General features: G+C 43.9%; 1 protein-coding gene across 1 annotated transcript; it reads left to right on the top strand.

Moving 5' to 3' along the window:
• The first annotated feature begins 26,419 nt into the window (after positions 1–26,419).
• Positions 26,420–95,982, top strand: KAZALD1 (Kazal type serine peptidase inhibitor domain 1). Its single transcript, XM_040436413.1, has 5 exons — positions 26,420–26,581; positions 42,491–43,099; positions 56,322–56,482; positions 68,311–68,458; positions 95,416–95,982. Exons 2-5 carry the CDS (start codon positions 42,598–42,600, stop codon positions 95,505–95,507), a joined length of 903 nt encoding a protein of 300 aa, XP_040292347.1. The 5' UTR covers positions 26,420–26,581; positions 42,491–42,597; the 3' UTR covers positions 95,508–95,982.
• The last annotated feature ends 48,197 nt before the right edge of the window (positions 95,983–144,179 follow it).

The raw sequence follows: 144,179 nt of genomic DNA, 5'->3' as shown, positions 1-144,179 counted from the left end.
GCATGCCCGGGCCTGCGGTAAACTGCCCATGCGTTGGATCTCGGCCGGTACTTGGGATGATGAAATGGCCTTACAGGGCGGGACCAGCAAGAGGCTGGGGAGGGGTAATATGAAAAGAAGGCAGAGCAGCCTGGGCACCTACAACAGGAACCTCATCCCTGGGCACCTACAACAAGAAGCTCATCCCTGGGCACCTACAACAAGAAGCTCATCCCTGGGCACCTACAACAAGAAGCTCATCCCTGGGCACCTACAACAGGAACCTCATCCCTGGGCACCTACAACAAGAAGCTCATCCCTGGGCACCTACAACAAGAAGCTCATCCCTGGGCACCTACAACAAGAAGCTCATCCCTGGGCACCTACAACAAGAAGCTCATCCCTGGGCACTTGCGAACCCTCATTTGCACATAGATAAAACTACTTTTTTTCAGCTGGTGAAAGTCAGAAGAATACAACAAAGGTACTATTGGAATCTTGTGTAGTTGTGCTAAAGCGCCATGTGAGCAGTTTATATTGTCAAATTTTGGTGACAGACTCCCTTTAAAACCGAAGTGTTTGAACGAATCGACTTCGGATCTCTGATCCGAAGCTCGATTCGCTCAAGCCTAGTGATAGGGCAGTATTTTATGCTGCACTGTGGTATTTGGTTTTGCTGGGGTGGTATTTTTTGCTGCCCCTCCTACTTCTTGCTGGCCCCGCCTACTTCTGGCTTGTATTGTCTTTGCCTACATGTGCTGCCCAGCTTTTGTCAATTTGGACTCGCCTACAACATGGGGCCAGTTTAAGGTCCGCCCCTGTCAGGAGCGAGCATTTCTATCAACACTTGTTCAGGATAATTGGCCTGAACATTGGATGGCCTAATAGGGCCTTTAGGATGTCTGTACACAATGTGGGATCCGCATATGGCTCACCGGTAATTGCCGGGCCGCCCATGTAATTGTCGTCTGGCACCTGTGCAAGATATTTGTTTCAAAACGCGTATACAAACATAGCCTGGCAATTATCGTGAACAGCATGCCAGGGCCGCAATGTGTACAGGCTGACTTAGGCTACATTCACTTTAGGGTTTTAGCTGGATCCGGCAGGGCTCAGCAAAAACGCTTTGGTTACTGATAATACAACCATCTGCATCCGTTATTCCTTCTGGGAGTCGCGTCCTCACCTATCCCTTGGTTGAACTTGATGGACTTATGTCTTTTTTCAACCGTTTTAACTATGTAACTATGTAACTATATGTAACTATGTTATGAACGGATCCGGTTGTATTATCTTTAACCCTTTGTACCCCGGGTTAGTTTTCACCTTCCTGCCCATGCCATTTTTTGCAAATCTGACATGTGTCACTTTATGTGGTAATAACTTTGGAACACTTTTACTTATCCAGGGTATTCTGAGACTGTTTTCTTGTGACACATTGTACTTCACGACAGTGGTAAGTTTGAGTCAATATATTTTTCCTTTATTTATAAAAAATCCCAAATTTACAAAAAAAAATTAAACATTCACATTCTAAATTTCTCTACTTTTAAGACAAATAGTAATGCCTCGTAAAATAGTTATCAGTCATCATTCCCCATATGTATACTTTATGTTGGCTTCATTTTGTAAATGTAATTGTATTTTTTTAGGACGTTAGAAGGCTTACATAATGGAAACCACCCATAAATGACCACATTTTAGAAACTAAACCACACAAATTATTCAAAACTGATAATTTTTTTATGCAGATTTTTCATGTTAATCAATTTTTTCTTGCAACACAGCAAGGGTCAACAGCAAACTAAGGCCTTCTGCACACAAACTTTTTTTTTCGTTTACGGGCCATTTTTTGCGTTCCGTATACGATCCGTATACAGAACCATTCATTTCAATGGTTCCGCAAAAAAACAGAATGTACTCTGTATGCATTCCGTTTCCGTATTTACGTTCCGTTGAAAGATAGAACATGTCCTATTATTGGCCGCAAATCACGTTTCGTGGCTCCATTCAAGTCAATGGGTCCGCAAAAAAAACAAAACGGAAACAAATACAGAATGTACTCCGTATGTCTTCCATATCCGTTCCGTTTCTGCGGAACCATCTATTAAAAATTTTATGCCCAGCCCAATTTCTTCTATGTAATTACTGTATACTGTATATGCCATAAGGAAAAACTGAACAATGGATCCGTAAAAAACGGACTGCAAAACACTGAAAAAGCCATACGGTCATGTGCGGGACGCCTAAACCTCAATATACATTACTCTGATTCTGCAGTTTACATAAATACCCCATATGTGTGGTAAATTGCTCTATGGGCACGTGGCAGTGGTCAGAAGAAAAGGAGCGCCATATGGATTTTGGAGCTAGAATGTTTTTTAGGCACTATTTTGGAAACCCTCAAAAAGTGACCCCATTTTGGAAACTACACCCTTCAAAGAATATATTAAGGGGGATACCAAGCACTTTGACCCCCTAAGAGTTTTACGGAATTTGAAAACACTTGGCTGTAAAAATGAAAACTTTCATTTCTTCCAATAAAATGTTGCTTTAGAGAAAAAGCACCCCATAATTTGTTACCCATTTTCTCCTGAATACCGCAACACCCCATATTTGGTGGTAAACTGCTAGGGTGGGGCATATAGCAGGATTCAGAATGGAAGGAGCACCATATGGCTTCTGCAGCGCAGATTTTGATGGATTGGTTTATGGGCACCATCGGTTTTCATTTTTTGAGTGATTGTCATGTAGGGGCTCATTTTTTGCGGGATGAGGTGACCTTTTCATTGAGGTGACTTTTTGATCGCTTCGTATTACACTTTTTGTGCGGCAAGGTGAAAAAAAAACTGTCTTGGAGTAGTTTAAAAAAAATTTTTTTTTACGGTATTCACCTGAGGGGGCATATAATGTGATATTTTTTATAGAGTAGGTTGTTACGCATACGGCAACACCCCATATGTCTATTATTTTATTTTTGTTATGTTTTACAGAGTAAATGCATTTTTAAACAGAATTAAATCTTGTTTTTGTGTTGCCATTTTCTGACTACCCTATTATTATTATTTTTTGGGCGATTGTCTTAGGCAGTGATGGCCAGTTCGCAGTGTTCGCCAGCGAACAAATGCGATCCGCCATCTTAACTGACAAGTCCGGCGAGGCACAGGTAAGTCCTTACCTGTACCTGTGCCTGTCCTTACCTGTGCCTCGGAACGGCCTGCTCCCGGAGACCGCATTTCATTTCAGACCTGCTCGCGCACAGGCACAGGTAAGGACTTACCTGTGCCTCGCCAGACTTGTCAGTTAAGATGGCAGATCGCATATGTTCGCTGGCGAACACTGCGAACTGGCCATCACTGGTCTTAGGTAGGGTCTCATTTTTTGTGGGGTGAGATGAGGGTTTGATTGGTACCATTTGGGGTACATACGCTTGGTATTACACTTTTTGTGAAGGGAAGTGACCAAAAATGGGTGTTTTGGCACTATTTTATTTTATTTTTACTGCAATCACCTGACCGGGTGGATCATGTGATATTTTTATAGAGCCAATTGATACGGACGCGGCAATACCTAATATAATACTTTTCTTTTTTTTCCTATTTTTTACATTTTTTAATTATGGGAAAAGAACGCTTTTTTTTTTACTTGAAACTTTTCTTTTTTATTATTTTAACTTTTTTTGCTTTTTTATTTTTCCCACAACTTTTGGGGGTCTGATCCCCTGTACAATGGATTACAATACATCTGTATTGTACCGTAATGCATTGGCTGTAAGTGTATTACTGCAGAACTCCCAAGTGTCCCTCTTTTGAAGGGGCAGTCCCTCTTTTTGACTCATGTCCCCCTGTCCCTCTTTGCTCCATAAATGTCCCTCTATTTGATCTGAGTTATAGATTTTTATTATTGCATTTACAATATTGAACCAGAAAGTGTTTGGCTGGTTCCGATGTGCATATTAGAGCCCTCCTATATAATTTCATTAATTGATGCAATTTGACTTTTAGAAACTTCTATATTCAGATTGCACTAAGAGAAAACTATTGAAGTGTATAGAAGTGCAGGAAAAATGGATCTTTCACACAATGAACAATAAGTGTCCCTCCTTAAATGTCCAAAAATGTGGGAGGTATGCTCACTGTAATACACTTACAGCCTTCCTGCCTGTGAGATCCAGGGGGCTGGATGTCACAAGCTAACAGGGAAGGCATCACGAAGCCTAAGGAAGGCATCGGGCTGCCGTCCCAGCCATCGGGTCCCCGTCCCAGCAGCACGGGGACCTGATGGGGACGGGGAGGGAGTTTCCTCCCTCCACACACCCCGCACATGCAGCGGTCAGCGCTGAGTGAGGGTTAATGCGCCTGCATCGGTGTTTTCACTGCCAGCGCATACAGCAGGGTTCTGGCTAACGGGAACAGCCGATCCACTGCAGCTGGTAGGGCGCTGATCAGCGCGTGGTAGTACTACGGCGCTGGTCGGGAAGTCACTTCCCGTAGCACAGTGCTATTACGGCGCTGGTCTAGAAGGGGTTAAAATAGCCAAGATCCGTCATGAACTCCATTGACAGTCAATAGGGGATGGATCCATTTTCTATTGTGTCAGAGTTGGGCTACATGCACACGAACGTTGTTTGTTTCCGTGTCCGTTCCGTTTTTTTTTTTTCAGATAGGATGTGGACCCATTCATTTCAATGGGTCCACAAAAAACGCGGACAGCACACCGTGTGTTGTCCGCATCAGTATGTTCGTTTCGTTGCCCCGCAAAAAAAATAGTGCAAGTTTGCGGACAAGGATAGGCATTATTACAATGGATCCGCAAATAAAACGGATCCGAAAAAAAACGGATGCCATATGGAACGTCATCAATTTTTTTTGCGGATACACAATTTGCGGACCGCAAAACACATACAGTTGTGTGCATGTAGCCTTAGGCCTCATGCACACGACCGTTGTTTGGGTCCGCATCCGAGCCGCCGTTTTTCCGTGGCCCCGCAAAAAATTAGAACATGTCCTATTCTTGTCCGTTTTGCGGACTAGAATAGGCATTTCTACAATGGGCCGCCCGTTCCGTTCCGCAAATTGCGGAAGGCACACGGACGGCTTCTGTTTTTTGCAGATCCACGGTTTGTGGACTGCAAAAAACAGAACGGTCGTGTGCATGAGGCCTTAAACGGATCCGTTCCTATTGTCTTGCATTGTGGGTCATGACGAATCCGTCTTGCTCTGCATTCCATGACGGAAAGAAAACCGCAGCTTGCTGCGGTTTGCTCTCCGGTATGAGAACGCAACCAAACAGAATGGAATGCATTTTGGAGCATTTCGTTCTCTTTTTTTTTTGCCGGTATTGAGATCCTATGACGGTCTCAATACCGGAAAATAGAAACGCAAGTGTGAAAGTAGCCTAAGAGTCCAACACACATTATGGATAAAGTTAGTCCTTCATACCATTAATTAGTAGCTTATTGATCACTGTGTTAATTAAAAGTTCTACAACTGTTAAAATTACTTTGTCTCAATTCATAACCTTTTTCAAGGTATTTTCTTTGCTGTCAGTGAGTGGGAACACTCCTCTTACATTCACAGGCAGCAAACCTGTCCGCAGCTCGTCTCTCCTCTGATACAATGCTCTGTCTAGAGATGAGTGAATTGAAGTTGACGAAGTGGAATTAGATCCGAATTTTAGTAACAATTAGATTCGCACCGAAGCCAAATTTCCTCATGCTTCGTGGTAACGAATCACATTTTTTCCTAAAATGGCTGCTGCACGTGTTAGGACATGGAGCAAGGAACTCTGGGAAGGCGGGATCACCCACAATGCCATGCATGCAGCCAATCAGCAGCCAGCCAGGCCCTGTGATGTCACAGCCCTATAAAAGCCTCAGCCATCTTGATTCTGCCATTTTCCAGTGTACTTAGTGCAGGGAGAGATGTCAGCAGGCGCTAGGATAGTGCTAGGAAAAACGTCATTGTGCTGAAAAAACGACTTACAAGTGCAGGGAAAGATTATTCAAGGTGTAGGGAAAGGATAGGGAGGAATCATTCCACAGCATTTATGTTAAACAGGGTTCAGTAGGGGAGGTTACAGCTTGGGTAATAGGAACATTCCAATTACACCTTGCTGCACTGACTGGGGACCCAAATTGCCATTATACAGCTCTGTAATTCAGCAAAACCGTTCTTGTTATTGGGGTGCAAGTGCTGTTTGGTACAGCCATTAACAGGGTCTTTGCAAGGAAATATTTCTATGTCTTATTTGCCCTTGTGTGGTGCAGTTGTTTGTTCTAAAGCATTTTTTGGCTTGTACTAGTGGGGAAAAAAGGGCTTATTAGCCGTTGTGTGGTGAAGTGCGAAAATTACTTTTTTTGTTGTGTATTAGTGCCAAAAGTAAAATATATTTGCCGTTCAGCGGTGCAGTTATATGTTCTCTAGACTTCTGTGGCATGTACAAGTGGAAAGAAATAAGGGCCTATTTGCCGTTCAGCGGTGCAGTTATATGTTCTAAAGAGCTTTTTGGCGTGTAATAGTGGCAAAATAAAATATAGATTTGCAGTTCAGTGGTGCAGTTATATGTTATAAAGCCCTTTTTGTTGTGTAATAGTTGCAAATAAAAATATTTGCCATTCAGCGGTGCAGTTATATGTTCTAAAGCCCTTTTTTGTCGTGCATTAGTGGCAAAATAAAAATATATGCTGTTCAGCGGTGCAGTTATATGTTCTAAAGCATTTTGTGTCGTGTATAAGTGGAAAAAAAATAAGGGCCTATTTGCCATTCAGGCGGTGCAGTTATAGTTCTAAAGCCCTTTTTGTCGTGTAATAGTGGCACAATAAAATATAGATTTTGCAGTTCAGTGGTGCAGTTATATGTTATAAAGCCCTTTTTGTTGTGTAATAGTGGCAAAATAAAAATATTTGCCGTTCAGCAGTGCAGTTATATGTTCTAAAGCCCTTTTTGTCGTGCATTAGTGGCAAAATAAAAATATATTTGCCATTCAGCGGTGCAGTTATATGTTCTAAAGCATTTTGTGGCATGTATAAGTGGAAAAAAATAAGGGCCTATTTGCCGTTCAGTGGTGCAGTTATATGTTCTAAAGCCCTTTTTGGTGTGTATTAGTGGCAAAAAATAAATATATTTGACATTGAGCGGTGAAGTTCCATTGTACTACAGCCATTTACAGGGTGTATTAATAGGATAGATACATATGTCCGATTAGCCGTTCTGTGGTGAATTGTGATTGTTATATTTTTTATTTTGGGGTGTATTAATAGGAAAAAGAATACGGGAAAATTGATGGGTGATTGTTGACTTTCTTCTGTATGAACGGAATTACTGTATGTCGATTAGCCATTCATTGGTGAATTTTTTTGTTAAACAGCTTTATGGGAAAATAGATGGGTCATTGTTGACTTTCTTCTGTATGAACTGAATTTACGTCGATTAGCCATTCAGTGGTGAAATTTGTATGTGATACAGCCTTTTTTGGGAAAATTGGTCAGTAGCTATAACTATGGTCAAGGACAATACATGTCCTTTACGGCACACTGGGGTAAATGTGGTTCCTGCCAGCCACACCAGCAACTTGGCCAGGTGAGGCCGCTTCCCGCCTCCACGTTCTCATGCCGTTGGTCTTGTGACAATGTTCGCCTCTACCTCCTCATCCTCTACCATGTCCTCAGCCTCCACTGCAGGGACAATTCACAGTGCTCCTCCAGCATACCCCATGTGCAGGGCATGGCGGTGTCACGCTGCTCTACACCTAGTTTGCCTGGGTGAACAGAGTCACACAGGGGGGAGAAACAGCTCTGTGTCCTTCATCAAGAAATGGAATAGTGGGGGGGGGGGCTGAACTGGAGTAGGAGGAGGAGGACATTGGAGCACAAGCAATGTGTAGCTAAATAGGTGGTTTTTCAACACAGGTGACAGGAGAGGAGGCGCAGGAGCAGCCAGAGGAGCATCATGGCGATGAGGAAGAAGAGGCAGAGGACCCAGACACACCGTGGCAGTATGCAGTGGAGATGGAGGCAGGGGGTCCCTCTGAGTCACTTGCACAAATGGCCCGATGCATGCTCACTTTCTTGCATAGTGACAGCCGAATTGTCACCATTCGGCAGAGGGATGACTTCTGGCTCTCCACCTTGTTAGATCCTTGCTACCGGTCCAAAATGGGGGCCTTTTTTACACCCGCTGAGAGGGAGGACAAACTGAACTACTATAGAGACATACTATTTAGTCAGTTGGCCGCTGCCTATCTGCGCCATCGTCCATCCTCTCGCAGCTGTGACCGGGTGGGCCCCCTGCGCTCACGTTCCTCTGCGATGGCTGCTGTGGCGGGGGGGGGGGGGGGGGGGGGGGGGGGTAGGAGCAGTTCCAGCTCCATCAGCAGCAACTTAAGTCTAGAGTCGCTGAGGAGCAGCTTTCTTCACCCGCCTAGACCTGGAGCAGGACCTGAACCAGCAGGTGGTGGCATATTTGGACAGTACCCTGCCACCCCAAATTCAAGATCCGCTGGACTACTGGGCAGCCAAACTGGATTTGTGGCCGCAAACAGGAAAGTGTGCCCTGGAAAAGCTGTCCTGCCCGGCCAGTAGAGCGGGTGTTTAGTGCGGCGGGGGCTATAGTTACCCCAAGAAGAACTCGCCCGTCCACCCAAAATGTGGAGAGACTGACCTTTGTCAAGATGAATCAGGCGTGGATCAGCCAGGATTTCCACCCACCAATGCCTGATGCATCAGACTAGATCATCCATGGTGCCACACCAAAACTTTGACAAAAGAGACCGGTTTCTTCTGGCTACCTGCCTCAGCTACTATTCTGATGCTGCCACCCTCCTGATGCCACACATCTGATGCCAAGTACTCCTTCTTCCACCCAGCATCTTCATCTGGTACTGGTATTGCCACCCACCTCCTCCCTCTGTCACCGGGTCTCCTGATGCTGCTGCCACCTCCTCACTATGTCACCTTGCCACTATGTGGTCTTCTGATGCTGCTGTCACCTCCCCACTCTGTCACCGGGTCACTCTGTGGCCTCCTGATGCTGATGCTGCCACCTCCACACTGTCATTGTGCCACTCTGTGGGCTCCTCATGCTGCTGCCACCTCCACACTAAGTCACCTTGCCACTCTGTGGCCTCCTGATGCTGCTGATGACCTCAGCACTGTCATTGTTCAACTCTGTGGCCTCTTCATGCTGCTTCCACCTCACCACTATGTCATAGGGCCACTCTGTGGACTTCTCATGCTGTTCCCACCCTCCCCATTTCATGCCTGGGCCACTATTTTGCCTTTCGGCCTGGCTGACATCATTTATTTGACCCTTCTTCTGATCTGTCAGAAGGAAGGAAAAATGAGACGCACAACGGATCCTGTCTGTGTAGCAGTTGTAAGGCCTGTATGGTCCCATCAGAATTGGCTTGTGATTTGGTAGGCAAAGGCAGGAGTGGGTACAAACCACAGAAGACATGCAAATATTTCCATTCACGTTTCATCTCCGTTTTGGATCCACTCCTGTTATTTTTTGGCATAGCAATACTGATGGATTACTGACCAATGCTGACAAAGTGAGGCAGATGCTCTACAGACAGGATCAGTTTTTTTGGGGTTATTGTTTTGACGGATCAGAGGAAGGGCAAAATAATCAGTGATGTCAACACAAACTTACTGCTGACACCCTCTCCACTCTGTCGGGGGGGGCTCTATTTGTATAAGCTTTTAATAGAACAGATTCTGTAGACATCTATGTGGAATCAGCTGACGACGGTGTAAAAGGACTGCGCTTCTTCTTGACGCTATCATCAACCTGTAAGGCTGAGTTCATACTTGAGTTTTTGGGTCAGTTTTAGCCTCGTGACTGCCCAAATAAGTGAAGTGTGCAGTGATTCTAACAGCGACGCCTGTCATCTGCATGTCATACGGACTCACAGTATTATTTCACTACCACAGCAGACTCCTATGCGTGTTACTGCAAGGCACAGTGTTCTACAACCACTATAAAGGCTCTCTGCAGCCAGGAAATAGCCGTTTTTTTTTATGCGATTCGCCACGAATACATTGGATCGAACCAAATTTTTTCAAAAAATTCGTCGAACTGGCTGAATATAATTTTTGAGTCGGGTTCCCGGGGGCAATTGCCCCCCTTGCCTCTATGGAAGCGCGACCCTGGCAGCCTGAATGATGGGGATTCCTGGAGAGTCGCTGTAGATTCTGGAGTATTTTTCTCCAGTAACAGGATACCTAGTGTGGAAAGGTACTTATTCTGGTGTAATGAACTCTTAGGTATATACTACCAGCGTTCCCTACAGAACCTGATCATATTTTCCATGTCAATGGTCAGACAATAAATCAAACAGCAGGAGCATAGCTAGTCGTGGTCTCAGCGGAGAACTGGATATAGTTGTATCCAGTCTAAACAATGCTTTTTCAAACCGTCTGCACTGATACATTGTAGTAACTTATCAGATTTATCATTATCAGATTAAGGGTTTGACTACGCGATTTCATTTGCGCGACACCTGTTTCGCCCAAGGATCACAGTGGGATCGCAGTGTAGCAGTGTTCCATTTATCCTCCAGCGGTCCGTGCACCTAAACAGAAATCCGAGGTGCCATAGATCCCTGTCTTCCTTTATGCCAGAAAACTGGCATAAAGATAAATGTGTCACAGTAGTGTCACCTCTACTCCAACAAAGGTAAGTCCTATCGGATTTTTTTGATGAGCGATTTTAAAATGTGCGGAAACTTCATGTGTCTCTAAACCTTTCCTAATGTTCCTAATGTGTTCCTGTGTTCCCTCCCCACCCTCACCATATCCCCTTTTTCTGTCCCAAGTGGGGTTTGCAACTTTTTGTAGTAGAAATGTGGCCCGGGGGAATGATAAATTCCCCCCTATATTTCGTTTGACATAATTTATCTGACCACAAATTTTTTTTTTTTTACATAATCAGTTACATAGTCGGATGGATTATCACCCCCGTTGTTCTTTTGTACTTACTTACCACTAAATTGCCATTTCTGCACCCCATAATATCAGGGCCCTATATGTCTACCAGATCACTATGAATTGCACAGGATTTTGACACATAAAAAGCCATTTATAAATCTATAAATTTATAAATAATGTTCGCCATTGCCAAACTGGCTGCGTCAACAACACGTGACCTGAACATTACTATAAATAAATTATAGGGGTTTTCTAAGATTTTCTATCCTCTGGAAAAGCCATCAGTATGTGATCGGCGGGGGTCTGACATCCAGGACCCCCGCCGATCAGCTGTTTGAAGAGACCGCCCCAGAACTCCTCTGCCTCCTCACAGCTCTAAGATTCATAAAAAGGGACAGAAACAATGGCTCCTTCTGTCTGATGTAAAAAAATAGCACCATAATGGGAAGCCCATAATTTTGACCTTTGGTATGGGCCCTCTCTCTTCTTTGGAAAGTCACTATTTTTAGCTTGTCATTTTTGCGTTTTAATTTTTTAAGTATATATCAACAACCTCCAGCACTCCAGCTGGTATAAAAACTACATCCCCCAGCATGCAGTGCTATCTAAACTCCCATAGAAATCAATGGAGCATCCTGGGCGTTGTAGTATCACAACAGTTGGTTGGTCGGAGGTTGCTCACGAATTGCAGTAACAAATCAGGTTGTGTGTTTGCTATAGAATAAACTGTATAGAAATGCTGATGGTCCTCTTTATAGCTACATTCCATGGCCACTCTTTCCTGTGCAGTTACAGTAGCTACGTTCACGTCAGACGTGATGGATGACTTATGGTCAATCATATGACAACACCGTCCACTGTGGTCTGATCTCCCTGGTGGAATAACATATGACGTATTAACCAGAGCAGCATTATGCATACCTAGACAGCGTTGTGTAACCACAATAGGAATTTGATGTGGAAGGTCACGTGTTATCGTAGGCTTTCTCCTGTGTGTGAGGTACCTTTAAATCAGGAACAGATTGTGAAGTGTTATAACTATGTACGCATGGCGCACTAGAGGAAAAGCATTGCAATAATGCTAGTCCATAACCCATGGCTACTCTTCTGTCTCACGGGAGGTGGAACATATGCAGGTCCAATGTCACAGGCAGGATTTATTAATGTACATCGTCACCACATTTTCCAGGAAGATTTAGTTACATCGAGCCTTGGACGAATACCAAATGAACACCTCTGCTCCATATTTCAGGAACCTAAATACGTCATGTGGAGCGCAGCAGTTAACTACTGTCACCCCTGCAGAGAACGGTCCAGATCAACATATTGATGGGTTGAGTGGAGATAAGGAGACAAAGGCAGGCATAACTGTATGGAAAAACTGTGCCTATACCAATCTGTTATTATATTATTTATTGTTAAAATGCCATTTATTCCAGGGTGCTGTACTTATGGAAAGGATGTACAGACATAAATAAATAATAATAATTACACCCACAAACTTAAATGTATTTTATTGGGATGTGTGTCAAGTGAAAAGAAAATGATACAAGGTTTTCAAAAATTTTAATAAATAAAAATCTGAAAAGTGTTTGGTGCATTTGTATTCAGCCCCCAGTACTCTGATACCCCTAAATAAAATCCAGTGTGACCAACTGCCTTCAGAAGTCACCTAATTAGTAACTCCAGCTGTTCTGTGAAGGCCTCAGGGGTTTGTTAGAGAACATAAGTGATTAAGCAGCATCATGAAAACCAAGGAACACATCAGACAGGTCAGGGATAAAGTTGTGGAGAAGTGTAAGCAGGGTTTAGGCTATAAAAAACATATCCCAAGCTCTGAACATCTCACAGAGCACTGTTCATCCATCATCTGAAAATAGAAGGTGTATGGCACAACTGCAAACCTACCAAGACATGGCCATCCACCTAAGCTGACAGCCCAGGCAAGGAGAGCATTAATTAGAGAAGCAGGCAAGAGGCCTGTGATCACTTTGGAGGAGCTGCAGAGAACCACAGCTCATGTGGGAGAATCTGCCCACAGGACAACTATTAGTCGTGTAAACAACAAATCTGACTTTATGGAAGAGAGTGGCAAGAAGAAAGCCATTCTTGAAAGCAAGCCATAAGAAGCCCTGTGAGGGACACAGAAAACATGTGGAAGAAGGTGCGCTGGTCAGATGAGACCAAAGTAGAACTTTTTGCTTAAAGGCGAAACACAATGTGTGTCAGAAAACTAACACTGCACATCACCCTGAAGACACCATTCCCACTGTGAAACATGGTGGTGGCAGCATCGTGCTTTTCTCAGCAGATACAAGGAAGCTGGTCAGAGTTGATGGAAGATGGATGAGCTAATACTTGAGACTCAGGCAGATGTTCACCTTCCAGCAGGACAACGACTTTAAACATCCAGCCAAAGCTGCAATGGAATGGGTTTAATGACAAGCATAGTATGTGTCAGAACGGCCAGTCAAGTCCAGACTAAAATCCCACTGAGAATCTGTGGCAAGACTTGAAAATTGCGGTTCACAGAGGCTCTCCATCCAATCTGACTTGAGCTACTTACCATCCAGAAGAAAGGGTAAAAATGTCAGCCTCTAGATGTGCAAAGCTGGTAGGAGACATACCCCAAAAGACTTGGCAGCTGTTAATTGCAACGAAAGGTGGTCCTACAAATAATTGACTCAGGGAGTTGAATACAAATGCACGCCACCCTTTCCAGATTTTTATTATAAAAAATTTTGAAAACCATGTATCATTTTCTTTTCACTTCACACATACTTGCTACTTTGTGTTGAATCACATTAAAATCCCAATAAAATACATTTAAGTCTGTGGGTGTAACGTGAAAATGTATGGAAAAGTTCAAGGGGTATGAATACTTTTTCATGGCACTGTAGGCTATTCATATAAACTAGACACACACAGAAGGGAGGATTGCCAGTTTGGATCTGCTTCTAACAAGTAGAGATTGTGCAAAGTGAAGATCCTCTTTAAAGGGGTTGTTCACCCCAGGGGGCTTTGGGGCAACACCCCAGCATGACTGGACGTGTGGAGGAAATCCTACTTACCTGATCCCCGCCGCTGGGTTCTGGATCCTTGGCTCTCTCTCATCACTGCTGAGATTTTGGGTCCTCCCCGCATCAACATCTAATTGGATGCGGGTCACCTGGCCACTGCAGCCAAGACTAGCCCTAGCAGTGATGTGTCCCTCATGTGTCATGTCACTGGTTCACAGGACACATGAGAACACGTCACCACAGCATCCATCATTGGCTGCAGCAGCCGGAGCTCAGCATCCAGGATGAAATAAGTATGATTCCCTCCGCAGGTCTGGCCACGCTGAGTTGTCTGCCCATAAGGCACCCTTTTAAGGAAATAATGTGGGTGACAGATGAATAGCAGAAAAACTGCCCACAATACAAATCCATAATCTTTTTATATTTGTCCAGCACTGAGATTTCAGATGGCCAAACAGTGTGAACATGCTCAATGTTAAGAAATCGGAGTGATCCAGTGTACACAGATTGGACCCTCCTAGACCCAGTGGATATTTCAGACCACCAAGTGTCCTCCAGAGCTGAACATAAACCCAGATTAAGCAGATACAAGGAAGTTCACAATGAGGTTAATGATTCAATCAACTGTAGAGAAAAATGTATTTTGGAGCCAGACTTTATCTATCTCCTCTGGTTGCCTTACCAAAGCAGACCATGACACTTGGCTTCCTCAAGCAAGCTCAGATTTACATGCTCTTTTTTTAGAATTTTGACCCTTTATGTCCACAGACTAATAAATAATAGAGAGGAAATTGATAATTTATTTCAGAGATGTTTGGTTTACTTTTTTGTCTTCCTCTTAGGCCTCATGCACACGCAGTGTTTTTTCACTGTCAGATGATTTGGCTTCAGTGGTCCGTGTCCGATTTAGCTTCAGTTGTGTTTCCTTGTGTCTTCCGTTTTTTTTGTCTGACAGGGAAAAAAAAGGAAGGTTGATGAAAAGTGTAATTTTATTGCACCAAGGTCTTGTAGAAAAAAACGGACACGGACGCGGACACGGATGGCATACCAGTTGTGCATCCGTTTTTTTTTGACGGACCCCTTGACTTGAATGGGTCCATCCTCCGTTTTCCACTGACAAGAATAGGGCAGGTTATATTTTTTTGACGGACTGGAATCATGGATCACGGACGCGGAGAAAAAACGGAGGACTATCAGTTTTTTTTTCACAGCTCCATAGAAATGAATGGGACCTCCGCTAAACTGTGAAAAATGACGGAATGGACAAGGATGCACACAACGGTCGTGTGCATGAGGCCTTAGAGTTACAAATGACATCATAAATACCTCCCTGAGCGGAGTGAGGAGATGTGTGGTCACTAGTCCCCAAGATTCTTCTACAGGATCATCTACATATACCTTTTAACCCCTTAGTGACCACTAATACACCTTTTTACTGACGTAAACAATGGGAGTTTAGCTAAACAGCTGGCTTTAATCAATCGTTACATGTTCTCAAATGGTGCATTAAAAACTATAACTTATCCTGCAAAAGACCTCATTACAAGTACATTGATGAAAAAACTAAAAAGTATAGCTTATGGAATGCGATTTTTAAAAAAAATGTGCGTGTCAGTAAAGGGCGTTATTTGTTTGTGTATTTGTATGTGCAATATTTGTAGAAGATCATGCTTTAAGGAAACCTCAACAAGGATAATGATGGAAGCCCCGTCAGCCACATAGAATATATACTTAATTTATGTATTCATTAGTGAACTAGAAGAGAGGAAACCCCTGCTGACAATACCTCTCTAGGCCTCATTCACAGGTCCGTGGTGGCATGGTCTGTGTTTCATCCGTGACACTGTCCATGATCCGTCCGTGTTTGAACCATTGTTCTGTGATTTTCAGTCCGTGTGCCATCCATGGTTCATGGACGCCGCTAGGCTGTAAGTTAATTTCAGAGCATCTGTAACATCCCAGAGTTATGTTACTAAACTCTTTTTCCCGCTACTATTTGTTGGTTAACATTTGCATTGTCATCTAATGTGATTTTATTTGATATTCCTCACAAATGTGCATATTCTAAGGCTACTTTCACACTTGCGTTGGGAGCGGATCCGTCTGGTGTCTGTACAGACGGATCCGCTCCTATAATGCAAACGCTTGCATCCGTTCAGAACGGATCCGTCTGCATAACCAGATCTGATTTTTTTACTTCGTGAAAACTCACATCCGACAGTATATTCTAACACAGAGGCGTTCCCATGGTGATGGGGAAGCTTCAAGTTAGAATATACTAAAAGAACTGTGTACATGACTGCCCCCTGCTGCCTGGAAGCAGGGGGCAGACCCCCCCCTATATTTAACCATTGGTGGCCAGTGTGGCCGGCCCCCCTCCCCCCCTGTTTTTAACTCATTGGTGGCCAGTGCAGCCGGCCCCCTCCCTGTTTTTATACTCATTGGTGGCCAGTGCTGCCGGCCCCCCCCCCCCCCCTGTTTTTAACTCATTGGTGGCCAGTGCGGCCCCCCCTCCTCCCCCTGTTTTTAACTCATTGGTGGCCAGTGCGGCCGCCCCCCCTCCCTCCCCCCCCTGTTTTTGACTCATTGGTGGCCAGTGCGGCCGGCCCCTCCTCCCCCTTAATTAAAATGACCGACCCCCCATCATTGGTGGCAGTGGAGAGTTCAGATCGGAGTCCCAGTTTAATCGCTGGGACTCCGATCGGTAACCATGGCAACCAGGACGCTACTGCATTCCTGGCTGCCATGGTTACTTAGCAATTTTAGAAGCATTATACTTACCTGCGATGTCTGTGGACCGGCCGGGCGCTCATCCTACTGGTAAGTGAAAGGTCTGTGCTATAAGCAATGCGCCGCACAGACCTTTTACTTACCAGTAGGAAGAGCGCCGGGCCGGTCACAGACATCGCAGGTAAGTATAATGCTTCTAAAATTGCTAAGTAACCATGGCAGCCAGGAATGCAGTAGCGTCCTGGTTGCCATGGTTACCGATCGGAGTCCCAGCGATTAAACTGGGACTCCGATCGGAACTCTCCGCTGCCACCAATGATGGGGGGTCAGTCATTTTAATTAGGGGGGGGAGGGGGGCCGGCTGCACTGGCCACCAATGAGTTAAAAACAGGGGGGGAGGGAGGGGGGGGCCGGCGCACTGGCCACAATGAGTTAAAAACAGGGGAGGGAGGGGGGGCCGCACTGGCCACCAATGAGTTAAAAACCAGGGGAGGGAGAGAGGGGGGGGCCGCACTGGCCACCAATGAGTTAAAAAACAGGGGGGGGGGGGGGGGCCGGCTGCACTGGCCACCAATGAGTTAAATATAGGGGTTGGGTCTGCCCCCTGCTGCCTGGCAGCAGGGGGCAGTCATGTACACAGTTCTTTTAGTATATTCTAACTTGAAGCGTCCCCATCCCCATGGGAACGCCTCTGTGTTAGAATATACTGTCGGATCTGAGTTTCACGATCTAACTCAAATCCGATGGCATATTCTAACATAGAGGCGTTCCCATGGTGATGGGGACGCTTCAAGTAAAAATATACCATCGGATTGGAGAAACCCCGATCTGATGGTTTATTAATAGGGACTCCTGACTTTACATTGAAAGTCAATGGGGACGGATCCGTTTGCAATTGACCATATTGTGTCAACGTCAAACGGATCCGTCCCCATTGACTTGCATTGTAAGTCTGGACGGATCCGTTTGGCTCCGCATGGCAGGTCGGACACGAAAACACTGCAAGCTGCGTTCGGGTGTCCGCTCTGCTGAGCGAAATGGAGGACAAATGGTGCCAAACTGATGCATTCTGAGCGGATCCGCGTCCACTCAGAATGCATTGGGGCTGTACGGATCCGTTCAGGGCCGCTTGTGAGAGCCTTCAAACGGAGATCACAAGCGGAACCCCGAACGCAAGTGTGAAAGTAGCCTAAGCCTGTTACATGTATTTTGCTGTAATTTTCATGTACACCAGCAGGTGGCAGCAATGTGTTTAGCAGGGCTTTAGACAGTTTAGCATTTCTAGACTGGAATAGTACATTCCAGTTTAGCTCCCTCTCTTTGAGCAGAAGTGGGCTGGCCCATGTCCTGCCTCATGGGGAGGGAAGGAAGTTAGAGTTAGTGTGCCAGCCACCCCTGCTAGGGGAAGGCTGTGCTGGTAGAAGCTCCCAGTTCTAGGGATCCCAACCCAGGATCTCTTCTCGGCTGAGACCAAAGATCTTCATCCCCAGTCTGAGCCTTCAGCCTCAGCTGATTGACAAGCAAGCAGCCACCTCCAGAACTCCAGGAAGAACTATTGCCTGTGAGCTAACTGTGAGTAACTATCCAGAGACCAGAGAAGCCAAATTTCCTCCTCAGCTAGTCAGTCCCATACACAGCAGAAGATAGACAGAGCAGAAGATATAGATTCCTGCCACATATTACAGAGCCATAAGCAGACGACTAATCCTGCCAGAGAGCTCCAGGCACATGATAGAAGCAGAGAGATATTGATCCCTGCCATACATTGCCAATACCTGCTGGACCCAAGACTATTGCTGTAACTCTATGGATTAATGCTGCCTCCAGTAAAGACAAGTTGAATTATATCCCAAGTCTGGATCTTATTCCTTGCTACCAAGTTCCTCAATTACTCCTACTAGCAACACACTCTTTATTGCAAGTGAGCCAGGATCCAGGAGTCCTGCCGTACCAAAGTAGGAGACACCGTTGACACTATACCTACTACCACACAGAGACATTACCCCACTCTGGCATTCCTCACCTGGTACGTGAGTTGCAAACACCTTAAAGGGCCCTGGACTGTACCCTGCGCATGCAGCAATGGCGTCACGAACAAAGCTCTTAACTATCATTTACACCTGACCCAGTCAGTGCATAATATTGCGCCAGTGTGCATTAGTCCAATCCGGCTACTGCACATCTTCCAGCAATGATCCGTGAATAATGGCACCCATGTTGTGTCCGTGATTTTCACAGACCCATAGTATATAATGTGCATGAGGGATCCATAATCACAGATAAAATATTGCATGCCTCCATATTGTTACCATGGATTCACAGTCCACGGAAAAGCACTGATTTGTGACTACACACATTAAAGTTAAGTCTACATGAACAGTCCGTGGAGACCAGTGGCAGCACATATACGTGAATCACTGACGTGTGAAAGAGGCCTCACACTTGATTGTCCTGTAAACAAATGGTCAAGTATATTTTCAAGCCATTCTTGTTGCATTTGCAAATTCTACCTTTCCATTCCATCAGAATCAACCTTATTAAACCAGGTATACAGCTTGGTAGGGTTAATTCTGCTGATTAAAATGATACCTGTTTTGGGAAAATCGGTTGCAGCATTCCGAAGAAAAAAAGACTTATATTCTTTACGCAAGTGAAGACTTCAGTGCATCAGGGGGCGTGGCCAGTACTGGAAAGCTGAGCTAGGCCCCACCCCTCAGTGCACTAAAGCCCTAATTTGCATAAAGAATAAAAGTCTTTATTCTCATGAATGCTATAAATAATTTTCAGAAGACCAGTGTCATTTCAACAGCAGGATTAACCCTCCCAGGCAGTAAAGGGGTTTATTATGCTGACTGGAGTACTTTAAAATAATAAGAAAAACTTACCTTCCGATCCAATGTCACCACTCTTCTCCATCAGGCTACAGCCATGATGTAATGTTATGTCAGAGCGGTAACATTCTAATACTGCAGCCAATCATTGGCCTCAGTGGTCTTGTGCGGTACATCAGTAAGGTCAGTGATTGGCTGCAGCAGTATACAAGACGTCACCAAACAAAACATATCATTATGGCTGCAGCTCAGCGGAGAGGACGGGACAGCAGGGCTGGGTTGGAGTGGGCTCTGGAAGATGAGTTTAATGGGAAGCTGTCACATTGTACATGCGGTCCTATCTGCAGCAGCGCATTATAGAGCAGGAGGAGCTGAGCAGACTACTATATGTCTATCTTCTGGTCCATGACTTGTTTGATTCATCCCATTCATGGGCATCAATCATCATCTGCTCTGATGCAGCCAATCACTGGCTTCAGCTTTAATCCCCTTTGGATCTACTTATGCTTGCAGTGACCGTGTGGTTTCCCTCTGCATTGCAAACAGCAATTGCTCTCACAGTTAGGCCTCCTGCACACGACCGTTGTGTGCATCCGCGTCCGTGGTTCCGTTTTCCGTTTTTTCTCGCGGACCCATTGACTTTCCTTGAATCCGTGGAAAAATCGGAAAATGCACCGTTTGGCAGCCGCATCCGTGATCCGTGTTCCCGGCCGTGAAAAAAATAGGACAGGTTCGCGGACCCCATTCAAGTCAATGTGTCCGTGAAAAATCACGGATGCACACAAGATTGTCATCCCGCGTCCGTGATCCGTGTCCGTGATCCGTGTCAGTTTTTTCCTATCATTTCAATGGCAAACTTGACTTAGATTTTTTTTCATTTTTCATGTCCGTGGATCCTCCAAAAATCAAGGAAGACCCACGGACGAAAAATTGGTCACGGATCACGGACTAACGGAACCCCGTTTTGCGGACCGTCAAAAAATACTGTCGTGTGCAGGAGGCCTTATAGAATGAAGACCGGTCGTAAGTTTGGAACCCGAGATCACGGATTTATCAAAGTGGATTAAAGGGGATTAAGGCTAGAATTAAGGAAGAAATAGAAGATAGATTTTTTATGGAGTTATTTTTTTGCAGAAATATATAACTATACCAATGATCGTAGCAGTTTATGATTTTCATTGCCCTTTACTAGTGTTGATCGAGCATGCTCGGCACATGGCGGTATTCGGCCGAATACCGCATGTCCTCAAGCGCAATGCTCGAGTCTCCTCCCCGCACGTTTGTCATGTTTGCTATGTAGCCAATACACGTTCAGGTAAGTACTGCCCTTCACTGTAATGCCGTAGCCATGTTGGTTACTGGCATTACAGTGATTGGCTGTCCAGAACGCATCATCGGGTGCTATATGTGACACGTGTTCGGCTCATTTTTTAGTCAGGGAGAGCTATGCTGAAGGGAAAGATAGCGTAGGGAGCGAAATTTAGTTTTTTTAAGTTGAAAAACTTGTCAGAGACCCAATTCCATTTAAGAACTATTGTTGTGTGTGGCAGCAGCAATATATATTTTTAGAGCAACCTGCACTAAATTGCTAAAACTTTACAGACCCAAAAGTCCTTTTAAGGACTATTGTGTGTGGCAGCAATATCTATTTTTAGCGCATCCTGCAATAGTTATGCCGCTGCAGACAGCGACATTATCTGCGCTACATCTCCTGTGTAACGTGTGCGCATCCCAAAAATATCTGTGACATTCAGTGTACTTTTTCCGTAGATGGTGTACGCTGCGGACAGTGACATAAGCTGCGCTATATCTCCTGTGTAACGTGTGCGCATCCAAAAAATATCAGTGACATCCAGTGTACTTTTTCCATAGATGGTGTCCGCTGCGGACGTTTCCACATCAAAATACCTGTAATATTCCTGTAATTCTATATTAGCCGCTGCTGACATCAGCACATTATCTGCGGTATATCTCCTGTGTGAAGTTTCCCACATATCAAATACCTGTGAAATTCCCTGTAATTTTTTATTAGCCGCTGGTGACATCAGCGACATTATCTGCGGTATTTCTCCTGTGTAACGTTTCCACATCTCAAATACCTGTGACATTCTCTGTAATTTTTTATTAGCCGCTGCTGACATCAGCGATGTTATCTGCGGTATATCTCCTGTGTGATGTTTCCACATCCCAAATACCTTTTTTTATTTTTTTTTGCGCATACACTTACAAATCCTACGCTACTGTATGTGCGACATACTTTCAAGCATACATTTATTATGAAGAAGGCGAGCAGTAAGGGACAGGGAAGTGGCCGTTATGCTGATTGTGCATGCAGAGGCCGTGGCTCTGGGCACGTTGAAACTGTGCCTGCTGCCAGAGCACAAGAAAAACAATCATCCACGATACCTAGCTTCATATTAGTTTGCAGGGCGGCGCAAGACAATGCTCTCGAAGTCAGACCAGTGCGACCAGGTGGTCGGTTGGATTGCAGCAGGTAATGCTTCCAGTCGGTTAAGCACCCCCCTGTCTTCCACCAAGTTCAGTCTCAGTAGCCAAGAGTCTGGTCAACACAATCCCCACCCTGATCCTCCTTCCTCCCACTATGGAGAGTCTTGCCAAACAAGTGATCCCACACTCGGATATTCCGAGGAGCTCTTTTCAGCGCCATTTCTTCATTTGGGCCTCTCGACAAGCCTGCTTGAAGAGGGACATGAGATCTTGTGCCCCGATTCCCAAACTCTTGAGCATCCACAGTCACAAGAAGATGATTGGTGGGGAATGGCAACTTAGTGTTTCACGAGGTGGATGATGATGATGAGACACAGTTGCCAATAAGTCAACGGCAATTAGTGTCTCAAGAGGTTGATGATGCGGATGAGACACCGTTGTCAATAACCAGGTGATTGTCTAGGTCAACAAGTCAGGAGGATGAGCAGAGTGAGAAAGTGGAACGAGGTGGTGGGAACAATGAAGTCACTGTCCCAACCTGGGAAGGTGGCAAGCCGAGCGAGGGCTGCAGTACAGAGGGGGAGGGATCCGCCAGCACCACACACAGCCCTGGGAAGAGGCAGTGGGGGTGGCAAAAAAGAGAAGGCGGGCCACACCAACAGGCCCGCACTGTTCCCCGAAGCACACCTTGCGGAAATATCCCTTGCCAAGGGCTTGGTGTTCCAGCAGCTCTGGCGCTTTTTTGAGGAAAGTGCGGACAACACAAAGAATTGTAATTTGCAATCTGTGCCTTACAAAATGAGCAGGGGTGTGACGTACACTGCAACCTCACCACCACCAGCATGATCCTCCACATGGCATCAAGCACCCTAGTAGGTTGGGCCGAATGCCTGGGTCCAACAATCTGTGGCTGCGGGACACCACCACTGCCTCCCTCTTCCCCTGTGTTATGTGCTGGCCAATCCCCTGTCGAAGGCGCAGCGGCCCGAATGCCTCCCGCCCTGCACCTGGACCTTTCGCAAACACCATCAGCGACCACATTCACTCCGTGTCCCAACGCAGCGTACAAATGTCCTTACCCCAGGCATTTAAACGCAAGCGCAAATACCAGCCAACCACCCACAGGCTATAGCATTAAATGCACAACTTTACAAATTGCTGGCCCTGGAAATGTTGCCATTTAGGCTCGTGGACAATGAGGCCTTCTGCGCCTGATGTCTGTGGCCGTCCCTCGTTACGCAGTCTCCAGCCGCCCTATTTTTCACGGTGTGCCGTGCCCGCCTTACACCAGCATGTGTCCCGTAACATCACCCGTGCCCTGACTAACGCAGTACTGGGAAGGTCCACTAACCACTGACCACATAGCAAGTGCTTTCGGCCAGGGACGCTACATTTCCCGACGGCACACTGGGTGAACGTTGTGGAGGCTGGGAGCGAGTCGTACCCTGGGATGGCACAGGTTGCTACAGACGCCAAGGATTGCGGGCCCTAATTCCATCAGGGTTTCCACCACCACCTACGTTAGTGGCTCCAACCCCCACTTCTCCTCCTCCGCCTCCTCTCCACTTCCACCTCAGAATTATCCTCTTGCAGCTCCGGTCAGCCATCAGTCAGTAGCTGGAAGCAGTGTAGCACTGACGCGCACAGGCCGTGCTTAAGCTGATCTGCTTAGGTGACAAACCTGCTCACCGCCCGCAGATCTGTGGCAGGGGATAAGAGACCAGACTGAGCTGTAGCTCTCGCTACTCACCTAGAACCAGGCATGGTTGTGTCCAATAATGGCCGTAACTTGGTGGCGGCTTTGGAGCTCGGCAAGCTCACACACATCCCATGCCTAGCCCACGTCTTCAACTTAGTGGATCAGCGGTTTCTTCAAAACCTACCCTAATTTGCCTGAGCTCTGGTGAAGGTGTGTCGCGTGTGTGCCCATTTCACAAGTCATCGACAGCTTCCGCAGGTCTGTCAACGCTGCAGAAGCGCTTACAATTGCCAGCTCATCGACTGTTGTGCGACGTGAGTACGCCCTGGAACTCCACGTTCCATATGTTGGCTAGGCTTTGTGAGCAGCAGATGGCAGTAGTGGAATTCCAGCTGCAACATGGTTGTCACCTTTCCAGTTAGCTTCGCTCTTCACAAGAGAGGAGTGGGCATGGATGTCCTGACCTCTGTGAGGTTTAAGAAACTTTGAGATCAACACAGATGGTGAGCGGCGATAATGCTATTATCAGCGTAACTATCTCACTTCTTGTGTCTACTTCAAACACTCGCTGCTCACAATTAAGGCCAACGCTTTGCATGTTGGAAGAGGTGGAAATAGGGAAGACATTGCACAGGGTGATAGCCAGGACCACCCTCAGTTCGTCTTCTCAGATTGGATGATGATGGATTTCAAATTGCGATGATGATGATGAGGAGGGAGCAGGAGACGGGTTGCCTCCGCTCAGAGAGTAGTACCCATGAAGGTTTAATTCCATCCTGTTCAGCGTGGATGGGCAAAAGAGGAGGAGGAGATTGAGAGTCATGCTCCTGATGACGACAGTGAAGTCTTGCCTGTTGAGACTCTGGCACACATGGCTGACTTTATGTTAGGCTGCCTTTCCCGTGACCCACGCGTTTTACATATTTTGGACAAGACCGATTACTGGTTGTTCACCCTTCTCGACCCCCGCTACAAAGAGAACTTCTCAACTCTCATTCCTGTGGTCTGCCCTGCCGCCAGCATTTTGTCAGAGCAGGTATAACATCCCTCCTTTCAGCCCTAATATACAGTCCCAGTTAAATAACCATAACTCCCAGCATTGCTCTGCCTCTCCCTAGACTTATCTCTACTCATGTAGCAGACATCACTACAGCTTCTTCTCCTCTTCACTGCCGTCCTCCTCTGCACTGGTCACATGATAGTGAACATCGCAGGTCCTTCCCAACCACTGCCTGTTTTTCTAGTCACATGACCTGTGATGTCACCACAGGTCCTTCAGCTCTTCCAGTGCATTAGATTACATTTTTTGGCCGTCCTGAAGATGGCAATACAGTTGTATCTAGCTGGCAGGCAGACACGAATAGATTTATGAAACTGTCTAAAGAGCAAATTGTCTTTCTTGCCATCTCACACTTGCACCCACTTGTATAGAGGTTTATGACATCTTAATATTTGCAGATTTCCTAATACACTATATAAAGCTCAGACTAATGTCAGACTATGCAGGAACACCCCCAACTGGTAACAGGCAGCTGGACCTTTATGGCAGGGGCTGGCAACTCATGCATAAGCTTCTAGTAGGACTAATAGAAGAATGGCACAACATACAGTCATAAGAACAGATGCTCCAGAATTGTTATTACTTAGGGCAGTGTTTCCCAACCAGCGTGCCTCCAGCTGTTGCAAAACTACAACTCCCAGTCATGCCCGGGACAGCCTTTGGCTGTGCGGGGGGCATGCTGGGAGGTATAGTTTTGCAACAGCTGGAGGCACGCTGGTTGGGAAACACTGACTTAGGAAATGCAAGTCGTTACTAAAACAGACTTTCAGGAGAGGCGACAAGTCCTCTCCTAAAGAGTTCATCAGAGGTGACAAAGGTTTGTTTAGGCAAAGTCAGCTTGTGTATATGTGTGACTGATTGATGTAAGCGTTACATGTCACATCGAGTGACTGCGCAGGTTGTGACATACTGTATAAGGCCTCATGCACACGGCCATTGCCCGGCTGCGCCAGTATTGCAGCCCGCAATATACAGTCCCCCGGCCGTTTGTGCACTGCATCACGAATGCCTACCCCTTCACTTGAATGGGCTTGCAATCCGGAAGGTGCGGTGCAGAACGGAGGCACAGAACCCCACGGAAGCACTCCGGTTTCTCTATGCGCCTCCGCACTGGCAAGAAAATAGAACATGTTCTACTCTACCTCTACACAGTGGATGCTTCAAATTCTCCTGGTGCCCTGTGCTGCCCATACTGCAAGCATGCACCAGGGACAGAGCTAAGAACGCCTGCATGTAGGTGAATGTACAGAATGAACGCAGTGTGTATAAAGCAAGCATGGTTCCGCGCGCGTGCCTGTCTGTTGTGGGCATGCCGTATTTTTATCATTCAGTATTTTTTTTTTTTATAACCTTATGATTGGGCTAATTATTGTATGTACAATCTCTAGCTATTGTGATATTTATCTCAAAATAAAAATGAATAAATGAAAAAAAGCAGCGTTGAGAAAAGTGGCAGCCGATCTAATGGGTCTTATTCAATCTCTGTGCCCAGTGCAGCACCAGATGTAAATGGTGCCCTGGCAAAGCTGGCGGTGGTAGTTTGTGGACATATGGATTTAAGATCCCTCCTGTATTCTTTGCACAATGAGCAGCGCTGAGAGATCTGAACAGTGGTCTGTGGATAGGGGGGGATGGGTCTGGGAGGAATCACATTTCAGTTTGACATCACTGCTTCTCATTCAAACAGGAGACAGTATAAAGGGTATTGGGAAAGCAAAGAGTCGCACACTGCAGAGGTTGTAACCCTTTAACACATCAGTGGTAAAACAAACTACTACTGACTGATTCCCAGCACCCTCTCCCACACAGTGCCCTTCTGCTGCCAGAGAAGCACCCACCTCCAGTTGTTGCCAGCTGTGCCTTCCTGGAGAGGCTGAGCAGCAGGTAAGGGCGCCTTCTCTCTCTCATAGTTATTGCTGAGCTGCCTCTGGGCATCTTTTGTGTCAATTCGACATTAAACTGCATTTAGTCATTGTTTTGTCTTCTACCTGCTTTGATAAATTAGTTTAATACTCTGTTAAAGTCAAAAATATTTTACATCAGAAACATAATCAGAAATGATTGTTACAAACTGTATCCATTTTATGCATCAATTTCCGCTTGTTTATGAAAATATTTATCTTATGTTGTGGCTTCTTTATCATTTTATGTCATGCATTTTTGTAATATGGAGTAGATACAGATGTTATAGGGCTGAGATTTTGGAGGAACTGAGTTTGTCATTTGCCAGAACTCATCAGAGAATGCAGAAGAAGTGCGAAGCAGCATGAATGAAAAATAGATACACTCCACTCTGCTACATCTATATACAGTATCTGTATGTGCTCAAGCAATGCAATAAATATTGTATATTAAAATGCAGTCCTATTTTAGAAAGCCATGGTTATTGGTAAAGGTACCTTACAGCCATACAGTATTCTGCCTTCTCTCGTGTCGTTTTATTCGGAGTTGGATCCATTTTTGGCTTCGGTCAAAAACTGCATGTGCAATATGCAAGTAAACCAGTGCTCTCTCTCTAAGACCTGCCTATACTCCCTAAGATCAACTTTCAGGGACCAAATATAACAAGCTGTGTATTATAAAGATTTTGGGGGAATTCATCTTTGGTGCTGTTTTTGGTGCCAGTTTTAAGTCTGTCTTTGGTTTGTGTTGCTGCTCCAAAGTTATGAAATGATTTTGTAACATTTGTAAAACAGCAAATGATAAATGAGGCAGGAAAATGACTTTTAGGAAGCAAAATTCACCAAGAACCAACTCCACTTTTGGCTCAATAATGTACTCATAACAGAAGATGCAACAACGTTACACCACAAAAGGGGTGCATGATTGCAAAATGCCCCCCCCCCCCCCCCTACATGTATTTAGATATCTTGATGAAAGTCATTGATGAACTCCGTTTTTAGTATATCACAGTATTTTTTTGGATGAAAAATGGCCAAATTGATTACTGCATGTCTGAGTATAGGAAAAAGTACCGGTAGGTGGCGTTTTGGAATCCCAACAAGTACTATGTTCTCTACACCATCTCAACCCTGTTCTGTGGACCATTTGTGTTTGATGTTGCTTTTTATTATGAGACTCTTGGTTCTGGTCATATAGGCAGTAGCAGTAGTACATCCGTGTATATTGCAGTGCCGTGCAGAAACATTAGTGTCCAGCAAACATGTGGTCCTGGACATTTTTGTATTTTATGGATGAAAGGTTTATTTTTGTAGAAGAATAAGGACCATGTCGCTGTAAAGTTCTGTGATCTTGTTGTAATCCAGACAGGCTCAGACTGGCCCACCGGGGAGGTGGGGGATTCCCCGGTGGGCCCCCAGTCTTCTGCGCCCGGAAATAAGACGGAGGAGTAATTATTTCTCTTGTTTCTCAATAGAGAAAATTATTGAAGCCACTAGGTGGCAGTATCGCACAGTGATGCAGCCTCCTACTGGTGTAAATTGTACAGGAGGCTCCGCAGTATCTTCAAATCTTCAGCTGCTGGCAGTGAATGAGGAGAGAACATGTCTGGCCATCCTCCTTCCCTCCCTGCTGTCAGAAAACTGGCTGCTGGAGAGAAGGACTCCTCTGCGGTGCTGGGCTGATTTCTCAGGTGTGTGACAGTAGTGTGCTGTAGGAGAATGTGTGCTGCTCTCTGCAGAGTTCAGAGTGGCATTGGGGGGACTTTGCCCTAGGTCCCCCCAATGCCTCTGCTTTAGGTGCACCCTTCATAAGTGCCCCCAGGTCCATATGCCCCCCAATGCCCTCACTCTAAATGCACCCCTAATATTGCATCTTTTCCAGTTGCCCCTTCTCCAGGATCCCGACTATTACCCTGCCTCAGGTAACCCTAATGCCTCTGCTTCAGATATGGCCCTCCATTTATGCCCTTTGCTCACATTGGTGGAGTGGTGGAGGATTTAAAGGGTTTGTCCAGGTTTTCAAGTTTTCCTCTCCACACTATAGGGCATAACTATATGATTAATGGGGTCCGATTCTGCCACCCCCACTGATTCCAGGAACTGGTCCTGTTTCCCCTTTTTAATGGTGTGGCAGGCCACACATATGCCCTGCTGCTCCATTTATTCTCTTTGGGACCACTGGAAATAACCAGCTCTGTACTCTGCCATCTCCGGCGACCCCATAGAGAATGGATGGAGAGGCAGGGCAAAAGCTCAACCTGCCACTCAATCAAGAAGGGGGATCAGTGGGGGCTCCAGCGTTCAGACCCCCACGGATCACTTAGTTACCTTGATCCTGTGAAAAGAGTATAACTAGAAAAGTGGACACAGGTCCTTTAACAGGCGAGATATTCTATTTTAGTTTGACACATATTTTGGGCCAGATTTTTAATTTTCATTTATTTTTATTTTTTTTACACCCAAAGAAAACCTCTAAGGATAGGGAATGTGAAAAGGTCCAACAGCTATGACACGACAGGTGATAAGTGTCTGATTAATGGGGGTCTGTCTGCTGGGACCCCCATGATCAAGGGAACCTGGTCTTAAGACCCTTGTGTACATTAGATTGGCTGTAATGTAATTAAATGTCTCAGGACCCCTTTTTTCATGATCAGTGGGTGTTCCAGCAGTCAGACCCCAGCAATCTGATATTTATCACCTGTAGATAGGCAATAGGTCATTATGGTAGGACAACCTTTTCAAATATACTGTAGATTATGTGAAATCTGAGGAGGTTACGATTTAGTAAATTTCATGCCAGACATTTATGCTTAAAGGGGTTAAAGGGTTTGTCTCACTTCAGTAAATGGCATTTATCATGCAGTTAATACAAGGCACTTACTAATGTATTGTGATTGTCCATATTGCCTCCTTTCCATCACATTATACACAGCACGTATCCATGGTTATTACCACCGTGTAATCCAGCAGTGGTGGCCGTGCTTTCACACTATAGGGAAAGGCTGGAAGTGCGCATAGGCCAACACCTTTACCTATAGTGTGCAAGCACGGCCACCGCTGCTGGATTACATGGTGGTAATAACCACGGATACGTGCTGTGTATAATGTGATGGAAATGAGGAAATATGGATAATCACAATACATTAGTAAGTGCCTTGTATTAACTTTCTCTGCATGATAAATGTCAATTACTGAAGAGAGACAACCCCTTTAACCCTTTTAAGTGTGCTGCACTTAATATGGTTAGGCATAAATGTCTTGGTGTGTGCATTGCGTGTTTTCTATGTGTGGTTGGTGTGTGCTATATATGATCTCTGTATCAGTGGTGTATGTGCAGCATGTGACATATGCATCAGTGGCATGTGAGCCACGTATAAGTGTCTTGTGAGCCACATCTGTCCAATGAGTGATTGGAGTGCGCTGCATGTGTCTTGTTTCTGACTGAGTTAAGTGCAGGATATCCATATATGTGTAAATTCTGCCACATGTGTGTTTGTGCATTTTGCTGTGAATGTCTGCCATCATACTTCATCTTTAATATTTCTGTTATCACTGTAAGTGCTCATGAACACGGCCGTTGGATGTTTTGCAGTCCGCAAATTGCGGATCCGCAAAACATGGATACCGGGTGTGTGCATTCCACATTATGCGGAACAGAACAGCCGGCCTCTAATAGAACAGTCCTATCCTTGTCTGTGATGTGGACTATAATAGGACATGTTCTATCATTTTGCAGAACGTCCATGCAGACATACAGACACCGAATGCACACAGAGTCATTTTTTTTTTTGCGACCCTATTGAAGTGAAGGGAACGGTACGGACATGAAAAATAAGTTGGTGTGCAGGAGCCCTAAGGTGGGCCCCCAGAATCTGTTACACTGGTGGGCCCTAAATACCCCAGTCCGACACCGAATCCAGAAAAATGTAAAAGAACACTTTACTTCAAACCAACTCTTAAAACCAAATAAAATCTGCCTTAGTGGAAAATCCCTCTGGAGATAAGAAAGTGTCTTACAACTTGATGAGAGTAAAGTAAAGTGAAGCTTTGGTTTGGAGTCATTAAAAAAGGGATTGTCTAACCGGTGAGGTCCAACTATCTGTAGCTCTCTTATAGATTCCAAGTCTCGGGATGAGCACCATTCCTTCCCTATAGGAGGTGTGGGTCACTCTCCACTACAGTTTCTTATGGTTATGGAAGGGGCCAACGATGCTCTCTTGGTTGTTTCAGCATATCTAGCCATGATGAGCCATTAGAGGGGTATTTCCGTCGTAGGTACTTGTTACAATTCCCTACTGTAATCATCCAATTAGACACAAAGTGGAGTTTCTCTTTAAAGCAGTTTTCCTATTAAAAAAATGCTTTTTTAAGAAGTTCCCAAAGCATGGCCCCTATAACAGAAGATTCATACTTACCTGCTCCACACCGCTCCAGTCCTCTACGCTGCCTCCATCTTCAGGTCTCCGTGTTGTACATCCAGCTGGCTCCAGCCAATGATGACTGGCTTCAGAGGTCACATGGCCACAAGCAGCTACACCGCTGAAGCCAGTCATTGGCTGCAGCAGTGCTTGTGACCACGCCCATAGCCAGCTGGGTGTAAACAGAGACAGTGGCAGGACTGGAAGATGTACAGAATGGAGGCAATGTGGAGGATCGGCATGGAGCAGGTAACACATGTGGGATCAGATATGCACTACATAGAATGGTAGAGCAGTGGTAATGGCGTAGATGAGAGACGTGCAATTGCTAAATTTGTCGCAGTTATCATGTGGCTTAATAAAGAACCTTTTCTAGAGAATTTATCTTGAGTTCTATGGAAAATGCATCATTGTGAAACATAAAAATGAGGTTGGGAAAAAAACATTATGAATAAGGCAAGATGCAGTCCAATCTCTTTGCTATGGATGAGTTGTCTATGTATTATATAATACTATTTTTTATACTGTTGTAGATAAGATGATTTACTCACGACTACGTTCTCCCTTCCAAGCCCTAACATGTTCCTCTGTGTCGATACACTATGTTCAATTAAAACCAGATTTGCAGAGTTTCCTGACTACACTGCCAATCATCTCGCATTTTGGAGGTTTAGTACTTTGGATGCACCACGTGGTCATTTCATTTTTAGTCTTGGAAAAAAATAGTTTTCCAGCTCAAAAGCCAAGAAGAGATTATTCTGTTTTAATCAATAAGTGTTGCACTTTCCATCAATTAACTTTTCATTGCTTTACTCGATATTGTACTTAATGAATAACGGGGCACTATTCCAAGTATTTCCTGCTTCCAGGTTGTATAGGCTGAAGGCAGACTGACACGAGAGGCCATCGTGAATGATCCTGTGCTCTGGCTCCTCTGAGACAAATACCAAATTCAGCACACTGCAGGATAAATCAGCTGGAAAGAGCAGAGAAGCCAGCCAGATCATTTTCATTCTTTAATTGGTGGACCATGCTTTGGTTTTGTCTGGAAAATGCAGTCTGGTATAAAAAATAAGTTTCTTTTTGAGGTTTCCTATGGTCTAGGAATGTAAAAAGGCAGGAAGGTCCAGCTGGGAAGGTGGATAGAGCATGTTTCTGTAACTGGCGAAGGGACGGGGGCACCAGCATGCTACTTATCCTAATTACGCTTCTGTGCATCCTCGTAGGGCAGTGTCAATACAGAGATCGGTAAACAGGCAGTGATCAGTACATGGGCAGACAACAGAATACAGCACCGCTAGCAGGCTCTTAGCAAGCTAAGGAATCTAATTGCTCAGACACCCTCTCATAGGGTAAGGGGACTGAAGTGCTCCAAGGTTGCCAACTATATTCTGGTAAACATTAGGGTGCAGGCACTGGACCTTTCAGAGGCATGCCTTACAGGCGACAGCGGAGAGTGCTTGTACGCAAGCAGGCCATAGCAGACCTGCAGCGGACAATCAGAAGAGGGCAGCATGATGTGGATCCAGAACCCTGGGAGAGGTGAGAGTAGCATCTGCAGAGCAAGCCACCATTGTAACAGTAAGGGCTCGTTCACACGAACGTGTGAAGCCCGTGCCCATGCTGTGGACCGCAAATTACGGTCCGCAATGCATGGGCACCATTCGTGGGGCAGGCGCATGGGGATCGCAGACCCATTCACTTGAATGGGTCAGCGATCCTTCCGTTCCGCAAAAAGATAGAGCAAGTTCTATCTTTTTTGCAGTGCGGAAGCACGGAACGGAACCGCAGGAAGCACTCCGTAGTGTTCCGTTCTTCCGTTCCGCATCTCCGGATTTGCGGACCCATTGAAATGAATGGGTCCACATCCGTGATGCAGAATGGCCACGCAAATGCGCAATAAGGCAACGGGCAGCACACGTTCGTGTCAACGAGCCCTAAGGTTGAAGGCCTCTGGTCAAAGGTAAAGAGATTATCGGATCTCAGCTCTATGTACGTATGTTGTACTGGTGGTCAAATTATCTGTGCATCAGATGCCTCCTTTACACTGACCATGGACATTGGATGGCTAGTGACGGTAGTTTTATAATACTGGTCTTTTGATCAGTTACAAAACTGGCACATATCAGAAGTATAGAGGAACAGAGAGATTTAGCCTAAAATGATTAATGTAATCCTCTAACACAGGCATGCTCAACCTGCGGCCCTCCAGCTGTTGTAAAACTACAACTCCCACAATGCCCTGCTGTAGACAGATAGCTGTAGGCTGTTCAGGCATGCTGGGAGTTGTAGTTTTTCAACAGCTGGAGGGCTGCAGGTTGAGCATGCCTGCTCTAACACATGGGTGGAGGGCACTCCTACTGTGAGGTCAGTCTGGTTAGCAGCTATGAGAATCGATGGGTGCTATTAGATATACATAATTGATCGTTTTTGGTAATAACTTAGACTTTTTAGGTAGTGGGGGCACCAGAATATCTCTGTCAACCCTTTTCAGACTATCTTTTTAATTTTTCCAGCTTTTTGGCTATTGTTATAGCAACTGAAGGCAGTTTACTGGTTAAAATGAAAGGAGCTTTCTAGGCTTTTCATATTGATGACCTATCCTCAGGACAGGTAATTAATATCAGGTCGGTGGGTGTCCGACACCTGGAACCCCTGCTGATCAGCTGTATGAAGAGAAGGCGTGCATGCGCTGTGCCCTGACTCTCTTCCTGCTCGCTGCTGCTATGTCTATGGCAAAGCAGGAAGAGAGACAGGAGACGGCGCGTGCGCATGGCGTCTACCTTTTTTTCATACAGCTGATCGGCGGGGGTTGCTGGATGTCGGACCCCCGCCGATCTGAACCTGAGAATAGGTCATCAATAGGAAAAGCCTGGAAAACCCCTTTAAATAAAACCAAATACACTCAAGCAAGAATAGAGTGGCTGAATTCCAATGATGGTAACTGAGGTCCTCCTGGCCTCGACTGTCTCCAGTTGTCGGAGGTTATATGAGGGCTTTCTTCCTGTGCTCCCGCCCTGACAGATATGTTCTGTGCACATTGTTCTTTCCAGGATACACTCTTTCATAGCAACCAACCACACATTCCTTTTTTTAACTTTTCCGTTCACAATGTTGGCAGTATACTTGACTTAGTGAATAGGTTTCATGGGTTACATTTGAATTGTGGTTTAGGAAGGCAAACCCAGAAGTTCTACTGTATTTCATTGTGGTTTAAAGCTGAGCTTAGAATCTGCTGCATAGGCTTTAGATTGTGTTTTTACATACCGTCCTGCTGAAAAGTCAGCTCCACTTTTCAATATAGTAGTTTTTTTTTGTAAATCCCCCTCCCACCCAGATCTATAAAAGGGGAGCATGCTTAGGCTACTTTCGCACTGGCGTTTTGGCTTTCCGTTTGTCAGATCCGTCATGGGCTCTCAAAACGGATCAGTTTTGCCCTAATGCATTCTGAATGGAATCCGCTCAGAATGCATCAGTTTGCCTCCGCTCAGTCACCATTCCGCTCTGGAGGTGGAAACCAAAACACTGCCCGCAGCGTTTTTCTGTCCGCCTGACGAAGCGGAGCCAAACGGATCCGTCCTGGCACACAATGTAGGTCAATTAGAAAACGGATCAGTTTTCTCACAATCTGGCATGATAGAAAACAGATCCGTCCCCCATTGACTGTCGATGGTGTTCAAGACGGATCTGTCATGGCTATAGAAGACGTAATACAACCGGATCCGTTCATGACGGATGCATGCGGTTGTATTATTGTAACGGAAGCGCTTTTGCAGATCCATGACGGATCCGCAAAAAACGCTAGTGTGAAAGTAGCCATAGGGTACTTTCACACTTGCGTTTTTCTTTTCTGGCACTGAGTTCCGTCAAAAGGGCTCAATGCCGGAAAATAACTGATCAGTTTTATCCCCATGCATTCTGAATGGAGAGTAATCCGTTCAGGATGCATCAGTTCAGTCTTTTTGACTGATCAGGCAAAAGATAAAACCGCAGCATGCTACGGTTTTATCTCCAGCCCAAAATACTGAACACTTGCCTGAATGCTGGATCCGGCATTTTTTTCCATAGGAATGTATTAGTGCCAGATCCGGCAATCAAAATACCGGAATGCCTGATCCGTCCTTCCGGTCTGCGCATGCGCAGACTGAAAAAAAGGTGAAAAAAATAAATGTCGGATCCGTTTTGCCAGATAACACTGGAAAGACGGATCCGGAATTTCAATGCATTTTTCTGACTGATCAGGCAGTTTTAAGACTGATCAGTATTACAAATGCCATCAGTTGGCATACGTTTTGCCGGATCCAGCAGGCAGTTCTGGCGACGGAACCTCTTGCCGTATCACTCTGCCGCAAGTGTGAAAGTAGCCTTACTTGCTCACCACTGCTGGGTCCCAGCTCTTCCTCGGCTGCCTCGTTTTAGTCCCCCACTCCCAACATCCGCTTTGACTCTGCTGCAGCCAGTCATGGGTTCAGCAAAAACGCAATCCAGTTGTATTATATCCCAAATAAACAAGACGGATCCGTCATTAAATCCATTGTAAGTCAATGGGCGCCGGATCAGGTTTTTTTTTCGTGTCCGAAATCACCATTGACTAACATTGTGTTTCATGACGGATCCGTCCTAATCAGTATCCCAGGACGCACTCAAAAATGCTGCTTTTGTGTGTCTCAGGGGAATGCAATGAAATGAAACGGAATACATTCTGGTGCAGGTTCAGTTTTCTCCCCATTAACAATGAATGGGGACAAAACTGAAGCGTTTTCCTCCGCTTTTGAGATCCTATGATGGATCTCAACAGCAGAAAGGAAAAGCGCACGTGTGAAAGTAGCCAAACACAGGGTGTGGATCACAGATCACAATTACACTGGAGGGGTCAAAATGCACTCAGAACTTCATCATCTGACTTATATAATGCAGTAAGTCTGAATGCTGATGTTATTTATTTTTTGTGTAACTGGAAAACCCCTTTAAGGCATGGTAATGTGTAGCATATTTGAAAATCAGCTACACACGTTGGCATGAGGTTGTCTCTACAGGATCTGCATGGATTTCTGCATCACTTGTGCGTTGCGTGAGAATCGCAGCAAGCTCTATTTTGTGCGTTTTTCACGCAACGCAGGCCCCATAGAAGTGAATGGGGCTGTGTGAATATCGCAAGCATCCGCAAGCAAGTGCGGATGCGGTGCGATTTTCACGCATGGTGCTAGGAGACGATCGGGATGGGGGCCCGATCATTATTATTTTCCCTTATAACATGGTTATAAGGGAAAATAATAGCATTCTTAATACAGAATGCTAAGTAAAATAGTGATGGAGGGGTTAAAAAAAAAATCTAAATAATTTAACTCACCTTAATCCACTTGTTCACGCAGCCGGCATCTCTTCTGTCTTCTTCTTTGAGGAAAAGGACATGTGGTGACGTCACTGTGCTCATCACATGGTCCGTCACATGATCCATCACCATTGGTGATGGACCATGTGATGAGTGCAGTGATGTCACCAAAGGTCCTTTTCCTCCCAGGTCATCAAAAAAGAAGAAAGAAGATGAGCCAGGCAGCGCAAACAAGTGGATGAGGTCGGTTAAATTTTTTTAAAAAGATTTTTAACCCCTCCTTCCCTAATTTACTTACCATTCTGTATTCAGAATGCTATTATTTTCCCTTATATCCATGTTATAAGGGAAAATAATAAAATCTACACAACACCTAACCCAAACCTGAACTTCTGTGAAGAAGTCTGTGTTTGCGTTTGGGTACCAAACATGCCGATTTTTCTCACGCGTATGCAAAACGAATTAAAATGTTCTGCACTCGCGCATTTTCCTGCGACACACCCGCATCTTATCCGGCCCAAATCCATGATGCCCGTGTGAAAGAGGCCTTATATCTTCAGTTTGTGTCTCTGGTTCATTCTTACTATTTATTGAAGGCAATAGGACTTAGGGAAGCCTAAATGATGTGGATTAGTTTATATGTCATAAATAATTCTTTGGAATTTATACACTAGGATAAAAATCTAAAAAATCTAGATTAATGCTACTGCAAGGACATTCTCATATATACAGCAGAGACTAAGGAGAGAATTTATCTCCAGTGGCAGATCCAATGTCACAGGCAATAAATAATTAAAAAAGACAAATGTCACATAGTAAGTGTATTCCTGTACGTGGATTCCTACAATAGTTATTGCAGAACAAATATCTGCTCAAGTGGCACAGTGAAATTTAGACCTGAGACTTGGCATCTGCAGAGTATGAATTGAACAAGTACCAGGCTATTTAAGGCATACGACTATGGATATATAGCTAATAGGACTGGCCGTAGACTAAATATGGAATAGCCAAGGCATCTGTCTATTGTGAGATTAGTTGGGCACCATCGTTCCTGCAATGAAGCTGTCAAAGTACTGCTAACCTGTCCATCAAAATGGCAATCCACTGCCAGACTTGATGCTTGTCGCCCAGTTGGCAAGAACCAGGTTATGGAGCACTCAACCTGAAACATCCCTATCACAAAATAGGACCTGCCTACAGCACAGAACCTTAAAGGGGTTGTCCACTTTCTGCCTGCTGTTGACCAATGTGTTTGTAAGATGACTATATGGCACTTACTAGTATAGTCTTTGTTGATATTCTGCACCATTTTCTATATTTCATAAGGTACGCTCCCTTGTTGGTCAAGTCTTTTGTGCCGTCCACACAGCAGTCCTGTCCATAAAATGGCTGCTGATGGATGGTCATGTGACCAGGCAAATCACTCAGTCTCAACATTCAACATTGCAAGTGCAGGTGGCAGATGTGGTGTATTTGAGTGGAGAAGGCCGAGTGATGCGTCTGGAGTTATTTTTGCCTGGTCACATGACCCTCCATTAGCGGCCATCTTATGGACAGGTCTTCTGTCTGGACAGCGCAGAGGATTTGCCCAACAAGGGGACATAAAATATAGCAGATGGCACGGAAAATCAACAAAGGCTATGTTAGTAAGTGTCATATTAGTCATCTCATCTACATATTGGTCACTAGCAGACAGAAAGTGGCCGACCCCTTTAAGGCTAATTTCACACTGGCATTTACGGATCCGGCAGGCTGTGTCACTGCTGGAATGCCGCCTGGCCCCTTTAACTAATGCCGAGAATCGGCTGGACAAATACCGCTGCTCACAATGGTTTTTGTCCGGCTGATTCCCGCCATTCTATGCTGGAACAGCCCCCCCCCCCAGAATGCTGTAACGGCAGTGTGACACAGGCCTAACTAGTTCACCCTCAGAGGCTCCTGCCGCACATATATGGAATTCTTGGTTACGATCACAGGGTAGCTGCCCACAGGTGGAGCAAACAGGTAGGAGTGATTGTACGAGCCGCCAGGGTCAGAACCAGAGAGGAAAAGCTCCAAAGTCAACAGAGACAGGAAGAAAATATTCAGGAAAGAGTCCGGTCACACACACTAAGGCCTCATGCACACGACCGTTGTTGTGTTCCGTTCCGCAAAATGGGATTCCGTTGTTCCGTGATCCATTTCCGTTTTTGTTTCCGTGTGTCTTCCTTTATTTTTGGAGGATCACCAGACATAAAGGTCTAAGTCAAGTTTGCCATGCAAATGATAGGAAAAAGACGCGGACGAAGAAGACAATCTTGTGTGCCTCCGCGTTTTTTCACGGTCCCATTGACTTGAATGGGTCCGCGAACCGTTTACCGTGAAAAAAATAGGACAGGTTATATTTTTTTGACTGACTGGGATCACGGACCCGGATGACAAACGGTGCATTAGCCGAGTTTTCAACGGATCGATTGAAAGTCAATGGGTCCGCAGAAAATCACGAAAAACGGAACAACGGACACGGAATAAAACAACGGTCGTGTGCATGTGGCCTAATAAATACTAGGGAGAAAAGAGTATTCATGGAGTCACATTCAGCTTTAGGTTATGTACCAGTGTGGCAGATATGATGCAGATTATTCTCAGTGTATTACAATACCAGCAAAGTGGATGAGATTTTATAGAGTCTTAGGGCTCATGCACACGAACGTGTACCGGCCATGCCCATAATGCGGCCCGCAAACAGCGGGTCCGCAATATACGGGCCCCGGACGTTTTTTCACCGCATCACGGATGCGGACACATTCACTTGGATGGGTCCGCAATCCGGAAGGTCCGGTGTGGAACAGAGGCTCAGAACCCCACAGAAGCACTCTGTGCTTTCTCACCGTGCCTCCGCACCACAAAAAATAGAACATGTTCTATTTTTTTTGCGGTGCGGTTGGATCACTGACCAATTCAAGTTGAATGGGTCTGGATCCGTCTGCGAAATCCAGATGGATGTTGCCCGTGCATTGGGGACCGCAAATTTTTGTCCCCAATGCACGGAACGGCTGACAAACGGCCGTGTGAATGAGCCCTTATCCACATGCTGCAGACAAAATCCACGACATGCCAATTCAGGGTCCATTCACAAGTCCGTAGAATGGGTCCGGATCCGTTCCGCAACGTTGCGGAATGAATCCGGAACCATTAATTTCAATGGGTCCGCAAAAAAAAACAACGGAATGTACTCGGTATGCATTCCGTTTCCGTATTCAAAGATAGAACATGATCTATTATTGTCCGCATAACGGACAAGGATAGTACTGTTCTATCAGGGGCCAGCTGTTCCGTTCCGCAAAAAAACAGAATGCACACGGATGTCATCCGTATTTTTTACAGATCGCAAAACACTGAAAAATCTTAAAGGGATTATGTCATCAGAAATGAGCCCTATAAGCTAAACATATGGCGATGTCCCTTGTAAAACACTGAATCCTAAAGTGAGTTTATCAAATGCCCCTGTGGCTCTATATTCATAAAAAAGCGGTTTATATCACCTGTCAATCACTTCAAAATGTGTCCAAGGGGACGTCTCATGGCTCATGCATACGACTGTATGTATTTTGCGGTCCGCAAAAAACGGATCCGCAAAAAATACGGATGACGTCCGTGTGCATTCCGTATTTTGAGAAACGGAACAGCTGGCCCCTAATAGAACAGTCCTATCCTTGTCCGTAATGCGGACAATAATAGAACATGTTCTATTTTTTTTGCAGAATGAAAATACGGACATACGGACCCATTGAAGTGAATGGTTCCGCATATGGTCCGCAAAAAACGGAACGGACACGGAAAGAAAATATGATTGTGTGCATGAAGCGTAAGGCTACATGCACACGACTGTGCGCCCCCCCTGTGGCCGTATTGCGGCCCACATACAGCGGGTCCGCAATACACGGGCACCAACCGTGTGCATTCCGCATCACGGATTGCGGACCCATTCACTTGAATGGGTCCGCAATCACGGAGATGCGCAACGGAGGCACGGATCGGAACCCCACGGAAGCACTACGGAGTGCTTACGTGGTGTTTGTGGCTGTGCCTCCGCACTGCAAAAAAGTAGCGAATGGGTCCGCGATCCGCATGTGGCTGCCCCACGGTCTGTGCCCGTGCATTGCGGACCACAATTTGCGGTCCACAGCACGGGCACAGACCCCTTACGTTCGTGTGTATGTAGCCTAAGGCTACATGCACACGAACGTTGTTTGTTTCCGTGTCCGTTCCTTTTTTCTTTGCGGATAGGATGCGGACCCATTCATTTCAATGGGTCTGCAAAAAACATCAGTATGTCCGTTCCGTTTCCCCGCAAAAAAAATTGTGCATGTCCTATTTTTTTCTAGTTTGCGGACAAGGATAGGCATTATTACAATGGATCTGCAAAAAAAAAACGGATCCGCAAACAAAAAGAATGCCATACGGCACGTCATCCGTTTTTTTTGCGGACCGCAAAACACATACGGTCGTGTCCATGTAGCCTAAGGCCTCTTTCACACTACCGTATGGCTATTTCAGCGTTCTGCGGTCCGTTTTTCACGGATCCGTTGTTCCATTTTTTGTTTCCGTTTCTGTTCCGTTTTTCCGTATGGCATATACAGTATACAGTAATTGCATAGAAAAAATTAGGCTGGGCATAACATTTTCAATAGATGTTTCTGCAAAAATGGAACGGATACGGAAGACATACGGATGCATTTCCGTATGTGTTCCGTTTTTTTAGCAGACCCATTGACTTGAATGGAGCCACGGAACGTGATTTGCGGGCAATAATAGGACATGTTCTATCTTTCAACGGAACGGAAAAACGGAAACGGAATGCTTACGGAGTACATTCAGTTTTTTTTGCGAAACCATTGAAATGAATGGTTACATATACGAACCGTATACGAAACGCAAAAAACGGCCCGCAAAACGGAAAAAAAAAAACGGTAGTGTGAAAGAGGCCTGAGGCTGTGGATTTTAATCATGCATTTCACCCTGTGCATAAAGAGATATCTGCAAATCTGGAGCAAATCTAGAAGCTCTTCTGCAGAAAATCCGCTCCTTGTGGCCGAACCATTTTGGAAACGTGTGTATAGTAAAGAGTAAATTTGATGTCACTTTCACATGGGACAGATTGATGGCCACTGGTTTCATTTTAGTGGCTCATTATTAAACGGGTGTTTCAGGGGAAACATTTTATTCAAGAACAGGGTCAGAGAGACCGCGAAGGAGAATGGACCGTGAAAGAACAGTCTCGGGATCAGAAAGGTGAATAATAATGGTTTCGTTTCTTCTTAAACCTCCTGCCCCCAGTTCTACATCAAATATTTCCTCCGGAAACCACTCTAATAACAAAGCCATATTAAATCTCATGGCTTTCTATTGGTTTGGCTTGCTGCTGCTGATATATCTCACTATTCCATCCTAGAACGTGCTATTGTCTGTATACTATGGTGGAGATTTGCTCTTCCTCAGTCGCTCTCTGACTTCTATTTGACCAAATATACTGTATTTCCTAGACAACTGTTCTGAGGTCTCCTATTATCTGGTTAAGGCCTCTTGCACACGACCGTATGGTTTTGCGGTCCATTTTAAACGGATCCATTTTTCAGTTTTTTGTTTCAGTAGTGTTTCCGTTCGGTTTTTTCATTTGGGATCCATTTTTTGCGGATCGGAAACGGAAGCATACAATAATGTTTAAACGGTGAGTACATAAAAAAAATTGGGCTGGGCATAACATTTTCAATAGATGGTTCCCGCAAAAAACGGAACGGATACGGAAGACATACGGATGCATTCCGTATGCATTCCGTGTTTTTTGCAGAACCATTGACTTGAATGGAGCCACGGAATGTGATTTGCGGTCAATAATAGGACATGTTCTATCTTTGAATGGAACAGAAATACGGAAATACAGAAATGGAATTCATACGGAGTACCTTCCGTTGTTTTTGTGGACCCATTGAAGTGAATGGTTCTGCATACGGACTGCAAACGGAACACAAAAAAACGGAACGGAAAAAAGTTTGTGTGCAAGAGGCCTAACAGAGAATCTGCATAACTGAATTTAGACGAAAAGCTGTACAAAGGAATCTCTTGTAACAGGGAATCAAAGAAACATTTCTCTTCTTTTCAGATCTTCTCAGCCAGAAGTCAGAAGTATTTATCGAAAAATGCGGAACTTCAAGTGACGAACCAGCAAGTGATGGAAGTTAGCTGTACAGTCCAGGACAACTCTTAAAAATGTATAGATGTGCCACGTGGAGCTGTCCTGAACTCTTCTTCTTGTTGATATACCTCACATATCTGCAGCTATTTCAAAGCTTGGCCCTCCCCAGCGCCCCTGACTATCTACAACGTGGGTGGCAGAGGTTACTAGAAGAAGGAGAGAGCTGCATTGACTGTAGGCCAGAAGAATGTCCTACTCCGAGAGGATGTCTTGCTGGAGTCGTACGGGACCCTTGCGATTGCTGCTTGGAATGTGCCAATTTGGAAGGACAGATATGTGATTTGGACAACACTAACCACTTCTATGGCAAATGTGGAGATAACCTGGAATGCCAATTGGATATGGGGGACCTGAGCCACGGGGAGGTGCCAGAACCTCAATGTATCTGCTTGTCTAACACAGCTGTGTGCGGATCTGATGGCAAGACCTATCCCCAGCTGTGCAAATTTAAGGAAAAGGCCATTGCACAGCCAGAGAGAAATCTTACAATTGTCCATGAGGGGCCATGTGAATCAGGTACAGTAAACATTGTCATGAGAAAAACAGTTCCATATAGTGTCCCACTTAACCAACAAACAGCAAAGGGAAGTTGCGTTCCCTTCTCAATTACAAGTACCATGTTCTCAGTTTGTTCAGAAATACTGAGCCTGGTGATTAGTAGACTGTAAAAGGCAATTAGCCTAAAAGTAAAGGCTGGTTTACATGGCGCAATGGAGCAGGCAATTGTTGGGAGGGAAGCTTTCCTTCCTGCCAACTGCTTGCTCGTCAGTAGAGGAGAAAGCTGCATTTACATGCAGCAATCCCCTCCACTATTTGGGGACGAGTAATCGCTAATGTCATTGTTCGTCCTCAAATGGAGTGATTGTTCCTGGGCAGCTTTATCCGATTATCGGGAACATGTGTTCGCAAGAACATTCATCCCCAATGATCTGCCCAACAATCAGGCTGTGCAAACGAGCCTTAACTGCCTTCAGTTTGACCACACTGTTATAATAACATGATAATAATTAACATTATATGTATATATATATATATATATATATATATTTATATTCTTTTTTTTATAGTATTTTCACTATGTAAGACTCCTTTCACATTGTGTCTGCAACTTCTCATGTTTACTGTATGTGCTGAGAAAGCTTTCGATGCATGCGTTCACATACTCATAGGCTCCGTTATACCAATGGAGACCAAAAGAAGGTGGCTGGCACTGGTTCTTTGGTACAGAATCCACACCAAAATTCTGGCGCTAAAGACACTCAGCATCATCTGTTAAAAGAAAATGTCTGTTCTCCTGATGATTGAAGCACATCCTACGCTCCCCAGCAGGCCCAGTGAGGTCACACACATGGTGCTGCTGGGCTGTGTAGGAGGAGGAGCGCATATCCTGATTCCCGGGCTTGCACTCACCTCCTACAAAGCCCAGCAGCGCTGAGGAGTGGACAGCTCCCTGTATCACCATTCCAATCAACTGTCTCTGCGTCCTAAGGACACACACAAATAAAAGCGGGACATACCTCAACTGTCCGTAGACCACAGGGCAGCCATCAAAATTCTGGACTGTCCCGCCCGATCCAAGACTTTTGAAGGGTCTGGTGAGTGCTGCAGGCTCTTCCTAGGCCAGTGATGTTACTTTCAAAGGTCACATAGCCTAGGTACAAGTCAGGCCATCTCAACTCAATGGGCGTGGGCTGAAATACCATGCACAGTCACCATAAAATGAATAGTGAAAAACCCCTTCAAGCACATGGCTGCAATATTCCTAATTACATCTGTTACTTTAAAGCAGGGATGCTCAACCGGCGGCCCTCCAGCTGTTGCAAAACTACAACTTCCAGCATGTCCTAATAGCTGTAGGCTGTCCTGGCATGCTGGGAATTGTAGTTTTGCAACAGCTGGAGGGCCGTAGATTGGGCATCCCTACTTTTGAGGGATAAGGAAGCTGCCATGACTTACTGATAGCTAGTTTTTAATTGTGTCTACTTGCTCAGTAAATAGAAACTAGGCGATCGGGACAATAACCAAAATGTCAGGGGCATGGGCCTGATGATGTTATCTCATGTGGAAGTACTTTGTTCCCAGTGGTTTAATAGCTCTGTAGCTAATAAGAGCCCAGTTGCTTAGTGAAGATTTGTCTTACGAGTCAATCGTTTTGCTGAAGGATTTCATTCATTGTTGGCTAATTGTCAATACCAGTCATGACTGCTTGCCTATTACTAATATTCAGTTGTATCTGTATTATTAGGAAGGCAAAAAATTGAAAGGGGTGACCTCTGGGACACCTGGAGCTTCAGGAAAAATACCCGAGGCTGGTGCCCTCGGTACCCCTGGAATAGCTGGTCTTTCATCTGAGAGCATATAGCTTCTAGTGGTTTGTAAGGACCATGGTTCATTTATGGATGCGTCTTTCGAGTCAACCATTTTCACGAGACATTTAATTCCCTGTTGGGTACAAGAAAACCTCTCTATTATTTTATTGCTGGGCATTTCTAGCTATCAGTCATCAGGCTACCACATAATTAGTAACAGATCGGGCCTCACAAAACAACACTTTGTCCATTCCCTCCCGCACCAATATAGAAATAACTTAGCATGTGGAATAAGAAAGGCAGTAGCCAGCGACTGTCAATCAACCCCCCGAAACACTTTTTTTCTTTTTAGCAAGTGCAAAACACACACAAACGATTGGGCACATATTTCATTTAATAGGGGAAATGGAGTTATTTACTTTAATCATAGAATGCCTGGTGTCTGCAAGGCATAAAAAGTCAAAAAAAATCCTTGTAATCATTCACAGATGTAGAATTCTGTATTCTCGCCTCTTCGACTAGGTAGAGTTTTCACTTTCACTAAAGTCAGCTAAAGCAGAATTTGTCTGACGTACAGTACAAATAATCCCTCTTTGAGCCCTATCTGATTGGGATGTAAAGGAGAATTGTTTTTTATTCTGTTCGGTTTGAGTCACTTGACAAAAAAGAAGGGCCTGTTATAAAATATACAATTGGAATGTCGCACTAAAGAAACCCGGGCACCAAGTAGGTGCACCTGTCCAATCGAGAACACTCACTCGATTAAGGGGATTGGAAATGAATTAATATGCACAGAGCACTCAAAGAAATCCGGGACCATGTGTTACACAAAGAATATAGTTTTATTTAATTACGCTAGTGGGTCAGCAAACAATAAAATCAATAAACGAATGGCAGCCTAAGATGTAGATAAATATTGGCTCTATATATAATGGATAGCAGCACCATACGAATATGGACAATACAATATAGTATATTGTATTGTCCATATTCGTATGGTGCTGCTATCCATTATACACTCACCTAAATAATTATTAGGAACACCATACTAATACGGTGTTGGACCCCCTTTTGCCTTCAGAACTGCCTTAATTCTACGTGGCATTGATTCAACAAGGTGCTGATAGCATTCTTTAGAAATGTTGGCCCATATTGATAGGATAGCATCTTGCAGTTGATGGAGATTTGAGGGATGCACATCCAGGGCACGAAGCTCCCGTTCCACCACATCCCAAAGATGCTCTATTGGGTTGAGATCTGATGACTGTGGGGGCCATTTTAGTACAGTGAACTCATTGTCATGTTCAAGAAACCAATTTGAAATGATTCGAGCTTTGTGACATGGTGCATTATCCTGCTGGAAGTAGCCATCAGAGGATGGATACATGTTCTCATTCTGTTTACGCCAAATTCCGACTCTACCATTTGAATGTCTCAACAGAAATCGAGACTCATCAGACTTCAACAGTCCAATTTTGGTGAGCTCGTGCAAATTGTAGCCTCTTTTTCCTATTTGTAGTGGAGATGAGTGGTACCCGGTGGGGTCTTCTGCTGTTGTAGCCCATCTGCCTCAAGGTTGTGCGTGTTGTGGCTTCACAAATGCTTTGCTGCATACCTCGGTTGTAACGAGTGGTTATTTCAGTCAACGTTGCTCTTCTATCAGCTTGAATCAGTCGGCCCATTCTCCTCTGACCTCTAGCATCCACAAGGCATTTTTGCCCACAGGACTGCCGCACACTGGATGTTTTTCCCTTTTCACACCATTCTTTGTAAACCCTAAACCCTAGAAATGGTTGTGCGTGAAAATCCCAGTAACTGAGCAGATTGTGAAATACTCAGACCGGCCCGTCTGGCACCAACAACCATGCCACGCTCAAAATTGCTTAAATCACCTTTCTTTCCCATTCTGACATTGGAGTTTGGAGTTCAGGAGATTGTCTTGACCAGGACCACACCCCTAAATGCATTGAAGAAACTGCCATGTGATTGGTTGACTAGATAATTGCATTAATGAGAAATAGAACAGGCGTTCCTAATAATTCTTTAGGTAAATGTATATAGAGCCAATATTTATCTACATCTTAGGCTGCCATTCGTTTATTGATTTTATTGTTTGCTGACCCACTAGCGTAATTAAATAAAACTATATTCTTTGTGTAACACATGGTCCCGGCATTCTTTGAGTGCTCTGTTATAAAATATCAACCAAACCTATGACGGGGCTAACCAGCCTCTCATAATTCCATCAGAAAATTTCACAGCACTATTAAGGATCACCAATGCTTCATCAAAATCTCAATTAACTAACAAAATATTACTACCCCCCAAATGTTTCAGTCCTTCTGAACCCTTATCAAAAGTGTTTTTGTGAGGTCATAGGAAAATTAGTGGGCATACACTCCTTCCTCTATTTAGTGGTGTACTGTATGCCCACTACTTCTTTCTGACTGCTCAGAAATACTGTTAATAACAGACTGGGAGGACTTAAATTTTTCATACTAAGGCCTCATGCACACGACCGTTGTTCTGGTTCACTTCAATGGGGCTGCAAAAGATGCAGACAGCACTCCGTGTGCTGTCCGCATCCGTTGCTCCCTTACGTAGCCCCGCAAAAAAAATATAACATGACTTCAACTACCCAGATATAGACTGGGAAACTGAAAGCTGTACATCCCATAAAGGAAACAGGTTCTTGGCAAAAACCAAAGACAATTACCTGTCCCAACTGGTTCAGGACCCGGCTAGAGGGACGGCCATACTGGACTTAGTATTAACCAATAGACCTGACAGAACAACAGATGTGCAGGTTGGGGGACACCTGGGAAATAGTGACCATTAAGTAATAACCTTCCAATTATCATTCAAAAGAGCGTTTCTACAGGGAGGAACAAAAATACCAAACTTCAAAAAAGCTAAATTTAGCCAACTAAGAGAGGCCATAGGCCTAACTAACTAAATGTCCTCAAAAATAAAAAATACAGCCACAAAATGGGATATCTTTAAAAGCATCCTAAAATCTCATTGTGAGAGGTACATACCTTATAGGAATAAAAGGTTAAGGAACAAATAGAAACCAATGTGGATAAATATAACTGTAAAGAAAGCAATAAATGACAAAAAGAAAGCATATAAATCACTAAAACAGGAGGGCAGCGAGGAAGCACTGAAAAACTATTAGGGAAAAAATAGAACATGTAAAAAACAAATAAAAGCGACCAAACTAGAGACCGAGAGATTAATTGCCAAAGAGAGTAAAACTAAGCCTAAAATGTTCTTCAATTATATAAATGTTAAAAAGTATAAATCTAAAGGTGTCGGCCCTTTAAAGAGTAATGAGGGGGGAGTCACAGAGAGCGACGAGGAGAAAGCAAAGCTGTTAAATATTTTTTTTCTCCAATGTATTCACTGAGGAAAATAAACTGTCAGATGAAATGCTGAATGTAAAAATTAATTCCCCATTAAAAGTGCCCTGTCTAACCCAGGAAGAAGTACATCAGCGACTTAAAAAGATTAAAATAGACAAGTCATCGGGACCGGGTGGCGTACACCCCCGTATCCTAAGGGAATTAAGTAATGTCATAGCCAGACCTCTATTTCTGATATTTGCGGACTCTATACAGACAGGGAATGTTCCACAGGATTGGCGCATGGCAAATCTGGTGCCAATATTAAAAAAGGGTCCAAAAACAGAGCCTTGAAACTATAGGCCGGTAAGTTTAACTTCTGTTGTGGGTAAACTGTTTGAAGGTTTTCTGAGAGATGCTATCTTAGAGCATCTCAACGGAAATAAGCAAATAACGCCATATCAGCATGGCTTCATGAGGGATCGGTCATGCCAAACTAATTTAATCAGTTTCTATGAGGAGGTAAGTAGTGATGAGCGGCAGGTGCCATATTCGATTTCGACGAAATTCGCGAATATTCGATAGAATATTTGTTTTATATTCGTCGAAATCGAATATTCGTCATTATTCTTGTTATCGCGATTAATATGCGATTTAAATAATCGCGTATTGCGATTTTAACTTAAATAGCAATGCGATTAATTCAAGTTATAATAATCGAATTTCGATTTTAACTTAGCACTGCTATATTTAATTCTAGCCTAATATGGAATATAGCAGTGCTAAGTTAAAATCGAAATTCGATTATTATAACTTGAATTAATCGAATTGCGATTTCAACTTGGACCTGGTTTACTATGGTTGGCTTGGTAGAATTAGCGAATATGATGAATGTATTCGTCATATTCCACAAAACGAAGATAACGAATGTATTCGTCATATTCCACAAAACGAAGATAACAAAGTATTCTGCATCTTCGTTTTAGCTACCTATTCGTCAACTTCGCTAATTCTAGCAATCATATAGGAAACTTTACTATAGAGACAGCTAAGTTTAATTCGCGAATTGCGATTTTAACGTAATTCTCAAATCCGACAGTACATTCTAGTATATGGAGACGTTCCCATGGTGATGGGGACGCTCCATGAGCACGGAAGTCGGCAGAAGCGGCAACTGGCACTGACTGGAGCAGCCAGGAAGCCAGGAATCCAAAGGACAGGTAAGAACAACTTTAGGGAAGTGGGAAAGAAAAAAATATAACAATAAAAAAAAAATAACGAATATTTGAAATATCGAATTTATATCACTATATTCGAAATATTCGCGAATTAGCGAAGTGCCGATATTCGCGAAAAAAATTCGATATTCGAATATTCGCGCTCAACACTAGAGGTAAGTTCTAGACTTGACAGCGGCGAATCAATGGATGTCGTATATCTGGACTTCTCCAAAGCATTTGACACTGTACCACATAAAAGGTTAGTATATAAAATGAGAATGCTCGGACTGGGAGAAAACGTCTGTATGTGGGTAAGTAACTGGCTCAGTGATAGAAAACAGAGGGTGGTTATTAACGGTACACGCTCAGATTGGGTCACTGACACCAGTGGGGTACCTCAGGGGTCAGTATTGGGCCATATTCTCTTCAATATATTTATTAATGATCTTGTAGAAGGCTTGCATAGTAAAGTATCAATTTTCGCAGATGACACTAAACTGTGTAAAGTAATTAACACTGAAGAGGACAGTATACTGCTACAGAGGGATCTGGATAGATTGGAGGCTTGGACAGATAAGTGGCAGATTAGGTTTAACACTGACAAATGTGAAGTTATGCACATGGGAAGGAATAATGCAAGTCACCCGTACATACTAAATAGTAAAACACTCGGTAACACTGACATGGAAAAGGATCTAGGAATTTTAATAAACAGCAAACTAAGCTGCAAAAAACAGTGTCAGGCAGCTGCTGCCAAGGCCAATAAGATAATAGGTTGCATCAGAAGGGGCATAGATGCCCGTGATAAGAACATAGTCCTACCACTTTACAAATCGCTAGTCAGACCACACGTGTACAGTTCTGGGCTCCTGTGAACAAGGCAGACATAGCAGAGCTGGAGAGGGTCCAGAGGAGGGCAACTAAAGTAATAACTGGAATGGGGCAACTACAGTACCCAGAAAGATTATTAAAATTAGGGTTATTAACTTTAGAAAAAAGACGACTGAGAGGAGATCTAATTACTATGTATAAATATATCAGGGGTCACAGTACAGAGATCTCTCCCATCATCTATTTATCCCCAGGACTGTGACTGTGACGAGGGGACATCCTCTGCGTCTGGAGGAAAGAAGGTTTGTACACAAACATAGAAAAGGATTCTTTACGGTAAGAGCAGTGAGACTATGGAACTCTCTGCCTGAGGAGGTGGTGATGGTGAGTACAATAAGGAATTCAAGAGGGGCCTGGATGTATTTCTGGAGTGTAATAATATTACAGGCTATAGCTACTAGAGAGGGGTCGTTGATCCAGGGAGTTATTCTGATTGCCTGATTGGAGTTAGGAACTGATTTCTTTATACCCCTAAAGTGGGGAAAATTGGCTTCTAACTCACATTTTTTTTTTTTTCCTTCCTCTGGATCAACTTGCAGGCTGACAGGCCGAACTGGATGGACATATGGCCTTATGTACTATGTTACTATGTCCTATTCTTGTCTGCAAAACGGCATTTCTACAATGGGCCGCCTGTTCCGTGCCTAAGGCTACATGCACACAAACGTTGTTTGTTTCCGTGTCCGTTCCGTTTTTTTTGCAGATAGGATGCGGACCCATTAATTTCAATAGGTCCTCAAAAAATGCGGACAGCACACTGTGTGCTGTCTGCATCAGTATGTCCGTTCCGTAGCCCCGCAAAAAAAATAGAACATGCTCTATTCTTGTCCGTTTTAGGCATTGTTACAATGGATCCGCAAAAAAAAACGGATGGCATACGGATGTCATAGTTTTTTTTTGCGGATCCACAAATTGCGGACTGCAAAACACATACGGTCGTGTGCATCTAGCTTAAGACTGTGGTATTTTCTAAAACCTCATTATTTTCTAAAACCTCATTATATACAGCTGTATATTTTGGGGCACATTTATTAAGACTGGCATTTTAGACACCTGTCTTAATAACCGCTATAGCTGACTGTGGATCCGCCGAAGTTAGGAAGAGGTGCCGGTCTCTCCATAAATTCGGCACATCCAGCGCCAGTTCTAAATGTAAGTCAGCTACATAAATAGGCGTAGAAAATGGTAAATGAGACAGGTCTGCCGGCCCATTCCCCTCCACGCCACACCCACCATTTTTAGAATTGGTGTGATCTGGTAAACGTCGCAGATAGTGGCGCAACTAGCCATTGTGCCACCATCTGCGCCTGAAATATGCCTAATTTAGGCATATTTCAGCTTAGTAAATAACCCCTTTGTTTTTGAAATGTGCAACTCATTTGAAGTGTCATTAAATTTTTGATTTTATGTTAGAGATATATACACTCATTGACAAAAAAAATGCCCAAGAAGGAGTTTTTGGTAATATTAGAGCAAAAAGGTAACTTTATTGGGGAGAACTGTACAACTGAAAGGAAGCTCTAGGACCCTGTTGGGCCACCTCTAGCCTGGATACAAGATGAGAAATGTTTGGCATGGAGGCTTGCAGGTTCTGTATGGTATCCTCTGGCATATTTGCCCACAGCTGTTGCAATTGGACCTGTAGATATAGGTTGCTGAAGCTGGCATCCCAGCTGGCACCAGAAATGCTCGATTGGAGATAAATCTGGCAACCAGGCAGGCTAATGAAATGTAATATGGCGGAGACATTTTTGGGAAACCCCTCAGTGTGTGGATGAGCATTATCCTCCTGAAAAATGCCAGTTAGAAGCTCTGCCAAGAGAGGAACACATGTGTCCCAGGATGTCCTGCACACATCACTGAGGTGTTAGTGTCCCTCTAATCATTATTAGGGGTGACCGACTTTCGTATGGCTCCCCAGGTAATCACACCAGCAGTTGGGCCAGTGTGTCGCACTACAGGAAAGGCGCTATTGAAGTGCTTGCCAGCAGCACTCTATACTTGAACCTGACCATTGTCAGATGCAAAACAGGGCCTCTATTTGTCTCTAAAGACAATATGGTTCCAGTCCATAGCTGTCCCGGTTTCTTGTTAATGACTCCACGGCAAATGAAGTCAACGATGGCTGGCTGTCAATGGCAGGAAACATAATGCACACCGTGACACCAAGTTTCCTTGGTGCCTTGAAATGGTCCAGGCAGAGACAGGGGTGTGTAATGAAGGTACCACCAGTGTCTGAATGGTGGGCAATGAAACTGTGGACTTGCTTGTGCTTCTTGGCAGATCAAACAATCCTCTCTACTGATGGCCTGTCTGGGTCATCTGGACCCTGTTCAACACGCGTGCATGCTCTCACACAACTACTGTTCCCAACACCTCCTAACAGCTAGGTCAGAACCACCTATATAGCGGACGATTCATTGAAAAAACTATCCTTCTTCTCTCAGTCCAATGATGTGTCCCCTCTCAAATTCTGTCAACAGGGCAAAATGTTTTTGAATGCATCATACAGGCATGTCCAGCAGTTAATGATCGTTGACCAAGAGGTATACAACCCAAAAGTAGCCTCTGACAGACTTTTTATAGGGGAGCACTTTTACATCTTCTTGTGACAAGACCCAATATCTAATCAGACCACAGCTGTATTCGTTTCCATATCTGCCTGAGACATAGCTGCATGCTGAGATTTGCAGCAATCCGACATTATTATCTGGGTGCGTTCATTTTTTGTCAATAAACTGTATAAAATATTATGTTGCAAAAAAAATTGCAAAAAAAAATATAAGATCTTTATATAGATTAAACTGATGTCCACCTAAAGTGCCTGTAGACTAGAGATGAGTGAAGTTTTTAATGGTTACGAATTACTTAGTCACTAACTGATTTTCATTATATGGAGCGGGAGCAATGACAGGGAACAGCGATCGGACCACCCGCTGTTGATCTCAGCATCTGAGACTCACATTCAGGTGCTCAGGGGTTAATCTGGGGTTAAAAAATAAAAAAATTATACTCACCTCATCCACTTGATCGTGGAGAGGCCGTCCGCTCCCGCCTTGATGGAAGAAAATCCTCCAAAGGACCTGCGGTGAATGTGAAGACGATAACACGTGATCACGCAGGCCGTGCGTGGTGATGGACGTCTTGCTGTTTCCTGCAGGCCATTGACGTCACAACTACAGTGGATATAAAAAAGTCTACACACCCCTGTTAAAATGTCAGGTTTCTGTGATGTAAAAAATGAGACAAAGATAAGTCATTTCAGAACTTTTTCCACCTTTAATGTGACCTATAAACTGTACAACTCAATTGAAAAACAAACTGAAATCTTTTAGGTAGATGGAAGAAAAAAATATAAAAATAAAATAATATGGTTGCATAAGTGTGCACACCCTTAAACTAATACTTTGTTGAAGCACCTTTTGATTTTATTACAGCACTCAGTCTTTTTGGGTATGAGTCTATCACCATGGCACATTTTGACTTGGCAAGATTTGCCCACTCTTCTTTGCAAAAACACTCCAAATCTGTCAGATTGCGAGGGCATCTCCTGTGCACAGCCCTCTTCAGATCACCCCACAGATTTTCAATCGGATTCAGGTCTGGGCTCTGGCTGGGCCATTCCAAAACTTTAATCTTCTTCTGGTGAAGCCATTCCTTTGTTGATTTGGACGTATGCTTTGGGTCGTTGTCATGCTGAAGTCTGAAGGTTTTGTGCCAATATTGACTGGTATTTGGAACTGTTCATAATTCCCTCTAGCTTAACTAAGGCCCCAGTTCCAACTGAAGAAAAACAGCCCCTTGGCATGATGCTGCCACCACCATGCTTCACTGTGGGGATGGTGTTCTTTTGGTGATGTGCAGTGTTGTTTTTGCGCCAAACATATCTTTTGGAATTATGGCCAAAAAGTTCAACCTTGGTTTCATCAGACCATAACACCTTTTCCCACATGCTTTTGGGAGACTTCCGATGTGTTTTTGCAAAATGTAGCCTGGCTTGGATGTTTTTCTTCATAAGAAAAGGCTTTCGTCTTGCCACTCTACCCCATAGCCCAGACATATGAAGAATACGGGAGATTGTTGTCACATGTACCACACAGCCAGTACTTGCCAGATATTCCTGCAGCTCCTTTAAAGTATAACTGTCGTATTTTTTTTTTAAATATTATTTTTTTTTTTTTAAATAGGGTTGCTAGGCATGGTCCGTCTATCTGTTGAAAGACGGAGGACACAGAAGCAGGCTGCGTGCAAGGTCACATTACTGACAGCCAGGGACTGTAAATAAATGATTAAAGCCAGGTCCTCCCCAGCAGCTGATAACAGTGCCTGGGCTGCGTGCACTTCTCGCTGTCCCTGCACTTGGCAGACGCTCCCTCACTCAGCAGAGCTGGAGAATGCAGAGTTGAACCATCACACAACAGGGAAGGGAGATCTGCCGTCTGCTCAGTGTATAAATGAAAGCAACATGTGGTAAGAGGACCCCTTTGTGCTGCAGGAGATTAACCCTTTTAGGGGGAGGGCTCTGGTTACTGACACTTTTGGGGGGTATTGTTACTGGCTAGTGAGGGCGGGCGGGATTAGCCTCAGGGTAAGGGCAGTGGCGGCCATCTTAACTGAATAGTGAGATTGCAGTTTTATGCAGACTGGTTGCTAAAGGCTGAATCTTATTAAATATGGGGTAAGTCAGTCTAATAGTAATTGATTCTGGAATATCATGTTATTAGTAACTACATATATGAAAATTTAAATTAGGGTCTAAATGTGACAGTTATCCTTTAATGTTGCTGTAGGCCTCTTGGTCGCCTCCCAGACCAGTTTTCTTCTCGTCTTTTCATCAATTTTGGAGGGACGTCCAGTTCTTGGTAATGTCACTGTTGTGCCATATTTTCTCCACTTGATGATGTCTTCACTGTGTTCCATGGTATATCTAATGCCTTGAAAATTCTTTTGTACCCTTCTCCTGACTGATACCTTTTAACAATGAGATCCCTCTGATGCTTTGGAAGCTCTCTGTGGACCATGGCTTTTACTGTGGGATGCGACTAAGAAAATTTCAGGAAAGACCAACTAGAGCAGCTGAACTTTATTTGGGGTTAATCAGAGGCACTTTAAATGATGGCAGGTGTATGCTGACTCCTATTTAACATGATTTTGAATGTGATTGCTTAATTCTGAACACAGCTACATCCCCAGTTATAAGAGGGTGTGCACACTTATGCAACCACATTATTTTAGTTATTTTTGTTTTCTTCCCTCCACCTAAAAGATTTCAGTTTGTTTTTCAATTGAGTTGTACAGTTCTAAAATGATTTATCTTTGTCTCATTTTTTTACATCACAGAAACCTGACATTTTAACAGTAGAAAACCACCCTTTGAAGTGTTTTTCTGCTGTAGATTAGAAGCAGAAATGCTGCATATTTTCTACTGTATAAAATCTGCAGCTAATCTGTCACTGTCTGAACCCAGCCTTATAATGCCTCGCAAAAATCACTCTCATGTAATCTTACACACTTTTGGAAGGCCTTATGCACATGACTATATTTTTCCATTCCACACGTCCTGCCTTATGATAAAAATGCCTACTCTTAAGGGCCCTTTACACAGACGAGAATCCTAAAGATAATGCCAACGAGCGTTCATAGGAATGCTCATTAGCGACTATTTGGTGGTGTAAAAGTGCAACCGAAACTCTCGTTTATCGGCTAATCCAATCGTTTGTGGACACACAAAAATTGTTGTTTGCCGGCAGCAGATCATGCTTTGTAAATACGACCTGCTGCCGGCAAACGAGTCAGTATGGGGAAGAGCCTTGGCATTACTCATCGCTCCTCAACATTACTCATGGAAATGCAGATATCTCCTCACCAGTGAGCAGCAGATCTCCTTCGTCCCATGTAAAGGGACCATTAAAAATGACTATTCTTGTCCTTATGAATGTTCAAATCCTAAGTGTATTCTGTGACTCTTCTGCAGCACCTCAGATCCTCACTCCACCGTATGACATCTGGAATATTACTGGGAAGGACGCTATATTTGGCTGTGAAGTCTTTGCCTATCCCATGGCATCTATAGAATGGAAGAAGGAAGGGTCAGAGCTGCTTCTCCCAGGGGATGATCCACATATCTCTGTACAGGTATTTAATTTAAATAAAGTCCCAAGATACTGAAATACAGTATATTACATTGAAAACAGCCATCTGTATGAGAGGTAGGGCCGCATGCATGTGTTCCTCGCCACTGAAGTCTAGATAGCTGTCCAGTGTGACTTCTCCTGACTTCTCTTCTTCTTCTTGGCTGGAAACAATAGTGGAAAAACCATCATGGATCCCGGACTTCTTGAGAAGCAGGGATCTCGGAAATGAGCAATTATTAGAAATGGGCACATACTAGATAGATAGATGTAGATATAGAATAGTAGATAGATATGGAATAGATAGATAGATAAATAGATAGATAAGGGCGTAGCTATGGTCGAAGCAGGGGAAGCTGCTGCTACGAGGCCCAAATTCAGAAGGGGGAGGACTAAAAGATTTTATTGTCAGGGCCTCTGAAACAGTATTATACAATGACAGTATATACAGTGGTATGACATACAGTATATATGTGTTAGAAATGGATAGAGTGGCTGCTGGGCCTGGTCTGAGAGAGCAATCTTGGCTAGCTGCAGGAGTGGGGGTTGCACAGCACTGAGAGAGTTTGCAAAGAAGTTGTTGGAGAGGGGGACCATTCAAATATATTGCTGTGAGGCCCAGTCAGTTCTAGTTATACCTCTGATAGAGAGATACTTAGATAGCTATGAATACCAACCCAGCATCCCACCAGTATATCCCTGGAATTGTTGATATTAATACACAGAGCCCCATCTTTCTTTTTGCTGATTATTTTCTTTCTTTATACTGACATTGAGCAATGCAGACACAGAGGGGTGAGGAATTCTAGCAAATTACTGCAAATTTTCCTCAACTGAAACAATAAGCAATTTAGCGTAAAGCTGATTAGCCGTTTTTTTGATTTAATGTGCGGCTGTACGGTCTTAATTCACATTGACAAGCTCAAATTGAAAACATTTGTGTTTGGCAAAATGTTGTCACTGATTAAAGGGACTGTGATGGTAATTTATAGTAGAAATGTTTGTTTTTATTTTGTAATGCCATACGTCATCTGATGAAGCTTCAGAGTAAAGCTACACATTGACAAACCGGGAAACAAAGGAATGATCACCAATCACTTTTAACGAAGTTCCAGAAAAATTCTTTAATGCCTCGTTCACAGGACTGTATCTGTTTTGCGGTCCGCAAAACATGGATCTGCACAACATGGATACTGGCTGTGTGCGTCCCGCATTATCTCACATGTCCCGTCCTATGATAAAAATGCCTATTCTTGTTTTATTAAAGGACATGTTCTATGTTTTTGCGGGACAGTGGAATGGACATACTGATGCGGACAGCACATGGTGTGCTTTTTTTTGAGGCCTGATTGCAATTAATGGTTTCGCATCTGACTTGCAAAAAATGTGGATCGGATGTGGACCAAAAATACAATTGTGTTCATGAGGCCTAAGGCATTTTATCCATTCAAAAGAACAAATTCCAGTTTGTGAGGTTGTTGGGTAGTTTACCGTCCTGGCATAGGCAGTGGACTCGGTGGCGTAATCTGAGTTGGGGGCCCACTTAAGCAACAGATGTATTTTCTGTCCTCTCCCTAGGCTGGATCCCTAGCTACACCTCTAATAGCAACCTAGTGGTTGCAAGGATCCATGGGGGCACCAGGGCAGTTGTAGACAAGTGGCTAGTGAAACACTGACGGACATGTAAGGTGGCATAGGTTGTAGAAAGCAAGGTTAAACCCACAGTGGCACAGAAGGTACAGGCAGGGAGCAGCAGCCAACTTGGATGCAACATGTCTGTCTGACTTCTTGTGGAATGGCACACAGTACTCTGGCCTATGTAAATAGACACCTAAATCCAAACCTAAACTTGGTGTTATGAACTGTTCAATAGTATTAACCCACCAAATGTGAGTGAAACCATCAACCACATTGTGCCTCTCAAAGTGACGGGCACCACCTAGCATATTGTATCTTGTAAAGTCACTACAACCATCAGCGTGCTGTGCACCTGCATGATCAAAGGATAAGCCATAGAAACGGTTTCTGTGACTAGTCTTGAGGCCCCCATTGCTTTTTCAAAATAAATTGCAACAGGACATTTAATTTGCTTATTCACCTCCACATATAGAATTATCTACCAGAGATGAATGAAATTATGGACATCAAGCTTCTCCATCGCTTTGAATTGGCAACCATAAGTACAATCATAAGTGACACACAAAATACTTCACTTGACCTTAGATTAGACACTGTTATTTTTTGGCATCACTTATGTCTTTCAAAAGGTTTTGGCTTCACACGGTGACCACAATATGTGAAATATACAGTTAGCTTCACGACAGAAGTTCCAGGTAAACAGTCTAGCTTAACTAAGATCCAGTAACTTACTGGCTTTTTTCCAATTATATTTTTAAGATTGAAAATGTACTTCTGGGTGTTTTTAGTTACTAGTCATCTGGAAAGGAAGACTATATCATTTTCTTATGGAATGAAGTCTTTATATAATGGGCTCTTCTGCTCCTACTTAGGGATTTCCTGTCTGTCTAGAAACAGACTTTTAAATTATAGAAAATCAGAATTGATGAGTTGCGTTCTGTACAGAAAAAATTATGATTGTTTGACCCGGGTATGACTGAGATGTAAAGTCCCACTGGGAAATCTACTGTTGTAATAGCATCCAACTGTTGAGTCTAGATCAATGTAACGTATATAACATACACTTCTGTTGTATAACCTTTTGACTGCTGCTTAACCGTAACCTAATTAAACGTAACATGTCATCTTTTGTTTGGGGCTTTAAACTTTTTTTGATGGTCCTGAAATTAAAGACTATAGTGGATGTCAGAATCAACTTTCTCCTTGCCTTGATGGGTCTTCATCCTTTTACATAATTCTCTATCCACTGGAAATACACTAAAAGGGACAAGTCCTGCTGTGAGTTTGGAATGCTGTAGAAAGTTGTCACGTTTCTTCCCTGATTAAGTTATGGCAAAAGTTGGTAATTTTGGAGTTTCTCCAACCAGGGGTTCCATACTACAAGTTCCTTAGATCTGAACTTACCATTAGAAATTTCTTAAAGCAGAAAATATTCAAAATACAAGTAGTGTATAGACCATATCATCTACCATATCAGCTTTTTGAGAGGCTGTCCAAGGCATGAAGAGGATTATACAGATTTGAAATAGAATAGGTGTTTCTATGTCATTTGGCATAAAATGTCCCATGATTTAGGCTGGGTTCAGACCTGAGCGTATTTGATATGCGCGTTTAACGCGTGTTTTTGTCGCGCGTTTTTATGCACTTTTTTGCAATAGTAAACGCGCGTTTGACGCGCGTTTGTGTGATTGACTGCAGTGTCCTATGGCCACAAACGCTCGTCAAAACGCCCCAAAGAAGCTCAAGAACTTGTTTGAGCGTAGGGCGTTTTTTCAGCGCGTCCACGCGCTGTAAAACGCTCAAGTGAGAACCAGGGCCATAGGGAAGTATTGGTTTTCATGTGTTGAGCGTTTTACAGCGCGTTTGAACGCGCTGTAAAACGCTCAAGTGTGAACCCAGCCTTAGAGTTGAAATATTGGGAGCCGTGAGGATGACTGGAAACCTGGTGAAATTATACATATGGAACCAGATGTAATGATTAGAGAAGTTTTGAAAAATTCATTTGCCAACTTTATTGAAGTTAGCCAAGAAATTTGATTAGTTATGAATTAATTTGTCACAAATCGCTATAAATCAGGTATACCTAGGCCACTCTGTCTTAGGGTACAGCCAATTAGTCTGCGGCTGCCTTTCATTTAATAATGAAAACTGCACTGTATAGTCCTTCATTGTTAATGGCCGCGCGCACTTTTTAATGCACTTAAACAGGCTTGTTGCTTGGTATAAGGTTTCGCTGGTTAGGTCTGGACAATATGCATGTTATTGCTGTTCTTGCCTGCAATCTGCTATTAATCAGCTCTAGCATACCCACTTCACCAACACCAGCGCTCTCCTGCCCTACAGGTAGGAGCCCTTCTTCTGCCATCTGCTTTTACTCTTTTTCCACATCATCTAATATCAATGACAATATGTCATCAGGAACATCCAGCTCTTCCTCTATCTGCATCTTACTGACATTTCTAGGACATGGAGACTTTGAAGGATGATTTGGAAGAAGTAAAGCCAGCAAAAGATGAGGATGGTCATCAGTAAGACCTGGCCCCTCTAAGGGGTGCAGACTGGATGGTATTGGTTGGCACCGGAATAATAAAGGCTTTCATCTCATTCATATTGAATTACATTTAGGGCTGATATAGAAATAAATAAATGTAGGAATAAATAAAATTGACGCAGAATAGGTCTCCCTCCACTCTCCCTGCATTCTACCTCCACTCTCCTTGCACTCTCCCTCTCAAATATTCTTCTATTAATCATTTTCAGCAACACTGTCCCTAGCGCTTGAAGCGCGTTGCCACGTCTCTCCCTATGCTCAGCTCACAGGACAATGAAGGAGACCCCACGCAGGATGAGGGTTTTATTGGGCTGTGACATCACAAGGGGCATGACTATCTGTGGATTGGCTGGGGGGTGCGGAATTATGGGCGAGCTCACGTTCCCAGGCTTCTTACTTTCATTTTGTAACACGTGCAGCTGCCATTTTAGAAAAAACTGATTCGTTACCACGAAAGCGCAAGGAAATTCTGATTTCTTTGCAAATAAAATTTTTCCTAAACTTCGGACCGGAATTACGCTTCGAATGCTTCGTTTCACCAAACAATAGTGATAATCATAGTGAAAATCCTGTTTGAATGAAATACAGGGCAATTACAGTCATGCTTAGCTTGAAATGTGTGAATCATCTCTGCTATCTAAGAATGTCGTTTTGTAAGAATTTTTTGCAGAGAGTACTGGAATTATAACATATTTCTTTATTATGAGAACCAGTCTGTCCCACACAGGATATGGTATTGGGACCATACATATGCTGATGGGATGATCTGTTCAGATCAAGTAGAAAAATAAGATATTCCATTTAATCTTTTTCCAAAAATCTCATTGGTGCCCACTTAATCTTGCAGCACATTAGGAGCCTATTATCCTGACAGTCCACTCTAAAATGAATCTTACAAAGCATTAAGTCAGCATATTGTCTGCAGCTGTGGTAAGGGATCATCAGAGACCAGGTCATTATCATTCATCTTTTCTTGGTCGTTTAATAGAGTTTTTATTCAAACCTCCTTTTGGTAGAGTTACAATACAGTTGAATGAGCACTGAGAAGTGACATGGTGAATTACTGTAAGCTTTATATAGTTGTAAGAGGGTTGGATAAGCTGTGCCCTTCTTACAGAGAAACACGTATCTTCTACTGTTGTACCTGATGCATTAGTTACCATTTGACCCCTGTTATGGTGGTCGCTTGAGAAGTATACAAGTAATGCAAATGTTATGCTTATTGCATCCTATCACATCTCTCTGCACTAGTTTTGAGCGAGCACCAAAGTGCTTGTGTGCTCTGGCTGAACACATCGGTATGCTTGTGTGTTCTACCGAGCACCCAAGCACAATGGAAGTCAATGGGAGAACCCCAGGCACCCCTTGCTCAGCAGAGAAGAGGGTGTCTGGTTCATAAAAAAAGGTTAGAAATTGATGGAAACCCCATCAAAATGGTTTGGAAACAGCATTAAGAGGATAACTGGATGCGTCTTAGACTCCTATTATGTACAACATACAATAGACAACCACACAACGGCTATATGCCAAAAGCCAGGTATATGCAAGCCATCAATCTATCCATGAGACAGATACACAGCCAGCATACCTTAGAATAGCAGCCTTGTGCACTATGATATATTCCAAACCAGCTCTCATCTGACTGAGAACCAGTAAACTCAAAGTTATTTTTGCACTCTGTTGGATGGCTTGGGTGACCTGCACACCTAGATCATTATCATTAGAGGGCGACAAAAAGTTTTCTGATTCTCCTAACATAATATTGAATAACTTTCTATACAGTTTTTTGTCATGTAAAACTTATTACATAAACATGTATATATGGGGAAAGACATGCAAATGAGCAGAATCTGCCTTGTTTTTCAGCTGTCAAGACTATGAAAACCAATAGATTGGCGCTATTGAGTTATGAACAGCGCCATCTATTGGTTCACAGTCTTATAACAAGAGTAGACTAATAGTTTTGTCACAAGACTATGAAACCAATAGATGGCGCTGTTCATAAACTCAATAGCGCCATCTATTGGTTTCATAGTCTTCTGACAAGAATATTAGACTATGAGTCTTATGACAAGCATAATTAGTGTAGCCTTTTGCATTGAAAATTTGAAATAAAATTTTGCGATTAGAATATTCGCGATCTACCTGAGTATATACCCAGCTTTCCCAGTGTCATATATCATCACTGAGTTATTACCAAGCTTTCCCAGTGTCAGATATCTTCACTGAGTTATTACCCAACTTTCCCAGTGTCATATTTTATCACTGAGTTATTACCCAGCTTTCCCAGTGTCAGATATCATCCTAGTGTAGATCGCGAATATTCTAATTGCAATTTTTTTTTTGCGAATTTTGTCATAAGACTCATAGTCTAATATTCTTGTCAGAAGACTATGAAACCAATAGATGGCGCTATTGAGTTATGAACAGCGCCATCTATTGATTTCATAGTCTTCTGACAAAACTATTATTTTATGAACCAGACACCCTCTTCTCTTCCGAGCAAAGGGTGCCTGTGGTTCTCCCATTGACTTCCATTGTATTAAATTGTACACAAGCACATTGTACTCGGTCCACAGGACCTTGTTAATAAAATCTAATTATGCAGGTGATAGTGACAGTGAGAAGGCATGTTTGTGGGATTATAAAGAGCAATGCCCTACAGACCTTAAGTTAGTACTAATCAGGCAGAGAAAAAGTGTTTGCGGGGGAGAAGCTACTGCTGGCAACAGATCCAGTCACACTCCTGCATTTTGGTCAGCTAGCAAGTTGAGGTCTGAGGTACTTGTCATGAGGCTACACTACCTCAAAACATAAATAGGTCCATAGAGCAGCTAAGCTTTGAAATGGGGAGGGAGAGCCTGGAGCAGGATAGTTGATTCCTGCAACCTGAAACAGCAAGAGATCTGTAGAGATGCAAACTCAGGACCACAATGACCATCCAGCCTGCTGCAGCGTATGGCAAAATTGTGCAAAGTGTGTGTAGTGAGTTGTGAGGAAGGAGATACCAAGACCTGGAAGCACCTGTGAGAAGTGAGTGTTAATGTGTGGTATGGAGAGAGTAATACTGAGCAGAGGGGGCACACTCACCATGACATGGAGTGCAAAAACAGTTTCAAAACCATCATAGACATAACCAGAACCAAGAAAACCGCAATAAGACTGCACCTCCAATTATATAAAATACATAATGCTATTTTATTATTGAGGAAAAACACAAACACTTTAAAAATTGTTTACAATAAATAGTGTGCCGGTATAAGTAAAACCAGGCACAGACAGTGGCGTACATAGAGACATAAGGGCCCCATAGCAAGGATCAAACCAGGCCCCCCACACAGGACATAAGGGTTTCTGCCTAGACCCTTTCAATGACCCTTGGGCCATTTTCCACTGCCTTAATTGCTAAAAGTTGTTACAGTAGAGGGTAGAGTCCTGACCAAGTTTTCACCTCCAGTAGAAGAGGAGATGATCCCAACTAGGACTGGGCCCCCTCTTGCCCTGGGCCCCATAGCAGTTGCATGATCTGCCACTATGGTAGTTATGCCCCTGGGCACAGACAAAAAGCTCACCAAAGTCCACAAATAAGGACCAAACATATAAAGTCAGGGACTATACAAAAACAAAACAAATAGCAGAATTATGATGATAATGCAACATCAATAAATATAAGAAAATACCTGCAAATAAAATCGGCTGAGAAGACGCGTATCGCTGGGAATACCCAGCTTCCTCAGGGGTACCCCCGCGGAAGCTGGGTGTTCCTAGCGATACGTTTGGGGCAGTCTCTTTGACAATGCTCACTTTCTAGTTTGGGACCTATTTTATTTGCAGGTATTTTCTTATATTTATTGATGTTGCATTATCATTATAAGGGAGGGTTCACTTCTGCGTTCTGGATTCCGTTATGGGTTTAGTTATAACGGAAAATAACGGAATCCATTAGACGGAAGGACGGATCCGTTATACTGCCCATAGACTTGTATTATGACAGAATGCAAAACGGAAGCCTTTAAAAGGCATTCCGTCTTAATAGAAGTCTATGGGAATCATAACGGATCTGTCCCGTTTCCGTCGACAGGACTTTGTTTTCCGTCTTTCATAATGGGAACCAGACGGATAGACTTCTATGAAGATGAATCAAAACGGAATGCCTCTTAAAGGCTTCCATTTTAACTTCCGTCTAATGGATTCCGTTATTTTCCGTTATAACCATGTTATAATGGAAAGCCATAACGGAATCCAGAACGCAGATGCAAACCCACCCTAATTCTGCTATTTGATTTGTTTTTGTATTGTCCCTGACTTTATATGTTTGGTCCTTATTTGTGGACTTTGGTGAGCTTTTTGTCTGTGCCTGGTTTTACTTATACCGGCACACTATTTATTGTATACAATTTTTAAAGTGTTTTTCCTCAATAATAAAATTGCATTATGTATTTTATATAATTGAAGGTGCAGTCTTTTTGCGGATTTCTTGGTTCTGGTTACCGTATGTTGTATGGAGAGAGATGATGCAATATGAAGAGATGCCAATGCAGAGTATGCAGCTTGCCACAAAGAGAATTACCGGGGTTGAAAAACAATCTTCATGCTTCCAAGCAGAGAAAGACTTAGAGACAAAAACGTTATGTGCAGCAACAGAGAGAAAGTCAGGCAGTAGTTACCTGTTTAGGGGTACTTTCACACTAGCGTCGCTGGATTCCGTCAGGCAGTTCAGTCGCCGGCAATCTGTATGCAAACGGATACCATTTCTAGACGGATCCGGATGCGGATCCGTCTCACAAATGTATTGCAATACTGGAACAGTCTCTCCAGTTGTCATCCGGAAAAACGGATCCTGTATTTATCTTTTTCACATTTTTAAAGGCCTGCGCATGTGCAGACCGCAAAACCGGATCTGTTTTTCCGGAACACTTAGGGGTGGATCAGGCATTAATGCATTTTAATGGAAAATAATGCCAGATCCGGCATTCCGGCAAATGTTACAGAATTTTGAGCGGAGAAAATACAGCAGCATGCTGCGGTATTTTCTCCGTCCAAAAACCGTACAGTGACTGAACTGAAGACATCCTGATGCATACTGAACAGATTGCTCTCTATTCAGAATGCATTAGGATAAAACTAAACTCTAGGACGGAACTCAATACCGGAAAAGAAAAACGCTAATGTGAAAGTACCCTAACCTGTTACCTCAAGTCTCACTGAAACTTGCTGCTCTACAAGAGACGGTAACCACTAAGTTATTTGCACCAAGCTTGTCGCCGCAAGAGTGATCAGTAAAAAAGTCATTTTTCCTATTAAATTTGTGTTGGCCTGTTTTCTTCTGCAGACCTTGACACGTATACCGCTCACTGACCAAAAAGATCCTTTTTAGTAAGGGCCTGACCATCTCTTACATAGTAGCCTAAACCTGTCTTTACAGACACAACGATTAGTATGGATAGTTCATCCAGAAGTAAATAGTGCCAATACCCCATCAACATACACTTGTGAATCCTCTATCATGAACATAAGATGTGATTTTGGACTTTTAACTGCAGCATGAGTAGTACTGCAGATATGGAGTCGAGATCACTATATTTTTTTATTTTTTCCTACTGTACCCCATTCCCCCACTGTCAGGGTTCAAAGCTGCACTGAAATACATTGTCAGGACTGCTGTGCACGCACACAGGAGTCTTCTCCATTATGTTAGCATAGCAAATCAGTCCTGACTGTGTATGTCCGTGCAGGTGCTGACAGCGGGGTAACCTGGGGCTGTGGGAAAATAAAAAAATGTTGATCCGGACTCTTTAAGTGCAGTACTACTCATGTACTAATGCAGATAATAGTTCAGAATCACTGTGACAGATTCCCTTTAAGAGGGAATTTTTTCCGGGGGTGCAAATATTGTTTATCCATCGCACCCAAAGTCTCCTGGGGATATACGGAGATATGTTGGTTTGTTTCTGATTTTCATCCCTGCATAGTTCCACCTTCGATGAGCTTCTCCCTTAAAACCAAGGTAGAATATCCTTTACAGGGGTTCCCCAGGAATACAAATTTTTAGCAAGTGCGGAAGCCTGCCTCTGAAAACGGAAGATTCTTAGTTATCTGCTCCCCGCTGGTTCTCCGCAATGCCTCTGCTGGGTCCATGATCCAGTCCCCGGATTGTTCTCTTCCGGTGCTGCATGGGCACGGTCACATGCTCCTCTGCGGCCAATGAGCAGGTAAGTATTAATCATATGTTTACAGAGGCAGGCTGCAGGCACTTGCTAAAAAAAAAAGCCTGTATTCCTGGCGAACCTTTTTAAGGACTGCACTATAATCGTTGTTATGTAGACCCGACATATGTTTTCATTCTGTATATTTTAATGTCTGAAGTTTAATCATCAAGACAGTTTAATGTTGAATTGAACATTACTAAGGGGACTTGTCACAAAGCCAAATGTAATGGAAACAGCAAGGCACAGATTCGTGAAGGCTAATTAACTTTTTAATAAAAAGTTATTTGTAAGTTAAAAATCCCAAACTTTGATTCATTCAGCTAAACCAGACGTCAACGATAGGCAAAGTGGGAAGCAAACAGAGCGCCAACCCTTCATTGGTGCCGAAGACCAAATGTTATTTTTCTGAATTTTGAACAATGAAAGCATTTTCATATTTGATAATTATATGATATCTATGATATTTAGGCCAAAATGAGTAAAATGCAATCATAAAAAAAAATGTGCCCCCAAAGGTGTACATGGCATTTAAGATAGGATATCAATATTACATCGATAAGGCGGCGACTCTTTGCGCCACTGCCAATCTGCTGTATTAAGGGACTCCAATCATTGTTTGCCAGGCAGTGCTCTGGTAACTGCTGTGCCGGGTAGTACAATTTACTACAGCTTTAGCCAATTCAAGTGGTACAGCCGCTACTAAAAGTGAACAATGAATTGAATTGCTGCAGCCACTTCAAGTAACGTATTAGCAGGGCTACTGAGATCTGCACCTCCCCCCAACTTAAGGATAGGCCACCAATTTTAAACAATCAACAACCCCTTTAGAGGAACTTTCCAAAAAAAATGTAAAATTGGCAACTTCATATTGTTTATATGTTTCTTAGATTTACAATGTAGAGGTGGTAGGGGTGTAGCTGGAAAGGGCTGGCATCACCAGTGCCCTGGGTCATGGGTGGTGTAGGGGGTGCCAGTGAGAAGCCAGCAGAGCAGGGGGACAGACAGCCCTACAAGAGTAGTCAGAGCTGGGGGACAGATAAGCCCTACAAGAGTAGTCAGAGCTGATTCTTTGCCCAGGAAAAAGAATGCATACCTACAGTATGTTTCTGCTTTGTTCTGCCTCATAGAGGAGAATCCTGAGCAGACACAGATAGTATTCGTGAGACAACCCCTTTAAGAAGCAGTAGTCCTTATCTGAATGTCTTGACCATGTCTATCCTTATCAGTAGACTATAGATTAGAAATTATTATTTTAATAACAGTTCCACAACTTCAACAACCAAACCTTCTAATGTCTCCCATCACTGTTTTCAAGATCAGTGCGGTGTCCAATGGTAATCCCTCCCCGGTGATCATATATTTACTATCTGTCCTATGAGTTGGTATTAGATGTTGCTCATCATGGGCTCTTCATTCTTTTCATTATATTTCTAGTTCAGAGGAGGCCCCCAGAAGTATGAAGTGACTGGATGGCTTCAGATACAATCAGTCCGTGTCACAGATGAGGGAATTTATCGTTGCTTTGCCAAGAACAAGATTGGTCAAGTTGTGGCAGGAGCCACCCTCACCGTGATTACGCCAGGTACCTGTGTAGAAAAAGCAATGTTTTTAGTACATGTAGAACTTCTAATAGCTCGGTGTACAGAACCTGAAACTAACCACTGTACGCTGCGGATTTTGTCCCACCGCCTCTCGGCATGTTTGACGTGCTGCCCGACGGGTCCCTATTATAGTGAATGGGGCCATGGGACTTCTGGCAGCACATGTGTGCATATGAAAATAATGGAGGCAGCATCCCAGGAAAATAGTGCTTTTAATCCATAAGTGATGGTCTAAAAACAAGCAGCCCAAGTACACACAACATTTTGGCTACTCCTTAGCCTTCCTCAAGCATGCATACAACAGTGTAAACTCAGCTTATATACCCATACGCAGTGACATCACTGGGGTCACCCCAGTGATGTCACTGCATATGGGTATATAAGCTGAGGAAGGCTAAGGAGTAGTTGAAATGTTGCATGTACTTGGGCTGCTTGTTTTTGGACTATCACTGCTGCCTCCATTTTTTTCATATGGATCCAGCTCCGGCAGGGGCATGCATCCGGACCTAAGAGTTGAAGCCTGTGGTGGGACTGTGCAAATGGTAGTACGGATCCCGTGCCGTAAAAACCTAACACCAATGTGAAAGTAGCCTTACCAGTATCAATCACCTCCACTTAATTATTTGGTTCTTGCAGGATTATATGCTGGCCTGGTCTACAGCAGTAGCACTTACAATACTTCCATCTCCTGTCTGCCACTGACCATGAGGTCCACAGTGTGCAGCCTACAATCCACAAGATACAGAGCGGTGCGGAGCAGAGGCACGGAGTGGAAGCCCATGGAAGCACTACGGAGCACTTCTGTTGGATTTCGGTCCGTGCCTTCGCACAGCCAAAAAATAGAACATGTTCTATTTTTTTGCGATGCGCACTGAATCTTGCAGATCGCAGACACATTCACGTGAATGGGTCTGCATCCACAAACGGCAGGCACATGGCATATTGTTAGGTTATGCCCCCTTTCTCTCATAGGTGCGGGTCCCACCACTGGGGCCTGCACCTATATCGAGAACGGAGCCCTGAAAGTGGTGGAAGGCGCACTGCACATGCCTAACCGCCCTCTATTCATTTTCTATGGGGCCAAAAATAGCCGAGCACTGGCTTGGGTATTTCCATTAGGCCCATTGAAGTGAATGGGAGCAGTGGCCAGTCATGCGCGGTGTGTTCCTATTCACTTCTAGTGGGAGAGCGCTTGGTGGTGGCCAGACCAAAGTCCTCCAGCCACCACCTTGCGGGGCTCAGTTCTCGATATAGGTGCAGGTCCCAGCAGTGGGACCTGTGCAACGTGCCGGTCCGCAGGGGAGAACATGTGAGGTTCACGGTGGGCAGACAGGTGCAACAGTTCATCGGGTACTCACGGTTAGCAGATGCCTCCCTGGGCTAGCAGTGTTGTGAAGGAGAGAACAGCACTGGATTCTCCGGGGCACACTCCATTACAGGGGACACCGGCCAGGTGGTGATCGAGATGCCGTTGATGGTGATTGGGTTTCTGAGTGCTTGTGCAGCTGGGCCCCTGAATTAAGTAATGTTGTGATGCCAGCACCTTGATGGTGCAAAATGATGAGAGTGATGGTAGTATGGAGGTATAAGAATGAGGCAGGGCTGCCGGAAGCTAATAAATCCTTCACCTAGATACAAAGACGCCTATAGCCTAGAATAATGGCTTTGTCCTTCCTTTGTCTTTTCCAATATCAACTTAGCAAAATCCACTTGACACTCCGGAAGAGTAGATGGTAGAATACAGACTTCACCTCTGCCTATTTTCCTGGCTTGACACTGAGATATAAATTGGCTCCTCTGCGCCGTGGAGCCCAAGAGAGAGCTGAGAGGAGAGGGGTCCTCTCCTTCCCCCTTGCTCCTCACTCCATCTCCTTCTACTCCCACACTCCACAACAACTCACTAACTAGGCCTGAACTGTGCTATATATACTGCGGTGCTACCCCCATCTAGTGGTGGAATGTGTGTAGTGCACCTGACAGCCTGGTAACAGGGATTTTACATAAGAATAAAATACAGCATGATACAACATATGACAAAACAAGCTTTTGCAGTGCCCACGTACAGTAGTGGGACGCTGCACCCGCACCTATTAGACAATAGGGGCATGTCCTAGAGATATGCCCCCATTGTCTGAGATGAGACAACCCCTTTAACTATACTGTCATGGTCTCAATACTTACAAGGCGCCTCACCCACAGTAGTGCAATTACGTTTACTATTCCCTCGCTGACATCTCACAGTGGTTCAAAGGCAGGGGTACATGTTAAAATAATTTATCATTAAAACATGGCATATAATAAGAATAATACATTTTATTTATATAGCGCCACCATATTCCGCAGCGCTTTATAAGTTCATAGGGTTCATATACAAAACAAAAATAACTGGATAATATGCAACTGAAACACTAGGAGTCAGGGCCCTGCTCGCAAGAGCTTACAATCTATGAGGAATTGGGGGTGACACATAAGGTAGTTGATTGTGATAAGTAGGATTTGAGCCATTATTGAACTGACAGGAGTGGTGCCGGCCGATCTGCTTCAGGTTTAGGACTACTAGAGGATCGAGCTTAGGCCAGAGGTGTTGGTGGGGGAAAGGTTTAGTCTGGGAAAAGTCATTTTAGGTAGCTTGATAAGCCTGCCTGAAAAGATGTGTTTTTAAGGCACGTTTGAAGATGGAGAAGTTGTGAATTGACCTAGTATTTCAGGGCAGAATATTCCAGAGAGTTGGTGCAGCTCGAGAAAAGTCGTGAAGACGGGAGTGAGAGGTACAAATTATGGAGGTTATTAATCTTAGGTTGCTAACAGAACGGAGAGCACGAGTAGGGTGATAGATGGAGATGAGGGAGGAGATAGGCAGAATGATAGGCAGAGGCGCATAAAGGAGTTCAACATATGGCTTGGAAAATGGTGTCAAGAGCAAGGATTTGGCTTTGTTTCTCATGATAGCTCTACTTGGAATAGAAAGGAACTGTACAAAAAAGATGGTTTGCATCTTTCTCTCAAAGGAACAAATGTACTTAGTGAACAACTCCAAGAATTTGCGGAAGAGTATTTAAACTAGGAAGGGGGGGCAAAAGAGTGAAAATAAAAGAGTCCAATTGCCCCCCGAAACAATGCCAGAACAGGTCAGAAGCACAGAGGTTAAGAAATGATAAGCTCAGAGTCCTGTCTACAAATGCTCGCAGTTTAGGTAAAAAAATCAATGAACTTGGGTCAATAATGGCATCTGAGAATGTAGATTTAGTGGCTGTTACGGAGACATGGTTTAATGAAAGAAATGACTGGGACATAACCATACCAGGGTACTCTTTATACAGAAGAGACAGAGAAGGCAAGAAAGGAGGAGGAGTGGCCCTGTATGTGAAAGATAGCATTAAATCTAACCTAATACAAGTTGGTGAGGCCAACATAGAGTCAGTTTGTGTTACGTTGCAGTTTGCTAACCATGCAGTAACTCGTGTAGGTGTGATATATAGACCACCTGGTCAAGTTAAAGAACTAGATGATCTACTAGTTGAAGAAATAGCTAAAATGACAATGAAAGGAGAAGTTATCATTATGGGAGATTTCAATCTTCCAGATATAAACTGGAAAACCAAAATAGCAAGTTCTACCAGGAGTACAGATATTCTAAATTCCCTACTGGGGTTATCTCTACAACAAGTGGTTGAGGAGCCAACCCGGAGGGAGGCCATTTTGGATTTGGTATTCACAAATGGGGATTCGGTATATGATGTCATTGTAGGCGAAACCTTGGGATCTAGTGATCACCAGTCAGTGTGGTTTAATATAAGAACTGTGAAAGAGTCCCACCACACAAAAACAAAAGTTTTAGATTTTAGAAAAAAAGACTTTTCAAAAATGAAATTAGTAATAAATGAGTCCTTATCAGACTGGAACGGATTACATGGAGTCCAGGAGAAATGGGACTACTTAAAAGGTGCATTATTGAAGGCAACAGAAAATTGCATTAGACTTGTCAGTAAAAGCAAAAAAAAGGAAGAGACCACTGTGGTACTCAGCAGAAGTGGCCCAAATCATTAAAAATAAAAAGCTAGCATTTTGTAATTATAAAAAAAAACAGAGCAATGAAGATAAGGAAATCTACAAGATTAGGCAGAGAGAGGCCAAGCAAGTTATAAGAACTTCTAAAGCGCAGGCAGAAGAAAAACTAGCTCAGTCTATGAAAAAAGGGGATAAGACATTCTTCAGATATATAAATGAAAAAAGGAAATTAAAACAAGGAATAACTAAATTAAAAACAAAGGACGGAAGGTATGTAGAAGAGAATAAAGGGCTAGCCGACTGCCTTAATGAATACTTCTGTTCAGTTTTTACAAAAGAAAAAGGAGAAGGACCTCCACTAGAAAGGATGACTAATAAATCATTTGATGCATGTATCTTTACAGAGGAAGATGTTCTAAGTTTGCTGTCTAAGGTGAAGACAAATAAGTCACAGGGGCCTGATGAGATACACCCAAAATTATTAAAAGAGCTTAGTGGTGAGCTGGCAAAACCGCTAACAGATTTATTTAACCAATCATTAGTAACAGGAGTCGTCCCGGAAGATTGGAAATTGGCAAATGTCGTGCCCATTCACAAGAAAGGTAGTAGGGAGGAATCGAGCAACTATAGACCAGTGAGTCTGACATCAATAGTAGGCAAATTAATGGAAACCCTATTAAAGGATAGGATTGTGGAACATCTAAAATCCCATGGATTGCAAGATGAAAAACAACATGGGTTTACTTCAGGGAGATCATGTCAAACAAATCTTATAGATTTTTTTGACTGGGTGACTAAAATAATAGACGGTGGAGGAGCAGTAGACATCGCATATCTAGATTTTAGTAAGGCTTTTGACACTGTCCCACATAGAAGACTTATCAATAAACTGCAGTCATTGAGCATGGACTCCCATATTGTTGAGTGGATTAGGCAGTGGCTGAGTGACAGACAACAGAGGGTTGTAGTCAATGGAGAACATTCAAAACAAGGTCATGTTACCAGTGGGGTTCCACAGGGATCTGTACTGGGACCAGTTTTGTTTAATATCTTCATAAGTGATATTGCAAAAGGCCTCGATGGTAAGGTTTGTCTTTTTGCTGATGACACAAAGATATGTAACAGGGTTGATGTTCCTGGAGGGAAACGCCAAATGGAAAAGGATTTAGGAAAACTAGAAGAATGGTCAGAACTCTGGCAACTGAAAGTTAATGTGGATAAGTGCAAGATAATGCACCTAGGACGTAAAAACCCAAGGGCAGAATATAGAATATTTGACACAGTCCTGACCTCAGTATCTGAGGAAAGGGATTTAGGAGTAATTATTTCAGAAGACTTAAAGGTGGGAAGACAATGTAATAGGGCAGCACGAAATGCCAGCAGAATGCTTGGATGTATAGGGAGAGGTATAAGCAGTAGAAAGAGTGAAGTGCTTATGCCGCTGTACAGAACACTGGTGAGACCTCACTTGGAGTATTGTGCGCAGTACTGGAGGCCATATCTCCAGAAGGATATAGATACTCTAGAGAGAGTTCAGAGAAGAGCTACTAAACTAGTACATGGATTGCAGTATAAAACTTACCAGGAAAGGTTAAAGGACCTTAACATGTATAGCTTGGAAGAAAGAAGAGACAGAGGGGATATGATAGAAACTTTTAAATACATAAAGGGAATCAACTCGGTAAAGGAGGAGAGCATATTTAAAAGAAGAAAAACTACCACAAGAGGACACAGTTTTAAATTAGAGGGGCAAAGGTTTAAAAGTAATATAAGGAAGTATTACTTTATTGAGAGAGTAGTGGATGCATGGAATAGCCTTCCTGCAGAAGTGGTAGCTGCAAATACAGTGAAGGGGTTTAAGCATGCATGGGATAGGCATATGGCTATCCTTCATATAAGATAGGGCCAGGGGCTATCCATAGTATTCAGATATATTGGGCAGACTAGATGGGCCAAATGGTTCTTATCTGCCGACACATTCTATGTTTCTATGTTTCTATGAGATGTATGGAGGTGCAGCACTGTGGAGAGCTTTGTGGGTGAGGGTGAGAAGTTTGAACTGTATTCTGTGGTGGATGGGCAACCAGTAAAGTGACTGGCACAGACTAGTAGCATCAGTGTAGCAGTTGGATGGATAGATGAGCCTGGCTGCAGCATTTAGAACAGACTGAAGGGGGGAGAGTTTAGTGAGAGGGAGACTAGTAATGCGTTGCAGTAGTCAAGACGAGAATGAATCAAGGCAACAACAAGAGATTTTTGCAGTTTCCACCGTAAGAAAAGGGCGGATTCTGGCGATATTCTTGAGGTGCAGACGACAAGAGAGTGTAAGTGATTGAATATGGGGAACAAAGGAAAGATCAGAGTCAAATGTGGCCCCAAGACAGCGGGCATGTTGCACAGGAGTAATGATAGTGCTGCAGACCGAAATTGAAATTCAAGTTTAGGTGAGTTAGTAGATGGGGGGAAAGACAACAAGTTCAGTTTTTGAGAGGTTCAGTTTTAGATACAGAGAGGACATGATGTTAGAGACAGCTGCCAGACAATTACTGGGGTTTTGGAGTAAAGCAGGGGTGATGTCAGGGGATGAAGTGAATAGTTGGGTGTCGTTAGCATAGAGATGGTATCGAAAGCCAAATCTACTAATATCATCATGGGTTCAAGTTATTTACATGGCACATTGTATTGCTGGGAGTTATAATAGCACGCATAACCATAAACACTACAAAGCTGGCATGTTCTAGATACAGTCACATTAAACAGCAACAAGGCAAACAGTAATCAATAGATTTAGATAAATTAGTTCAGGTGTCCGCCTGGCCGTGCGGAGGCAAACGGATCCGTCCAGACTTACAATGTAAGTTCATGGTAATGGTAATGCAAACGGATCCGTTCTGAACGGATCTAAACGTTTGCATTATAGGTGCGGATCCGTCTGGGCACATACCAGACGGATCCGACCTAAACGCAGGTGTGAAAGTAGCCTCAGTAAAAAGGAATCACCCTTCCTTTGATACAGTATAAAAATGTTAAAAAGATACTAGGCACTCTCTTAATATAGGAACCTCACAGTTTATTGTAAAATATAACACATAAATAATTAAAACATTACTACTTAAAACAATATAACATACAATCCGGATAATAAAACTAGATTCCTCAAACTCTTGGTAATAATTAAAATAAGACAGCCTCTGGATATAGGGGATAAAAAGTCTTTGAATTATATGTCCATCCAACCTTTGGTTTGGATACAATACAGATCGTTCTTTGGAGTATAAATTTGCTCCAAAAAAAGCTCCACGACACGGAATAGGAACACAGCTAATAGTGCAGTGGTTTGCTTATGCGGCGTCCCGCTATTACTCACTATTCTGCTGTGACACTGTGTTCCGCTGTTGTGCCGGTACTTTAAGTTCAGGGATATCTTGTGATAATCGCGTTCCCCTCTCTGTCTCTGAGGCGCCGCTCCGTAATTGTAAGAGCCGGCGCTTGGATAGTTCCTCAGTGGTAGGGGTAATAACAGACCCCGAAACGCGTTTGGTGCTAGGACCCCCCGATGGACTTGGACCCTTTGTGCTGAAGTACTGCTTATATTGGAGCTAATCCTGTCTCACCGCAGACCCGACGCGCATTCTTTTAGGACTTGCTTCAAGAGCTCATTACGCTCATCCACATAGCAAGTCCAGCGCGGAAGAAAGGAGTCTGTAAACTATCCAAGCGCCGGCTCTTACAATTACGGAGCGGCGCCTCAGAGACAGAGAGGGGAACGCGATTATCACAAGATATCCCTGAACTTAAAGTACCGGCACAACAGCGGAACACAGTGTCACAGCTGAACAGTGAGTAATAGCGGGACGCCGCATAAGCAAACCACTGCACTATTAGCTGAGGAATCTAGTTTTATTATCCGGATTGTATGTTATATTGTTTTAAGTAGTAATGTATTAATTATTTATGTGTTATATTTTACAATAAACTGTGAGGTTCCTATATTAAGAGAGTGCCCAGTATCTTTTTAACAGTAATCAATAGATATAGCTCTTTTACTAGGACATAGAAGATACTCATAAACAGTCAGACTAATTTAAGAGTAAAGCCTCATTCACACATCAGTGTTTTGGTCAGTGATTTTCGTTAGTGATTTTGAGCCAAACCAGCATTGGAGCCTCCACAGACATGAGGCATAAGGGAAAGATCTGCACCTGTTCTGTGTTCAGAGCTGCACCTGCTTTTGGCTCAAAATCACTGATGGAAATTACTGACCGAACACTGACGTGTGAATGAGGCATAACATGGCGTTTGCTAGCTGTGACCCAACAATTACTAGAGAATAGGGATGAGCGGACCCGTGGATATTCGGGTTCGGCCGAACTTCAGGTCAAAGTTCAGGTTTGGGACCTGAACTCGAACCCGAACCCCATTGAAGTCAATTGAGACCTGAACTTTGGTGCACTAAAATGGCTGTAAAATAGTCGTAGTAAGGGCCAGAGGACTGCAAAAGGAAGCAAAATGGGGGTAAGAGCAGGACAATTGCCCTGCAAACAAATGTGGATAGGGAAATTACTTAAAATAACAGAGAATAGAAAAAAATATAAATAAATTATCTTGAACTAGGAGGCGGAGGTCAAAGTGGATTAGGGGGTTGAGGAGACGGTTGACGTGGCGGTGTAGGTGGAAGCGGGTGAAGGAGGAGGAGGTAGCCCCCAAAACATTGGGACATGCAAAAGAGAATGCAAAAAGAAAGTGCGCTGGAGTATGAAAATGGCTGGGTGCAGCCGGTATACATGTCTACTCAGCTCAAGGTACGGGCAAGTCGTGTGGGATCCCTGCCTGGTTCATTTTAATGAACGTGAGCTTGTCCACATTGGCTGTGGACAGGCGGCTGCGCTAAACACACGTTCAGATAATACACTGGCTGCAGGGCAGGCCAGCACCTCCAAGGCGTAAAGGGCAAGCTCAGGCCATGTGCCCAATTTGGAGACCCAGAAGTTGAATTAGTCAGTACGTGTAGGCATGTGCACACGTACTGTTCCACCATGTTGCTAAAATGCTGCCTCCTGCTAAGACATTCTGTATCAGCTGGTGGTGCTGGTTTTTGCATGCTGACAAAGCTTTTCCACATTTCGGCCATGCTAACCCTCCCTTCTGAGGTGCTGGCAACTTCTTCCTCTGCCTTCGCCTTGTGCTTTCACTGAGCCCCCGCTGTCAGGAGTGAATGCCATCAGCAGTGCGTCTACCAGCGTGCACTTGTACTCGTGCATCTTCCGATCACGCTCCAGTGACGGAATTAAGGACAGCACGTTGTCCTTGTAGCGGGGATCCAGCAGGGTGACCACCCAGTAATCACCACTGGTTAGAATGTGGGCAACTCGGCGGTCGTTGCGCATGCACTGCAGCATGTAGATGCTCCTGTGTGCCAGGCTGCCCAGAGGCAACGACAAGCTGTCATCTGTGGGAGGAGGTGTATTGTCTGTGTCCTTTGTATCCCCCCAGGCGGTGAGCGGGAAGGCCGAAGTTATGCTGTAGCTCAGACAGGCAAGCAGCAGCAGGGTGAGAACGCCGAAAGCTGGCACAGATGGCCCGCACTTTCTGCAGCAGCTCTGACATATCGGGGTAATTTTTCAGGAACCTCTGCACCACCAAATTCAGCACATGCACCAGCTAGCTAGTCCTAGAGCTCTTACGATATTTTGCCTGTTATCACACACCACCAGGCCAGGCTTGAGGCTCAGCGGCACCAACCACTCATCGGTCTATTGTTCCATGCCCGTCCACAGATCCTGCGCGGTGTGTTTTTTTCCCCCCAAACAGATAATTCGGTAGTTATGTGAACGATGCCACAGATGGCGTTGCGCAGTGCACACCTGATTTTGCCCGCCACTTGGTTGTGCAGGGCAAGGATGGGTCGCCTGAAAAAGTGCAATGCAATGCACACTCCAGAAAGAAGGCGTAAGGTACGATGTCACTGATGGTGCCCTGGCTGCGACTGACCAGTTTGGTGATCTCATCAAATGGCCGCAGAAGTCTGCATGCCAAGCTCCCCAGAACCTGTCCTGCTGCAGAGTTCGTACAGGTAGTAGTTAACGGCACGGAGCAGCCTATCAAGCATATACAGTACAAGGTGGAGTTCCAGCGCGCTGGTCTGTCACAAATCAGATGTTTGACGGGCAGGTGGTGTCGCGGCTGAATGTCAGCAGGGCGAGCCATGGCCGTTTAAGATCTTTAAAAACGGACAGAGATTTTCCTGGCCTGCAGCAAGACGTCCTGGAGCCCAGGGTATTTGGCAACGAATCGCTGCACGACTAAGTTCAGGACGTGTGTAATTTTGCCCTGTTTCAGCGAGCTCAGCAGATTGGCACCCTTGTCGCACACCACTTTACCAACTGTCAAATTGAGCGAGGTTAGCCACTGATCGGCTTGTGACCGCAGAGCTGAAAGCAGTGCAGGACTGGTGTAGCTCTTGGCTTCCAGGCACAACAGCCGCAGAACAGCATGGCAATGTCTCACCTGGCACGTCAAATAGGTTCTGGGGAGCTTAAGGGGTGCAGCGGCAGAGGCGGTAGCAGTGGAAAAAGAGGAGTCAGCCGAGGAGGAAATGGAGAATGGAGTAGCAGCAGGAGAAAAAGAGGCAGGCCTGCATGCAATCCGTGGCGGTAACACCAAATCCACACGGGTGCCACGGGTTACATGCTTGACGGCCGTCAGAAGGTTCACCCAGTGGGCAGTAAAAGTTATGTACCTTTACTGCCCGTGTTTGCTAGACCACGTGTCTGTGGTCAGATGTATCTTGGCACCAACACTGTGTGCAGAGATATAATCACTTGCCGCTGAAAGTGGCCATATAGCTCTTGGATGCCCTTCTGGGAGAAATATTTCCTTCTGGGGACTTTCCATTGCGGTGTGCCAATGGCCAAAAGTTTTCTAAAGGCCTCCGAGTCCACCAGTAGTTGGCGGGCTAGCAGTTCTGACAAGCCAGTGGTCAGCCGTTTGACAAGAGGGTTATTCGGCGTCATCAACTTTTCACGCTCTAACATTTAGGCCACAGAAGCCTGCCTTCTGCCAGGTGAACGCGACGACGGCACGGTGGAGTGGAGGACAAATGGGAGGAGAGAGGAGAAGGAGAAAAGGCAGGACATGGAACCCCGGGAGTGTGGCTTTGTGGGTACTGACGGCGTTGCTCCCACTGGGCTCGGTGATGAAAGGCCAGGTGCCTTCTTAACCACTTCCCATCTGGGCCCTTTGCCCCCTTCCTGACCAGGCCAAATTTTGCAAAACGGACATATCTCACTTTATGTGGTAATAACTTTGGAACGCCTTTATTTATCCAAGTCATTCAGAGATTGTTTTCTCGTGACACATTGTACTTCATGATAGTCATAAATTTGAGTCAAAATATTTCACCTTTATTTATGAAAAAATCCCAAATTTACCCAAAAATTTAAAAAAATCGCAATTTTCTAAATTTCAATTTCTCTGCTTTTAAAACAGAAAGTGATACCTCATAAAATATTTATTATTTAACATTCCCCATATGTCTACTTTATGTTGGCATCATTTTGGAAATGTCATTTTATTTTTTTAGGACGTTAGAAGGCTTAGAAGTTTAGAAGCAATTCTTCAAATTTTTAAGAAAATTGCCAAAACCCACTTTATAAGGACCAGTTCAGGTCTGAAGTCACTTTGTGGGGCCTACATAGTGGATACCCCCATAAATGACCCCATTGTAGAAACTACACCCCTCAAGGTATTCAAAACCGATTTTACAAACTTTGTTAACCCTTTAGGCGTTCCACAAGAATTAAAGGAAAATGGAGATCAAATTTTTAAATTTCACTTTTTTGGCAGATTTTCCATTTTAATCCATTTTTTTCTCTAACACATCGATGGTTAACAGCCAAACAAAACTCAATATTTATTACCCAGATTCTGCGGTTTACAGAAACACCCCACATGTGGTCGTAAACTGCTGTATGGGCACACGGCAGGGCGCAGAAGGAAAGGAACTCCACATGGTTTTTAGATGCCATGTCCCATTTGAAGCCCCCTGATGCACCCTTACAGTAGAAACTCCCAAGAAGTGACCCCATTTTGGAAACTAGGGGATAAGGTGCCAGTTTTATTAGTACTATTTTTGGGTACATATGATTTTTTGATCATTCAATATAACACTTTATGGGGCAAGGTGACCAAAAAATTGGTTGTTTTAGCACAGTTTCTATTTATTTATTTTTACAGCGTTCACCTTAGGTGTTCAGTCAAGTGACATTTTTATAGAGCAGATTGTTACGGACGTGGCGATACCTAATATGTATACTTTTTCTCATTTATTAAAGTTTTACACAATAATAGCATTTTTGAAACCAAAAAATTATGTTTTAATGTGTCCATGTTCTGAGAGCTATAGTTTTTTTATTTTTTGAGAGATTTTCTTATGTAGGGGCTCATTTTTTGCGGGATGAGGTGACTGTTTTATTGGTACCATTTTGTGGGACATACGCGTTTTTGATCACTTGGTGTTGCACCTTTTGTGATGCAAGGTGACAAAAATTGCTTGTTTTGACAGTTTTTTTTTTTTTTTTTTTTACGGTGTTCACCCGAGGGGTTAGGTCATGTGATATTTTTATAGAGCTGGTTTTTACGGACGCGGCAATACCTAATATGTATACTTTTTTTTATTTGTTTCACTTTAACACAATAATAGCATTTTTGAAACCAAAAAAATTATGTTTTAGTGTCTCCATGTTCTAAGAGCTATAGTTTTTTTATTTTTTGAGAGATTTTCTTATGTAGGGGCTCATTTTTTGCGGGATGAGGTGACGGTTTTATTGGTACCATTTTGTGGGACATACGCGTTTTTGATCACTTGGTGTTGCACCTTTTGTGATGCAAGGTGACAAAAATTGCTTGTTTTGACACAGTTTTTTTTATTTATTTTTTACGGTGTTCATCTGAGGGGTTAGGTCATGTGATATTTTTATAGAGCTGGTTTTTACGGACGCGGCAATACTAAATATGTCTATTTTACTTTATTTTTTCTATTTTAATATTTTTTTTTTTATTCCTAACTTGGGAACTTTTTTTTTTTTTACATGTGAAACTTTATTTTATTTTATTTTTTCAACCCTTTATTTTTTTTATTTTTTTTTACACTTTTCGTCCCCCATAAGGTCATACAAGACCTCTGGGGGACATTTGCTTCACTTTTTCTTTTTTTTTTCACAGTTGATTTCTCCTGTAACTGGGGCTGAGATAGTAGCCCCAGTTACAGGACAAATGCACCCCTATAGAGGCTGTACAGCAGCAATCCTGCGCTGTACAGCCTCACAGCAGGGCTGATCGAGGTCTCTGAGAGACCTCACACAGCTCCTGCACACTCCGGTCACGGCGGTCACATGACCGCCGGGCCGGAACAGGAAGCGCACAGCGCTTCCTGCTCTGCAGACACAGCGCTCGGTGAGCGCTGTGTCTGCAGCGATCGTGAAGGCAGGGACACCTGGGCACTGTCCCTGCCTTGTCTTAGGGTTGCCCTGCTGTCACTGACAGCGGGCAACCCGATCAGCAGCTGCACGATTAGCGTGCAGCTGCTATTTCTGACAGGACGTTTTAAAACGTGCTGTCAGAAATAGACGTCCACCCATAGGACGTTTATATCCTATGGGCGGACGTGAGGCGGTTAAGGCGGTCATCCCTAGGTGAGCGTTGGGCTTACTGCGACTTATGCGTTGACAGCACAGGCTGCAGCTGGCAACACTATTGTCAGCAGCTGACATGTTAAAAAAAAGCCCACACTGCAGAGCCATGTGTCGGCGTCCTGGGAGCGCAAGATGTGACCATGCATAGTGGATGGCTCGCTCCAGATACATTTTCAGTCTGCTTTTTGCCTCCTGTGCACTGCGAGTTCTGCCTGCTTCTCCTCCTTCTCCTCCCTATCTACTGCTCCGTCTCTCCCTCTGAACTCCCCTCCTCTTCCTCTCTTGTGGGCACCCATGTGACTTCCGTCGAGACGTCATAATCGTCACCTTCACCACCACTGACATTAGAGATTTCGGAGTAGGCAGCAACAGCGAGGACCACCCTTTGTCAGACCACTGGGTGGCGGCCATTGCTACCTCCTCTTCCTCATCTGATGTCAAGAACGGCTGCGCTATCGGTAAGGTCTGGGACTGGATGGGACTCGAGTGGAGGGGCTATGGTGGTGGTGGTGGTGTTTTTGGGGGTGCACACAGCACAGAGTGAGGAGGGTGCAGATACAGAGGATAAGGAGGGTGCAGAAAAGGAAGGCTAAATGAGCCACTCAACCAACTTTGGTGCGTCCTTTGATGTAATCCCACACACCTTCTCCAACTTCCCACTTAGGCTCCGGTCTGGTGCACCTGCCTGACCCCTACCACCCCTGCGGAATGGCCTGCCTCTTCCTCTGCCTGTCATTTTCAAAATGACCCTGTGCCAAAGTCCTTAGAGAAGAGCAGTATTTGTGGAAGCAGGTGTATCGCAGGCCTCAATCAATATTTGGTGGAAGCAGGTATATCAATCCCTTTAATTAGTATTTTGTGGAAGCAGGTGTATCGCAGGCCTCAATCAATATTTGGTGGAAGCAGGTATATCAATCCCTTTAATCAGTATTTTGTGGAAGCAGGTGTATCACAGGCATCAATCAATATTTGGTTGAAGCAGGTATATCAATCCCTTTAATCAGTATTTTGTAAAAGCAGGTATATCGTAGGCCTGAATCAATATTTGGTGGAAGCAGGTATATCAATCCCCTTAATCAGTATTTTGTGGAAGCAGGTATATCTTACCCCTCAATCTGTATTTTGTGGAAACAGGTATATAGAACCCCTCAATCCATATTTGGTGGAAGCAGGTATATCAATCCCCTTAATCAGTATTTTGTGGAAGCAGGTATATCACACCCCTCAATCTGTATTTTGTGGAAGCAGGTGTATTGCAGGCCTCAATCAATATTTGGTGGAAGCAGGTATATTGATTCCTCAATCAGCATTTTGTGGAAGCAGGTGTATCGCAGGCCTCAATCAATATTTGGTGGAAGTAGGTATATCAATCCCCTTAATCAATATTTTGTGGAGCAGGTATATCGCACCCCTTAATCAGTATTTTGTGGAAACAGGCATATAGAACCCCTTAATCAATATTTGGTGGAAGCAGGTATATTGCACCCCTCAATCAGTATTTTGTGGAAGCAGGTGTATCGCAGGCCTCAATTAATATTTGGTGGAAGCAGGTATATTGACCCCCTTAATCAGTATTTTGTGGAAGCAGGTGTATCGCAGGCCTCAATCTATATTTTGTGGAAGCAGGTATATCAATCCCCTTAATCAATATTTTGTAGAAGTAGGAGTATCGCAGGCTTTAATCAATATTTGGGGGTGATTGAGTCAGCACAACCCTGTATGTGGTGCACATCACTATGGCGAAATACATATACAAACGCAAAATACAAATGTGATAGCACTCTGCAACCAGCATTCTGCCCTACCTCTATGCTGGATTAGGCATTGGTGTACATTTTGGCCAAAGCGTAATAAGCCACTCACCACGTCAAGGTCGCCTCTATGGAGTGGTCCCTAACACTAGTTCCTACCTGTTTATGGGCCATGATAGCCACACAAAGTCCAGGGAATGCAGGTCAGCATGCACGCCAAGCACACTCTGCTTTTAACCCCATCCGGTGCCATTACAGCTTTCATCGGATCCAGGGATGCCAGTACCAACATGCATGCTGAGCCCACCATATACTTCTCCTGGAGCCAAATGGCTACTGGTAGGTTCTATATAAGCAGACTCAGTTTTATACTGACTTTAAAACCAGCCTCCAGGACAGATTGACTGGTCAGGTGTGCATGACTGCATGGAGATCGCCACGCCTCCAATATATACTACAAAGAAAAAATGTGGGTGATTGAGTCAGCACAACCCTGTATGTGGTGCACATCACTATGGCAAAATACATATACAAACGCAAAATACAAATGTGATAGCACTCTGCAACCAGCATTCTGCCCTGCCTCTATGCTGGATGAGGCATTGGTGTACATTTTGGCCAAAGCGTAATAAGCCACTCACCACGTCAAGGTCGCCTCTATGGAGTGGTCCCTAACACTAGTTCCTACCTGTTTATGGGCCATGATAGCCACACAAAGTCCAGGGAATGCAGGTCAGCATGCACGCCAAGCACACTCTGCTTTTAACCCCGTCCGGTGCCATTACAGCTTTAATCGGATCCAGGGATGCAAGTACCAACATGCATGCTGAGCCCACCATATACTTCTCCTGGAGCCAAATGGCTACTGGTAGGTTCTATATAAGCAGACTCAGTTTTATACTGACTTTAAAACCAGCCTCCAGGACAGATTGACTGGTCAGGTGTGCATGACTGCATGGAGATCGCCACGCCTCCATTATATACTACAAAGAAAAAATGTGGGTGATTGAGTCAGCACAACCCTGTATATGGTGCACATCACTATGGCGAAATACATATACAAACGCAAAATACAAATGTGATAGCACTCTGCAACCAGCATTCTGCCCTGCCTCTATGCTGGATGAGGCATTGGTGTACATTTTGGCCAAAGCGTAATAAGCCACTCACCACGTCAAGGTCGCCTCTATGGAGTGGTCCCTAACACTAGTTCCTACCTGTTTATGGGCCATGATAGCCACACAAAGTCCAGGGGATGCAGGTCAGCATGCACGCCAAGCACACTCTGCTTTTAACCCCGTCCGGTGCCATTACAGCTTTCATCGGATCCAGGGATGCAAGTACCAACATGCATGCTGAGCCCACCATATACTTCTCCTGGAGCCAAATGGCTACTGGTAGGTTCTATATAAGCAGACTCAGTTTTATACTGACTTTAAAACCAGCCTCCAGGACAGATTGACTGGTCAGGTGTGCATGACTGCATGGAGATCGCCACGCCTCCAATATATACTACAAAGAAAAAATGTGGGTGATTGAGTCAGCACAACCCTGTATATGGTGCACATCACTATGGCGAAATACATATACAAACGCAAAATACAAATGTGATAGCACTCTGCAACCAGCATTCTGCCCTGCCTCTATGCTGGATGAGGCATTGGTGTACATTTTGGCCAAAGCGTAATAAGCCACTCACCACGTCAAGGTCGCCTCTATGGAGTGGTCCCTAACACTAGTTCCTACCTGTTTATGGGCCATGATAGCCACACAAAGTCCAGGGGATGCAGGTCAGCATGCACGCCAAGCACACTCTGCTTTTAACCCCGTCCGGTGCCATTACAGCTTTCATCGGATCCAGGGATGCAAGTACCAACATGCATGCTGAGCCCACCATATACTTCTCCTGGAGCCAAATGGCTACTGGTAGGTTCTATATAAGCAGACTCAGTTTTATACTGACTTTAAAACCAGCCTCCAGGACAGATTGACTGGTCAGGTGTGCATGACTGCATGGAGATCGCCACGCCTCCAATATATACTACGAAGAAAAAATGTGGGTGATTGAGTCAGCACAACCCTGTATATGGTGCACATCACTATGGCGAAATACATATACAAACGCAAAATACAAATGTGATAGCACTCTGCAACCAGCATTCTGCCCTGCCTCTATGCTGGATGAGGCATTGGTGTACATTTTGGCCAAAGCGTAATAAGCCACTCACCACGTCAAGGTCGCCTCTATGGAGTGGTCCCTAACACTTGTTCCTACCTGTTTATGGGCCATGATAGCCACACAAAGTCCAGGGAATGCAGGTCAGCATGCACGCCAAGCACACTCTGCTTTTAACCCCGTCCGGTGCCATTACAGCTTTCATCGGATCCAGGGATGCAAGTACCAACATGCATGCTGAGCCCACCATATACTTCTCCTGGAGCCAAATGGCTACTGGTAGGTTCTATATAAGCAGACTCAGTTTTATACTGACTTTAAAACCAGCCTCCAGGACAGATTGACTGGTCAGGTGTGCATGACTGCATGGAGATCGCCACGCCTCCAATATATACTACAAAGAAAAAATGTGGGTGATTGAGTCAGCACAACCCTGTATATGGTGCACATCACTATGGCGAAATACATATACAAACGCAAAATACAAATGTGATAGCACTCTGCAACCAGCATTCTGCCCTGCCTCTATGCTGGATGAGGCATTGGTGTACATTTTGGCCAAAGCGTAATAAGCCACTCACCACGTCAAGGTCGCCTCTATGGAGTGGTCCCTAACACTAGTTCCTACCTGTTTATGGGCCATGATAGCCACACAAAGTCCAGGGGATGCAGGTCAGCATGCACGCCAAGCACACTCTGCTTTTAACCCCGTCCGGTGCCATTACAGCTTTCATCGGATCCAGGGATGCAAGTACCAACATGCATGCTGAGCCCACCATATACTTCTCCTGGAGCCAAATGGCTACTGGTAGGTTCTATATAAGCAGACTCAGTTTTATACTGACTTTAAAACCAGCCTCCAGGACAGATTGACTGGTCAGGTGTGCATGACTGCATGGAGATCGCCACGCCTCCAATATATACTACAAAGAAAAAATGTGGGTGATTGAGTCAGCACAACCCTGTATGTGGTGCACATCACTATGGCGAAATACATATACAAACGCAAAATACAAATGTAATAGCACTCTGCAACCAGCATTCTGCCCTGCCTCTATGCTGGATGAGGCATTGGTGTACATTTTGGCCAAAGCGTAATAAGCCACTCACCACGTCAAGGTCGCCTCTATGGAGTGGTCCCTAACACTAGTTCCTACCTGTTTATGGGCCATGATAGCCACACAAAGTCCAGGGAATGCAGGTCAGCATGCACGCCAAGCACACTCTGCTTTTAACCCCATCCGGTGCCATTACAGCTTTCATCGGATCCAGGGATGCAAGTACCAACATGCATGCTGAGCACACCATATACTTCTCCTGGAGCCAAATGGCTACTGGTAGGTTCTATACAAGCAGACTCAGTTTTATACTGACTTTAAAACCAGCCTCCAGGACAGATTGACTGGTCAGTCAATATTTGGTGGAAGCAGGTATATCACACCCCTCAATCTGTATTTTGTGGAAGCAGGTGTATCGCAGGCCTCAATTAATATTTGGTGGAAGCAGGTATATCGACCCATCAATCAGTATTTTGTTGAAGCAGGTGTATTGCAGGCCTCAATCAATATTTGGTGGAAGCAGGTATATCGATTCCTCAATCAGTATTTTGTGGAAGCAGGTGTATCGCAGGCCTCAATCAATATTTGGTGAAAGCAGGTATATCAATCCCCTTAATCAGTATTTTGTGGAAGCAGGTATATCGCACCCCTCAATCAGTATTTTGTGTAAACAGGTATATAGAACCCCTTAATCAATATTTCATGGAAGCAGGTATATCGCACCCCTCAATTAGTATTTTGTGGAAGCAGGTGTATCGCAGGCCTCAATCGATATTTTGTGGTAGCAGGTATATAGAACCCCTTATTCAATATTTGGTGAAAGCAGGTATATCTCGCCTCTTAATCTGTATTTTGTGGAAGCAGGTGTATCGCAGGCCTCAATCAGTATTTGGTGGAAGCAAGTATATCGCAACTCTCAATCAGTATTTTGTGGAAACAGGTATATAGAACCCCTTAATCAATATTTGGTGGAAGCAGGTGTATCGCACCCCTTAATCAGTATTTTGTGGAAGCAGGTATATCAAAGGCCTCAATCAATATTTTATGGAAGCAGGTATATCGCACCACTCAATCAGTATTTTGTGGAAGCAGATATATAGAACCCCTTGATCAATATTTGGTGGAAGTAGGTATATCGCACCCCTCAATCTGTATTTTGTGGAAGCAGGTATATCAAATTCCTTAATGAGTATTTCGCGGAAGCAGGTATATAGCAGGCCTCAATCAGTATTTTGTGGAAGCAGGTGTATTGCAGGCCTCAATCAGTATTTTGTGTAAGCAGGTTTCGCAGGCCTCAATCAATATTTGGTGGAAGCAGGTATATCGCACCCCTTAATCAGTATTTTGTGGAAGCAGGTATATAGAACCCCGGATCAGTATATTGCACCCCTCAATCAGTATTTTGTTGAAGCAGGTATATAGAACCCCATAATCAATATTTGGTGAAAGCAGGTATATCGCACCCCTCAATCTATATTTTGTGGAAGCAGGTGTATCGCAGACCTCAATCAGTATTTGGTGGAAGCAAATATATTGTAACTCTCAATCTGTATTTCGTGGAAGCAGGTATATAGAACCCCTGATCAGTATATTGCACCCCTCAATCAGTATTTTGTGGAAGCAGGTATATGGAACCCCTTAATCAATATTTGGTGAAAGCAGGTATATCGCACCCCTCAATCAGTATTTTGTGGAAGCAGGTATATCGCAGGCCTCAATCAATATTTGGTGGAAGCAGGTATATCGCACCCCTTAATCAGTATTTTGTGGAAGCAGGTATATAGAACCCCTTAATCAATATTTGGTGGAAATAGGTATATCGCACCCCTCAATCAGTATTTTGTGGAAGCAGGTATATTTCTCCCTTCAATCTGTATTTTGTGGAAGCAGGTATATAGAACCTCTGATCAGTATATTGCACCCCTCAATCAGTATTTTGTGTAAACAGGTATAGAGAACCCCTTAATCAATATTTTGTGGAAGCAGGTATATCGCACCCCTCAATCAGTATTTTGTGGAAGCAGGTGTATCGCAGGCATCAATCAATATTTTGTGGTAGCAGGTATATCAACCCCTCAATCAATATTTGGTGAAAGCAGGTATATTGCACCCCTCAATCTTTATTTTTTGGAAGCAGGTGTATCGCAGGCCTTAATCAGTATTTGGCGGAAGCAAAAATATCACAACCTTCAATCAGTATTTTGTGGAAACAGGTATATAGAACCCCTAATCAATATTTGGTGGAAGCAGGTGTATCGCAGGCCTCAATCAATATTTTGTGGAAGCAGGTATATCGCACCCCTCAATCTGTATTTTGTGGAAGCAGGTATATAGAACCCCTTAATCAGTATATCGCACCCCTCAATCAGTATTTTTTGGAAGCAGATATATAGAACCCCTTAATCAATATTTTGTGGAAGTAGGTATATCACACCCCTCAATCTGTATTTTGTGGAAGCAGGTATATCAAACTCCTTAATGAGCATTTTGCGGAAGCAGCTATATTGCACCCCTCAATCAGTATTTTGTGGAAGCAGGTATATGGAACCCCTTAATCAATATTTGGTGAAAGCAGGTATATCGCACCCCTCAATCTGTATTTTGTGGAAGCAGGTGTATCGCAGGCCTCAATCAGTATTTGGTGGAAGCAAGTATATCGTAACTCTCAATCAGTATTTTGTGGAAACAGGTATATAGAACCCCTAAATCAATATTTGGTGGAAGCAGGTGTATCGCACCCCTCAACCAGTATTTTGTGTAAGCAGGTATATCGCAGGCCTCAATAAATATTTTGTGGAAGCAGGTATATCTCACCCCTCAATCTGTATTTTGTAGAAGCAGGTATATAGAACCCCTTAATCAGTATATCGCGCCCCTCAATCAGTATTTTTTGGAAGCAGATATATAGAACCCCTTAATCAATATTTTGTGGAAGTAGGTATATCACACCCCTCAATCTGTATTTTGTGGAAGCAGGTATATCAAACTCCTTAATGAGCATTTTGCGGAAGCAGCTATATTGCACCCCTCTATCAGTATTTTGTGGAAGCAGGTGTATCGCAGGCCTTGATGAATATTTGGTGGAAGTAGGTATATCGCACCCCTTAATTAGTATTTTGTGGAAGCAGGTGTATAGAACCCCTTAATCAATATTTGGTGGAAACAGGTATATTGCAACCCTCAATCAGTATTTTGTAGGAAAAAGGTATATAGAGCCCCTTAATCAATATTTGGTAGAAGCAGGTGTATCGAACCCCTCAATCAGTATTTTGTGGAAGCAGGCATATCAATCCCCTTAATCAGCATTTTGTGTAACAAGGTATATGGAACCCCTTAATCAATATTTGGTGGAAGCAGGTATATCGCACCCCTCAATCAGTATTTGGTGGAAGCAGGTATATAGCACCCCTCAATCTGTATTTTGTGGACGCAGGTATAAAGAACCCCTCAATCAGTATTTTGTGGAAGCAGGCATATCAATCCCCTTAATCAGTATTTTGTGTAAACAGGTATATAGAACCCCTTAATCAAGGCCCTGCAGCCTTTCAAAAGCGTTATTAAATGCCTAAACACCGAACTCAAACCCGAACTTTTCCGGCCGGGTTCGGGACTCGCAAAGTTTGGTATGGACTTTACAGTTCAGGTTCGCTCAACACTACAGAGAACACTACTGAGTAAGCTGATTGGCTGAGAAAAGCTGTCTGACATAAAGCATCTGTTAAAGGGGTTGTCTGCTTTTTTATATTGATGATCTATCCTCAGAATAGGTCATCTGCATCAGATCATGGGGCTCCAACTACCGGCACCCCTGAGGAATCAGCCATTTGAAGAGACCGCAGCGCTTGTATAAGCTGTGTACCTACAGTTGTAGTGTCCCACTACGTAAAGGTGGGCACTACTCATGGGTCAATTGGGTCATGTTGTTCTCCACCTCCTGTGGAACATGGTCATGGTATTTTGTATTGCATTATAATGTGTATTTTCATGTTATCTCCTGTGTACCAGGCCTGCTAGGGGTGTAGTTTCTCCTCCCATGCTGTAGAGGGAGCTAGGGAACCCCCTAGTATATTAGTATATATAGACAGGTCCAGTCCAGGAGAGAGGTGTGTGGTTAGAAGCCAGGATTCACTTTAGCCAGGTGGTAGCTGAGAAGCAGCTTCTAACATGCAGCTAGATAGCCCAGGTTCCTAACCTGCGTCTAGGAGAAGAAGTTTCCTCCTGAAGTTATCCTGCATCTTGCAAAGTACAGAGCAGTGCTAATCTTATCCAGCCAAGTAGAAAGCTGAAAGGCATCCGGGCCTTGGAGAAAGCCAGACAGGATTCTGCAGAAAGTGCAGCCTGATCTGTGAGTTTTATTCCCTCTGAGTTATCTTGCTAGGATTTTACCTGCCATTTATGTAAAGCCTGCCTGATATCAATATCCTTTCATATGGAACTGTCTGAAGCTTGTATATAGTTGAACTGTTCAGTAAAGAGGAATTGTAGTTCACTACAATCGTGTGTACCTCAATTATTCCTCCAAACTATTGGTGTGCCACCGTTACTGGCACTGGCGTCACAAACTGTAAGGGATCTTGCCACAGGCACGCTAAACCTGCAACACCCAGGGCACCTCACCAATCACCCAGCCTGGTCCCTATATCTAGAGAGTGCCCCAGAGGATCTACGTGCCAGCCTCTTCATCACTGCTGTACGCCTGCCCAGGGTATACTACCAACTGTGAGTACTAAGAGTAACCCTCGGTCTGTTAACTGACCCCCGTGACCTCACATTCGCTCACCCTGAAGGACTGGCGTACTGCACAGTGGTGAGCAAGTGTAATTACAACTAGGCCATCCCTTTCACTTCAATGGGATGGCTCCTTTCTATTCAAGTGTAAAGGAAGGAGCCGTCCTATTAAAGTGAATTGGATGGCTTAGTTGTAATCAAGGTCAGACTGGCTTGCTAGAGTACTGGCTTGCAGAGGGTCCTCTGCTGGGCCCAAACTCTGACAATAATGGACCTATAATAAAACAGGGCCTGTAAAGGTCCTATATACACAGAGGTTGGGCCCTCAGAATCGTTTCATCTGGTGGGCCCAAGGGACTTCAGTCCAACGCTGGTTGTAATTACACCTGCTCACCTCTACGGTTGCTACGACGAACAGGTGAAAAAAGCCGACAACCCCTTTAATAGGCTTCTCAAACAATGGCATGCTTACCTTGGAGGTAGTCCACTTCACTGCGTGCTGAACTCTTTCTTATGCTTCCCAACATACAATAAAACATCAGAATTTCTCTGAACCTAACAACTCAGGGGAGCTCAGTGTACAGATATGTTTACAGTTCCTTTGAGTTCAATGATCACTGTATAATTTCCTATGCACTAAACTCCCTCTAGTGGTGGCTGCATGTAAACTATGTGAGGGGAATCACAGAATTTATAGTTATAAAGAGATTTATGAATGTATTTTTTCCAGTTGTATAAATGTTTACACTGAGCCATATTTAGAAAGCACTTGTTACACTTTTTCTGACATATAAGTTGGGTAAAGTAGGTGGATGTGTGACTTTTGTTTTTAACTGTATTATTTATTATTATTCTTGTACACATTAACAAAAATAGTATGCCCACAAGAATCAAACAGGGGACCTTCCTAAGTTTTGCTCTTGGCTCTGATATCTGTGTAAGCCTTTGTTCTCAAATGTCCATTTCAGTTGTATGCCAGGTTGTTTTTGTAAGCTGTATGGTGGGAACCTCTAACTAAATGTTCCTGCGTCTCATGACAGATGGCTTTAACATTGAAACATCTGCACTTTCCCATGCAACTGTAGTAATCAAATTGGGGTAAAATTTCTGTGATTTGAAATGTGTTTTCCTTGATAAGACAAAACAACACATTGTGTAAGTAGACAGAAAATGGATAAAATTTCCTCCATTAAACTCTAGGGTGGGAATTTATCATAGACCGGTGTTTTAGACCAGTCTATGATATCCCCTGCGCTGCTGGAGGATGCTCCTAATTTATGACAAGGTGCACCCGTCATCATAAATTAAACACATCTTCTGGCAGTCCATTAGGCTAGACTGAAATCTACTGCATTTCGAAGCTGCTGCAGATTTCTGTCATAAAAGAAATCAGATTTCTGGTCCTGCCACAATTTCTATGCCAGGAAACTGTCTTGGGGGAATGATAAATTACAAACTGGTACAGAAGAACAGAGAACCCTGCCCACCAGGGCTTACAATCTGTAAGGAATGGGGGAAGGACTAGGTGAGTGTAAAACTGGTCATAGGGGTATAGCAGCAGCAGGGTCACTGTAGGTTGTAGGCTTGTCTGAAGTGGTGGGTTTTCAGGTTTCATTTGATTCCACTGTAGGTGAGAGTCTGATATGTTGGGGTAGAGAGTTCCAGAGTATAGGGGATGCACTGAAGAAATCTTGGAGGAGATTGTGGGAAGCGGTGATACAGATGTAGCAGGGTTAGCACTTAAGCTCTTAACTCAAATTTCTTAACTCATCGGGTTAAGCCATTGAAAAGCAATTGAAGGTGTTTGCTTAACGCATTTAGTTTAGATAACACGTCTCATAAATCACGAGTGTTAACTCTACTACATCTGTAGGAGGAGAGTAAAGAAGAAGGTCTTGTGAGGATCTGAGATTATGTGTGGGGGGTTTTCAGGAAAGTAGCTCAGAGATATAGGGAGGGAACAGGTTGTGGACAGCCTTGTATGTATTTGTTGGTTTTTTAAACTGAATTCGCTGGGCAATGGGGAGCCAGTGAAGGGATTGGCAGATGGTAGAGGAGTAACAAGGGGAGAGGTGGATTAGTCAGGCAGCAGAGTTGAGGATAAATTGGAGGGGAGGAGCAGTGCTTGATGGAAGGCCACATAGGAGGATGTTACAGTATTCTAGGTGGGAGATAACAAGGGCAGGTACAAGCATTTTTGCAGATTCCTGACTGAGGAATGCGCGGATGCAAGATATATTTTTGAGTCGGAGGCAGCAAGAGCTAGAAAGGGCTTGGATATGCTATTTGAAGGACAGGGCAGAATCAAAGATTACTTCAAGGCGGTTGACCAAGGACAGTGTGCAGCCATTTATCTTGATAGGTCAGTTGGGGGAAGGGGGGGGCTGAGTGAGATGGGGAAAGATGATGAATTCAGTTTTATCCATGTTACGTTTTAAAAAGATAGAGGAAAAGAAGGAGGATATAGAAGATAGGCATTGTGGGATTCTGGATAATATGGTGGTGATATCTGGACCAGAGAGGTAAATTTGCCTATCGTCAGCATAAAAGGGATACTGAAATCCATGGGACTCTATGAGTTGTCCCAGGTGAAAGGTGTGGATTACGAAAAGCAGGGGTTCTAGAACAGAACCTTGAAGGACACCAACAGAGAAGGGCGGATAAAACAAGGAGTTGGTATGAGAGTGAGAGACTCTAAATATTCGGTCTGTGAGGTATGATGTGATCCAGGGCCAAGTTTGTGATGTCAGTTGATGAGAGAGTTTGTAATAGAAGGGAGCGGTCGATGGTGTAAAAGGCAGAGAACAGGTAAAGGAAGAGGAGGACAGAGTAATGTTGTTTAGCTTTGGCACTTAGAAGGTCATTGGTGACTTTGGTAAGGCCAATTTCACTTGAGTGGTGGGGTCGGAAGCCAGATTGTAGACGTTCAAAGAGGGAGCAGTAAGAGAGGTGAGAGGACAATTCAAGGTGGACAGTTTTATGTGAGATTTTCTTCAGTCTAAGGGCTCATGCCCACGAGCATAAGCGCTCAGTGCCCGTGCTGCGGACCGCAAATTGCACCGCACCGCATCTCTGGATTTGCGGACCCATTCAAGTGAATGGGTTCGCATCCGTGATGCGGAATGCACACGGCCGGTACCCCGTGTATTGCGGACCTGCCGTATATGGGCCACAATACAGCCACGGCGGGACAACGGTCGTGGGCATGAGCCCTTAAGGTACAGCCACACGGTCAGGTTTCCTGACACAGTTTTGGAAGCCAAAACCAGGGGTGAATGCAAAAATGAGAGAAGTATACTTTCTCTCCTTTAATGATCCACTCCTGATTTTGGCTTCCAAAACTGCATCAGGAAACCTGACCATGTGGCCATAACCTTCGTACATTTTGGTTTTGGAGCAAAACATACCTCACACCCCATTGTGTATTTATGAGTTTTTTATATACTGAGTACCCTTTGGTTTAGGAACAAAAAATAAATATTCCACATTTATTAAAGTTCAGCATCTGCTTTTTCAATTCTTTAGATCAACTGAACATGACTGGACTGACTCTGCCAAAATTCCGAAATCAGTTACAAGAAGAAGATGCTGACGGTGAGGATTCGGATTATTACTAAGTACCACAGACAGAGTAATCTACTATGAACGAGAAATCCCATCCTTACGAGAGAAGGAATCCATGTTTGTTGTGACAAGGGACAAACTGAAAGCACTTTACATTTCTCAACCCACCCTTGAAAGATTTTGTAGAATACTGTTATTCCTCATAAGATTTTTGAAGACAGTTTAATTTTTTTCAGTATTAAAATGATTTTTTTTATATAATGAAAATGGAATGGACACTTTTTATCTGCAATTTGTACATACAGATTACGAGAAGAAATGAAACTTTTTTATTGTCGATGTCGATATATTGTTTGTAATGACCATTATATATTATTTACAGCCAACTGCTCAGCCTAAACCACAGTGTTTGTGCAATTTGTATTTTTGGCAATAGATGTGGAAACTGATCTGATCCTTAGTGTGACTGTATATTCAACCCATCATTTCTGAAACAGACTTCATACAGTAGTTTGAAGTGCAATTGTAGAAAAATAATAGCTCGGTGCAATATGAAAGAGTATGAAGCACTTTATAAGCTCTATGAGCTATGTCAGACCAAGGCTGGTTTGGTCAGCCAAAGGAAATAATTCTGAGAGGCCATGTTTTCCCCTTTTAAATGCCTCACAGGGATGAACTGGGAAGTTAAAGTGCTCCTGGAAAAAAAACTAAAAGTGGCCCCATGTTGTAGGTCCAAATAGAGTCCAGATTGACAGAACAGAGAGCAACAGAAGTAGGTGTGGCCAGCAGAAATAGGCTGGGTCAGCAATACCGCAGTGTAGCACAAAGTAGCGCCCCAACAGAACCAAATACCACAGTGCAGCATAACACATTGCCCTATTTGCCTCATAATCTTTGTGATCATTGTACACAAAGTACATATAATCAAAATGGTATAATAGGTTACTTGTAAATCAACAGATAAGAAATAGACCCTACGGGCAAGTGATTAGTTGCAAAGTTATTTCAAAATGGTATTGTCTTCTGCTTTGGGACCTTTTTTGTACCAGAGCCTGAAAACACCAGAGGATCCAACCCTGAACATAAGTCTCAGATCAAAGCAATGAAGACCCATCTTTTGGTTTTACTTTGTCAGCACATGCCACCATGTTGGAACAGAATGTCCCACAACTTGCTTGTTTCTCCCCATATCTTGTATGAGATAAATGTTTTGTGACAGTGATAGGTAGTATTTTAACACTATGACTGGATTGTTTATTCTTTCGTTCAGGTCAGAACATTTGTATTTCACATACTGTAGATCTATGTATTTTACATGGATCACAAGTACAAAACATCAATTTACAGCTCTGATATGGATGTTTTACTCTTCAGATTATGGGTTTATGAGTCTTGAGTCTATTTTGGTCATTCTGTCATTCTGAATTACTCTAAAGGTGGACTGAGAATGGTCTTGATCCCCTGGAGATACGGGTCATGAGCCACCACCACCCATACGTAGTGCCTGTTCCTGGTGTTGACCTGGTGTCTAAGGGTGGGATGTGTTTAAGTCCATGTAAGGAATGTAATGATGTCCTGTTTGCCTTCTGTGGATTTGTATGTAGTCTCAATTACCCACATGGCTGGGCCCTACCACACCAATGAAAGAACTGCTAAAAAAAGGAACACATCAGCTGCTGGGCATCGACGTCCTAAGGATATGGCCACATGGTCAGGTTTCCTGAAGCCAAAACCAGGAGTGATTTAAAAAAAAAGTTGAAGTAGTATCTGTCCTTTATACTTTCTATCCTTTTATGTATCAGGAAAGCTGACCATGTGGCCATACCCCTATTGTTCCACAACAGTTTCAGCGGGTTAACTTCTCAGCCCCAAAGCCCCGATTTTAATTTGGTTGTTTTAGCCAAAGCCACTTCTTTATGTTCACCTGGCCTACACTGATTGGTAACATAATTTTAATATGCAAATGTATGAGCTGATATAGCTCCTAAGCCAAGACTCCATTAGTATCCAAGAAATCCACAAGCTGTGAGATAAATGCATTTTCCATGAAAACAAAAATAGCTGCCATAAACCATCTGTTTGTTATCACTGGTGGACAAGCTGACGTAAAGAACATGTTATTTCCAGTTGGTAAAGCACAAGTGAAAAGGCTCCCGGGCAGACTGTTCCAGTTGTTCTTTGGAACTCAATCCACCTAAATTGTGTGACCTTGGTGCAACGTCTGCAAAAATTTCATTGCAACTTTTGATCGACAAGCCATAACACACTCTAAAAGAAGGTACTATAAAGTTTTTTTTTATAGGATGGTACATTTTTAAGATCAGCAAGGCTGTTACCAATGGAGCCCCCTCAACAATCAGCAAAGTGAAAAGTTGCTTGGTGGAGCCGCTCAAGTAAAATAGGCTTTGTTGGCTAGCCTGCAGTAAGTTCGCAGATCCACAAGCATAGATGTTGGGTACTGCAGAGATGGGACTTCAAAAAGTGCCAATGACCTTTGTCCTAGTGAATCCTGGGGGTCCTGGGGAGAAATCATCAATTTAAAATTAAGGAAAACCCCTTGTGACCTTGTAAACCTACTTTATTGTGTAAGTGCTGCAGGACCATTGCAGGCAGCATTTACCAGGGATATCTGCTTTAAGGTTGCCTGGGTGTGGTATTTAATCTGTTTAAACTGTATGAATATTGCAAAAATATGTGCAATCTATAATCATACTTACCAACATTGTAGTAGATAAGTTCCCATGTAAGCCTCACCATGGGAATGCCCCCAAACCCACAAGGGCCACCCTCTTATGGGCATGGCTTACATACGCCCATCCATGTTCGGCCTGGGATAGCCCAAATTTTCTGGGACTGTCTCTGAAACATAGATACTGTTGACGATTATGTATATTTTCTGGCTTTCCACTGAGCACATAATTATATCAAGATCCTCACTTTTGCTGATAAGGAAGAAGCCTGTATTGCACAGGGCCAAGCATAATCTTGCACATTTTGTACTTCTTATGCACTTATCTGTATTCCAGCATCTGGCATCATCCATAAAGCTGGTCATGCCAAAACCTGAACAGATATGTGTGTAAACTATCATGTGGGAAAAGCACTGACTTCACATCGCTGGTTCTCTATTATCTTGGACATTCACTTCATGCAGTTAATCATCAAGTTGGCGTAGCAATTTTGTTATGCAAGGCGCTGTACTAAGTTTTTTTTTAACTATTTAAATAAGGGAAATAAAGTAAAGTTAAACCCAGGTGATATTATCTGTAGACATCATATACAGTACAGACCAAAAGTTTGGACACACCTTCTTATTCAAAGAGTTTTCTTTATTTTCATGACTATGAAGGCATCAAAACTATGAATTAACACATGTGGAATTATATACATAACAAACAAGTGTGAAACAACTGAAAATATGTCATATTCTAGGTTCTTCAAAGTAGCCACCTTTTGCTTTGATTACTGCTTTGCACACTCTTGGCATTCTCTTGATGAGCTTCAAGAGGTAGTCCCCTGAAATGGTCTTCCAACAGTCTTGAAGGAGTTCCCAGAGATGCTTAGCACTTGTTGGCCCTTTTGCCTTCACTCTGCGGTCCAGCTCACCCCAAACCATCTCGATTGGGTTCAGGTCCGGTGACTGTGGAGGCCAGGTCATCTGGCGCAGCACCCCATCACTCTCCTTCATGGTCAAATAGCCCTTACTTTCAAAGTTTTCCCAATTTTTTGGCTGACTGACTGACCTTCATTTCTTAAAGTAATGATGGCCACTCGTTTTTCTTTACTTAGCTGCTTTTTTCTTGCCATAATACAAATTCTATTCAGTAGGACTATCAGCTGTGTATCCACCTGACTTCTCCTCAACGCCACTGATGGTCCCAACCCCATTTTTAAGGCAAGAAATCCCACTTATTAAACCTGGCAGGGCACACCTGTGAAGTGAAAACCATTTCAGGGGACTACCTCTTGAAGCTCATCAAGAGAATGCCAAGAGTGTGCAAAGCAGTAATTAAAGCAAAAGGTGGCTACTTTGAAGAACCTAGAATATGACATATTTTCAGTTGTTTCACACTTGTTTGTTATGTATATAATTCCACATGTGTTAATTCATAGTTTTGATGCCTTCATATCATGAAAATAAAGAAAACTCTTTGAATGAGAAGGTGTGTCCAAACTTTTGGTCTGTACTGTATATATATATATATTCTAAATATTCGCTAATTCTTGAAGTGCCGATATTCGCAATTATTATTCGCGATTTAAATATTTGCGCCCAACACTAGTGATGACTTATGTAAGCTCCTGCCCTGTGCCTGATCGCTCCTCTCTGTTAATAGCTGTATGGGAGTACAGTTCCTAAGGTGCAATAGTCACCTGAACTTTAGGTGTCTACTGCGTTGGGTAAAAACTCAATAAAAATAAAGCATATTAGAAAAATCTATTTCATGGCATTTACAACAGTTTTTTTTATGAAGAATAAATAAAGGTTTGGTACACCTTAAAGGAATCTCTAAAGCTGTTTATTATATTCTATATATTCTATAGTATAACATAATATTTTCTACATTTCGCTGAGCATAGATTTATGGTGTCCTTAGCGGTGAGTGAAATGTTCAACTTGTTTAACATACTTTAAAGTTGGACTTTGTTCTCCATCTAAAAGATGTATGACTTTTCCGAAAATCATGCCAGACCCGCACGTCTCTTTGTTCTGGAGTTACACAATATATTTCTTAAAACAAAACATCTCTGTGCTCATAAAGAAGTATCTACGAGAGCTTCTAAACAAATTTTAATTCCCTCCAGATTTCATTTATTTATTTCAATCACTTTTATTCTTCTAACATCAGTTTTTAGGGGGGAAAAAAAGTGTAACCAAAACCAGCAATAACAAAAAAAATGTACTACATTTTTGCAACTTAAAAAATTCAAATAGTACAAATTTGTTCCATATTCCTTCACTTATCCCTATTCCATTAACCTCCATCATTGCCAAAAGAAAACTAGAGCAGTTGTCTCCAGCAATTACTGTAACTTCATTTACTTTGCAGTAAGGATGCGCGAAAAATATTTTCTGAAGGAATACAATATACGGAGAGGTAACATTTAAAAGGAGTTTTTCGGGAGTTCAATTTTTATGGCCTTTCTTCAGGCTAGTTCACCAATGTCTGATCGGTAGGTCTGACCCCTGCACCCTCGCCAATCAGCTGTTGGAAGAAGCCACAGCCTTCTGACAAACAACGGATTGGCGGGTGTGCTTAGTGTTGGACCCCACTGATCAGATATTGATGACCTATCCTGAGGACTCACAGATAACTTCTTACTTTAAAATTGCACTCAAAATTAACATTAACATGAAAGATGCAATCCAAATAGTATACTTCCTTTCACACAAACATAGGGGGAGAATTTATTAATAATCAGTTTGTACCAAAATGTGCAACTTCTTTTACACCAAAAAACTAAAGCATATAACTAGAGATGAGCGAATCGAAGTCGACGAAGTGGATTGTGATCCAAATTTCAGGAAAAATTTAATTTCCACCGAATTCGAATTTCCTTGCGCTTTTTCCTAAAATGGCTGCTGCACGTGTTAAGACATAGAGCAAGGAACTCTGGTAACGAGGGATCATCCACAATGCTATGCATGCCGTCAATCAGCCAGCCAGCCCTGTGATGTAACAGCCCTATAAATATCCTCAGCCATCTTGGATTCAGTCATTTTCCAGTGTACTTAGTGCAGGGAGAGACGTCAGCAGGCGGTAGGGACAGTGGTAGAAAAGACTTTAAAACTTTTATTTTGCTGTATAGAAGTTCAGGGAAAGGATAGGGAGGAATCATTCCACAGTATTGAAACAGAACAGGGTTCAGAAGGGGAGTTTACAACCTGGGTAATAGGAACAATCCTATTACACCTTGCTGCACTGACTGCGGATCCAAATTGCCATTATACAGCTCTGTAATTCCAGCAAACCGATACAGCCATTAACAGGGTCTATTACAAGGAAATATTTATACGTCTTATTTGCCCTTGTGCGGTGCAGTTATGTTCTAAAGCATTTTTTGTCTTGTATTAGTTGTGAAAAAAAAGTATTTGCCGTTGTGTGGTGAAGTGAGAAAATTACAGCCCTTTTTGTCGTGTATTAGTGGCAAAAAAATATATATTTGCCGTTCAGCGGTGCAGTTATATGTTCTAAAGCCTTTTGTGACGTGTATAAGTGGAAAAAAATAAGGGCCTATTGCCGTTCAGCGGTGCAGTTATATGTTCTAAAGCCCTTTTTGGCGTGTATTAGTGGGGGGGGGGAAAGGGCTTATTAGCTGTTGTGTGGTGAAGTGAGAAAATTACTGACTTTTTTGGGATGTTTTAATTTCCTTTTTATTTATTTATTTATTTGATCTAACAGTATGTCAGACAGAGAAGTGCCAGGCTCTGCACAGGGGAGTGGCAGAGGCCTAAATGTTTCTGGCGCAGGCAGCAGAGTAAGGGGTGTGACAGCAGCAGTCGCAGCGAGAGGCCTGAGCTCCCGGTGTCATCTAGCGGTCTTGTCTTGACCAGCAACCCAGCGGTTCTTGAATGGTTGACTCGGTCATCCACTTCATCCCAAGTGATATCAGACACACCCAGCCAAGAGTCGGTGGGTTCGTCAGACACAAACCTTAGTTGGAATGGCCCAGGAGCAAGCCCTGTGCCCTCACCTGTCCTGCCTCTGTCCTTTTCTGTTCCCTCAGCCAGAGAAGTATTATATGCTGTGGGCTCAGCTCCACTATACAGCGAGGACCAGCTACTAGAGGACAGTCAGCAGCTACTTGCCAGCCAAGGTCTGGAGGAGACATCCTCTGCTTCCTCAGGTAGGTGGGCAAGTAGTGATGAGGAGAGTGGAGTGGGAGCTGGTGTGGCGAGCGGTCAGGCTCCTGACCCAGAGACCGTTGAGGAGGACATCAGTGACAGTACTTGATGATGATGTAGCTGATCACACTTGGGAGACGGGTGAATTAGGGGCTTCATCATTGTAAAGGGGGAATATTAATCACCAATATTTATGCAAATATCAATAATTAATATTCATAAATAGGAGGAGCCGTCTATCGATGACTCCGCCTATTTATACCTTTATATAACAATAATACAATACTTTGCCTTACGCTAATCACTAAACTAACTGCATGCGCCTTACTGAACTCACTATCGCCAAGAACCACACGTTACACAGATAGTTACAAGTAAAACAAGATATTTATTAATACCTAGTACACTACGCACGCAATACACTAACAATACAGCACTATAAATACAGTACTAAACTACACTACACGGTTCCCAAATTCCACCCACAAAGCAATCTAATACAGTACATACACACATATATATATTAACAGCCCACCCCACCTGATACTAATCCTATCCCTAAGGGAACAATGGGGAATACCGTCAGGGGTGAATAGGGAGCAGGGATGCTCCTACAGGACTTGGGTTGGGGATTGGTTAATGCAAGGGTTAATACCTTGCAAGTGTATGATGGAGTGGGGGTTAGGATCAGGGAGAAGGATGATGGTGAGGGTGAGTGGTTATGGGCAAAGGGTTATAGGGGGTATGGGTATCGTTGGTGGGACAGGGTAGGTAAGGGTTAATCAGGGGGAGTGGTAGATCAAGGGTATAAGGGTTAATAAGGGGGGAAATCGTTGGTGGAATAGTGGTAGTGGAAATCGTTGGTGGAATAGTGGTAGGGGAAATCGTTGGTGGGGTAGCGGTAGAAGGGTTAATAAGGGGGGATACTCAGCGCTTAGATGCTCGTTCGTCTAGGCGGTGCTCGTTGTCCAGGGGGATCCTCTTCAGGGGGGCAGCTCGGCTTTCTCTTCCCAGTGCAGGGGCCGCCAGATATTTATATCCGGCCGCCCGCACTGCCGCACCGCCCAAACAGTGGCGCGCGCCACCATCCGTGACACGTGGGCCGACGCAGTGAGATGATATCACTGAGACAGCCCGCGCGCCTCCGGATGAGCGCAGCCCCGACGTGCCACTTGCTAACAGGCGGGAGAAGCCTTTGATCTCCTGCCTGTAGCAGTCTGCATTCCGGCCAGCGCGATGGTAATCGCGCTGCCGGAATGCGCATAATAGAAGGAGGGGAGGTTTCTCCCTTCCTTCTATCATGCATAATTATCTCCAGCAGCGCTGGAGATTATTAAAACAAAGGACTCCGATTCTGTTGAATCTGAGTTCTTTGTAGTCATCAGGATGACCGGACCTTTGTCCGGTCATTCTAAAGCAATCAACCAGATTGCTTCAGTGTGAATGCTTGGGGCACATTCACACCGATGCAACTGGTTTCAGATATTGGGGATGGGAGATATCTAGACTCATAGGGGGCATATATCCTATATTATAAGGGGGCACAGCTCTTATAAGGGGGCACAGCACAGATATATATATTATAAGGGGGCACAGAAGGGGGCACAGATCATATGCATATAACAAGGGACCTATAAGGGGGCACATATTTCCCACAGGGGCCACCATGAGCCCCTGTGGGCCACTAAGGGCAGATGTGTGCAGATGCTGGGCACATCTGCGCACATCATCCTATAAGTGGCAATTAAAGCATGCATATATATCATACATGCATGCACGTGTTTGCATGCATATATGTATATATATATATATATATGCATACATCTCAACCCTTCCTCAACAATCATCATTGGGAGAAGAGGGTGGCAGCTTGCCTGTGAGGCAGCAGCGAAGCCAGCAAGTCGATAGCTTGGCTGGGAGTCAGCAAGGTGGCATCAGTGGGAGGTCAGGAGCCAAACATGCCCGGGGTAGACCACCTGCTTTGCAGGAACCTATCTGCCTGGAAAGTAGTGGTGCAGGGGTTCACGGAAGCAGCGCAAGTAGCAGTCAAGTCAGTGTGGAGTGTTGGGGGTAAAATCACCTACTTGGCGGTGTGGCAGTTGTTTGTTAAGCCTCCGGAGGAAGTGAACATGGCCATTTGTAGGATCTGTAGGCAGAAGGTGAAGTGTGGTCAGGGTGCCAATGTTGGCACCAGTGCCCTGCGTCAACATATGCAGCGCCACCATAAAGTGGCCTGGGAGAACCGTGGCTCCGATGTGGTGGTCCAGTCTTCTGCAACAACCGCTGCATCACCCGATTTCAGGCAGTCAAGGCTCCACCACCTCAGCCGAAGGAAGTTATCTGACCTTCCCATCATCTGCTGGTCCTGATGCTCATCCTCCTCCTCCTCATCAGTCATTCTGTCAGCAATCGATCACCAAAGCAAATGCCAGGAGACAACAGTACGCGTGCACTCATCTAACGGCGCAGAAGCTGAATGTGCTCCTAGCCAAGTTGCTGGTTCTGCAGTCCCTCCCTTTCAAAGAACTGATGGCTTGTGCCGAGCCGAGGTGGAGTGTTCCAAGCCGTCATTTCTTTGCCAAAAAGCAGTACCAACCCTGCACACGTATGTAGAACAGAAGGTGGGCAAGTCCTTGAGCCTGTTGGTGTCTGCCAAACTGCATGGCAGCACCGATGTGTGGAGCTGTAACTACAGTCAGGGACAATACATGTCCTTTACGGCCCACTGGGTGAATGTGGTTCCTGCACAGCCAGCAACTTTGCCAGGTGACGCCGCTTCTGCCTCCACGTTATCACGCCGTTGGTCCTGCGAAAATGTCCAACTCTGCCTCCTCCAACGTGTCCACAGCCTCCACTGCATGGACAATTCACAGTGCCCCTCCAGCATACCACATGTGCAGGACACGGCGGTGTCACGCTGTTCTGCACCTCGTTTGCCTGGGCGAATGGAGTCACACAGGAGAGGAACTGCTCCGTGTCCTTCATCAAGAAACCATGGTGACTGACAATAGGAAGAACATGGTGTCGGTGCTGCATCAAGGAGGGTTGAGTCATGCGCCCTGCATGGCACACGTGTTCAATCTGGTTGTCAAACTTTGCATGTACTTCAGCCACTCGTACACCGCAAAGCACACCCTCCTTGAACTGCAGCGGCAGAACGGCATCCCCCAACATAGGCTGATATGCGATGTTACCACCCATTGGAATTCCACCCTCCATATGTTGGACTGACTATACGAACAAATAAAAACCATAAACGATTTCTTGATGATCCAAGCAGACGGAGTACTCCCCTGTGTAACTTCGATGTCAGCCAGTGGCAGCTCATGTGTGACACCTGCTGTTTTCTCAGACCCTTTGAGGAGGCCACGTTATTCGCCAGGACTACTGGATGAACAACTTCATTCCACTGCTTAATTTCCTGGAACAGATGCTGGTAAATCTGGCTGGGCAGTGGACTGTGGGGGCTGAACTGGAGGAGGAAGAGGACATTGGAGCACAAGCAATGTGTAGCGAAATGGTTGGTTTTTCTACACAGGTGACAGGAGAGGAGGAGCAGGAGCAGCCAGAGGAGCTACAGGGTGATGAGGAAGACGAGGCAGAGGACCCAGACACACCATGGCAGTATGCAGTCGAGATGGAGGGAGGGAGTCCCTCCGAGTGACTTGCACAAATGGCCCGATGCATGCTCACTTGCTTGCGTAGTGACAGCCACATTGTCACCACTGTTAGACCCTCATGGGAGCCCAGGCACGCCTCCTGCTAGTGCCCAAGCCCACCCTCATGCTGGGAGCAGGGAAAAGGGGGGCAGAGTTATGGCTTGAATGTGACGTAGGAGGGGTGGGAGGACACATTGTGGTAGTAGGTGTATCTGGGCTCCTTCCTGCAAGAGTGACGCCCCTCTGGGCACCTTACTGGCTCATTTGCATTCCAAATAAACTGGATTTTCAGAGGATAAAAAACATTAATTGCTGGAATAAAGGCACATCTGAAAATAAGGTACTAAGTGCTATAAGGCTATATCTTTACTTCAACAGCGATTATCCTGGTGACAGATTTTCTTTAACTTATGTCTATGGAAAAAGGTTTTCCTCTCAATGTGATAAAAATGGAGCCACAACCATTTTAACATGTTATGAACTTAATCAACACAGTCTTATAATATCTAAAATGGACATTCATATTGTTATTCCCATTACCAATATTTATGACATATATGGATGTATGATAGGTGCGGCTCACACCTCCGGCATGTATGTATTTGTGCGACTCATTTCTATGTGCCAGAGGCTGTTCCAGAGATCATATCTTGGTCATGTGATCAATGGATATCCAACCACTGGGACCTCCACTAATCCCTATAAAAAAAAGGTGCTATGGCGGTTTTCCCTGCACCAGCGATGTGGTCACCATGGAGGAAGACCCTGTCACTGCTAAAGGATATGTGGTGAGAGTGGGTCCAACGCTGAACTCCTTCTTCTGCTTACCAACATAAAACAATGGCATTTTCCAGCAGCCATCACTAAGAGATGCCCAGCGCATAGAATTGTACAGCTTCCATTGAGTTCAATTGCAAATGTAGAAATCCTATGCACTGAGCTCTCCCCTAGTGGTGGTTGTAGGCAGTTAGTTTTATAATACTTTATATACAATGTTAGGGGAAGCAAATGATTTAGATCTGGTTGGGGAAGATTTATCAATTCAATTAGTTTTCTGGTATAAATACATTGAGAAATATCGTGTTCAGAACTAGCGCCGTATCTCTAACACACCTGTTCTGCTTTTTCTTACACAGTATTTGGATAAAGTGGGTGAAAGCACCTCTTTTTTTTAATTAAGATTCCTTCATCAATATAAAAAAAATACTGAAGTAATCAGAAATATCAGTAGGTGGCCCTTATTAAGTTTTACTATGTGGCCCTATGATATCTGTCTACCCCCCTGTGTTGCACTGTGCCTATGTGACCAACCCACATTGTTATAATGCTGGCATCTTCTAGTCATCTACTTGCTTTTATTACTTTATTAAATCAGGATGAGTACTGTTCTCATTAACCACTTAAGGACCACAGGTTTATACCCCCCTAGTGACCAGGCCCTTTTTTTACAAATCTGCACTTCACAACTTTAACGCTTTATTGCTCGGTCATGCAACTTGGCACCCAAATTAATTTTACCTCCTTTTCTTCTCACAAATACTGCTTTCTTTTGGTGGTATTTGATTGCTGCTGAGATTTTTCGTTTTTTGCTGATATTAATCAAAATAGACCGCAATTTTCTCAAAAAAAGTGTATTTTTAACTTTTTCTGGTAAAATTGTTCAAATATAATTACATTTCTATACAAGTTTGTGTCAGAATTTATTGTGCTACGTCTTTGATAAAAAAAATCCAATAAGTGTATATTTATTGGTTTGCGCAAAAGTTATAGCGTTTACAAACTATGGTACAAAAATGTGAATTTCCGCATTTTGAAGCAGCTCTGACTTTCTGAGCACCTGTCATGTTTCTTGAGGTGCTAGAATGCCAGGATAGCATAAATACCCCTCAAATGACCCCATTTTAGAAAGACACCCCAAAGTATTCGCGGGGGGGCATGGTGAGTTTATGTATGATTTAATTTTTTATCACAAGTTAGCGGAAAATGACACTTTCTGAGGAAAAAAATAATAATAAAGTTTCCATTTCTGCTAACTTCTGGCAAAAAAAAAAAAAAATCTCCCACGGACTCACTATGCCCCTCAGTGAATACCTTGGGGTGTCTACTTTCCGAAATGGGGTCATTTGTGGGGTGTGTTTACTGTTCTGGCATTTTGGGCGGGGCTAAATTGTGAGCAACCCTGTAAAGCCTAAAGGTACTCGTTGGACTTTCGGCCCCTTTACGCACCTAGGCTACAGAAAAGTGTCACACATGTGGTTTCGCCGTACTCAGAAGAGGTAGGGCAATGTGTTTTGGGGTGTATTTTTACATATACCCATGCTGGGTGAGAGAAATATCTCTGTAAATTGACAACTTTGTATAAAAAAAATGTTAAAAGTTGTCATTTACAGAGATATTTCTCACACACAGTATGGGTATATGTAAAAATACACCACAAAACACATTGCCCTACTTCTTCTGAGTACGGCGATACCACATGTGTGACACTTTTTTGCAGCCTAGGTGGACAAAGGGGCCCAAATTCCAATGAGTACCTTTAGGATTTCACAGGGCATTTTTACGCATTTGGATTCCAAGCTACTTCTCACGCTTTAGGGCCCCTAAAATGCCAGGGCAGTATAAATACCCCACAAGTGACCCCATTTTGGAAAGAAGACACCCCAAGTTATTCCGTGAGGGGTATGGTGAGTTCATGTAAGATTTTATTTTTTGTCACAAGTTAGTGGAATATGAGACTTTGTAAAAAAATAAAAAAAATAAAAATTCCGCTAACTTGTGCCAAACAAAATAAATCTTCTATTAACTCACCATGCCCCTCACGGAATACCTTGGGGTGTCTTCTTTCCAAAATGGGGTCACTTGTGGGGTATTTATACTGCCCTGGCATTTTAGGGGCCCTAAAGCGTGAGAAGTAGTTTGGAATCCAAATGTGTAAAAATGCCCTGTGAAATCCTAAAGGTACTCATTGGAATTTGGCCCCCTTTGCGCACCTAGGCTGCAAAAAAGTGTCACACATGTGGTATCGCCTAGTAAAAAGGAGTGCTTGCGAAGTAAAGCTGCAATCGCTAATAGAGATCCAAAAAGCTCAAAAGTGATCTTTATAGCGCCGCCACGATTTTATGGTGTTTTTGCAGTGATCAGAAAAAGAAAATTCTGTCACTGCGGTGGGGCGGACTGAACGCAAGTGTGGGCACAAGATCAGGCCTGAGCGCTCGTTCACAGGAAATCTCAGGTCTCACGAGATGACGCCAATAGGCGTTACTGAGAGCTGAGAGCGCTGCCGTTCGGTCGCCTATCGGCGTTACCGTGACGGCAAGTGGTTAATGAGACCCAGCAGGTTTATGAAGACTTATTTTCAGGCAATGCTACATGGGAAAAAGTATGCAAATTAGCTAATCTCAGCCAGACTTTGTTCTAGAGTAAGAGCAACCCAATGCAAACTGAACAGGTAACACTACCGTTCTTGTACTTGTACATTTCATTTTGGTTTATTTTTTCAGAATTTAGAATTTATGGAGATTCTAAAATATTCAGCGTTATGTTTTTTAACCTGCTAATGTGCACTTTAAATGTTACACGCACAAGAAACCAACCACATCCTTGGGTAGGGATCTTTAGTTGGACGATAAACGCCCTTCCCTCTAAATAAGCAGCTAATATATAATTAAAACCTAAATTAGGTATATGTAATGAAGGTCTTCTAATTCCTTATGGCCATGAAAAAGATTCCTTTAAGTTGAATTTTACCAACCACAAAACAAACCCTGTGTTTAGGCCAATGTCAGCACATAACTCCAAGACAGTCTACCGAAGCACTGCACTCCTGCCAAGTTCTGAAACCCTTCATGTCCTCTTGGCACTTGTAGCTCCACAGAGATCGCTGAGAGCCAAAGTCTGACCGAGATATTCCATCAGTCCAAGTACCAGTAAAACAAAATTAAATTCTTCTGGTGTTTTTTTTTATATTGAAATCTAGATTGAGAACAATATGGATTAGCATACTGTCAATATAATATACATTTTTAAGTAATTGTTAATAATTGTTTTATACAGATCAATCATCAGGAATTTTATTATGGGTATTCCATAGGGAAGCTAGGATTGACCACTTAGCAATAACTATTGTCTTCATACGAATATTCAAATTACTTTTGTGTTAGGTTTTAATTTATGTCATTTTTATGCATTATTTCTGTTTTATATGCAGGAAAAAAAAAAAAAAAAAATGGGAAAAGTGCTTGTTTTTTTAACATTTTCTCAATGCTGTAGCATCAGCTAGTGGTGGTGTTCTTTGGGTTGTCGTGTGTGGATGTGCGTAGGCACGCAGGGGACGGGGGGAGGGGGGAGGTCTTATTTATTTGTTTTATTTTGTCTTTATTTTCTTTTAATTTTGCACATTGTACCCCCATGAGCAATACAAGACCTTTGAAGAGAATTTTAGCAGTACATAATGTAATGTTACATACCTTGGCAGTCCTTAAGAAGTTCAAGTGTAACTGTCCTTTTTTTGTAATTTGTAGGGGCAATGATACTGACTATTTTAGTATTATACTTTAATTACTGAAATTCTACATTTCTAATAAAAATATAGCTCTAAAGTGGCCCATCTGGAAAGAGGCAGTTATAGATGCAGCAGTCAGTGTGGAGTGTGTTGCCGCAGTTAAAAGGGTTTTCTAGGATTTTTTAACTGTTCTCTGGATAGGTCCTCAGTATCTGATGGGTGGGGTCCAACACCTGGGATCCCCACCAATCAGCTGTCTGAGAAGGCACCAGTGCTCCTGTGAGCGCCGCAGCCTTCTCTCAGCTTATCAAGCAAGCGCCGTACATTGTATAGTGACTGCTTGGTATTGCGCTCAGCCCTATTCACTTCAATGGGGCTGAGCTGCGCCTAGGCCATGAAAAGCCCTGAGAAGGCCATGGCGCCACTGAAAGCACTGATGCCTTTTCGACCAGCTAATTGGCGGGGGTCCCAGGTGTCGGCCCCCACTGATCAGAAACTGATGACTTGTTCGGAGGATAGGTCATCAGTTATAATGTCTAGGAAAACCCCTTTAAGTAAACATATGACAGGGAGCATTGCTGATGCACCAAATGGGCCATTTTAGAGCTATTTTTCTAATAGAAATGTACGATTTCAGTAATTAAAGTATATTAGAAAAATAGTATCACTGCCCCTACACATTACAAAAAAAAAGAATGATAATTGCACTTTACAAATCTCTGCCATGGACAACCATTTTTTGCTAGAAGGCGATAAGATCACAGGAAATCCTTCTGGATTCCTGGTCTTTAGGAAACTTGGATGCAAGCATTCTATTTTCCTGCACTGCCTCCACAGGGAATGTTGAAGGGAGTCTGCCACCAGGAAATTCTCTGTAAAGCCAAGCACAGTGCCTTGTAGGACAAGCTCAAGCGAATGTAATGATACTTTTTCACTGTGCGATCCGTTGCATCATTCTAAAGAAGTACTTCTAATGAGAAATTTCCTGGAACAGATGCTGGTAAATCTGGCTGGTCAGGGGACTGGCTAAACTGGAGGAGGAAGAGGACATTGGAGCACAAGCAATGTGTAACGAAATGGTTGGTTTTTCTACACAGGTGACAGGAGAGGAGGAGCAGGAGCAGCCAATGAGAAATTAAGTACATCAAGGGTGGGCCCCAGCCATTCCATGCACCCTTGTTCCTCCTGCTTCTTCTTCTAACCTCCCCCTTCCCTATCTTAATTGACCAGGTTCCTGCATAGTCATCTCCCCTGGCGTTGTCTATCAGCAAGGAAAGGGAGGGACTGGAAGAGGAAGCAGGAGGAGCTAGGGTGCACAGAGTGACTTGGGCCCGCACCCAGTCCACTTAATTGCTCATTTGTATTTGGATTAGAAGTACTTTTTCTCCAGAATAAAGAAACAGATCGCTAAGTGAAAGGTAGCATTACATTCAGCTGAGCTAGCCCTATAGGGCATTGTGCCTGGTTTACCAGTAAATTTTCTAGTTAAAGCATTGTAAGCATTTTAAGTTATCATTCTTTCAAATGGCTGTGTTAATACTAAAAAGATATGTATTACAGAGTGAGACACTCTCCTCGTGGCTAATCTTTTTCAGGCTCCAGATATTGATGACGTATCCTCAGGACAGGTCATCAATATCAGATAATGGAGGTCCGATCCCCCCTTCCCCATCAACAGAAGTAGCACTTTGAACAGAGTGGAAGCTCAGTTTCATTCCAAGTGTAGTGTCTGTGCAAGGTTGCCATTCAAGTGAATGGAAGCCGAACTGCAATCAGCCAGCTTGGGCACTGTATTTGCATGGAGTTGTGCTAGTTCTGGTGCTGGAGGCTGCAGGGGACAGCTGTTTGGATGTGGTGTTGGACCCCCAACGATCTCAGGGTCTTTAACAGAATACTTTCCTCGTATTTATTCAGAATTCCATTATTGCAACCCATTATGTTCTTATATAATGGTAGAAAAATGAAAGCTGGGTACAAACTGGTGGCTCTTAAAGGGAATCTGTCACCCCGATTTTGGGCTATTATCTACAGTAATTCATGCATAGTACTGCAGATCGCAATTTTTTATTTTTTTTACTGCCCCCAGTTCCCCTGCTGTCTCAGAGGTGCACTGAAATACCCAGTCAGGGCGACTGTAGCATCAGCCTGTATTGACATTTGCAAGTGTGTTATCATCAATAATACCTGCCAGTCAGAATAGTGCCCATAGAAATGTGCTTGCCAATGCAGTGCCCATAGAAGGCGCCAGCCATGGAGCTCATATCAGATCAGGTAGTGAAAGTGTAAGCAAAAGAAATTCCTCTAGAAACATGTCCTATCTATAGCATGGCATTTTATATTAAAATATGGCATATTATATTTTTCTTGAAGTTTCCTTACTTTTACACGATCACCCAATAGACCAGAATATTGTAAAATCTGCAGCTTTTTGGGTCCCATTGATGGACTATTCCTGTATTATTCAATAAAAGTAAAGATGTTTAATACATAATAACAGAGCTCATAATAGTTTTCTAAGCAGCAAATATGCATTATAAAGAACCCACTTCCAGCATAAAGCACAGAGCAGCTACAGGAGTCTTTCAGGACCCCCAGGTCCCAGTGTTGTTACAGACTGCAAGCTTAGAGAATGTTATTCCTAGACTGAGATGTCAGACTGAAAGCAGATAACATGTAATACATGGGACTACAGTATATATACAGTATAACACGCTGTGCAGAATCTGGATGGATGGAAATGCTTTTTTTATAGGCAGATATAATATAAATAGATGTGAGAACTTTAGGAATTTTAGCCACTAAATAGCGCCACCTACTGGTGGAAAGTAAAAATGTGATGGTTTGAATTCCTCATGCTTTTTATTTTCTATGAAGTACATGTCAAATAATTGTAAGGTTGTATGAAGAAATGTATGAATCAGCATTATTCAATTTTTATGCGTTTCTGTGCAGCTTTTGTTGTGGATTTTGGTGCAGATGATCTGTTTATGTGAGCAACACCATCGAAGCCTATGGGGAAACCATTCTACACAGGGTGCAGAATCGCACAAACAATTGATATGCTGCAGATTCCCAAATCCACACAGCAGGTCAATTTCTGAAGAAAAAGGCAAAGTGTACATAAAAGGTGTCAGCTCTCATTCACTTTGCTGGTCCAGTATTACACTGGGGGGATTTTCCGCACGAGAAACCACATATAATCCGCAATGCGCGCAATTATCCTAATTGTCAAACAGAAAATGCATTTTAGTCACCATGACAACCTACAATTAGACAGATTTAGATTGACAGAGTTAAAGTATATATATTGATAGGTATAAACAAAAACGAGGGTCAGCAAACAGACTCTTCCCCCGTCACTGTATTCAAACGGTACAGCCATCACATGATGCAACGTTTCAGCTTTAAAACAATAGATACAGTTGCAAGAAAAAGTATGTGAACCCTTTGGAAGGATATGGATTTCTGCACAAATTGGTCAAAAAATGTGATCTGATCTTCATCTAAGTCACAACAATAGACAATCACAGTCTGCTTAAACTAATAACACACAAAGAATTAAATGTTACCATGTTTTTATTGAACACACCATGTAAACATTCACAGTGCAGGTGGAAAAAGTATGTGAACCCTTGGATTTAATAACTGGTTGAACCTCCTTTGGCAGCAATAACTTCAACCAAACGTTTCCTGTAGTTGCAGATCAGACGTGCACAACGGTCAGGAGTAATTCTTGACCATTCCTCTTTACAGAAGTGTTTCAATACAGCAATATTATTGGGATGTCTGGTGTGAATCGCTTTCTTGAGGTCAGGTCACAGCATCTCAATCGGGTTGAGGTCAGGACTCTGACTGGGCCACTCCAGAAGGCGTATTTTCTTCTGTTTAAGCCATTCTGTTGTTGATTTACTTCTATGCTTTGGGTTGTTGTCCTGTTGCAACACCCATCTTCTGTTGAGCTCCAGCTGGTGGACAGATGGCCTTAAGTTCTCCTGCAAAATGTCTTGATAAACTTGTGAATTCATATTTCCTTCGATGATAGCAATCCGTCTAGGCCCTGATGCAGCAAAGCAGCCCCAAACCATGATGCCCCCACCACCATGCTTCACAGTTGGGATGAGGTTTTTATGTTGGTGTGCTGTGCCTCTTTTTCTCCACACATAGTGTTGTGTGTTTCTTCCAAACAACTCAACTTTGGTTTCATCTGTCCACAGAATATTTTGCCAGTACTGCTGTGGAACATCCAGGTGCTCTTGTGAAAACTGTAAATGTGCAGCAAAGTTTTTTTTGGACATCAGTGGCTTCCTCTGTGGTATCCTCCCATGAAATCCATTCTTGTTTAGTGTTTTACGTATCGTAGATTTGCTAACAGGGATGTTAGCATATGCCAGAGACTTTTGTAAGTCTTTAGCTGACACTCTAAGTTCTTTCTCACCTCATTGAGCAGTCTGCGGCTGTGCTCTTGCAGTCATCTTTACAGGACGGCCACTCCTAGGGAGAGTAGCAGCAGTGCTGAACTTTCTCCATTATAGACAATTTGTCTTACACGTGGACTGATGAACAGCAAGGCTTTTAGAGATACTTTTATAACCATGATCCCTACTTATTGCAACTCAACAATTCTTGATCGTAGGTCTTCTGAGAGCTCTTGTTTGTGTGAGGCATCTGTTCACATCAGCAATGCTTCATGTGAAAAGCAAACCCAGAACTGGTGTGTGTTTTTTTTATAGGGCAGGGCAGCTGTAACCAACACCTCCAATCTCATCTCATTGACTGGACTCCAGTTGGCTGACACCTCACTCCAATTAGTCTCTTGGAGATGTCATTAGTCTAGGGGTTCACATACTTTTTTCCACCTGCATCTGTGAATGTTTTACATGGTGTGTTCAATAAAAACATGGTAACATTTAATTTGTTTGTGTGCTTATTAGTTTAAGCAGACTGTGATTGTCTATTGTTGTGACTTAGATGAAGATCAGATCACATTTTATGACCAATTTGATGCAAGAAATCCATATCATTCCAAAGGGTTCACATACTTTTTCTATGCAACTGTAGATAGATAGATAGAAACGTAGATGTAAATAGATAGATATATGATAGATAGATAGATAGATGATAATAGAGAGATAGACATATAGATAGAATGATAGATAGAATGATAGATAGGTAGATAGATCAATAGATATTAGAGTAGATAGGTATGTAGGTAAGATAGATAGATATTGATAGATAGATAGATAATAAATAGACAAGAGATAGATTGATGATAGATAGATATAGATATATAGATAGGATGATAGATACGTACATAGATCAAAGAATATTACATAGATAGACCGATAGAATGATAGATATGCTAAATAGATCATGTTGATCTAGCATGCCTTGGCCGAACACCAACTTTGACTCGAGCATCGCAATGCTCGGCCAAACACTGCGTGTGCTCAAGCGCGATACTCGGGTCAGTGTTTTTAAATCTAATTTAGTCTCTATTTCTGAAAAGTTTCTGCCAGGATTTGAATTCACAAACTTCTACATTAGAGGCAAGAACCTTAACCACTCAGCTATAAAGCTAAATGATAAACTGTGTGAGAAAAATCTCATAGTAGTTTCTCATGTAGTAAGTATTCCTATACAGCAGCTGCATCATTTTATATTTAACTTCAGGTTAACATGCAGCTCTATAGCGTAGTGGTTAAGGTTCTTGGCTCTAATGTAGAAGGTTGTGAGTAGGGTTGAGCGAACCCGAACTGTAAAGTTTGGGCTCGTACCGAACTTTAGTATTTTTGAACCCCGGACCTGAACTGTTCAGTAAAAGTTCGGGTTCAAGTTCAGTGTTTGGCTATTTAATGGCGCTATTTGAAAGGCTGCAAGGCAGCCAATCAACAAGCGTTTATCTCGTGTGCCCTTAGACGCTATCACAGCCATGCCTACTAATGGCATGGCTGTGATTGGCCAGTGCAGCATGTGACTCAGCCTCTATATAAGCTGGAGTCATGTAGCGCTGCACATCACTCTGCTCTTATTAGTGTAGGGATAGGATGCTGCTGCTGTGAGGGAGAGAATAGGAAAGAATCTGTTATCTGAACTTGTTGTTAACTCTGCGATCTACAGTGATTTTTTTTTGTGGGTGCAATGCCAATATTTTTATACCCATGCCTGAGCCCAGTGACACAGAAAAATAAGTTTTATCCGTCTGTTAGTTAGCGTGGCGTCGACGGCCATTTTGTGCAAGTTCAGTGCACCAGCAAAGCATATGTGCCAGTGGACAATAATTAAAATCCTGTTCTTTTAGTTCAGTGGGCAACATTATACCCATTTTTTAAGTGCACCTGCACTGCATATGTGCCACGGGAGGGAAAATAATATAGGGAATCCGTCCTGTGAGTTTAGGGACCCAGGGGGTGACATATTCACATTTTTTTCTGTAAAGTACAATCCAAGTAAATCCATTTGTTAGATTCTGTGGGGACAAATTATATTTTTTTTGCTAAAAAGTACATTTGCGCCCTGCACTGCATTTGTGATAGTGAAAGAAAATCAGTTAAATCCATCTGTTTAATTGTGGGTGAAAAAATCATATTTATTTTTTCCATAAAGTACCTTTGCGGCCTGCACTGCAAATCTGATAGTGAAATAAAATCAGAAAATCCATCTGTTTAACTATGGGTGAAAAAATCATATATTTTTTTTCCATAAAGTACCTTTGCGGCCTTTGCTGCATTTCTGACAGTCCAATACAAGCGTTAAATACTGCTGTTATATTCTGGTTTTAAAAAAACACCCATTTTGTGCTAGATACTACATTTGCAGCCTTTGCTGCATTTGTGACAGTCCAATACAACCAGTCAATACTGCTGTTACATAGTTGGTTGACAAATTAAAAAAATTTCAGACACAGGAAAAAAGTCACCAATTTTTACCGATTGTCCAGATATTTCTGGCCAGTTGGCAACTTAGATAGATAGATATTATTTTCAGGTACAGCATTATATATCAACTAAAGGGTGTATAATTATTATAATTATTAATTTATGTTTTAAAAAAAAGCTAATATTGATTAATCAAAATAATAATTTTGATCTCCTTGATCCGGCGGCTGCACTAGTCTGTTTCGGCACTGCTCTTTGCTGCAGCCACCGATTGGCTTAAAATTCATTTCCAGCCATTTACTTTGTGTCCAGTCAGGATCAGGAGAGCAGCAAGCATTGGAGCAGTGGTGAAACAGACGGCGGTGGAAGATTGGTGAGGTGAGTAATCATTGTTTCTTAATTTTATATATAAAACTTTCCCCCGGATAACCCCCATAATTTACAGAATTTCAAATTTCCTGCTTTCCATTACTGTATGTAGCGCACGCCCAGACACAAAATATAAAGTGTTGATTTTCCACCGTAGAAAATCTGTACTGCTTTAGAATAACAGCAAAGTGAATGAGATGTAAGCAAAATCTCATCCACAGCACAGCGCAAAAAGTGAGCATAGAAACCATGGTGGAAATTGACTAGTAGTGCAGATATTAAATTTGCAGCATGTCAATGTATGCCACAGATTTTCCTCACCTTTGCAATGCAGCAAAATCCAAGGCCAAATTTTATTTGTCAATTTTGTTGTAGATTTTACCACATATTCTCTGCAAAATGTGCCCCCATGTGGATGTAACGCTAGATAGCCATAAAATTCTGACTGCCCTGCATGGACCACTAGGGGAAGCTTAGGCGTAATATTGATAAATTACAGATAGATAATAGATAGATAGATAGATAGATAGATAGATAAACTTCTTTACGAATAATACATTTTTCCTCTTAAAAGTGGTACTGTGTATAAATAATGTATGCAGTAATGCTGTAAATATGAGCATTTTCTTGCCTTTTATACAGCCACCCAGATAAGTTTTAATAAAACTTCAATAACATGACACACAATTTATTATTAAACACCAGAACATTGGTGAAAGATTCCAATGAATGTGATGCTATTCTGAATAAAATTCATTAAAAAGGCATAAACAAGAAGTGCTTGCAATAAATTATGTCAGTGCAGGTTTTTTCTATGAGAAAAATGTGCTACGCGAAGAAATTTATTTTAAGCATTGTTTGCGTTGGTTTATGTGTGTTTATGTGTATGCATTTGTGTAGGAGTGCATTTGCTCTGTGATTTTTATGTAGTCATAGATAGAGCGATAACTAAACAATTGAGTTTTCCTGTACTGTATATTTATTGGGATTTAAATGGTTCATCAGCATCTGATGACCCCTGCTAATCAGCTGTTTGAGAAGGCACCGGTGCTCTTAAGAGTGCTGCAACCTTCTTTCAGCTCACCAAGCACAGCGCCGTACATTATATAGTGGCTGCACTTGGTATCGCAGCTCAGCCCCATTCACTTCAAATGGGCCGGGCTGCTCCTAGGCCACGTGACCGATGAACGTGTCGTCACTGGCCTAGGTAAAGCTAAGAGAAGGTTGTGACACTACTGCGAGCGCTGCTGCCTTCTCAAACAGCTGATCGGCGTGGGTGATGGCTGTCGAACCCCCACCAATCAGATACTGATGACCTATACTGTACAGAGGGTAGGTCATCAGTATTTATGTCTCGGAAAACCGCTTTAATAAAATGTTTCTATTTCTGTGCTCCTTCAGTCATAATTATGTAAACTGCCAGAAAATGAAAAAAGAACTTTGGGGCAATTTTTTTAAGTTTTTAAATTGTACTCATTATGAGGTAAAAATAATTTTTTCAATTGGTCTTTATTAAAAATATGGAGTAATTTTTTCTGTACATAGCTGAGATGCTCTAGTAGCAGCATGTGGATTTTCTCTCTTTTCCATCAGTTGGAGAGATGACGGGTTCCTTATCTCTGCTCTATGACCTTATAAACACTCATTATAGCTCAGTTCTTATCCTACTGATAAGAATGTGGCTTAAATAAGTGTTTATTGCCTCTTAGTAGTTTAGAGATAAGGTTTATTAGATGACTGGCACAAAGTGAAAGTGAAAGTATCAGTCTCACATTTAGAAAAACAGTTAACCCTTTGTGACAGAACGGCTCATTATTTTTAATAAAGGCCAATTGAAAATATGATTTTTAGCCAAAAAATTGTAAAATGCAATCATAAACAAAAATTGTACAAAAGGTGTACTTAGCCTCTAAGATAAATGCCAGAATTTATCCAATAGTTTTCTATGAGATCAATTATATTTATTCGGCACATCATTGATGATGCCAGATGTAAAATAGCACCAGACAGAAAAATGCTGAATGCTACATTTTTCTGCTACAGTGCACTGAAGCACAGTACCCTTATATCAGTTGTGTCCACCTCCTGGCTCCTAAAGCAGCTGGCCAGGCACAACTGATATACTGTATAACTGCACTGCTGAACAGCAAAAAGACACTTATTTTTTTCCACTTTTACACTACACAAGGCTTTTATACATATAAGTGCAAATGTAATACCCCAGAATGACATTACTTCTTTTTGCACACCCCCACTATCTTTTATGGTTGATCCTGTGTCATCTTGTGCATATATTGCTATGTCCTGCATAATGTGTATTCATATTTCCTTGCAAATGACTGTTAACATGTAATGTGCCTGGTTCACCAGTAGATGGCGGCAACATTGGCAGAGTTAGTTTCTCTTTCCATTCCAGCCCTCTCTAGAGAGGGAGGTGTTAGTTAGAGTTAGTACCCCCTGTAAGGGGAAGGCTGCGTGTTGGCCAGCAGAGCACTGTCTGCTCTGCTGGGCATAAGGGCCCATGCTACAAGCTTCAGAAGCCAGGAAGAAAGGTTCCCTGGTGAGGATAAAGAGAGAGCGAAATAAAGATAAAGATACAGATCAAGATACAGACAGAGTCAGACTACAATAAATTAAGTTGCAGCATACAGCAGAAAAAGAAGAGTTTGTATCTAATCATGATAACATAGCAGGGCTGTAAGAGTACAGATGTAGCAGAGCTGAACGTGTTAAGCCAAAATCTGCTGATGACCAAGACAAAGTTGGAAGATTGTTCCATCATGAAAGTTTATGCCAAGTAAAGCTGTTTCAACGTTAATAAAAGTCTGGACTCCATTTCTTCTACAAATTCTCTCAACTGTTAACCCTATTTGCACTGATGCGAACGACCACGCTTGGGGTTCCGGATATCCAGGTAGGAGCACCGTGAATGGTGCAAAAGCCGCACCTAAAGGGACACTATAGGCACCCCTTACACCACTCTGGCATACACCTGGGTTCCACCATCACCTTTTACATAGGGGGACTTCGTCCCTCATTGCTGAAATGAAACTGGGGTCACAACAAAAACTCTAAAACTCACAAAACACCTGTAGAAGAGATCCCATAGTACGGGACCTGACCGCTGCATTCAAAGTGGCGTCACAAACAGGATTCGGACAGCAATCTGTGTGCCTACCAACTTTATTAGCCTAATGGATTTATAAATACACCATTAGAAATGACTTTGGTGCATCTATTGCGGAGGGACCGGTGCGCCCGAGGAGTTAATTCACCATTTTTACATGTAATCGCGCAGCTTCTTCATGCCCAACTACAGCAGGAAAGTCTAGGAACGCCCCTACCTAAACCTGGAAACTCTAGCCCTGACTACCGGGAGCAATGTAACTGTCTGCATAGAGGAAATGAAAGTTCCTCCCTTCTAACTCCTCCTTCCTCTCCAGTTTTAGTCCGCGCCACAGATCGCAAGATGGCGACTGAGCCTCCCTAGGGAGAGATTACCCCAAAGTCTACTGAAGAAGAGGTGTCCAGCAGAATTAACTTCTCCAATTTGAAGGAAGCTCTAGAGGAAATCCATCTCCCACAACTTGTCCAGGGATCGGGGAAGGAGGTGCCCACATGCCCCGCGCCGGCTGGTGCGGTGGGGGAAGCCGGAGAGCCTACTCCGCCGCCCAGAAGAAGCTATCCACCCAGTAAGAGCGAGAAGGCCGACTTTTTCAACCCCATGGTGCCCTGGAGAGTGACAGCTCACGCCACCGACACCTGGGAGCATCGCAAAACTGTTGAGGACTGGGTCCTTTGGATCCTTGACCGACCACTGCCTCACGACCCGATACTGGAGCACAGGATTTGAACCGTGCTATGGTTCAACTTCGACCGAGGTACACTGTTTATTGAAGATGACCGGTTTGGGACACAACTTTTTGTAAACCGCTGCTCAGATAGGAGGCTATATCTTCCACAGGCCCGTCATAATCTTTATAAAGGGGAGCAGGTACAGTACATCCCTCTGCGGTCCACGAAGGGTCTCTTTGCCGCGGGAGTGAGCCTACTCCATAAATCAATGGCATCAGTGTCGGAGCAGGAGCACTGGCAGGAAGGCCCAGCTGCCCGGGATTGGGTTAGCCGCCCACAGGAGGAGGAGCGCAGAGTTCGACAATATCAAGAGAGAGCAGCAGCGGATCCAGAATCCCTCATACCGGGACTTCCTACACCCCACTGGCAGATCCAGGGGGGGCAACGGGTCAATTGCCCCCCCCCCCTCCCCCCGAGAATATAGTGAGAGTCAGGGCGGAGAGCAGATTGGGGGAAATGATGGAGAGGCGTCTCCCTTCCTTGTTCCTCTGATAGGCTGCAAGCACAAGCAGGGCTGGGACAAGGTCCACCACCAACAGAGGCTGAGCTGCCCAAGTGCGCCCCCCCCCCCGCCATTTAGATATGTATGTTTGTTATTAATCATCATCCACCCCAACAACCCCCCCCCCCCCCCCTTCCCCGGGGCGTTCTTGTAATTTTACCCCATTCAGAACCCCATAAGACCTCAGATCAGACGGAAAAGAATATTATCTTTATTTAAAAACTATCTTACTTCACTTCAGGGCAGACTCTCACGCTCTATCCCTGCTGGGGCCTGGGCTGGGTCGTGACACAGTGCTGTGCTGCTGCCTGCTGCTGCCCGCGCTGCTCCTGGTCTCCAGAGGGCGCACATGTGACCTGACTGTGTACAGCGCATCAGGTCAAAGTGTACGCTGTACGTGTAACATCCTGAAGTATGTCACTAAACTTCTGGTCACCCTGCTATATGATGCTAAAGTGTTATTGTGCTTCCATCTGATGTAATATAACTGTGCATTGTCATTTCTATGTCTGTATTGTATATATTTGCTGTAATTCTTGATGTACACCAGCAGGTGGCAGCAATATGTAGGCAGAACATAGTTCCTTACATAGTCCCTTACCTCAGCTGGTGGACAAGAAAGCAGCCAACTTCAGAACTATCAGATCTCCAGGAAGAAACCACAATACCCTGCGAGCAGTCCTGTAAGTACAGATTCCAGAACAAGGAGAAGATAAGTACCTCCACAGCTAGTCAGGCCCGAATCAAGCAGACCTCAGACAGCAGAAGACAGATACCTGCCAGATTCTTAAAGGCGTATGTACTAGATGCAGAATATATATATATAATTCTTGCCACATATTGCCAATACCTGCTGGGATCCTAGACTATTGCTGTAAATTGTATGGATCTAAAGCTGCATATAATAACATCAAGTAAAGACAAGTTGGACCCTATTATCTGTGTGGAATTCCATCATTCCTCAGTTACTCCTATTAACAGCACTTAATTTGTTGCATGTGAGCCAGGATACAGGAGTCCAGCCGTACTACAGGTAGGAGACACCGTTGACACAATACAGAGACAATATCCCCCTCTGGCATTCCTCACCTTGTACGTGAGCTTATACCATCTTAAAGGGCCCTGCTACAGTACCTGCGCAATCTGCAAATGGCGTCACGAACTTATACACCTATACTGACCCACTGCATAGCATCCCCACTGACCCAGTGTCCTGCTCATTGCATACGCAGCCAGTTAGGCAAGCGACTGAGCAGAGACCAGAGCAGCGGAGCGGCCGAGCCAGGAGGCGGAGCGGGGAGGGAGCACGTAAGTCAGTGCCAAGCAGTGGCGTATCTTGGTTTTGTGCTGCCCTAGGCGAGACTAAACTCGGGCACCCAACCCTTCCTGTCAAGGCCAAACCCCTTTCTCTCTAAACCCCACCCCTTCCTATGTGCCATCCACAGATCCCCCTCCCCTAAACAGTGCCATCCACAGATCCCCCTCCCCTAAACAGTGCCATCCACAGATTCCCCTCCCCTAAACAGTGCCATCCACAGATCCCCCTCCCCTAAACAGTGCCATCCACAGATCCCCCTCCCCTAAACAGTGCCATCCACAGATCCCCCTCCCCTAAACAGTGCCATCCACAGATCCCCCTCCCCTAAACAGTGCCATCCACAGATCCCCCTCCCCTAAACAGTGCCATCCACAGATCCCCCCTCTCCTAAACAGTGCCATCAACAGATCCCCCTCCCCTAAACAGTGCCACCCACAGATCCCCCTCCCCTAAACAGTGCCATCCACAGATCCCCCTCCCCTAAACAGTGCCATCCACAGATCCCCCTCCCCTAAACAGTGCCATCCAAAGATCTCCCCTCTCCTAAACAGTGCCATCCACAGATCCCCCTCCCCTAAACAGTGCCACCCACAGATCCCCTCCCCTAAACAGTGCCACCCACAGATCCCCTCCCCTAAACAGTGCCATCCACAGATCCCCCTCCCCTAAACAGTGCCATCCACAGATCCCCCTCCCCTAAACAGTGCCATCCACAGATCCCCCTCTCCTAAGCAGTGCCATCCACAGATCCCCCTATCCTAAACAGTGCCATCAACAGATCTCCCTCGCCTAAACAGTGCCATCCACAGATCCCCCTCCCCTAAACAGTGCCATCCACAGATTCCCCCTCCCCTAAACAGTGCCATCCACAGATCCCCCTCCCCTAAACAGTGCCATCAACAGATCCCTCTCCCCTAAACAGTGCCATCCACAGATCCCCCTCCCCTAAACAGTGCCATCAACAGATGCCCCTCCCCTAAACAGTGCCATCCACAGATCCCCCTCCCCAAAACAGTGACATTCACAGATCCCCCCCCTAAACAGTGCCATTCACAGATCCCCTCCCCTAAACAGTGCCATCAACAGATCCCCCTCCCCTAAATAGTGCCATCCACAGATCCCCCTCCCCTAAACAGTGCCATCCACAGATCCCCCTCCCCTAAACAGTGCCATCCACAGATCCCCCTCCCCTAAACAGTGCCATCCACAGATCCCCCTCCCTAAACAGTGCCATCAACAGATCCCCCTCCCCTAAACAGTGCCATCCACAGATCCCCCTCCCCTAAACAGTGCCATCCACAGATCTCCCCCCAAACAGTGATTACTGATTAGTTTATAAATGTACTCCTGTGAGCGGCGTGGACCTGTATATTCTAACCCCCAGGCAAGCGTCCCTATCACCATGGGAACGCCTGGGGGTTAGAATATACCATCGGATCTTCTGAGTATACCGGCATATAAGACAGATGGGACAAGGGGCAAACAAGGCATTTTGCCGGCAGCCGCAGCGACGTGGTTAGTGGCCTGCCTGCCGCCCAGAGGCTGGGGAGCTGGCCTGCGCCCTGAGGCTGGAGCCTCCCCAGCCTGAGCACAAGGCCCGCAGCCTATCAGAGGCCGGTGCAGGCGGCGCTAAATCGCGCCGCCTGAGCCGTACAGCGTGGGACAGAGGCCGGAAGAGGCCTGCATCGCATCGCTGCTATGGAGGTAAGTATAAGTGTTTTTTATTTTTTTATATGGGCAATACTTGTGGCACATTATTGGGGGGGCATGGGGAGGCACTTGTTACTGGCACATGATTGGGGGGGCATGGAGAGGCACTTGTTACTGGCACATGATTGGGGGGCATGGAGAGGCACTTGTTACTGGCACATGATTGGGGGGGCATGGAGAGGCACTTGTTACTGGCACATGATGGGGGGGCATAGAGAGGCACTTGTTACTGGCACATGATTGGGGGGGCATGGAGAGGCACTTGTTACTGGCACAAGATGGGGGGGCATCTAGTGGGGCACCTTTTACTGGCACATGATTGGGGGGAATCTATGGGGGCACTTCTTACTGACAAATTATTGGGGGGCACTATAAGGGCACTTCTTACTGGCACATTATTGGGGGCACTATGGGGGCACTATTTACTGGCACATTATTGGGGCGCACTATAGGGGCATCTACTGAGGCCACAAAGAAGGGGTATTTTGTATGGGGGAAGGGGGGAGAGGAACACTATGGGGGCTTCTACTGAGGCCACAAAGAAGGGGTATTTTATATAGGGGGCTCTGTGTGGTACTAGTATTATCAGGGGGTTTATCAGTTTCTACAGTATAATATTGGGGAGCACAACGGCACAGTATTGGGGGTAGTAGGATGATTTGTCCAGAAGATGGGAGGATGATGGAAAAGTAGTAAACTAAGATTTTTTTTTCAAACTGCAGAGATTAAAAATGGCTGAAAAATGATGGTCTGGTCTGAAGGTCTGAAAGGAGAAGATGAGGACAGAGTACATCTACACCAAAGGAGACGTCACTGGATGTAAGAGGTATGTGCGGCTGTATAGCAAGTATAGCAAAATGCATTGTGGAGGGAGTGGGGACTTATAGAATTGGGCCATATTCATTGGGGCTTGTGCTCCGGATCTTTTCGACCCTAGCAACACCCCTGACCTCCACCAATTCCACTACGCCCCGCCCACAGACGCCGTTACTGGCATCTCAACAGCAGCAGCAGAAAGTGACGTCATGTTCTAGGTGGTTGATAGCCCGGCAGGCTTAGCGGCTACTTCCTGCCAAGCTAAACCTGTCTGCAAAGATCGACCATGATGAGAAGGTCAAAATAGCATATTTGTGTGATGTCATTGTGTGCTGGGAAGGCTGTTACTGGAAATGCAGTGGTACATTAAAAGGAAAATATTACTGATAGCAGCCAAAGGCTGTGTATGATACTGCCGGTTGAGCCACTGTATCTTAGCTTATCATGTGTAATACTGCCTGCTGAGCTACTGTATCTAAGATTATCATGTGCAATACTGCCTGCTGAACAACATATCTAAGCTTACCATGTGTAAGGGCCCATGCACATGGCCGTGCCTGTATTGTGGCCACAATAACAGCGGGTCCGCAATATACGGGCACCGGACGTGTGCCCACTGTATGATGGATGCAGAGAAAGTGCCTCTCCCAAGCACCTCTGGATCCGTCACTGCTACACCCCCAACCATAGGTCGGCAGATGGGACGCATGGACCAGACAGCCTTGGTCTACAGGCCAACTATTGTGTCCTACCAATTACCTTGGAAATCCCAGCTGCCGTTAGGGAGAAGGGAGCATCTGGAGTTATCGATTAGACCGACCCAAGTGGAGGCTTATCTACCAGCACCCCTCCAGCCAGAGGTTCTGGACCCCTTTGAAGTCGCAGGAGCAGCTGCACCAATTAAACAAAAGATGGCTGTGCAGATAAAAAGTGTGACCACCCGGTCAATTCAGACTTCCACCACTGGAGGGCAGTGGTGCTTCACTACCCATGCTCGGATGGATTTCCAGAGGGAGGACAAACCTCTTATCCAGTTCAGCAGCTCCAGTGGTGAAGAGGATGTCCAATCCCTCCTCTAAGGAGCTGGACTTACTCCGAACATCCTGAAACAAAAGGATACTGACTTTGGGAGCCACCCCATGAACTGCGTCTGAAGGGTGAGGGCCTGTTGTCATGTTTTTTATTGTCTTGTTTTTACAGGTTGCCTGGTTCTGCCCTCACCTGGATGGCCATGTTTTAGTTAGGACTCTCCCCCCATCATCTGCATTCATATCCCAGTTGCACAGGGATTGTGCCAATTTTCCTTTCTTTTTCCCCTCTTTCAGGTTATTTTGGAGCCCCCTTGCTAACGGTTCTCATGACCTGTGCTGCTACTTTCCTACCCAATGGATTACAAATGACTTTGCTACCTCATTTGGATTACAAATAGTGACATTACTGTTCCCATGGATTACAAAGGACTGTTGTTGCACTTTAGTTACAGTTCAGTGCACTTTACCTGCCAAGTACAGAAGAAGAAAGAGACTCCAACATGATTGCATTAAAATGGCCTTTTACGTATGCATTCAAAATTTGCACTAATCTTTAGAATTTTCAGCAACGTTCAAGTATTATGCCCATTGTGTATTCTTTTGCAGGTGCCAGAATGTGATATTTCCTATGAACTATTGTATGGATTATTGTCTTTGCACTTTTCAGGTCACCAGATAGTAAGCACCTTCTGTACTTCTTAGTCGTTATGGACTGCCTCTGAGTACGTTAATATACGTTCCAAGCAGATCTAACATCGCCTTGCTCATTATGGACCGCCTCTGAGGATGGTAATATACTAATCGTTCCTAAGTGACATAGCCTATTGCTACACCAGAGGAACCAAGTGGTAAAAGTCACAAGCAGGTCTAACATCGTCGAGGGTAACCCACTACTGTTATGTGTATGGAGAGATTGGAGAGTCTAGCCTAATTCTCCTATTATATGTGTTTGAGAGCCTTGTGTTGGGCCAAGGTTATTTGAGGCCTAAGTCCTAGTGCACCACCTTAGGGAAATTTGTGTGTAGCTACCTGAGTGTTCATCAAAGTGGCAAAGCGTAAAGCATTATAAGACCTTGGTGCTAAGAAGGGAATACAGGATAAAGCCACCCTTCTATCTGCAGGCGTATCAAAGAATGTGGAAGGATTACAGTACATGACACCCCCCAAGCTCTAGAGTGGTGACTTTGGGCAGGTTGTCACTGCAGTATTGAGCGCTTAGTGCATTGTGCGTACTTAGAAGGAAGTACAGGTGTTTAGTTGGTTCACTGCGAGAGGGAAAACAGTTGCAAGACACCCTGTTCAGTCATGTTCCAGAGGTAGCCGTCTTTTATTTCAGTCTATGTAAGTCTGTTCCTATGCAGCACTTTGTATTTGTTTTAGGTACCCGAAGAGCATACATCAGTACTTATGTATACCCTAAGCACAAGCCCAGGGCGAGTTGGCTCTGAAGTGCTGGGGAATGTAATACCCCAGAGCGGCATTACAACTTTTTGCACACCCCCACTATCTCTTATGGTTGATCCTGTGTCATCTTGTGCATATATTGCTATGTCCTGCATAATGTGTATTCATATTTCCTTGTAAATGACTGTAAACATGTAATGTGCCTGGTTCACCAGCAGATGGCGGAAACATAGTTTCTCTGGAGTGGAACCTTCTATCCATTCCAGCCCTCTCTAGAGAGGGAGGTGTTAGTTAGAGTTAGTTGAGAGCACCCCCTGTAAGGGGAAGGCTGTGTCTCGGCCAGCAGAGCACTGTCTGCTCTGCTGGGCCTAAGGGCCCATGCTGCAAGCTTCAGAAGCCAGGAAGAAGGGTTCCCTGGAGGAAAATAAAGAAAGAGCGAAATAAAGATAAAGATACAGATCAAGATACAGACAGAGTCAGAGTACAATAAGTTAAGTTGCAGCATACAGCAGAAAGAGAAGAGTTTCTATCGAATCCTGATAACATAGCAGAGCTGTAAGAGTACAAATATAGCAGAGCTGAACGTATTTGCCTGCCAAAACTTAAGCCAAAATCTGCTGATGTAAATTACAATAACAGAAAAGTTAGCTCACTGGAATATAACTCGGCCTGCTATACCACCTAGTTTCTTAATATAGTTAATGATAAATGGCCGGTTTTCATTAAAAATGAATCCACATTTATTATTACCTAAAATACAGTCAGGTCCATAAATATTGGGACATCGACACAATTCTAAAATTTTTGGCTTTATACACCACCACAATGGATTTGAAATTAAACTAACTAGATGTGCTTTAACTGAAGACTGTCAGCTTTAATTTGAGGGTATTTACATCCAAATCAGGTGAACGGTGTAGGAATTACAACAGTTTTCATATGTGCCTCCTACTTGTTAAGGGACCAAAAGTAATAGGACAATTGGCTTCTCAGCTGTTCCATGGCCAGGTGTGTGTTATTCCCTCATTATCCCAATTTCAATGAGCAGATAAGGTCCAGAGTTCATTTCAAGGTGTGCTATTTGCATTTGGAATCTGTTGCTGTCAACTCTCAAGATGAGAACCAAAGAGCTGTCCACTATCAGTGAAGCAAGCCATCATTAGGCTGAAAAACAAAACAAACCCATCGGAGATAGCAAAAACATTAGGCGTGGCAAAAAACAACTGTTTGGAACATTCTTAAAAAGAAGGAACACAACGTGAGATCAGCAACACCAAAAGACCCGGAGACAATGGAAAACAACTGTGGTAGATGACCGAAGAATTCTTTCCCCTCGTGAAGAAACGCCCTTCACAACAGTTGGCCAGATCAAGAACACTCTCCAGGAGGTAGGTGTATGTGTGTCAAAGTCAACAATCAAGAGAAGACTTCACCAGAGTGAATACAGAGGGTTCACCACAGGGTGTAAACCATTGGTGAGCCTCAAACACAGAAGGCCAGATTAGAGTTTGCCAAACGACATCTAAAAAAACCTTCACAGTTCTGGAACAACATCCTATGGACAGATGAGACCAAGATCAACTTGTACCAGAGGGAGAAGAGTATGGAGAAGGAAAGGAACTGCTCATGATCCTAAGGATACCACCTCATCAGGGAAGCATGGTGGCGGTAGTGTCATGGCATGGGCATGTATGGCTGCCAATGGAACTGGTTCTCCTGCATTTATTGATGATGTGACTGCTGACAAAAGCAGCAGGATGAATTCTGTAGTGTTTCTGGTAATATTATATGCTTCAGAACTCATTGGACGGCGCTTCACAGTGCAGATGGACAATGACCCATAGCATACTGCAAAAGCAACTAAAGAGTTTTTTAAGGGAAAGAGGTGGAATGTTATGCAATGGCCAAGTCAATCACCCGACCTGAATCCGATTGAGCATGCATTTCACTTACTGAAGACAAAACTGAAGGGAAAATGCCCCAAGAACAAGTAGGAATTGAAGACAGTTGCAGTAGAGGCCTGGCAGAGCATCACCAGGGATGAAACCCAGCATCTGGAGATGTCTATGCGTTCCAGACTTCAGGCTGTAATTCACTGCAAAGGATTTGCAACCAAGTATTAAAAAGTGAAAGTTTGATTTATGATTATTATTCTGTCCCATTACTTTTGGTACCTTAACAAGTGGGAGGCACATATGCAAACTGTTGTAATTCCTACACCGTTCACCTGATTTGGATGTAAATACCCTCAAATTAAAGCTGACAGTCTGTAGTTAAAGCACATCTAGTTCGTTTCAAATCCATTGCGGTGTGTATAGAGCCAAAAATCTTAGAATTGTGTCGATGTCCCAATATTTATGGACCTGATTGTATATGTATGGTACCTTACAATACTAATATAGACAAAAAATACATCAGGTTGTCACGGATCAGAGTGGGGGTAACTCTAATCCGTGGGATGTGGATATGAAAGATAGCTGCTAGGCCAGGACAGGAATCAGGGAGCAGGTCACCTCCTATCACATCCCTAAATCTGACCCTGTCTCCTAGCCGTATGAGCCGACCTTGATGGTAGGAGGGCTCATACTCAGGAACCTAAGATCCCTACTAGCCCTCAGGGTGGCCCTGGACTAGGAGCAGAGTAAGACAACCTGTTCCTCCTAGATATGGACGAACAGGAGTCTCACAGGCCAAGCTGCAAGGAATAGGGGACATGTACAGCATATGGCAATGGCAGGTAAGTAAACAAGTATTACACGTACCTGCCACAGACACACAGCCTGGAACCCATGCACGAGTGCTGCTGTCCACAAGAACACAAACGGACACAGCCCACACCACACATCACACAGGAACCCAGGACCATAAGCTGCAATAAAGATAAAGACACCATTAAACATATAACAATACAAGAACAATAATGTCTAACATAAATTTTGACCACAAGGGTGGCCCTCACTGGACAGATGGTAAATAACTAGGAGGATGACTCCAGCTAACCATGTCTGAAGTACCCCTCAGATACAGGCATCCAGCAGGAGCTAAATAGCCCCAAGTAGCCACACCCACACACAGACACACCCAGTGTTCACACACAAAGAAGGGAGTTAACCCTTCCTACAGCAGGCAAGGGAAGAAAGCCACTTAAAGGGGAAGTGTACAAACAACTAACAAACTGCAGCTGTTACTGCCGGCAACGACATGCGTGGCAACCATGTCCTGGGAAACAGCCAGAAGACCGAGACACTGCCACAACATGTACACAACACCACACGTTGCCACGGACAACCGCAAGTGAAGAAAAGTGTCACAATGCACACATACACAACCTCGTGCACAACAAACCGGGAAAGTGCACACATACAAAGAGAAGTTGCCAGGTGTAACCGCATACACTTGACAGCAAGCTGCCTAGCAACAGCTCAGGCTGCTATACTGCCAAATACAGTCATGTTGCCAGCGGCAACCACACGTGATGCAACCTAGAAGCAGCCCTCACCATGTGGTTGATAATAAAACCAAACCGCAGGCAACAGCATGCGGATCAGGAGTCACGACCATAAACATGGGCGTGACACAGGTATAAGCAATAAATAAAGAGAAAAAATAAATAAATACAATGTATAAGATCATGCAGTCACAGTCCCTCTGTAAGTATATCGTGGAACTCTCTCACTAATGAAAAATAAAATGTTCCACAGCAGAGAAGATGCGGTATTTTAATTATGCATCATTTTTTATTGTAATGTCCTTGACAGATTTCCAATTGCCACTTTTTAGACTGCTACTAGATAGGGTATGTAGCGGTATTCAACCAGTTAAATTATTACTGTTTAGGTCGGCGGCACCGTTATAATGCAAGGTGTTCCAGCAATACGTCCATATGTCGCTACCTACTCCTTATCAAGTGCGTATCAGTTATGGAGCGGTTACGCCACCGCCGTCCGACTCATCCACCCGGTTGTATAGTTGATACAGACGGTAGCTTGGTAAAGTATATTATTGGCTGCCTACCAGGTCCATCGTTGCCCGCAATGTTTAGTAGTGCGCACCAGGCTGTATTGAGCTCTTGTGAAGCACCTGTTGATTTTCTTACGTAGGTGCTAGTGCCGGCACTAACTTCCAACGTACGTTGTCTCCGTTGATCGGGTCTTTAATTGTGGGTTTCCCGTCGCAGAAAATCGTACTCTGTGTGAACTGCTGTGTTTTCAATCACCAGGCGCGTTTCGAAACCGCTTGGGTTTCTTCCTCAGTGGTTAAAAATATAATGAAGATGAGGGACATAATAAACATTACCTATATAGTAATCATGTGACCTATAAAATCAGGACCGTATATGAATCTGGACTGGACTATGTTTCGTCTTAGTATTCGCATTCTGTTCAGACAATGCGGTAATGTGGTTACACCTTTTTATATAACTCCTTCCTTTTTATAAACTGCATTTACAACCTACATATATCTCATAATGAGCTACAGACTAAATATTCCTTAATATATCTATAGTACGTTTCCATCTTGTTTAGATCGTAGCTATACATTTGTTCAGACTTTATATTATATTGCCGTCGGCATATTGTTTATAATTCAGCCCCTATACTACAAGTAAAAGCAAAATATACAAAGTATATGAAAAAACAACAAAAAATAATAACTACAAAAAATACTAATAAAATAAAAAATAAAAATAAAAAATAAAATAAAAATTGAGATATAAAAAAATAAAAAAATAAAAATAAAATAAAGTGATCCATAGCATATATATATATATATAGATCCAGACAATGGACGGCACTCCGGCTAGATGAAAATAAGTGTTTCCTTTATTTATTTAACCATACGGTACAACATTTCGGCTCCAAAAATGAGCCTTTTTCAAGCAGAGATACAAAACAAGTGAAGGCAAATATATAGGTGAATCAATCAGTGTACAGATCATGTGACCACACCCCACTCAGTGGGTGTATTACAAAAGTGACAGTAACAAAATCGTAGATGAAGAGAAATAATAACAATTAAAATGCAGTGTAAATAGGGCAAAGGACATGATTATACATGTCACATATTTGCATACATCATATAAATAAAGGGACGGACCCATCGATCGGGCACAAAAGACTAATCGATGGATGCGTCCAGTGAGCATAAGATGTACAGAGGGCGGAGCAGGAAGACGATCATGTGGACATACCAAATCGGCAAGGGGCACATTCCATGCGGTCATTCAGCGTTGTGTACACGCCACTGCACAGGAGCGGCGCTTCACCAATCAGGGACCAGTGGCAGCAGGAAGACACCGAGCATCATCAAAACTGGCCAGTGCTCTTGCGTCATCACAGCGCCACTCAATGCAGCCTCAGTGTATTACAGCGCATGCCCAGTACTCGTCTGGTCTCAGAGCGCCATCTTAGAAACTGGAGAAATGCCCATACCCCATGAATACCTGTGTGTAAGCATCAGACCTGTTACAAAATAGAGTATAGCGATCTAGACCAGTAGGGACAACCTGAAAACCAGAATGCCCACATACTATGCCCAGACAACAACCCACTAACCCCACGGCGAGCCGCGGTGTAGGAAGAGGTGTTTAACAAGGGTGTCATACCGCAACCATACTCAAGAGGGTTCTCCTCCTACAGGTGCACAGATGCCACAAGGGGCAAATCTATACCAGATAGAATAAATAATCTGGATAACACCATCAAGGCTACTATGACAAAATATATACACGTCCTAAGGTGTTCGCCGGGTCCGGCAGTGTAAAATGTGAAAATACATAAATCAGACCAAAAAATATAGATGCATAATAATAATAAAAAATGCGCATAGCTTATAGGAATGACCCCCTCCCGGATGTGGTAGTGCGTCCACTTCATCCATATGCTCCATCCCTCCGGGTGCTGAATACAGGTGATCTGTGGGTAAAAAACTGAATTTTTTTTTTACTGTTATGACAAAAATTCTTGAAATATATACACTCTGCTAGCATGTACACAAGTCACGGAGAAGCAACCTGCTGAACAGAGGAGGCAAGCCACACCTCATACAACATCCCCAAAATTAAATTCTATGTTTAACCCATTTGGTCTTAAGCTGTTCAGTCTATGAATCCAGCTTAGTTCCTTACGCTTAAGTAACCTAGACCTATCGCCCCCGCGTCTGAGCTGAGGTATATGGTCGAGGATCCAACACCTCAGATCACCCTCCTTGTGCCTAGCCTCAGAAAAATGCTTAGATACCGGTAAGTCAAGACGTTTCTTCCGGATACTTAAACGATGATTGTTCAAGCGGGTTTTAAGGTCGGTCGTCGTTTCTCCCACATAAAGCAAGTTACACGGGCAGGATAACACATAGATAATGTAACTTGAGTTACATGTGAGGTGAAACAAAATATTGTAAGACTCACCTGTGATGGGATGCACAAATGTTTTCCCTTTACGGATGTATCTACAATTGACGCACCCCAAGCAGGGAAAAAACAACTCAAACCGGGCTGCGTCAATGTAGTTTGTCTGGAGGACCCCTTAGAGCCAATGTCGGCTTTGACCAGCTGGTCTCGTAGATTCCTTGAACGCCGATAAGAGAACAGTGGTGGACATTGATACTCAGGAATCTCCTTAAAGCACGAGCCCAGGAGATCCCAATGTTTCCTAAGGACCTTATTAATCAAGGGGCTAAGTTCACTATATACTGACACGAACGGAATCCTGTCAGATTTCTGGACAGTTTTCCGTTGCGACAGTAGTTCATCCCTGTCAAGACCGCGAACCCTGTCCATGTGCTCATCTAATAGTCATTTCGGGTAACCCCTATCACGAAATCTGGTAGCCATGGACTCCAGGGTCGCATTGGACTTGTGTTCGTCGGACACGACACGTTTTACCCTGAGGAAGTGGGAGAACGGGAGTGACTGAACCATTCTCCTGGGGTGAGAGCTGTTATAACACAGGAAGGTATTAGTGTCAGTGGGTTTGATGTATAGTTCTGTGTGCAGCACACTTCCACTTAGCACAACTCTAGTGTCCAAGAACTGGATATCTGTGTTGGAATAAACGAGCGTGAATTGTAAATTGGAATCATGGCTGTTTAAAAAGCCATGGAAGTCAATCAACTCACCCTCGCTCCCTGTCCATATGAGGAAGATGTCGTCGATATACCTCCACCACCTCGGCACATGGCTGAAGTGGTGGGATAGATAGACGACATCTTCCTCATAGCACCACATAAAAATATTTGCATACGTGGGGGCCACGTGAGACCCCATGGCCATGCCACACTGCTGCAAATAAAACACATCTTTAAAAAGAAAGTAATTGTGATGAAGAACAATGTTAAGCAAATCAATAATGAACTCAGAAGCATGAGGAGTATAAGATGACATCATTAACATTTTCTTAACTGCCTGGATACCTCTCTCATGTACTATAGACGTGTACAATGAGGTCACATCGAATGATGCCAGTATTACTGAAGACACATGCGACACATCAGTATCCCGTAATTTAACAAGAAAATCTGATGTGTCCTGTATGTAGGAAGACCCCCCGATAGAAAACTCCCGAAGTACTTTGTCGAGAAAGATAGCTATGTTGCTGAAGATTGAATCAGACCCCGAGACGATAGGACGTCCCGGGGGATCGGTGAGGGTCTTGTGAATCTTGGGCAGCACATAAATCACTGGGGTGTGTTCACATGATCTGTACACTGATTGATTCACCTATATATTTGCCTTCACTTGTTTTGTATCTCTGCTTGAAAAAGGCTCATTTTTGGAGCCGAAACGTTGCACTGTATGGTTGAATAAAGGAAACATTTATTTTCATCTAGCCGGAGTGCCGTCCATTTTCTGGATCCATTGGTTGGGGTAAGAAGTCGATTCCCATGGAACGTGCACCCAATTTTCTCTGAACATAGCCAGTGCCGCCATTTTTCTTGAATATTTTTGGCTTATTGGCTGAGCACGGCGTGTTTTATTTGCAGCAGCGTGGCGTGGCCACGGGGTCTCAGGTGGCCCCCATGTATGCAAATATTTTTATGCGGTGCTATGAGGAAGATGTCGTCTATCTATCCCACCACTTCAGCCATGTGCCGAGGTGGTGGAGGTATATCGACGACATCTTCCTCATATGGACAGGGAAGCGAGGGTGAGTTGATTGACTTCCATGGCTTTTTAAACAGCCATGATTCCAATTTACAATTCACGCTCGTTTATTCCAACACAGATATCCAGTTCTTGGACACTAGAGTTGTGCTAAGTGGAAGTGTGCTGCACACAGAACTATACATCAAACCCACTGACACTAATACCTTCCTGTGTTATAACAGCTCTCACCCCAGGAGAATGGTTCAATCACTCCCGTTCTCCCAGTTCCTCAGGGTAAAACGTGTCATGTCTGACGAACACAAGTCCAATGCGACCCTGGAGTCCATGGCTACCAGATTTCCTGATAGGGGTTACCCGAAATGACTATTAGAGGAGCACATGGACAGGGTTCGCTGTCTTGACAGGGATGAACTACTGTCGCAACGGAAAACTGTCCAGAAATCTGACAGGATTCCGTTCGTGTCAGTATATAGTGAACTTAGCCCCTTGATTAATAAGGTCCTTAGGAAACATTGGGATCTCCTGGGCTCTTGCTTTAAGGAGATTCCTGAGTTTCAATGTCCACCACTGTTCTCTTAGCGGCGTTCAAGGAATCTACGAGACCAGCTGGTCAAAGCCGACATTGGCTCTAAGGGGTCCTCCAGACAAACTACATTGACGCAGCCCGGTTTGGGTTGTTTTCCCTGCTTGGGGTGCGTCAATTGTAGATACATCCGTAAAGGGAAAACATTTGTGCATCCCAGCACAGGTGAGTCTTACAATATTTTGTTTCACCTCACATGTAACTCAAGTTACATTATCTATGTGTTATCCTGCCCGTGTAACTTGCTTTATGTGGGAGAAACGACGACCGACCTTAAAACCCGCTTGAACAATCATCGTTTAAGTATCCGGAAGAAACGTCTTGACTTACCGGTATCTAAGCATTTTTCTGAGGCTAGGCACAAGGAGGGTGATCTGAGGTGTTGGATCCTCGACCATATACCTTAGCCCAGACGCGGGGGCGATAGGTCTAGGTTACTTAAGCGTAAGGAACTAAGCTGGATTCATAGACTGAACAGCTTAAGACCAAATGGGTTAAACATAGAATTTAATTTTGGGGATGTTGTATGAGGTGTGGCTTGCCTCCTCTGTTCAGCAGGTTGCTTCTCCGTGACTTGTGTACATGCTAGCAGAGTGTATATATTTCAAGAATTTTTGTCTTAACAGTAAAAAAAAATTCAGTTTTTTACCCACAGATCACCTGTATTCACCACCCGGAGGGATGGAGCATATGGATGAAGTGGACGCACTACCACATCCGGGAGGGGGTCATTCCTATAAGCTATGCGCATTTTTTATTATTATTATGCATCTATATTTTTTGGTCTGTTTTATGTATTTGCACATTTTACACTGCCGGACCCGGCGAACACCTTGGGACGTGTATATTTTTTGTCATAGTAGCCTTGATGGTGTTATCCAGATTATTTATTCTAACTGGTATAGATTTGCCCCCTGTGGCATCTGTGCACCTGTAGGAGGAGAACCCTCTTGAGTATGGTTGCGGTATGACACCCTTGTTAAACACCCCTTCCTACACCGTGGCTCGCCGTGGAGTTAGTGGGTTGTTGTCTGGGCATAGTATGTGGGCATTCTAGTTTTCAGGTTGTCCCTACTGGTCTAGATCGCTATACTCTATTTTGTAACAGGTCTGATGCTTACACACAGGTATACATGGGGTATGGGCATTTCTCCAGTTTCTAAGATGGCGCTCTGAGACCAGACGAGTACTGGGCATGCGCTGTAATACACTGAGGCTGCATTGAGTGGAGCTGTGATGACGCAAGAGCACTGGCCAGTTTTGATTATGCTCGGCGTCTTCCTGCTGCCACTGGCCCCTGATTGGTGAAGCGCCGCTCCTATGCAGTGGCGTGTACACAACGCTGAATGACCGCATGGAATGTGCCCCTTGCCGATTTGGTATGTCCACATGATCGTCTTCCTGCTCCGCCCTCTGTACATCTTATGCTTACTGGACGCATCCATCGATTAGTCTTTTGTGCCCGATCGATGGGTCCGTCCCTTTTATTTATATGATGTATGCAAATATGTGACATGTATAATCATGTCCTTTGCCCTATTTACACTGCATTTTAATAATTAGTATTTCTCTTCATCTACGATTTTGTTACTGTCACTTTTGTAATACACCCACTGAGTGGGGTGTGGTCACATGATCTGTACACTGATTGATTCACCTATATATTTGCCTTCACTTGTTTTGTATCTCTGCTTGAAAAAGGCTCATTTTTGGAGCCGAAACGTTGCACCGTATGGTTGAATAAAGGAAACACTTATTTTCATCTAGCCGGAGTGCCGTCCATTTTCTGGATCCATTGGTTGGGGTAAGAAGTCGATTCCCCTGGAACGTGCACGCAATTTTCTCTGAACATAGCCAGTGCCACCATTTTTCTTGAATATATATATATATATAGAATATGGAGGTCGTCCCTAATGATCCTTGGTGTCCTGGGGCCGGTGGGAGAATGCAGGGCACGTCGCTGCGCTGGAAAACAGCCGGGCAACATGCTGCTGTGCAAATGGGATAGACAACAGGTGGAAATTATAGGCAATTAGCAAGACACCCCCAATAAAGGAGTGGTTCTGCAGGTGGTAAACACAGACCCCTTCTCAGTTCCTATGCTTCCTGGCTGATGTTTTGGTCACTTTTGAATGCTGCCGGTGCTTTCACTCTAGTGGTAGCATGAGACGGAGTCTACAACCCACACAAGTGGCTCAGGTAGTGCAGCTTATCCAGGATGACACATCAATGCAAGCTGTGGCAAGAAGGTTTGCTGTGTCTGTCAGCGTAGTGTCCAGAGCATGGAGGCGCTACCAGGAGACAGGCCAGTACATCAGGAGACGTGGAGGAGGCCGTAGGAGGGCAACAACCCAGCAGCAGGACCGCTACCTCCGCCTTTGTGCAAGGAGGAACAGGAGGAGCACTGCCAGAGCCCTGCAAAATGACCTCCAGCAGGCCACAAATGTGCATGTGTCTGCTCAAACGGTCAGAAACAGACTCCATGAGGGTGATATGAGGGCCCGACATCCACAGGTGGGAGTTGTGCTTACAGCCCCATACCGTGCAGGACGTTTGGCATTTGCCAGAGAACACCAAGATTGGCAAATTCGCCACTGGTGCCCTGTGCTCTTCACAGATGAAAGCATGTTAACACTGAGCACATGTGACAGACGTGACTGAGTCTGGAGACGCCGTGGAGAACGTTCTGCTGCCTGCAACATCCTCCAGCATGACCGGTTTGGCATTGGGTCAGTAATGGTGTGGGGTGGCATTTCTTTGAAGGGCCGCACAGCCCTACATGTGCTCGCCAGAGGTAGCCTGACTGCCATTAGGTACCGAGATGAGATCCTCAGACCCCTTGTGAGACCATATGCTGGTGCGGTTGGCCCTGGGTTCCTCCTAATGCAAGACAATGCTAGACCTCATGTGGCTGGAGTGTGTCAGCAGTTCCTGCAAGATGAAGGCATTGATGTTATGGACTGGCCCGCCCGTTCCCCAGACCTGAATCCAATTGAGCACATCTGGGACATCATGTCTCGCTCTATCCACCAACGTCACGTTGCACCACAGACTGTCCAGGAGTTGGCAGATGCTTTAGTCCAGGTCTGGGAGGAGATCCCTCAGGAGACCGTCCGCCACCTCATCAGGAGCATGCACAGGCGTTGTAGGGAGGTCATACAGGCACGTGGAGACCACACACACTACTAAGCCTCATTTTGACTTGTTTTATGGACATTACATCAAAGTTGGATCAGCCTGTAGTGTGTTTTTCCACTTTAATTTTGAGTGTGACTCCAAATCCAGACCTCCATGGGTTAAAAAATTTGATTTCCATTTTTTTATTTTTGTATGATTTTGTTGTCAGCACATTCAACTATGTAAAGAACAAAGTATTTCAGAAGAATATTTAATTAATTCAGATCTAGGATGTGTTATTTTTCTGTTCCCTTTATTTTTTTGAGCAGTGTATTTTTCTTTTACCACTAATACAAGGCAAAAAGGGCTTTAGAATATATAATTGCACCGCTGAACGGCAATTAGGCCCTCATTTTTTTTCCACTTTTCCACTACACAAAAGGCTTTTCAACATATAAGTGCAACACGGAACCGCAAATATATATTTATTTTGCCACTAATACAGGGCAAAAAGTGCTTTAGAACATATAACTGCACCGCTGAACGGCAAATATATATATTTTTTTCCACTAATACACGCCACAAAAGGCTTTAGAACAGATAACAGCAGCTCTGAATGGCAAGTATATTTTTCTTTTGCCACTAAAACACGCCACAAAAGGATTTAGAACATATAACTGCACCTCTGACTGGCAAATATATTTTTTGTTTTTCCACTAATACACGCCACTAGTGTTGAGCGAACAGTTCGAGCATAGTTCGGGTCCGTACCGAATTTTGGGGTGTTCGTGACACGGACCCGAACCCGAACTTTTTCGTAAAAGTTCGGGTTCGGGTTCGTCGTTCGGCATGTATTTTGGCGCATTTTGAAAGGCTGCAAAGCAGCCAATCAACATGCATCATACTACTTGCCCTAAGATGCCATCGCAGCCATGCCTACTATTGGCAAGGCTGTGATTGGCCAAGTGCAGCATGTGACTCAGCCTCTTATAAGCTTGTGCGCACGTCGGGACGTGCTCACTCCCGATGTGAATAGAACAGGGATAGACGCAGCTGATGCTAGGGCGAGAATAGGCAGGGATAATTGAATAACTGGAAGCAAATTTCTCTCCTCCACCTGTGATTCATCTGAACAACTGCAGCTGAGCTGCTTTTTTGATAGGGATTGGCTATTTTTAGAGTGGCCAGAGTGATTTTTCCATCCACATGTACCTGGGCTGACCGCCGGCCGCCATTTTGCGACTTGTAGTGCTGCAGCAGAAGCTGCCACAGTGTGCATTCCAAAGCTCCAAACAAGTCAGACATCTACACCTGGGATTCAGACCAATAGCGATTTAGCAGCACAGTCCAAGGCTATTTTTTTTAAAGGTTGTGCAGACCATTTTGTGGCACATGTTACTGGGCTGATAGGCGGCGGCCATCTTGGGACTAGTGCTGCAGCACAATCTCTCCCAACGTCCATTAATCACTTGTAATAGTGGTCTGTGCCATAGAAATCCTACATCAGGGACTTGGGTGTGCTTGTGTCACCCCTACTAATACCAGTCCACCTGTAATCCATACAGTGAAAAGCCATAAAGTATTCCAGTGAGGGAATTTTTTTTTTATTTAAAAAAGGCCAAGTTAGTTTATCTGGCGTTCAATATACTAGATACAGTTAGGCCTGCGTTTCATACATCTGGAATTAGCAAACTAATGTGCTGGGGTTGGGAAAACATATATGTACCCATACTAGAATCTGTCAAAGAAAGCGGTACTCACATATAACAGTCATTCCATCTGTAATCCATACAGTCAAAAGCCATAAAGTATTCCAGTGAGGGAATTTTTTTTTTATTTAAAAAAGGCCAAGTTAGTTTATCTGGCGTTCAATATACTAGATACAGTTAGGCCTGCGTTTGATACATCTGGAATTAGCAAACTAATGTGCTGGGGTTGGGAAAACATATATGTACCCATACTAGAATCTGTCAAAGAAAGCGGTACTCACATATAACAGTCATTCCATCTGTAATCCATACAGTCAAAAGACTGAAAGTATTCCAGTGAGGGGATTTTTTTTATTTAAAAAAGGCCAAGTTAGTTTATCTGGCGTTCAATATACTAGCTACAGTTAGGCCTGCGTTTCATACATCTGGAATTAGCAAACTAATGTGCTGGGGTTGGGAAAACATATATGTACCCATACTAGAATCTGTCAAAGAAAGCGGTACTCACATATAACAGTCATTCCATCTGTAATCCATACAGTCAAAAGACTGAAAGTATTCCAGTGAGGGAATTTTTTATTTATTTAAAAAAGGCCAAGTTAGTTTATCTGGCGTTCAATATACTAGATACAGTTAGGCCTGCGTTTCATACATCTGGAATTAGCAAACTAATGTGCTGGGGTTGGGAAAACATATATGTACCCATACTAGAATCTGTCAAAGAAAGCGGTACTCACATATAACAGTCATTCCATCTGTAATCCATACAGTCAAAAGACTGAAAGTATTCCAGTGAGGGGATTTTTTTTATTTAAAAAAGGCCAAGTTAGTTTATCTGGCGTTCAATATACTAGATACAGTTAGGCCTGCGTTTCATACATCTGGAATTAGCAAACTAATGTGCTGGGGTTGGGAAAACATATATGTACCCATACTAGAATCTGTCAAAGAAAGCGGTACTCACATATAACAGTCATTCCATCTGTAATCCATACAGTCAAAAGACTGAAAGTATTCCAGTGAGGGGATTTTGCTTATAAAAAATAATATATTTCATTGTGGTGCGAGTTGAATCGCAACAATGAAGAAAAATACTATTAAGGGACGAGGACGCGGTCGTGGTGGTGTCCGTGGAGCCTCTGTTGCTGGTAGAGGACGTGGCCGTTCGGCCCCAGGCGCACACAGTAGGGAACGAACTCCCTCAACTAGCCGGCAGAATGTACCGCAATATCTCGTGGGGCCCAATGCCGCTCTTAGGATGGTAAGGCCTGAGCAGGTACAGGCATTAATCGATTGGGTGGCCGACAGTGCTTCCAGCACGTTCACCACATGGTCTTCCACCCAGTCTTCTGCGGAAAGCGCACAGGTGGCACCTGAAAACCAAGCCCATCAGTCTGTCACATCACCCCCAAGCATATCAGGGAAACGGTCTGAGCCACAAGTTATGCAGCAGTCTGTTCTTCTGTTTGAAGACTCTGCTTCCAGGGTTTCCCAGGGGCGTCCACCTAGCCCTTCCCCAGTGGAGGAAGACATACCATGCACTGACGCACAACCACTTATGTCTCCAGATGAAGAGGACATGGGAATACCACCACAGCAGAGTCACCGACTCTCTGATGATGACGAAACACAGGTGCCCACTGCCGCGTCTTTTTGCAGTGTGCAGACTGAACAGGAGGAGGTCAGGGAGGGAGACTGGGTGGAAGACGATGCAGAGGACGATGAGGTCTTAGACCCCACATGGACTGAAGGTCGTGGCGATGACTTTCACAGTTCAGAGGAAGAGGTAGTGGTGAGACCGAGACAACAGCGAAGCCAAAGAGGGAGCAGGGGGCCAAAGCAGACGAGCCGCCGCCCCCAGAGTTCGCCTGCTACTGGACATCGCCAACAGGGACCCAGCCCCACAAAGGCAGCTTCAAAGAGTTCCCTGGCATGGCACTTCTTTAAACAATGTCCTACCGACAAGACCCGAGTGACTTGCACGCTCTGCCATCAGAGCCTGAGGCGAGGCATTAACGTTCTGAACCTCAGCACAACCTGCATGACCAGGCATCTACATGCAAAGCATGAACTGCAGTGGGGTACACACCTTAAAAACCAGGCTCCCCCTGCTCCCTCTACCGCTGCTGCCTCGGCTTCCGCCTCGAGAGGAATGTTGCCACCTGCCGAGCAGCAAACAGAGGATGTGCCACCGACACCACCACCACCGCCACCGTCAACTAGCGTCTCCACTATATCACACAGCAGCGTTCAGCTCTCAATATCTCAAACCTTAGAGAGGAAGCGCAAATTCCCCCCGAGTCACCCTCGAGCCCTTGGCCTGAA

Source organism: Bufo bufo, chromosome 6 (assembly GCF_905171765.1).
Source record: "Bufo bufo chromosome 6, aBufBuf1.1, whole genome shotgun sequence".
Classification (NCBI taxonomy): domain Eukaryota; kingdom Metazoa; phylum Chordata; class Amphibia; order Anura; family Bufonidae; genus Bufo; species Bufo bufo.
This window is presented reverse-complemented; position numbering and strand designations above follow the sequence as displayed.

Coding starts and splice junctions, on each gene's coding strand:
- KAZALD1 (XM_040436413.1), top strand. CDS start 42,598: ATGTATAGATGTGCCACGTGGAGCTGTCCTGAACTCTTCTTCTTGTTG. Junction 43,100..56,321: donor TGAGGGGCCATGTGAATCAG/GTACAGTAAACA, acceptor ACTCTTCTGCAG/CACCTCAGATCCTCACTCCA. Junction 68,459..95,415: donor CCTCACCGTGATTACGCCAG/GTACCTGTGTAG, acceptor TCAATTCTTTAG/ATCAACTGAACATGACTGGA.